Here is a 118,761-nt window from a genome sequence, read left to right as displayed (position 1 = left end):
CGGTCTAGACTTTTATCTTCGTGTTATTCATATCGATTCATGTTATTCATTTCTGTATTATCTGATTGTGAATATTTATAAATCTAAAATCAGGGGTGCATTTTTCTATAAAACAGTATTATCAAAATTTATAACCGCATCCTCAGTTTCTGATTTTTTATTTTTGACTGGGTGGAGAGATTGTATTTATAAAGATACTGAGATTTAATAAACGGTATCAAAGAAACCGACAGAAAGTAAAGAAAAAGTCATCGCACAAACAGACGGACGGAATGTGTGTTTTTTAATCTGTTGAGTCCGAAATCAATATATTTATTTCTTGAACCAATAGGAACCTACTTACTAATTCTTTGTTTGAAGGTTATTTTTGACGATGGAAGGATTGTGAAGGATACAGGATTTTTCCGGACATTTGCCATCGTTAAGTGAAACAAGAAAACAGTAAACACTACGTTTCGAGATCTGCAATCTGATCTCTTCTTCAGGTAAAGAACTAACCTAATACATAATTACAAACTAGGTTAAAATAAACAAATCTTACTAAAAGCGTTGTGGCACGCCTGAGTCAGGAATCACAACCTACATGTTGTATGTCAACTTCACTAACACTAAAGACATGCACTTAATAAAAAAACCATACAAAACACCAATCATTAAACTAAACTACGGAATACAGGTCACAATATGTCTTCACTCGTCTACTAACCATTTACGACTGACCAGAGGGGGTAGCCAATGGTAATCGTGACGGCCGGCTAAAACAAGATGGCGGAAATACAAGGGAAGGGGAACAGGAATGGGCCCTTTCGTTATTATTGGTTCATGCGAGATGAACTTCTTAAAACATATTGTGACTCCGCATTGGTTTATTGCAAATATCCGATCCGTTTGATACTTTTGGTATTCTCTTTAGTTCATTTTTTAGAATTGGCAACCAAAGCGGCCTAATCTCGACTGATGGTTGACTGATTGGTTGGTCTGCCAATTTAATGTATGTTGCCTCAATTAATTTCCTTTTGAAGAAATGTGGTTCCCGATGTATTATGTGGGCTTCATCCCAATTCATTATGATGGTCTTCGGACCAACCAATGGTGTGCAATTTTTGACTTTTCTGTGAAACCCTTTCTCGTGTTTTCTTTGTGTTCTTTTATCCTTATTGTTTAGTGGTCTTTTTGTCTCGCCTATGTATTCCCTATTGCAGCTACATTTTATACTGTAAACACACAGTTTTTTGGAATCCTGTGTGCCATTTTTTGGTTTTGTTTTTACGAGACTTTGTCTAAGAGTGTTGTGTGTTTTAAACGCGGTTCTAATGTTGTACTTTCTACCTACTCTTCTAATTTTCTCCGATAATCCCGGCACATAAGGGATTGACATAAACGCAAAATTTATCACAATTCTGTTTTTCTGACTCAGGAATGATTCTTCTGGTTCGTTTGCACTTATTAATTACTAATTGAGGGTATCCATTGCTTCTGAGATCCGATTCAATTTTCTTAAATTCTTCTTTTAGTCCATCTTTATCTGAGCACAAGCTCTTTGCTCTATCAAACAACGAGTAGGCTACTCCTTCTTTGACAGATTTTTGATGGTTGGATTGATAATTTAAATATTTTCCTGTGTGTGTTATCTTTCGAAAAACAGTTGTCTTAAGGACATCCCTATCTCTTAATACACACACATCCAAAAAGGGAAGCTTGTTTTGGACTTCCACTTCCATTGTGAGGCGGATGGAAGGAGAAATACTATTAATGTGATTCAAAAAATTATTTAATTCAATGTCTCCATGAGAAAAAATAACAAAGGTATCATCCACATACCTCCACCAAATCTTCGGTTTGAACTGAGCTGAAGCCAAAGCTTTTTCGCTCGAATTCCTCCATAAAGATATTGGCGGCGAAAATAGGAGACAGTGGAGAACCCATTGCCATCCCCTCATCTTGACGGTTAAATTTTACCCCTCTAACTCAAAATAATTGCATTGAGTGCATAGTTCAAACAGTTCCATAATTACTGGCACGGGAAGTTTAGTTCTATCCTTTAATGTTTGGTCTTCTTTGAGACGTGATTTAATAATTCCGAGAGTTTTTCTGGAACTGGTACATTTGTAAATAGACTTTCGACATCAAACTTACCAGTTTGTCAGTTTCAGTCAACTTTAGGGATTTTGACTTTTCTACGAAATCCCTGGAATTTTTGATGAAAGAGTCAGTTTTTTCCTACCAATGGTGTTAAGATGTCCAAGAGGACTTTAGACAATTCCCTGCAAGGTGAATCACGAGAACTAATGATGGGCCGGAGAGGGATGGTAGGTTTGTGGATTTTTGGGAAGGCCATACATATGGGGGATTTTGGAGTGGTGAGGAGTTAATTTAGATCTAAATTTATCTGAAAAAAATTCTTTATGTTTTCTTAAGGTGTTTGCTACTTTGCGTTCAAATGAATCAGTCGGGTCTTTATTTAAAACTGTATATTTGCCAGTATTTAAAGTTTCCGCAATCTTTTCTTTATTCGCTACTGAGTCAAGTACCACAGTAGCGTTTGCCTTTGTCGGCAGGTAAGATTTTGACCGTGTCATCTTTCCCAAGGATCGACCTGGCCTTTTTCTCCTCTATTGTTAAATTGGGTTTTGTGGGAGGAATTTTTTCTGAGTAAAAGACTGGCCTCGCAGCGGAAGCGGTCACCCTGTTCCTCAGGTAACTGTGAAACAGCCGACTCAATTCCAGCTACGAAATCCAGTGCCTTTACCGATTTTTTGTTGCCACAGAAAAGTTTAAACCCTTGGATAATACTGATATTTCCGCTTCATTCAGGATTTTCGAAGAGAGATTGATTACGAGAACACAAAGAAAACACGAGAAAGGGTTTCACAGAAAAGTCAAAAATTGCACACCATTGTTGGTCCGAAGACCATCATATGAATTGGGATGAAGCCCACATAATACATCGGGAACCACATTTCTTCAAAAGGAAATTAATTGAGGCAACATACATTAAATTGGCAGACCAACCAATCAGTCAACCATCAGTCGAGATTAGGCCGCTTTGGTTGCCAATTCTAAAAAATGAACTAAAGAGAATACCAAAAGTATCAAAACGGATCGGATATTTGCAAATAAACCAATGCGGAAGTCACAATATGGTTTTTAAGAAGTTCATCTCGCATGAACCAATAATAACGAAAGGGCCCATTCCTGTTCCCCTTCCCTTGTATTTCCGCCATCTTGTTTTAGCCGGCCGTCACGATTACCATTGGCTACCCCCCTCTGGTCAGTCGTAAATGGTTAGTAGACGAGTGAAGACATATTGTGACCTGTATTCCGTAGTTTAGTTTTAATGATTGGTGTTTTGTATGGTTTTTTTATTAAGTGCATGTCTTTAGTGTTAGTGAAGTTGACATACAACATGTAGGTTGTGATTCCTGACTCAGGCGTGCCACAACGCTTTAGTAAGATTTGTTTATTTTAACCTAGTTTGTAATTATGTATTAGGTTAGTTCTTTACCTGAAGAAGAGATCAGATTGCAGATTCTCGAAACGTAGTGTTACTGTTTTTCTTGTTTCACTTAACGATGGCAAATGTCCGGAAAAATCCTGTTTCCTTCACAATCCTTCCATCGTCAAAAATAACCTTCAAACAAAGAATTGATTCTCGGTACGGACCCGGAACCAGTAAACAAATCAAAGACCTTGAGAGCTTGCATCTTAAATTAACTAAACACATTAATCATTTAACTTTCTTGCATAAATGTAAGGTTGAAGACCTTATGCCTATAGGGTTAACCCTAAAAAACTCCTTTTCATAGTAGGAAAGCCAGTAAAATTTTGTCTTCTGCTTCTAAATCTTTACTTAAAAGAAAGAATTGCATATCATCATCGTGAAAAAATACCTCCTCCAAAATAGTATTGAGTGTAAAAAAAAAACTGAATTAAAAACACTGATCGGTACAGAATTCAACAACATTCTCGAAAGCATCCAAAATAGATGTATAAAAGTTTCTGAAAACAGATAAGAAAAAGAAAATCTCCAAACTGGAAAAAATTAGGCCTAAAAAATGTGATTTGCCTAAGGATGGCAACGTGAATACGGATGCAAATAATAAAAACGTAATCAATCTCTCTTCGAAAATCCTGAATGAAGCGGAAATATCAGTATTATCCAAGGGTTTAAACTTTTCTGTGGCACAAAAATCGGTAAAGGCACTGGATTTCATAGCTGGAATTGAGTCGGCTGTTTCACAGTTACCTGAGGAACAGGGTGACCGCTTCCGCTGCGAGGCCAGTCTTTTACTCAGAAAAATTCCTCCCACAAAACCCAATTTAACAATAGAGGAGAAAAAGGCCAGGTCGATCCTTGGGAAAGATGACACGGTCAAAATCTTACCTGCCGACAAAGGCAACGCTACTGTGGTACTTGACTCAGTAGCGTATAAAGAAAAGATTGCGGAAACTTTAAATACTGGCAAATATACAGTTTTAAATAAAGACCCGACTGATTCATTTGAACGCAAAGTAGCAAACACCTTAAGAAAACATAAAGAATTTTTTTTCAGATAAATTTAGATCTAAATTAACTCCTCACCACTCCAAAATCCCCCATATGTATGGCCTTCCCAAAATCCACAAACCTACCATCCCTCTCCGGCCCATCATTAGTTCTCGTGATTCACCTTGCAGGGAATTGTCTAAAGTCCTCTTGGACATCTTAACACCATTGGTAGGAAAAACTGACTCTTTCATCAAAAATTCCAGGGATTTCGTAGAAAAGTCAAAATCCCCTAAAGTTGACTGAAACTGACAAACTGGTATGTTTTGATGTCGAAAGTCTATTTACAAATGTACCAGTTCCAGAAACTCTCGGAATTATTAAATCACGTCTCAAAGAAGACCAAACATTAAAGGATAGAACTAAACTTCCCGTGCCAGTAATTATGGAACTGTTAGAACTATGCACTCAATGCAATTATTTTGAGTTAGAGGGTAAAATTTACCGTCAAGATGAGGGGATGGCAATGGGTTCTCCACTGTCTCCTATTTTCGCCAATATCTTTATGGAGGAATTCGAGCGAAAAGCTTTGGCTTCAGCTTCAGTTCAAACCGAAGATTTGGTGGAGGTATGTGGATGATACCTTTGTTATTTTTTCTCATGGAGACATTGAATTAAATAATTTTTTGAATCACATTAAATAGTATTTCTCCTTCCATCGACTCACAATGGAAGTGGAAGTCCAAAACAAGCTTCCCTTTTTGGATGTGTGTGTATTAAGAGATAGGGATGTCCTTAAGACAACTGTTTTTCGAAAGATAACACACACAGGAAAATATTTAAATTATCAATCCAACCATCAAAAATCTGTCAAAGAAGGAGTAGCCTACTCGTTGTTTGATAGAGCAAAGAGCTTGTGCTCAGATAAAGATGGACTAAAAGAAGATTTAAGAAAATTGAATCGGATCTCAGAAGCAATGGATACCCTCAATTAGTAATTAATAAGTGCAAACGAACCAGAAGAATCATTCCTGAGTCAGAAAAACAGAATTGTGATAAATTTGCGTTTATGTCAATCCCTTATGTGCCGGGATTATCGGAGAAAATTAGAAGAGTAGGTAGAAAGTACAACATTAGAACCGCGTTTTAAAACACACAACACTCTTAGACAAAGTCTCGTAAAAACAAAACCAAAAAATGGCACACAGGATTCCAAAAAACTGTGTTTACAGTATAAAATGTAGCTGCAATAGGGAATACATAGGCGAGACAAAAAAGACCACTAAACATAAGGATAAAAGAACACAAAGAAAACACGAGAAAGGGTTTCACAGAAAAGTCAAAAATTGCACACACCATTGTTGGTCCGAAGACCATCATATGAATTGGGATGAAGCCCACATAATACATCGGGAACCACATTTCTTCAAAAGGAAATTAATTGAGGCAACATACATTAAATTGGCAGACCAACCAATCAGTCAACCATCAGTCGAGATTAGGGCCGCTTTGGTTGCCAATTCTAAAAAATGAACTAAAGAGAATACCAAAAGTATCAAACGGATCGGATATTTGCAATAAACCAATGCGGAGTCACAATTATGGTTTTAAGAAGTTCATCTCGCATGAACCAATAATAAACGAAAGGGCCCATTCCTGTTTCCCCTTCCCTTGTATTTCCGCCATCTTGTTTTAGCCGGCCGTCACGATTACCATTGGCTACCCCTCTGGTCAGTCGTAAATGGTTAGTAGACGAGTGAAGACATATTGTGACCTGTATTCCGTAGTTTAGTTTAATGATTGGTGTTTTGTATGGTTTTTTTATTAAGTGCATGTCTTTAGTGTTAGTGAAGTTGACATACAACATGTAGGTTGTGATTCCTGACTCAGGCGTGCCACAACGCTTTAGTAAGATTTGTTTATTTTAACCTAGTTTGTAATTATGTATTAGGTTAGTTTCTTTACCTGAAGAAGAGATCAGATTGCAGATCTCGAAACGTAGTGTTACTGTTTTCTTGTTTCACTTAACGATGGCAAATGTCCGGAAAAATCCTGTTTCCTTCACTACTTACTAAGTTTCAACAGTATCAACCTATGGTGGACAGACAACAACAAGACGATTTTGTAAGGACCTGTCAGGATTGTGCCGGTTTGGATTCAAGATTGTTCTTAGCACCCTTTGAGTGAAAATCGTTAGTAGAATAAAAATATAATTTTCTCCTCACGTTTGTTATTACGATTTATCTGCGATAATAAATACAGTATCACAGTAGAACAAATTTAGTACCAAATCAAAGATGGTGTAAAAGGAGGTATTCAGATTAATTAAATTTTATCCAAGAACGATTTTCAACCACATTTACACACAGAATACGTTTATTCAGCAGTCTCATCTCGTCGCTTAGAGTACTCATGGTTACAATTCTCAAAAATTACGGATTACAAAAAGTTCTTCCACTTGAGACAGATGTATATTAAAAGTCAGGATTGTTAGTAGGCCACCAGCGGTTGTTAGTTAATGTCTCTCCTCTGGAACCCATTATTTACCTAAAAGATCCTTTCAAGACCTAAAGATCGATGGAATTGTATTAAGTAAATTATAAAGAATACTAGTATTTCGTACACATAATCCTAACTAATGAATACCAGTCGTCATGTCTCACATTGACTGTTAGTACTACATTACGCTCCCTCTCAGCGGATATTTTTAATTAGAGACCATGTTAGGCCATGAATGTCAGAGACCACACACATCCATCATCTTCCTCATGAGCTCGTGAGCAGAAACAACTGCAACTATCCCACGGAGACAAATCTCCAGCGGCTGCAGCAAAGGCTGAACGGATCTTGCGGTAAAGCGCGCGTAAATATTCGCTTCGCATGCGTGAGAGACGTGCCGCGAGGAGGTGACCCTCTGCCAGCCATCTGCAGGCGGCGCGGTGCTGTCACTAGACAACCGCATCCTAGATCTTATCCGCCAGCATCCGATGTGGCATTATAATTGTCCTAGCAAGACAGATCGTCTCCGAGGCCGGGATGATGCACTGCGTGTGTAACATAGACATGTGCAGAATACAAGTATCAGCTCATTGGACTTTTTCCCATCGGTGGTTTTCGTCTGTTTAGGGATTCCGTAGGTCTCTAGATTTATAATCTAGAATAGCTAAAAGTTGTTTTTTTTCACAATAATACTCTTCAGCTTTTTTACTACTAATGGAAAAGTGAATTAATAATAATCTAAATAGAATGCCTAATAAAATATATAACATTCATAAAAATGAATTAATGTATAGACCTACTGTAAATTAAAAATATCCACTTAAAAATAAGTGGATGATGCAATGGAATATTTTAATACCAGTAGTTAACTTAAGGTTAATAGTTTCAAATGTATAGCAAACATGAAAGATGATTATATTAGTTGAGTGAGGTTTAGTCTCAGAACAACTAAAATCAATTGGTTTTGGTGATGCCACTACAAAGGAATTCATCAAACATCACAAGCTTTCAGCCTGCTAAACAGCAATAATCTGCGTGGTCAACATCTCTTTAGTTGTAACAAAATAGACTGAAGCAACATTAAAATTATCTAAATAAGATGAAACTGTATGTGTTCCCAGGTTTTTCCGCAAAAACCTACATTTATTACTATTATTGTAACTAAATTATTCGACATAAACCTTATAAACCACCATAAACTCCAATCGCAGTCATGTTGTGATGTATTAAATTTATAAATATGAAATGTATTAAAGTAATGACATAGTATAATAGAATAATATATTATTTTTTATTACAAAAAATATACGAAATTTAATCATAAACATTAATGAGCGGCCTCTATTAGTAGAGGATAACACTATGCAGAATCCACGCCAGTACTTACTTTTACGTGAATATAACAAGTTAGAAACTTTGTTTATCAGGCAACTCTGCTCTTGCCGCTAGGCAATACCATGCACCAAGAAGGTATTGCTAATACATCTTTAATGATTAAAAGTAATTATAGCTTATTAAGGTAATAGAAAGTTCATCTTCAATATGACATCCCCAAGTGAAATCAATCTTTCCCCTGACTAAGAGGAAGTCACATTGCGCAGTATAAATAGGTGACCACGTTGACGACCGTGATCGTGACCGGGGCCGGGACCCTGACACCTAGGAGGTATCGCGCACACCCACTACCCACAGACTCGAGTGTTAGGCCAGTTGTGGGCAGACCGGGGGAATAACGGGACTTACCGCAGCTCCAGTGCTATCCAAAACAGCTTGAATTCGGTCAACTCTGATCTTGTCTCCGTTCGCGGATAAAAAAACATTCCTTGGGTTCGGCCTCGACTTCTTTAGATCGTTTCGTTGAAGGTGGAGGGGGGGAAAGAACGTCTAACAAGACTTTATCGCTTCCTCCAGTCCCATAAAGTAAGGTACGAGGTAATGTCGACCACCGCGCGACTCGGCGTGCCAGGGATCGGATTTGCAAGTATTCTCGTTTCCGTTCTGGAGTACCACAGTTCACTAGCAAATGAAATGACTCTGAATTTTATCCTCTCCCAATAGTTATTTAGGGTTTTAACACATACAGCCCCAGGTGTAAATGTTACTCTAAAATTAAGAGTATAAATATCATTGACTTAAACCTCCACGTGGAGCTGACAGTCTACTATAGCTTGACCAGTATTGCTGTCTATAACATTTTGTATTTCAGCTAGACCAGTATTGTTATTTAACACTGTACTTTAGCTATACCATTGTACTTTAACTTTAGTATTGATCTATACATCGTGTACTTAGCTTTAATTTTGAACTACGCACTATGTACTTTAACTGGACCAGATTGCTACATAACATTGTGTACTTTAGCTAGACCAGTAATGCTATATAACAATGTGTACTTTAGCTGGATAAGATTGCAGTGTTGATACAAAACCTCAGTGTTGTTGTAGCGAAAGTACTCATACTTTCGCTAGGCAAGTGTTCTTATTTAACACTACAAAATACAACACTATATCACAATACCGCAATATCGCTATATATATATATATATATATATATATATATATATATATATATATATATATATATATTATATACATATATAGTGTACTTAAACTAGACCAGTATTTATATAAAACAGTTACAGCCCCAGTCACCTACGTAACTCTACAGTAAATATGATTAATGCAAATCTTCACGGGGTCCTGGAAGTGGTAGATGAGTGAATAAGAAATTTACATAAATATTTAGTCAGCATTTTTATTATAAACAGACGATTCTGAAAAAAAAGTCTTTAAACACTTTTGTACCGTGCAATTATTTTAACAATCAAAAATTAAAAAAACTATCAGCATCATCAGTAACAACAATGGTCAATGAAATAATTACAATATTAAGAGATATAAAATCTTAGACATAGCTATATGTTTGAAGGCTAAATTACTAAGTACACTAAATAGGATCCAAAGATCGTTTTGAATTAAGATTGTTTAGTGGTACTTTACCATACAGTACGAGCGAGCCGAATTAACATTCTCAATGTATAAGCACACGACCTGGTTTTTTTCCGAAAATCCATAGAGAAAATTTCGCTAAAAATAAATTGATCGTCAACCTTGCTAGTATTGGTGGAGGTCGAACTGGGTATCAAAAAGAGGTAAAAATATGAATAATATATTTTAGCAAGACAATTTTAAAACTAAACGTCAGAAATGCAAATAAACTCAAATCGTCTGCTAACCATATACAGATCCTGACTGTGACAACTTTAGTTTCCTTATCTATTATGAGACTGAAAACTATTCAAGTGAAAAGTATCAAATATAATAAATATAATTAGAGAAAAAGCACCATTTTAAATATTTAACCTTTTTGTTTTTGATGTCCTCTTATTGCAACCTCCACCAAAACTCGAGTAGCTGGAGATTTATTTTTTTTTTCACTGTAAGAAATTTCTCTATTAATTTCAAGAATACGCAGATTGTGTGCTTATGCAAATTGGCTCTCACCTTCTGATCTACATTATAACATGTACTTCACAAAGAGTTGCTGTCGTGTTTATTGTTTATACACAGCACCATCAGGTTTTTTATTTTCCTCTGGTTTTATATAGAAAGAAACGTATTAAGACATTTGAACAACCTCTGATAGTCACTTACAACAAAAAGGTGTGGCCGTTTTTTATTAAAATGTATTCTTATTCTTCTCGTTCTTATATATTGTTGTAATGGCCCAGTTTTCTTGTTTCTCCGTCTTTTATGTCTTGCTACTAAATTTTCCTCATTTATGATGAAGGAATAAGTCTAGGCAGTAAGTGTTACCGCCAAACCTTCGGCTCGCAATTTGATCGAGGTGATGCTGCACAAATGGCGATAATCGTAAATCTGCTCACTTAAGCACCGAATCTTCGGTTATTGGACAGCTAAATCGCTTTAAATATAGCCAATTTTAGGTCATAATGAAAAACATCAACAAATTGTGATCCAATAAAAAACACTCAATTTAAAATATAAGCTTAGTTTAAGTGTACAATATAAGCCATATTTCATAATAATCGTAATAACGGGTGACTGCCGGGAACCGGACGTATCTTAAATGAATAGTACAACCTTATTTTATATAGTAAAATTATTTAATTGTGGAATATATATTGGTGAAAACATACCATTTCAAAAAACATATGTTTTATGGAACCTTTTATCCTAGTTTGGGTTTATTTCTTAAAGATGATATCATGCATGTGATGGCCGTTAACCTGGATACAGGTTTCCAACCTCTGGAGAAAATCATTACGCACTCTCATCAACATGTCTTGTCCAATCAAATTCACCTCTTCGGTGATTGCATCTTTTAGCTGCAATAATGTTCGTGGTTTGTGAACATAGACACGAGCTTTCAAATACCCCCATAAGAAATAGTCACAGGGCGACAAATCTGGTGACCTCGGCGGCCACGGCACGTCACCAAAACGTGAAATCAACTTGCCAGAGAACATCTTCTTCACAACTCGCATCGATGCAGCGGCAGTATGCGCTGTAGCCCCATCTTGTTGGAAGTAAACATTTTTCACGTTTATTCCTCGCCTCCGAAGTTGTAGCTTGAGATATGTTTCCAACATGTGAACATAGCGTGCAGAATTCACTGTCACTGTGACTCCATTTTCCTCAAAAAAATACGGACCAATTATCCCAAAGTGGCCTACAGCACACCAAACCGTTACTTTTGGAGAGTGGAGTGGTTTTTCATGAAAGTTACATGGATTTTCAGGAGCCCAATATCGTAAGTTTTGTTTGTTCACTGAACCGTTTAAGTGGAAGTGAGCTTCGTCGCTCATTAACATCATTACATCAGGATTATCAGTCAACAACACCTGCATACGTACTGCGAAATCTTCTCTTTGTCCATAGTCCCTCTCTTTCAGTTGCTGTACCACCTGTATTTTATAGGGATGAAATTTCAAATCTGATTTTAAAATTATTCTGACAGAATCGCGCTTCATGCGTAGCTCTTGTGCGTGTCTTCGTGCAGAGCGACCCGGGCTCCTCATCAAAGCAGTTCTCACTCTAGCGATGTTGTCTGGTGTTCTCACTGTTCTTGCTGGACCGGGTGGCTTTTTCTTTGATGGTGGGGGGGGGGGGGGGTGGGGGGGGGGGGGGGTGGGGGGGGGGGGGGGTGGGGGGGGGGGGGGGTGGGGGGGGGGGGGGGTGGGGGGGGGGGGGGGTGTCTCGCGGACGCGTGTCGGCACGTATTGTACACGTGAGAGATGACAACCGGTCGTCAACATCTTCACTTATCCCCCTCCCTCTTCCCCTCTCATATCTAGCGTAATGTTCTAGTTCTAGGTTCTTATCTCTTTCTTGCAGTACTTTTTATCACCTTTTTACAAAATGGATTCCTCGTAGCAATACCAATGTCCTTTGCAATTCGAACTCGGAAATATATTCCACACTGGTTAGCTGTTACTACAAAGAATTTGTATCTTATTTTACCAGGCATCTTTACTTCTTTTTTATAGTAACAGCTAACCAGTGTGGAATATTAGCTATATAGAACTATTAGGAATATTTCAAAGCCAGCTGTACTGGCAGCCAACTATGTAGCTCCATAAGGACAATGTTAAATATTGTAAGATAAAATTTCAAATAAATTTATAAATTTTATTTATTTGAATTCCACAAAGAAATAATAGACTAGTCAAACTGAAACTATTTTGCTTGATTATTCGAAGTACCTACTATATTATTGTCTAGCAAAAAACGTAAAAAAATCATATTTGTTCATATAATTAGAACATGAGGAGTACAACTCATAGCTCACAACAGTTTTCGTTATCGAAATAAGTCGCAAACAAATTTAAAAAGCTGTTTAAATATAAAAGCAAGTATTTTGTCTGTTATATATATATGGTCTCTTTACGTGTTTAAGTAAAGAGACCAATGAATATAAATTACACAGTAATCGACTTTTTTATTGGTTTAGCGTTAAAATGCAATACTTTTGAAACTAGACAGTATACAGTCATATTTAAAGTCTCAAAAGGCTTTAATTATTTTAGGGAGTTTCTCTATAATGTTTTGTAACTAATCTTAACAAACCCATCAGGAGTTAAAGTTTAGACGTTTTAAAAACTAACCCAAGATTGTAAAGAAATTCTTTGGGCGAAATATTGAGATTCTTTGTTGGAATAAAACTATTTGTGTTGAAAACCCTTTTTAACCATGCTCTATTGGTTTGGAATCGGAGCACTCTTAGGCTAGTAATTACTGGTAAAAATCATAAATCAAGTGAATTACCAATCTTTATTCATCCTAGTTTTAACATATGACATTTTAAAAGTATTTTTATGAAGACCCTTTAAATCGTGTCGTTTCTCAGTTTATGCAATAGCTCTTTATACAAGAGATTTAAAATGGATTCCTCTTTGCTAAAGGAAGAACTCTATGAATTATTTTACTTTCGCCTTACAGGTAACTGTGGTGGCAACGAGAAAACTGGAGAATAACAAATGTATAAACAAACTTAGTACAACCAGATGACATTTGATCTCGTTATGTAGTAACGTATGTGCTTAGGTTACTTCGTGGGAATTGTTGGAAAAACATTCGTTATGTTCTGTCAATTCGTTTGATACTCCGATGTAATGGTTCATTTATATTGTACCCATTGATTTTTTTTAAAGCAGCAGTATTAATCATCTGATCAGTTCATTGATCAGGTGTGCCCGGCAAGTGGACGATGAACTGTTAGAGTTCACTCAGTTCAAAACAAATACCTCCAGAGAGTGGGTTACGGGAGGGGCTGTCATGACGAGGAGGTGCCAACTACCGCAGATATTGTGGGCTCTCAAGTTCATTACAGATGCAGTCACAACCATCATGTCAGTCAGTCGACCGAACTGGGATAGGGCAACGACTCTACGTGGGCATCCTACCCGACTGGTTCCGCGACCGACAAATCCGAGGAATTCGCCAAGGAAAGAAATGAGTTACGATTAAACCGATACGCTAATGGCCCTTTATTCTCGTCAATGGGGGCTTAATATCTTAATTAGATTGCGCACGGTAATCCCGCCTAAGTTCATAATTAGCCGGAGTGAATACTCGGTTGATTGGCTCTGGAATAATCCAGTTAGAGAAGCCTTAATTAGGCGCACAAAGGTTGAGAGATTCCTAGTAAGATATGCAGAGTTGCAGTTTTACCGCCGCACTTCGACTGGTGCGGTGGCATGCAACAATGCCGTCAGATAAGAGCAAGGGCTAACACGTTTTAATGTACTTTTTTATTCGCCACGCTGTAAGATATAAACACGTACAAACATATATAAATACACTACTGCAGTTTTTAAAACTTTATTACAGTTGACTGAAGTTCAATTCTTTAAATAATGTTGAAATTTAATTTTTTCTTTCCCATAATCCTATTGTATAGTTATTAAATACTATTAGAGTGTAAATGCATATTTTAACAGATGTGTAATATTTTCAATAGAGTATGTTTTGACGCTATGTTTCCTTACAGCACAATTTTTCAAAAATACAAGTGTCAATAAAATAACGGATACTTTGTTTAAATTTTGCTATTTACGATGGAAAGGTTTGACAGGTACTAGTATTTCGGACATGTGCCATGGTTTTGGTTACAAAAGGTATAAAACAACGTTTCGTGGATTGGAATCTATCCTCTTCGTCAAGTGAGGGAGATATTAATACAAAAATAAAGAACAGAAAGAAGAAAAGAAGAGAAAGAAAAGGGTTCAAACATACCCAAAAGCTGCTTGGACTCTAGTCCAGGCGTTGTCACTGCTGAGAATGAAGTCCCGAGCACAAGTCACTAGTACGAGAAACACATGACACCGTCACGGATACTAGTGTGATACTAATTTTGGAAATGTTTGAACCCTTTTCTTTCCCTTCTTTTCTTCTTTCTGTTCTTTATTTTTGTATTAATACCTTTTTTGTTTAAAAAAAAGTAAAAAAGGTTTGGATTCGTATTAATAACATAATTAAAATAAGGTATTTCCCATAACAATACTGTCGAAAATATGGGTCTAAAAGTGTATAAGATTTAATATTGTTCTTATGTGGGCAAATTCAAGATCTTTCTTCACAATCGATTCTTAAGAAGAAACCTTCGTAGTCTTAATAGCAAGCAGTTATATTATTATATTTTAATTGGATGCCTACGAATGACTACGACTCACATGTTTTTCGAGTCCGGTGCTGAATTTCCAGATTATTTTGAAAAGTCACGTCATAACGATGATCCTCGTTTTACAAGCCCTGATTGCGAAAGGCTGTTAGGCGTCAACTCTCCAGCATTGCCTCGCCATCGTTGGCTTTGCTGATTTATATGGATATGGCAGGAAGCTTCTAATCCAACATTACACTCTTTTAACTCAACATTCTTACATTCTTTACATTATTTTGCTTTTTAACTGAACAACCTCCCTGAATAAATTTGGTATCAACTGGTTATGGAGTGAGAAACCATTTCCAGTTGTGCTACTTGACATGGCAAGTAAGCTACGCATAAACATACATAAAGTATATAAATACAATAGTTTGTTACGAACATATTTGGATTAATAATATGGGTGATATACATTTTAAAATCATCGAAACATTCTTCAGTTTTAAAAACTGTGTATTTGTATATACTATTTCAACCTGGATTTAATATTTACAAACTAATTTAATTTTGAGTTTTGTATTTATTTTAGTTCATTCTCATGTACTTTTATATTAACATTTATTTATTTGGTATATTTTAATTTTATTTATTCAAACCTGAGACTGGTTCTGTATTTAATCTGCATACGCCATTAGTTATAGGGACAGTATTAAGCTGTATTATAAGGTTAAACACAATTGATGTAATCACTTGTAATTGAAAAGGTTCAACAAGAGCGGGCATGTAGAAAAACATTTCAGAATTATATGCTCTACATACCTATTTCGGAGACGTCTGCATATTCTTCCTTACCAATAAACGTATGTATGTGATTATAATCGTATCATAAAATGGTGACATAACCCTACACTGTAGAACAAAGTAGTGTATGGTGCACGTATGTAAGGCTGCTTGATCAAACTTAGCTGGATTATTCTTCGTCCATAACAAATCAGATTGTTGTCGACTATAAATGCTCTGAAGACTTTCTAGAAGAATGGTTGTGAATGGGTGGAAAATTCTAGTAGATAATCCCAATTACGCTATTCAAAATCAATATATATATAAATATATATATATATATATATATATATATATATATATATATATATCTAATATATATACAACCGCATGTGTAACTGACTGACTGACTGACTCACTCACTCACGTATACTAATTCTAACCTACTTCCAGATGAGTTAGAGACTTGAAATTTGGTACACAGATAGCTTTCCACGTGTAACCACCAGGAAAATCCCGAAAAGTGAGAATTTTTCATTTTCAACCCCTCAAAAAAATTCCCAAAAAATCGCGCATTCTTCACCCCTGCAGGCATTTTTTGTAAGCCCGATAGCGGGCGAACCGTTGGAGCTAGCTCGGATCTGACGGAAAATTCATAGTCAGGAATGAAGTGAACTACAAAAAAGGTCTAATGACTTTTTGCTCTATCTTCCATGGTTAAGCGACAAAACGCTCGAACATTTGAAATTCCAGAGATTTTTTTCGATAAAAATAATGTTTCAAGCCCGATAGCGGCCGAACCGTTGGTTGTAGCTCAAATCTGATTGACCCATCAAATTAGCAAATTGCGCGATCTACAGAAAAGGTCCAGTAATCTTTTGCCCTATCTCGATTGGTTTGGCCGAAAAACGTGATTATGTACAATTTTGTTGTAACTTTTACGCGAAACTTTTGTTTTTGGGGTCGATAGCGGCGAAACCATTGGTCGGAGGTCAAAATAAGACTAACGTTTTATTTAGGAAATAAGATGACCTACAAAAAAGGTCCAGTGACTTTTTACTATATTTCCCTTAGTTTGACCGCAAAACGCGATTAAGTGAAAATATTGGACATTTTCGCCTAAAAATTTACATTCCGGGCTTGATAGCGGCTAAACGGTTGGTCGTAACTCAAAACAAATTTTAAACGGGATTTAGGAAATCACGTGATCTACAGAAAAGGTTCAGTGACTTCGGGAGTTGGCTGAGCGTTAGCTAAGCGTCAATAGTAGATAGGGACAGAGGAATATTTATTATGTTCACAGACACAATACCCTCTAAAAAAAGGCCCAAGTGTGTCATTAACCCCCGGTAATATTAACCCCCCCCCACCGGGGATTTCCTGGTATGACCTGATAACCTCCTGTACATTCAACCCCCTGATGTGTTAACCCCCCTGGTAACATTAAACCCCCCCAGGGAATTTCCTGCCATGACCTCATGTCCGAATTTTACCAGTCACCAAATCTCTTAACCCCCCCCCCCCCTGGGAAGATCCTGGTATGACCAGATAACCCCCTGGAGACTTATCCCCCGGTAACGTTAACCCCCCCTGGGAATTTGTTCATATGACCAGACAATATCCTGACGAAATTAAACCCCCTCTTGTCTTAACCTCCTTAACATTAATCACCCACCCAGGGAATTTCTCGCCTTGACTAGATAGTCTCCTGGTGATATTAAACCCCTGTTCGACTTAAAATACTGCCTTGAGGTCGGTTTTTATTATGTTTATACTAAACAATTCAAGATAGCTGACCCGTGCAGACTTTTCTCCCGAGCTCATTTCTGGCTAAACCATAGGTCGTAGATCAGATCTGAGGGCACAATCGAAAGACAAAATTAAATTTCCAACAAGAAAGGTCCAGTCACTTTTTGTCGTATCTCTAACGGTTTAACCGCAAAATGCCCTCAAAGTCAAAAGTTTTTTACGAATCCGGAAAAAAATCTATGAAAAAGGTCAATTTTTTAAATCCCTTGTCATTTACTTAATGTCCGGACTTAACCAGTCACCGAATTCCGCTTATCCCCGAATTTGCAAGCGTTTACTTTGGGGGCCTGGGGGCGTAGCCCCCAGCGAGCCGAAGGCGAGTATATATATTCTACCACTACTGTAGACTTTTTTATACTAATAACTATTTACCTTTCAACAAAATTTTTAACTGAAATATTTATTTTTCTTTAACATATTTAAAAAAAACTCAATTTTTTATATAAATTAATGGTAAAATATTCCATCACTTTGGCTATTAAAGTGTTTGCACTTTTGAAACTGTATCAAGGTTTTTTAATATTTTGATATTTTTACTAAAGATAATAATTAATTATAAATTGGGGAAAAATATGTAATTAGTTATCTTTTGTTATAAATTTATTCTAGAGCTGTTTACACGTGTCTTAGGTTACAAATTATATGTGCTAGTAGTATTCTTTACGAATGAATATAGCTACCTTGAACAGAAGGTTGAGATTTTGGAGGTATCTCGATTGGCTATCATTTCAACCGAACCAGTCAGAACAATTGGAGGGAGTGGTCGGTCGTGTCTGCTAACTGCTTGATTGTACCCGCTTGTCTACGAGCCGGTAGCTATGTCGGATATCCATTAGCGGTAGAGCCGCGGGAGTACCAGGGTATCAGAGAGGCCACGCAGACATCAGCCTGCAAGAGGTAGCGTAGGTCACTGACTCCGCTACAATCCTAATGCCCTGATCACACACGATATCGTTCAACGGCACTAATACGATTAGTGATGTACCACTTGTGCACGAAGGCCCCCCACAGTCTTTTAAATTGGATAACATTCGTGACGCTGTTCTGAATTGAATTATTCTTGGTTTTACATCTTCTTACGTGTTTCTATCTGACAACGTTATCAAGTCAGAAGAGCAGCTAACTGGGAAATTATAATGTAATTGGTTGTCATAAAAATAATTTATGAAAAAGAAGAATATATTAATTAATTTTCACTGAAACACGTTCAAAAGCCACAAAGCAGCGCCATATCTTTGTTATTTTAACATTTGCATTACTTTTGACACAGCGAATGTATTACTCTTTTACATACAGATTTACTCAGAAGTCTACTGTGAGGAATAAAAATGTTAAACTTCCCTCAACACATTTTTAACGAACATAATTGAACAAACATTCCTCACCGCTGTAGTGGCAAACCTGCAAGAATAACTCTGTTGACTGTCACTCAAATACCCGCTGACTACCTTCAACTTGGAATTGTGATATTTTTATTTGTAAAACCTTATTATTTGAATTAATCCCAAGACTCCGCAAGAGGTACAATTTTGTATCGCAAAGGGAAGTGATTTTTGTATACAGATTGAAGGGAATGTCATTAAGTTATTTCCTGGAAATGTGGCCTACAGTAGCGCCTGCGCGGAATTTGAAATATTGCTGGAACAGCCATTTTGTTAAGTAAAGAACGATATGTTCTCAAATTTTCATATCCCCAAATTAATACATCTATCTTTGATAGGGGGGAATTATCCCATAATACGCTGCTAACAAACTTTTGATGTCCAGAGTTGAAGAAAGTGTTTTCAAAACAAAAACGCTGCTGACGATGTAAATTCCAAAAATTAGCCGAGTAATGTTAAAAATGCTGGAAAGGGTTTTCGAGTCTATCTAAGGCTCACATAGTTACCTTGTAAATGAGAGGTTTTAGCAGCAAACTTAAGTAATGAGATCTTAAGACCAACAGCACAATAGCAATCAGAGTTGGCAACTATGGAACAGAGAGATAATTTCATTGTGAAACACACAATAAAGGCTGGTTTTTATCAAATCGATCTCAGTCACTCTACTTTGAGTTAAGTCAAAATATAAAGGTATTCGAAGGGTTTAAATACCAAGTGATAAAAATATTGTAATATGTCATATGTTCGATACTTGCACTCTTCTATAACCACCTAAATAATGTTTATGTCAGCGTCAATCAACGATAAAACTAGCATTGTTGATGTTCGATGATTTACACGATACACTATACGCTGTATGATCGACCAGCAAGACGATGTTTTGGATTCCACACACGTTGTTGATTTTCAACTAGAAAGGATGTAGTGAATTTTTCATCAATATTAAATCACTCTCTTGGTGAAATAAATCAGCCGCCTAGTGTAGTAAACTAGTTGTGAGAAATAATACAGCAGTTTAAGTCAGACGAAATTGTGTAATGCGTCTTCTCCCGACATTGATGGGTAGTTGTAGAAGATCATTACCTTATAAATTGGCGGTCGGGCGCAGACTTCACGGTACTATTACACGATGCAAATCTTGCCTAGGCGCCCCAGAGACATTAACGGGAGGTCTGTAACATGTTAACTTCCTTGTTTGGTCAAAGGGGGGTGCTAATTAAAATAGGGCAGTTGTAGACAGAAAATCCCTGTTTTTATCCAGTGGTAATTTATAAAATAAAACTATATAAAATGACCGATACAAACTTGTTCTTCGTTTACAAACTTATTTTCTCCAAAGACAATGTGCAAGTTATTACAATCCAATCGTCATCACTAACATGTTAACAATGAACTAGAATATTTAGTCCATAAATTGAACACTGTACGTTTAGTTTGGAACAATTAATTTTAGTCAATACGACATCTGTCATTTCACCAACCACCAAAGAAATGTACGATCATTTAATTTCATTTCAAAATATAAAACATACAAACTCTTGAAGTGGCTACATAATTTGCTAATGGTACAGTGTAGCGGGTACGGCGGTTATAGCGAGATAGCCAAATCGAGCATGGCTGCTGCTTGGATGGGTGACCTCTGAGTAAGCAGCCCGCCTGCCCGGCCATTGGCGGTGGCTCGGAAGTCAGGTTGTGTTAAAGAGCGCCTTAACCCTAACTGCGCACGCGAAAATGAGACATTACTTTAATTTATCCCATTTGTTTAACCACCAATAAACTATATCTATATAGAACTCATTTCAATCGACTTACAGACAAAATAAAATACTCTTTTTTGAACATTTCTGGCATGAAAGATATCGTACTGATGTAAAATGAATCTACTTGAATATTTGTTTGGCGTAAATAGTTTATATAATTAAAGCAGCTTGGTTTATGTATAAACATTGTAAACAGACGAGGGAAAAGAACTATGACGTGGGAATTTAAGTCCGTATTAACTTAAAAGTTTATTAAAAAATAAATTATAAGTATTCGTTTAGCTACATTATGTAATAATATCTCTATACACGTACTGGGAGTGCAATCGTTCTTACTAATTAAAGCCTTCACGAAGTTGTCATGCGATACGCGCAAAGCTCTATAAATTATTTCCAGTTTTGCGCGCACAGGAGCATGTCTAGTTCAAATGAATTATATATCCAGTTCTATAGTTGAATTTACCTTATTGCCCCGATAAAGAAAATATATAAATCCATACGTCAGATAAGTCGACTACTGTCAAAAAACTTCTACTTCCGGTGCTTGTTAACAACTTCCGATCAAAAAGAGTGCAATGAAAATTGCCAACGTCCGGCGGCGCTTTGCTATTCAATAGACCAACACTGGTGCCAAATCTCCCTGCAGTCTTTGAAACCGTCCCCAGTGTAACGTGTGTATAGGCCTATGCGAGCATTCCTACAGCCAGAGAAAAGCATTTCGAACTACCTCATTTACTTAAGATCCAAAACTGTCTGGTATAAATACTTTGTAATTCTTTTTATTTTCGTGTTGCGTTCTGTAATTATTTTGCAACGCGACTGTGGAAGGTCCTCTCGATACCTATGTGTTTATATACTTTAGACAACATATTTCAAGAAAATATACAGCTATGTTGACCAAACCGTCAGGATATCTTCAAAATTTTAACTATAAAGTATTAACTTATCAATTAAGTTATTAATAAAAATTTTTAAGTGATAAATAAGGGCTGTAAATTAATACTTAATAATCATTATTTTATATAGTACTCTTAACAAATTCTTTGGGCATAAATTATTAATCAAGTTAAATTGGTTAAGTCTCTCTTTTTGTGTAAGTTGAAAATTGTATTGGTTATTACTAAAATTATTTACTTTTTAAAATTTATATCTTGTCAAAATATGAAAATATAGAGTAAGTAATTTATATTGAATCACCAACTTAACTAATAATTTAATTGATACTTAACGTTTTTATTCCACTTAAATTACTTTTGTACAATCTAGCCCCACATAGCAGAAATGGTCTGTACTAAACTAATAACTAATGGTCTTGTAACGTATAATATTAAATTTTATTATCAAATTCCAACATTTGAAAATTTTACAATCACTAGAATAAAAGGTTGTAGCATATACCATAGTAGATAGAGATTGAACATATTGCTATGGTTTGGTAACTACAGCTGTTTTTAAGTATGTTCTCTAAAATACGAGGCGTGTTGTCGCAAATAAAACACAGGTATCATGGAATCAAAATAGGGAGCAATAGTCTTTGCTAATTTAAAAAAAGATATTTCATAATTAATTTATAATTAATATTGTTACATAAAAATATGTAAACTCCAAAGTACATACTCCATGAAAATCTCATTCAATTATGTTAGTTACTATTCAAGACACTGCTAATTGGACATAGTAAGCCGTACCAGCTCCCGTAAAAAAGAAAAAACATGAACGCCATTGCCCTTATAATTGGACAAGTTCAATCACCGATCACGAGGCAGGACACGTTCAAGGATGGGTACTGGGTAGCGGCGTTAGCCTAGACAAGTGCCACAATAGGAAATATCACATCCCACTGCGACTGCAGGTAACTTGGCACTAATGGACTTCTCTCGGGGATAACGCCAGCAATAATTGTCCTCGATCAGATTATTGTGATTGTGATGCACAGCTACTTTGGTCTTGTAAGCAGTAATAACCCCTCAGCGCCCGACAAGAAAAGTGCAACGTAATCTTCTTGCAGCTTCTGATCTATTTAAATCCATGTCAGTCAGGCGCACCTTATTACTTGTTCTATCCAACTTGCTAGATTCTTTGCATCTATAATATTACAAATTTATTTAAATTTTATGTATTGAATTCATCTAAAAGTTTTTAGCCTATTAATTATAAAATTATTGAGTAAAAGAATTTTGTTCAGGTTTAATGTTAGACGATCGGATACAATTATTTATTAAAACCGCTTATAATACATTTGATAGGTTACTTTTTAAAATCCGTTGAAAAATGTTGCTGTTTAGTCTAATTTTATAAGCAACACCTTGTACTGGCATCTGTAAAAATCAATCCTCTACTTCTATACACACACTTATAAGTAAAATATACTTGTTAAATGTACAAATACAGTTGTACAGAGTTTGCAGTTGACGTCACTCCAAACTATGAGATAACTATATTTAAAGAATACACTAAACTTAGCTGTACATGTTCATGCATTTTGTGTTTTACAACACTCCTGAATGGTAAGAGATTAAGTATGGATTAAGTATTCCATCAAATTCATCAAGCTACTTTTAACTTATAGCTAGCTATATAATTTACTTTTTCATATTATTGCATTAGTAGCATTTAATCTTACGGCGGATTTTTTAATTGATACGTTTCAGTTAAGTTATTGAAAACATCTGTCAAGTAAGCAAATTTGAATTATTTTATTTTAGAAGCAATTTCATGCATGCTATTGTTATAAAGGATCTCTTCTCTTCGCCAGTTGAAGTTTAATCAGTTAAACGAAGAAAAATTGTCTCCAAACCTGTATGTAAATTTGTATTGATTTCCCCGGGAATCGAAGCCGTGCCCTCTCGGTTAAAGAGCCACAGCCTTATCTCTACGCTACGATCAAGGTCAAAATTTAACTGAATCTTGCTTCAGTAGGGTTTAATGAAAATTAAACGCAACGTTTATTGGGATTAGCGACGGCCGAGCAGTTAAGAATTCAGACAGGATCTGAGTTAGAAATAGCGCAAGTTCAAATCTTCTCTGTCACCTTATAACTGTTTATTAGTACCATCGACCTGGCACTGCACAGCTCTCTCCCTTGTTCTGTTTGATAAGATTCCCGCACAGTCCAGTTGCCCATGAGGACGGGCAGATAACTCTTATAAGGGGATCGTCCTCTGCTTTAAAAAAAATTTAGATTTTTAGATGTCATGAGATCTATTTTGACCTTAAAGAGTATTTTTATATTGATTTTTGGGTAACCATTTTGTCAACGAGAAAGTCTCAGAATAAATAAATTTGAAAACAAGCTGAGCGCAGTCATATGAGATTTTAACTACTCACATATTAACAAAATATAGCGTAAATACCCCAAACATTCATCCCCTTTTGGTCACTTCTTGTATAGATTGTTATTATTTAAACAATTGTAGGAAACCCAAATTAATGAAATCATTTTAATGCATCATGTGGCAGGTTGTCTTGAGAAAGATGTCATCTGTAGATTTTGAATTTTGCAGGAAACTGCGTTCCTACATAGACAAGAATGAGTTCTAAGATGGTGCATCTCCAATCATGGAATTTGTCTGATCGTCATTGAAGCCTATCACTCAGTAGACTGACACAGGCTTTCTTTTCCCTTCCGTAGGGATATCCTTAAAAAAACAAAAATGCAATGAGCTTTTAAAAGGCATGAAAAATATGAGCACAGCATCTCATTTTGGACGGCGAACGGAAAAGGGGTGTTTTCTGGCTATCGTTCAGGCTGTCAGAAACTGAAGCGAAATTAATGCGTAGCGAGATAAAATCTGCAAGTGGACCTTCTGACCCGACTGGGCGGACGTGCCGAGGGTAACGCCCATGGAGGAAGTATGCATCATCGGAATGAAATTAATCCAGTGAATCCCCACACCAAGTTCAGACATGTTTTTGCCGGTCAGGCTATATTTAGCGGTGTTGGCGGCGGCGGCAGCAGCGTAAGTTAAGTGGAGGTGACACTAGGCCGATCCCATCTTACCTTACCTTACACCGCTCCCCTCATTAGAAGCACGTTGACCCAGGCATAGCCGTGCAGCGCCGCCACGACTGCCTTGTACCCATTATTCAACGCTGTTTATGCCACTTGTATCACATTCTCTATCCTACGTCTTTATTAGTCTTGCTCGCAACACTTATCTCGTATTGGAATCTATGTCTTTATTCGTATTTATTACTGTCGTTCATCACTTGACATGTTTCTCGATAGTTTATAATTATAACTAAGTTTATAGTTTTGACACTTCTTTAAAGCAAAGTAACAATTTTATAACACCATTTAAAAAACATTTCAAATGTAGTTTATTATGTTCTGTAATTCTTTACCGCTACATGTTTTCTAGTATTATATTCTATCAGAACGCTTCAATTTATTGAATTGAATCTTATCCCAATCATAATCACCAGCACGTCTCCAAATTGTATTTTAAGGCGGCCAATGTTGTTTTTTTAATAGGCCTACTCTCAATATTTTTTATTTTCATAAACATGGATTTTTTACTTCTCAAATTTTTTGTTGACTTATATATGACATAGTGTTTTTCATCACAATTTAAATTAAAAAAGAACTAACTTTGTATAATTACAGTTATATAAAGGTATTATTATTATTATTATTTAGTACACATTACAACTTCGCCGTCAGTGGTTTTAATTTCAATTTACATTAGTATTTTGCCTTATTTTTCATTTGCATAATGCTTGTAATGCATGAAATAAATTAAATGAAATATATTTTGTTTATTGTATGTATGTTTTCCGTGTGCTAAAATTTATTATTTTTTCAAACACTTTTTTGTTGCCATAGCTCTTACCTGTTATGTTGGGTCGTAACACTTTTTGCTTTTTATATTATAAACAAAATAAGCAAACATTTATCATAATTAACCAAAGGTTGATACATTATTCTGAATTATAATATTAACAGTGCTGGCATTACAATAGCATTACCAAAAACACTGTTACCAGTCTCAAGAACTCTTATCGTATTACAGTATTAAGAAATTTTATCAGTGGAGCTTATGACTGAAGATAGCTAGAGTGGAAGCCACGTGCTGCAGGTCGGTGAACGACCACAGTCGTACTCCAGCCCACACCTTGTATTGTGTCGACAGATGTGAATCATGTACCTCAGCCCGTGACCGTCCTTGTCTACGTGGTTGTAGTTCATTGTTGTTTAGTTTTGTTTTTTGTATCCAAAGACATTTTGATACGTTGTTTTGCTGACGAATTGGTTTTATCTTACTATTATTAAGGAGCCTTCTTAAGATCGTATCATTGTAAACCCGCCTGTGCTATAAGTTTAGTAGAAATCACATAGAAACCTGAGACTTCATATTTAAGTTCCTATTGGTCCAATGAAGAATTCTATTAATTTCAGGATCAACACTGTCCATTTGTATTCGTCTCTCTGTGCGTTGACCCCTCGATAGAAGGGTCCTAAGAAACATGAAACTTAGGTTAAATAGATTTCTCTAGGTCCAATGAAAAACCGCATTGATTTTGGGGTCAATAGTTCACAGATCTTTCCGTCCGTCTGCCAGTCTGTTTGTGCGATAACTCTTGGTAGAAAGGTCCCAGTAATCTTCTTCATCTTTCTTCTTCGTACGTAGGTTCTTCTTCGCCCAAGAAAAAACTCTATTGATTTAGGGTTAAATGGTAAATTGCCAGTCCATCTGTAATTTTGCCTGTGCGATAATTGTTTCATTGGGTTCTGTTGGGTCCTACGATATTCCAGTCTATCGGTTTACTTATATTCACTACTTTAACGGTTTTTAAATTCCTATAAGCTCCGGTGTCTAGCTTTTATAATGTTAAATTTTCTAAAATGTTGCAGGCAATGGGTTGAAAAGTGTCCATGATATTTATTTGACGATATGTTTTGAGTTATTCAAGTATAAACTAAGAGAATGCCATCATCGATTTAATTGGATACATGTTATTCATATATGGAGATATACATTTATGCTACAGACAATCTATGCTACAAGGGAAAGAACTATGTCAAGGAATATATCATTTCTTATAACGCGTTAAGATAATGAACTGAACTGTTTGCAGAATTCGACTCTTTCAGAACTGCCTCTTTCTGGTCAAACTGATACCCGCTGATTCGTTCGTATATTAAGTCATAGTGTGATTCGTGGCTTGTTGTTTTAATAATCCGTTATTCGCTAAGTTGTTAAATTGGTTGTATTTAAACAGTATACTCGTAAATATTGTTCAAATCATTTAGAAATGTCATGTACATCCGTCCAGTGATAGTCATGAGCAATTCTGATCCCCAATAACTCATCCCGTTTCAATGCACCAGGCTCACGATCCACTACACCGGCACCATCGGAAATTTGCATTCAAACGTACTAACTATACCAGAATGCATTTTAACTGATACTTAGAATACTCAAGTGAGCAAGACATAAAATCTATTTGTACCTCTAGAATTGAGGAAACTCACCTCAACATTTCTGTTCTTACGTAATGATTTACATAAGTTGATGTAATGTGTTATGTAATGATTTACCTTTCCGCCTTGATGCTATATTTTGGTTTTTATGTTCGAAAACATAGCTTATAGTTCTTTAATAGTGTGACGAGCATGATAAGTTTTGTGAAACTGCTAAAAATTAATAGTGAAAAGTAGTCTAGGAGCCGAGATATAATTTTCGTTTTATAAGCGCGCTACATTTTTGTGTTGAAATCTAAATAGGAAATGGAAGGGTATCGAAAGAGTTAAAAACTATCAAACGATAAATTTTCCTGGAAATCGTATATTTCTTATCTCTTCACACTTTAAATCTATCGTCAGGCACATAAATAATAGTTATATTACCGTGAGACACAACTATCAGAGTGAGAAAGCTGTCAAGAGTCGGTCCCTACGTGGAACGCCGATTTAACATTTAGTCTGTCGGAAGAATAATATGAATTGAGAAAAGTTATTGTTTCGTTTTTAACCTTTGTATATCCTCCAACTCTCTGTACTGGGAATATTCAGTTGCTACCGATAACATAACTCCACTTCGTTATATATTGCATGGTTGACGTAATACAAACAAATTAGCAACTGCAGCGGGCGCAAATTAAAGTTGGTTATAGATCGTTACTTGCTGCCAACATGAACATTTGGCGACACTCGCACATTCTTGTGTCGTACAGCAAACGTTGTCTAGGGCCAAGACAGACAGTCACGCTCCGCCATACACAATGTTGTCTCTATTTACAGGCTATTGTGTAATACCGTACGTTTTATGTGAGGACTGATCCATTGCAGACTTAGACGTTGGTTATTTATGCATATTGTATATTACATCTCTGTTATCTGTCCTGATATATATATGGTATAACATTAGCCTTAAAAGACATTCGATATTATAGCTTCAAAATATAAACATAACATGCTCATTATAGCCTTTACTTTTCCATTTCGAAGGAACAAAATGTTTATCCGTGGAGCAGTGCACATTTTAAGAATTTACTTGGACCATCACTTTTCGTGCAGCATGTCATTAAATCATCTCCACGCCTAACAAATGACCATTAATTTATGAGTACCTTTCCGCTCCAATTTATTAGGAGTGGTCGAATTCTGGGAAGTGGGTTTGTTTGCCTATAATAGCGGTCAATGATGTCGCGGTGCCAGTGATCGGATCTGTTTAGCAATGCAGATCGGCGCTATTATTTGGACAGGTTAGTGAGGCTGTCAGCAGCACCATGCCGAGGTTGGTGACCTGGCAGCCGTTCTCTGCCAACCTCTCTGGGGTGCCAAACCGAGGACCATGAAATGGCTACGTAATAGGCTCCCACACGTTAGGCCTACGTCACCAGGACAGGTGCCGCAGGAATGTTTATTGTACCTTCTCTGTTTCGATCAATATTAATAGAAGACGCTCGTCCATTCTGCCTTGATTCAATAATCGGCCGACATTACAACAGGCCGTGACTTGCAGATTTGACGAAATTCAATTAGAGGGTGCAGTTGTTTGGGCGGACACTGGGTTACTTGGCGCCTCTAACTCAATGTGGTCTGTCTGGTCAGATGAATCACTCTGCAGCCTCTCAGCAGAACTGTGTAATAACATTACAAATGCATTACAATATGGTTGGTAATATTAATGCAATTACGAACAAATATACCTTTTTCTTCTAAAATAATTGCTCTACTTTATTTATTTATTGTATTTCATTATGTGGCATTTTCTATATTCGAAGAGTTGTCTTGGATAAAAAGTGTTGTTTCGGAATAACTTTCTCAGAAAAATTTGAAATTTTCCTAACCAATGTATAGTTCTGCAAAATAAGATTTGGTGGAGTCTAAGCTAAACAATAATAGTAGATCCATATCAGTACGTACTAAGTATACAATTCTGTTATAAACAGTAAAATTGAGCTAATAATTTTCACAACATCTTAAATCTCAGGGGATGCAGAATTCATAATGCAATGATTCGCCTAAATGATTTTCTACCATGCTCTTTCTGGACCATAATTTCTGAACCTGATTTTTGGCAAGGCTTATTTAAAATCAAGACAATGATGTTTCAGATCCGGCAGCCCAACAATACCAAAAGCAGATACTCCAGTGGCAGCAGGCCGTGGGTCAGCGCGCTCCCGTGGCTCAGGCCACCCTCAACAGTCCCTGGGGCTCCCGAGAGTTCTCTGACTATCGCCAGGACAACCCTGAGGGTCTTCCGCCACAGCCCACCATTGTCGCGCCGTTCCCTCCTGGTCATCTGGTAGGTCTGCTCTCTCCTTAGACAGTCCTACGATAAACAACACCTACAGATGTAGTACTTGTTATGAATAAAGATCATTCAATTATATCAGTATCCCTTCTGAATAAAGTAATCATGCCCATACTGGTTTATCTATTGAGACAGTTTAGTGCTGAAGGATAATTATGTTTCCTCCAAAACATCACCAGGAACACAAAATTACATAGTATACACACCACGACTACAACTATAGTGAGGTTGTTTCGAACGCTGTGTGTCATTCAATTTAAATGCTAATGAGCGTTGATCATGTAAATTAATCAATTGATCTAATCATAATAGATTTCGTCACCAATAAAATTTGTATTATACCACATAAAACCAAACTGTTTAAAGTGTATTTTATATTTTAATAATTGAAATGACGAACAACAAAGTATTATCAACGAAGACACTAGAATAGAGTTATTTATTATTTTATGTCGACTTGAAAATATTGATGAAAGGTAACCAGGAATTGTAACATAATTTTCATTTTGAGCCGTTAACAAACAGATATTTCTGGATATTAATAATTTTACAGAAGTATTTTCAATATTTGAGTTTTTATAATCAGCAAAAGCGTAAGAATTCCATTTAAGGTTTTTGATGTAATAGTATCAATGCTTTGTAAGATTCTTTTACTTTAAAATCTAGTTATAATTGTTATTCTATTGGAGGTTATTATTCTCCTATTCCTTTCGTACATACCGGATATATGATATGTTACCAATATCAGGACACTTATGAGTTTATGAACAGACTAGTCATATTCCTATTTTATCCTTATCAAAATAATATTTAATAATACTTCGGTATAGTTTCAGTAGGTACTGAGGAATAAATAGCCTGGTTTCTATGTTGACAAAGACATTTCCGCTATTTTCTTTGGAGTTTGCCATAAATGAGTTTCTGGCTTAGGTGCAGCGTCTTAATCGGTACTTCGTACTCCCTCAAGACTAAAGTTCTTTTTTCTCTCAAGACTAAAGGACATTTTTCTAACTTTTTATGACATTTCAGTGTAAACTAATCATTGATTATGTTCCCCAGCAAACAGAGGCGGTCCCCACGTCCCCGCCACTTCTAGAAGTGGACAATCAGCTGGGAGGGGAGGCCACGGGCCCACCACCCACCGCTTCCGCAGACCCCCTGCGGGCACTCTGCAAGGCTCCCCGAGGCCAGTTTCCTGGCACTTCCTGCGGCAAGTTCGTCAACTGCTGGGACGACGTGGTGGTCGAACAGGACTGCCCTCTCGGTCTCTATTTCAATGAGGTTGGCGGTTACTGCGACTACCCCTTCAACGTGGCCTGCGTCAACCAGCCGGGGCAACGTATGTTGTGATAAATGTTTAGGAATAACGGGTACCTTAGATTGTCCAAACTTAATGTAAAACTTGATGCAAATTATGTATAAACCAATGATATGGTTAGTTACAGCCCCTTCTACTAACATTAAAGATAGACAATTTAGTTTTTGTTTTACTCTAAATCTGTGGTATATAACTGGCAAATTTTACTTGATTTCAGACAATTAGTCAAAAATATTTCAAAGAATGTTTTGAAATTATTCTTTAAGGTTAAAATAATGATAAAATCCATTATTGGTATTATATTTTTTACTTGGACAATTCAGTGCATAGTATGTATAGAGATGCTTATAAACAAATATCAGATGAAATATTTCAAGTTTCATAAATTTACTAAGGAAGGTAAGCCACTTGAAGATGATATATTCAAATATTTGTAAGTCTCAAATCTCCCTCCACCACAATTCCTGTTATTGCAAAATAACTGAAGAGCGTTTCGAAATATTTTGAATATTATGATGTAGATTCAGTAAAATATGACTAATTTCTTACATTAATTGAAACTTAATATAATAATGCTAGTACTTACATTATTATATTAATCCATAATGATCGTAAAACTTAAGGTAAGATTTTTAATATTCAAATGTATGATAGATAAGTAATGATTTTTTTATTATTAATATTATTTATTTTTAAATATTTCCAGGTTCAAAACTTCCCTTAATTTAAGGTCTTTCGCCGATAAATGATTCAAAAATTAAACATTGATTCATAAACTTGTTGGGAGTCCCCGAGATATTTAATTTGTAAAGCTATCAAAGCTATACATTACAAAAAATTAGGGTATATTTTGTTAACCCACACGAGACCTTTCAAATATATGCGAAACCACCATACTGTAATTATAATTAATGGGGTTTTAAGCCTTGCAGAATTATAATATACCTTGAATTACAATAATGGAGATTGGATAACTCACTGCTATCCAAGGCACACAGAGATATTATGTGCCTTTCACATAGCCTTTCACATGAGCCTTTCACATAGCAGAATGATACAGGATCTGATCACAAATTCCTAAGAGAACATTATGATATATAAAATAATGTACGTAGTTTGGTGTCGGTTAACAAAATATAACCCAAAACAATAATAAAATTGTTCGGGTTAATTTTACCAATCAGTGACTCCTCATTACCTCCTTCCTTTGTATTTTAAAGGTATAATAAATAAGTAGCTATTCACATAATATTAATCACTCCCAGTTGAATAATATTTAAAAATATATAAATTTCAATGATTCTAGCTTTTTTGTTATGAAAATATAAATACATCAATTGATCTTTTTTGTGGTTCTGTGAGAATAAACTCTCTTGGAGATTCTTGTAGCTAATTCCGATCAGAGTGGGTAATTAAGATGGGAAATTGCTCTAGAAATTGAATAATTAGCAAAAGTTTGCTCAACTTAATGACTCCAAAGCATGCAATTTTAATACGATCCCCTACACAGCAAGCTGCGTAGATTAAATCTTTCAGAATATAATAACTGTGTGGACGCCAGAGTAGAATGGCCTGAGTATCCTACACACAATATTAGTTCCCGCAAGTCATAAATATTGCAACTCAATTTGCGAAGGCGTTACGTAGGCGGAATTGGAGGAGTCTGTTGCCTTTAGCAGAGAAAAGATAAATAATCTTCTAGCTTTTGTTTGAAGATACCTCTCGGTGTTATTACAGCACGATGTATCTATGATGTAATAGGTTACTCTGTTGTATTTTAATTAAAACACTAATGAAAAATATAGTAATTAACTTTCATCATAAGAAATAGTGAAGGTTAAAAATAACTTTGATTGAAGATGCTCTTCCAGTTGATGAAGTTAATGCACTTCTTAAATACAGCTCTTGAAGTAATAGCCATTAACAACTTAATAGGTATTACGATAAATCATAACCGTCGAAATAAAGAGCAATTCATTGTCAGCGGTGCCTTACATTTATTATATAACAAATAAAACTGACTAAAGAGTATAATTGTAGTACATCAGGCAAAGCTAATGTGGAACGTTCATCAAAGCTTAAGTATACGCGGCTGTTAACATGACTATCAAGTTTCCGTTTTACACCTCATCGAAACATCGCTTTAATCGTTACACTCTTGAAGTATTTTGGCTTCGCAGTGAAAGCGGAGAATCATCTTCAATCAGACCGAAACAAGTGTCAATTGCGCAACTTGGTTAATATTAATTCAATAGTAAATCCTCAAAATTTTTATCACTGTATGTTTTAAAACTGTGTACATAATAATGCTACAATTTCAGATTGAGAAATTAAAACACGCTATTGGAAAGATTTTATTGAAAATTCACTCAAAATCGTTATTACAAAATAATTTAATTCTTCTATTGTAATGTTGTAATTATAACATCGTACACGTTGGCATCTGTCGTTACAGAACCCGGTGGAGTGCCAGGTCCAGTGGGTGTCGGCGGTCCTGTCCAGTCTCCAGGGACCTAGTCAGGAGGACCTAGGGTCTCCAGGGGCCCGCTGTCCTACAGAGTACGGCACCTACCGCAGCAACAAGAACTGTGGTGTATTCTACATGTGTGTGGGATACTTGCCATTTGAGTTTACCTGTCCTTCCGGACTCAACTTCCATAAGGTACGAATAATTAGACAATATCAGTTATGATTCATGAAAGGTCTTTACAATTGACGTTCTAACCCTTTTCGCTTCCGCACAGGATCTGCAAGTCTGCGACTATCCCTACAGGGTTGAATGTAACGGGGTGCCCTCCAACCAACCTCCACCGGAGGTAACCACCGTATCCGTGGGGGAGACTACTTACCCCCCGCCCCCCGGACCACCAGCAGAGCCTGGACCCCCTACCTCATACCCAGAACTGCCTGCCCCCTCACCGCTTCCTGTGGATGGCACATCTTCTCAGCCCGTGGTATCGCCTGAACCGACCCCGGCCGTGGCGCCTCCTGCTGTTGTCACCAACCCTGAAGCGTTCTACAATCAAAGAAGAGTTCCTTCCAGTAAGTTACCATGTTTTACTACTCTTTATTATATTCCGTAAAGTGAATTTTCAGACTTATTCCTTTATTTCAAAGGGAAAAATGTAAGTTACAATATTGATTTTAGAGGACCCTAGTGGGTATTGTTATATTTCTTTACTTGGATATTTGAAATCACGAATATTTTATTAATAGTCGTACCTTCACTTCTCTCTGAATTCTTCAATAATATGCATGGTGTAGCGTAAAACACAATATGAAGTTAGAGAAATCATGTAACATTATTTTATTTATTTTTTATGATTTTTCTAAATTGCTAGTTTTCATGCAATATTTCAATATATCCATTTGAACAACACATTTTTTTAACAAATAACAACATGTTTAATAAATACTTCAGTCATATAACAAATATTTAAACCCAACAAAATATTATAATGCCTAATTTCTTAGAAAACTATTTAAATTACTTTTAAAACAAATTCAGTATATCATAAACATTAAAAAAATTATATGTCAAAGTTTTTCTATTTTATTTTTGAACGGAAGGAGAAAACATCATATTTGTACATTTTATACTACGTCAAATACGTAGATGAAATAACTATGATAATACGATTAGAGGGAATTTTCTTCGTTTTATTTTGATTTTATAAGTAATTTCTCGAATTTTTATGTTTCAGTTAAAATTACATCATAAACTATAAATAACTATTCCATTGCAAAATTTGATATTAGTATATTTTAATCGACTTCAAAAATAAGGAGGTTATACAATTTCACCTGTTTTTATTTTCATATTTTTTATATATATCCGCCGATTTTTTCAAAACTTCTGAAATTTTATATGCATTGGACTAGTATCAGTCCAGGAAATCAATTTGGATGTTTCACTTATGAGACTATATGGAGAAGCCAGACAAATTGTGGAGACGTTGTTATCTTATGATTACTACCACATGGTTAAGTATTATTAAGAAAGTTCACTTTTCGTGTTTGGCTTCGGAATGACGTTCCTATGTGAGGCAATACATAAAAACCATCCTGAAGTAACGGGACAGGATTTATTGCAGAGTTTGAAAGTTTTCAAATCGCCCTAAGTAAGCGGGAAGTTTCCTAGTTCCATACTACACTAGGAGTACCTTGAAACATGACATGGAACAACGAGAAGGAATAAGATGCAGATATGTTTTTTTCTTCCAATACCGTCACCTTACATCACAGATTAAGGGGAACATACCATTGTTCATGGTAATGGTCCGTGTGACGTATCTATTAGATCCGATATAAAAAATGCATCATGCAGTGATGAACCAGGATTGAGTGCGGAGATTTGAATTTTCCCAATAATTGTAGTGCGAAGCTTCTTACTCTCCATTTTGGTTCCAGATAACAGTCCAGGAGATGTCCTTTAATGGATACGTGGGATGGAGTAACGAACAGAATGATGTAGTTTACTTCCGATGACCATAACCTACCTCACAAATGCTAGAGAACCTATCTTTGTAACGATGCGAGTCTCGTCCCTGTAAGAGGCAATGTCGAACCCGCCTTGAGAAATGAAAGAATGTTAAAATTCTGAAATTTTAAATTTTAAAATCACCATTTGATACCTCATAGTTGCCACAGGAAGCTTCTCAAGTTAGTTATAGTGTAATTAAACAGTGTAATCCTACTTTCTATAACAGGTTTTTTGTTAATATTTGTATTTAACCTGTATTAACTGACGGTGATGTTGCTCAGGCCTCGCCGACTCCGGTGTACCATGCAGAGCTAACACCGTGTATCGTCTGAACCCCGCCTGCTCCAGTGTCGCAGTCTGCAGGAACGGCTACACCCAGGTCCTCAACTGTGGACCCGGCACCGCCTACGATACTGCCTCCGACCGCTGCGTGTCCTTCCTCCGAGCTAGATGGTGAGTCCTGGGATCCAGGATAATCGTTCTTGCAGAAGTGACATGATTGTTCCTCTCTCGTTCAATATTCTCGAATAATATTGGTTTTCTTCCCGCGTAAATACAGTGCAAATTTTATTCCAATCTATCGCGTTATGTAACAATATAATGACACCTAATCCTTCTTGGCAGGTTGGTTTTTGTAACAACTACAATATTCAATTTAATTAGTGCTGATAACTAAACACTATCAGTATCATCACAATGTCTCAGCATTTTTGATTGAGATTAGTGAAACCTAGATTTATCAAGAAAAGTTCAATCTTAACTGTCTTTAAAATAATAATAATATAGCAGTTCTGATAAGAAGTCCAACTCTTTATATTATTTGTTAACAAATCTTCTTTAAATCTATATTATTGATTTATCTTTGATCTATATTTGATTGTAATTCTATTTGAGTATTTTGTTTTTTTTTCTAATCTATTATTTAAACTTCATTACCATAGTATTAGGTAATGTTATGTATTTTGTATTTATCATTAAGGAAGTGGGATCTTGTTACTTGCCGCATTACAGCGTCAGGGAGTATTTTTTGTTTCTAGTCAAGCTGATGATAACTATTACGTAAAGATCCTATGTTGAAGGTTATATAGTTTATTTTATGTTAGCAGTACATTGAAATTCCTGGTTTGATAATCACCCTATTAAGTTATAATGTCATTGAAACTATAATACTATACTATATAAGTAATTGCAATATTTATGCTACTTTGTAGTGTTAGTCTGCTGTAAACTTATACAACGGAGTACTAAAGGCAAGAACGTAGCCAGGAAAAGATTTGAGGAGGGTCCAGCAAACTATTTGACGATTTGAGAGTAAGGCCTCATTTGTTCCTTAAAAATTTCTTGGCCCGTATGTTGAGAACGATCTTTCAGCAGTACATGTCAGTAATACTAATTATTTAAATAACAATAATCGATTACTAAAAAAGTACATTAAAAAATTGAAAATTTGAGGGGGTCCAAACCCCCTTGATCCCCTCGCTGGCTACGTCCTTCACTGCAGGACCTGACAGAACGTGACAATTCTTTACCGAACTGACTGTCTTTCTGACTCTGACGAGCGCCTTCTATCCGCTGCCCACAATCGCATCTGTTCGCTGTAGTGCGTGTATTGAAAAACCAACTAGGCGCAAAACCCTACGATCCCTAATTAATAAAAAGTTTTGTCTTTTGCCTAATGACCCCAAACTCAAAAGTTAGAGCAAGAGATACATATATACCAAGTTTTAAGTCTCTAGAACTTTTCTATCAAGAGTTATACTACAGATGGACAGATACACAGATGACGGACAAACAAAGATGCATTTTTTTAAAATATTTGTCAGATCCTTATTAAGAATAATCTAATTTATAAATAGCTCCTGGGTTAAGGTAAATTCCACTCACAATCGTTCTACTTCTGTTAATTCCATTCTTTTATTTTTTGTCACAGAATTTTAACAGAAAGGATGGATGTTTAAAAAAAAACACGGTCTCAACTATGGTTATATCTGTGGAGTATTCAATTCAGAACAATAGTAACGGTCAATCCGTGTTATTAACCGTAATTGATTAAGTGTCCAGTAACTAATATCTAAAGTCCCACTATCAAGTTTGACGGTTATCGGTTAGGCCTCAGTGGTTACTTGATCAACCTTATACCACGGCCTGTTGTTTAGTCCACCATTAGACCCAAATCTCCACAAAACATTTCTGTGCCAACACAAAATTTGTAAAATACTGATAAATTAATTACCACAATTAATAACGCTTCTGTTGTGAATCCAAACACGAATATATGAATAACAACAATGTATTACATTATACATTATATTAAATCCTATGACCTAATTCTTTACTTAAAGAAATACATGTACTCGTATATGTTAGACGTTTATATTACTAGTCAGAAAGGGTTACGTTATTTTTTCTTCCCATCTTAAAATAAAACTGGAATATTCTAGAAGTTTGATAAAACGTGCTTGACAAACCTCAAATGTACCCTTCATCCAAAATATCGTCTAATTAGACTATATGTGCTTATTTACATTACTTATACAGAAGGTACCAGTAGTAGGGTTATTTAGAAGAATATGGCTTAGTAAATCTTAGACCGAACTTTAAAATTTTTTACCATTGATTTTGTGATTAAAACATGTTTCTCTCGAAAGTTTATTATGCAATAGTAAGATCCATTATATCTGTGATATTGAGAGTAAATATATGTTGGTGAACTGAAATGCAAATTACGTAGTATTTTATTTTTATTTGTACTATGTTACTTAGGAATACTTACCATACGATGTGTACTATATTTCAGTGATGTGGTTTAAATTGATTTCAATTTTTTAAATCTCTAAAAATATGCAATGTATAGCTATATAAAAGCATTTTTATATATTTCATTCGATTTGCTTTTTTTTAATTTAACGTCCTGAACCAATTTGTGGAACATTAAATCAGGCGTCATGATTAAATATTATGATATATATACATTGAAAAACTCATGTCTATATTATTGTTTCAGTTAACCCGAAAGATGCTGTGCCTGTCTGACGTACTTGCCTACTCTTCAGTCTACTACATGATCTCCAATCTACACACTTCATGGACTTTGTTTTCCTCCCCTCCTTACTTATTTATTTTTAAAATAACAGATTTTGTACTGGGTTATTAGTTAATGACTCATTGATTGTTGATGTTTGACTAGTCGCTCAGTACGAACAATGGGGAAGAGTTGGTTGATGTACTTCTTTTCTGATTTGTCTAAACCGATAACTTCAACTTAAATATAGATTTTCCACTTTTTTAATATGCTGTTTCAATTATTCTACATCTACAACCTGTTATCGTAGTGAATTTAAGATTATTTAAGTGTGTGTAGATGCGTGTGCATGTGGTAAATACTATCAAGCTAATTAGTGATAAAATTATGATGATATAAGCAACCTTTATTATTTATTCCAAACAAAATATCACCTCACGCATATAGCTTATATACTCATAAATACAGCTATAATGTATTATTCGGAAAATGAATGAAGGCTCAACATTCTATATTATATTGGTAGGGATTAGAAAAGAAAATTCGAATTCTTTTATTATGAACAATTACACCTGTGACTTTCTGAATTGAACCAGAATAACTCTTAAATTTCCACACAAACAAATGTATAATTTATAAACAAGACCACCCACTATGATTTCTTTATAAAAAGTACTTTTAAACTTTAGACAGTTCTCAGATTTCTTTGCGTTATAATCTATAATATCTACTTAATAATCCTACTGTCTTTTCTCACGGCAGAACTTTACATAGAGGAAGTGCAAAAACTTGATAAATTTGCATATATTAATTTTGTATTAATAGTAATAAATAATTTATTACTATTTGCAATATTATTGCTTAAAGGTAACTAACAGTAGTTAGCTCTTTAAGTTTAATGAACGAACAAGGTGTAAAATGTGGATTTCTCAAAATTGCTTTTGCAAATTTTAAACTTTTTACCATTTAATAACATTTAATTATCGAACTATATCATAAATCGATTTATTATATTAAATCATGCCTTGGAACCGTTAGACCTAAGTACTACCCCGAGAGATCGTGACCATCCATATCACTGTAGACAAGTGTACTATAGTACCACAAATTAAAGGAGCAGGAACGAAAGTCAAATAATATCATCAATAAGGTCAATTTGTACATCTACTCTAACCAGATCAGGATACTGTCAGAACTCTCACAAAAGGAATTTCCTTTCAGCTTGAATAACCTTGATCGATATACAGAAAGCGTTTATTCCTTATACAGGCAACGGAGACTAACACACGATGACTTAAAACAATTCTGAAGCAATGTAAATTATCGTACATCATGTAATACCATGGTTTCCATTGCAACTTTGAATCACTCGAGTTGGAATATTTGAAACTGGCCTGGCAGTAAAAATTTGTATTATCAGGTGCTTTCGTTTTGGAAGACTTTTGGTTAGATTTGTAGATCTCTTGGTAACTGTAGGCCTCATACGTATCTGACCTTTTACAAAGGGTATAGGACCATGTAAAGGAGCTTGTAAACAACGTTTTCATAGAGGATTAACTTGAAATCTATTTGACCATCAAGATACTGTTCAATGTATATAGTTCTATAGTGACCCCAATCTCTACAAAAAGAACGAATGACTCTTTATACAAAAAAAGTACAACCACAGGATTCCTCAGTTTTAGTGGTTGTGGTTGTGTGCCAGTTGTGGTTGATTTACCTATGTCACCACAGAATTGTATATTAACTAATATACTTCAATAGTCTTAATAGTTCAGCTGCAGAATATCACACATCGGTTATATATTATTACTAGTCAATATTATATTTTTCTAGATTTTTCTGTGTACTTTTAGAAAGTTTATTTTTGTATATCCATATAAGGCAAACAAATTTAAGTATTAACCTAAAGATATTCATGAAGCCTATTATTTTTCCAGAACACAAGTCCTTCAATTCAGGAATTCAAAACATATAACCAATTATTTTCATTTTTTTAGTAAATATATTTATATTATTCTGTAAATGTTGCTAAAATATTGAAAACGTATCAGGAAATGTATCTGAAATACAAGAATATCTGCACATGAAACTGCAATAAATATTTTATTTTGAAATGACATGTTTAGTTGTGATGTTTCACATTCTGACGAACACGAGTCTGTGAATCCCATCGGTGTAATAAGAGAGTGCGGAAATATCTCGCCCCACCAACAATCTGAGAAAAACAACACAATTATTGCAAAAATTCACTTTTAATAAAAGCATACATTCATTGAATTCTATTTTTATTCCTCACATTTTTGAACTCAACAACTTATTTCATAAGATGTGGTAGACGTGAAAACCCTAAGAGCGTAACAAAAGCCTCCTGATAAACATACTTATGGCTCAGAGTCCGTTTTATTTACATATTTAAAAATAACACAATATGTTAATTTAGACTTGATATTATTCACTCCTACTTGTTTACTTTAATATTCCTGGAGATTACACTGGTGGACCGCTGCCCAGTCATAAAGGATAGAAAAGTTTAATATGCTAGTTAATTCAAGTTGTTAATTCCAACACGACAGACACGATTATTAATTAATTACCTGCATATATGCTAATAATTAGATGACAAGTTAGACATATGATTGTGGGGGAAACTTTTTTTACTTGCCCAGTTATGTTCATCCAAGTTGGGCGGAGCCGTGAAATTAGGGAGATTAGGAGATTGGATAGATATCTTCTTCTTCAGGTGTTAAAAAATCTTTCTTATTTCACCCTAAGAAAACAAACGAACAGAATTGAAGAGAAATTAAAAAAAAACCAAGAAATATATCCTTGCGTAACACTTTTATAAGTAAAAGAAGCTTAATTATGAAATACAAATGGCACACGGGACAGTTTTTCTTATATATAATTTTTAGACACCTCATGGAATATTCTGTGAACCGCAGTTCTATGAAACGAGCTATATGTAAAACAAGTAAAAAATTAATTCAAGAATACAAGCGCTCCTCGCTCGATGTAGTTGTAAAATTTACATATTTTAAGATTCTTTAATGCGTGGTAAATTAGGTGCTTGCAATGATAATGAATATGACTTTCTTGGGCCTAACATAAGCAATAATGTTTATTGCTGAAACATCCAATAATTACAAACACGTATAAAACAAGGAAAATAATTAAATTTAGGACTGTGAGACATTTTTAACTCAGGAAAATTATGCTAAAAGTTTAGTCAGCAGTATTTATACATTTAATATTTATATAAAAAATGCTCTTTATAATTTTCTACAAGTACCTCAAGTCAAAACTTTCTAATTTGTGGGACACTGTGTACCAGAAGGAAAAGGAATATCATACAAATAAAAGTTCATAACATAACATACAAATAAAATATTTCTTAACCGGAGAAGGTAAGGTATCACATGTTGCTATCTTTTCGAAGTATCAAAATATGTATGTATATTATTAATTTAATTGCTTAATTTGTATAACTCAGTGGCATTAAATAGTTTTTACGAAAACTCTGAAAGTTGGCATATTAATATACTCCAAGGGTATGTCTTTTATAATCACCATACAAAGAAATTTAATAGTCACCACACAAAAATAAAGGGTAAAAATACACTCGAGAAAAGATTTTGCGTCGTTGCTCAAAAAAAGAGAAGTCGAACTGGAATATCCGTATAGCTACCCAGTGGATACATAATACTTATATAATTACCAAGTATACCTACACACTTTTGTGAGACTGGATTACGCATGTCTTTGAGGCAATTCTGAGGAATTGATTTTCTTGGAGCGTTGGAAGTGTAGTCTCGTATGAAAAACCATTGACAGGTGAGCTGTAACTCATCATTCCGGCGATGTAAAACAGTATCAAGGGCTTCCACGTTATCTCCAACTATAATAATAGAAACTTCATATTATATTCCATGAGTATAAAAATTCTACTACGGACAGTTCCTTTATAAACGGCATTTCAATTTATCTCACTAAACATTTTCAATAGAAACTATCCAATCCGATCTGCGGATCTTAATGACCCTCGGAGAATCGAACACGTGACCTCTCGATTAGAGGGTCGCTTATATAATCTTTGCCATCTATTCTATGGTAAATATTATATAATATTTTATCATAGTTTGCCTAAGAATAGCTATAAGCAATATATCAAGACGTTGTAAATGCTATATAGATCAGTAGTTTCATTTTCAATTTTAGTAGAAAGCCACTAATGTCCGTGAATATTACTTATTAGTTATTTGAAATATTTTACTACTGAGCAATTAATAATTCATAATTAATTAATAATTTGTCAGTCATAAGAAGTGTATAACAGCTGGCAACAATTTTGACTCCTGAACTTGAAATGTACATAGTACACACATTTTTTTTTTCTTAGCAATGAGACTCGTGATCAAATATATTGTTATCCTCAATATTAGATCTACTTGTAACTAAGCTAATATAGGCAATATTAGATCGATTTGAATGAGGCTTCTCATTTCCATAATAGTCGCTTTATTAAAATTTTCTAGTATATTGTTTCATAATTTAACCCATATTCAAGATTGTGTAAACTAAACTCACTTACAGTAAAATATATTTAATATATCAATATGTCCCTCGACGCAGGATTTTGTTCCTTGTATGGTCAAAAAATTTAATAATCTGAAACAACAGCTGTTATCATAATTTATCAATGAAGTGTTAATTAATTAAAATCACCTGATTTGTATAAAATATTTACTTGTTTTCATATCCTGTTTATAACCAATATGTGGTATTTATTTCATGTGTTTTCTCGCTTGAAAGAAAATTATTGGAGATACATTTAAAATCTCTTATAATGTATATATATATTTTTTTTGTAATCTACCACTGTCTACGTTTACGGTGCATACATTGGAAATATTGATTAAACACAGTAGTGACTAAAAATGTCGAGCCCGAACTCATCAACTCGATATAAAAATCCAATGGTCACAATCAACTTCAAGGTAAGGCTCAAAAACAGAAATAAGTCGTTTTTGTGTATTTCAAAACTTTAGGCGAATAAATTTCACTAATTCGTGTGATCATGACTGGTTTAAGAAAACGCATTGTCCCTATACACAAAAATCTGTATAATATTTTATTTTACACATATCTATTAACACTTTTATATATGTACATTCATACATTCTAATATTTGATTGCTCCCTAATGAATTTGTGATCATACATTCTATAATGTTTTCCTTCATGATAGGCACTATCTTGAGTGATGTTAATCTCTCGTCTTCATCAGAGCGGGGCAGCACCGAAGATGGTGCCGCATTCCGCACTTATAACCAGAGTAATGCATAGATAAGTTACGAACTCTACTTGACCCCAATTCTTTTATGACGAGATAAATTATACCTCTGCAGGATTTAAAACCTCAGCAATAAGAATTAAAGTGTGGTAGTTTCGTGTACTATAGTACTCCGGAATGTTAGTACTAACAGTACAGTTCCTGTAGTTAGACGTTTCGCATGTTTGATAAAACCTATTTTAAATTGAGATATTCATCTTTGAATCCACTTATTGTAACTATTTGTATTTTATACTTTTACCTCGCAAGTGAATGAGTTCCGAGAATATACGTTATCTCTAGACACTCACGTTATCTCTAGACACTCACACTATACATCCATAAACGTAATGAAGTCGGAGTAATTGTCATGACGTTGCTATTTTACTCTAGCACACTCTAGTAGGTACTGTCTAAACAACGCTTGTAAAAATCCAAGATCTTGAGGAGATATCTTACAAGTTTTGTGATTCTGAGCTTTTTAACGAAATCTATTCAAATAATAACTAACTTTTGCCAATAATAAATATGTTCGGAGGCCCTAAATGTTGTTCTTTTTCTTATCTGTAATACAGCATACTTTGTGAGTACATAGTAAAATTATTTCTACACTGCTGGTACTGATGCAGGCCATACCCAAAGCTTGGAGAGCCATCAGCAGATCCTTGGACTCTGAAGACCTGGAACAAGTTCAACAGCTACCAGCAGCCTGCCTACCGAAGCCACCGAACGATGCATCCTTACTCAAGCTCTTCTGTAACGATCTATGCAGAAAACGTCGCTTCGAGTCCGCTGAGGTTAGATTTTAGTGTTACTTATCAATTGTATGCAAGTATCTCGTAAAACCCCCTTGCAGTTTGTGTGGTTCCAGAAGTATTTTGTAAATCTTGCACTCGAGTTTTAGAATTGTATAAATGTTATATTTTCGAAAAGCTCAAGGTTCAAGAAGCCATGACCTATCTTTTCCAGACGTGTAATACAACTAAGATGGAATAGCTCATGAGGCACCACTGGAATAAAAAAAATAATTAAAAAAAAAGCAGATAACATATTTGGAAAACTGACTTGTGAATCTATCGATTGCGTTAAGATTTAATCCAGTATCGTATAACTGATGAAACTTTTGTAACGTGCATTATTAGTTGTCTAAATTTAAAGTTGGGATCCTGAAATTGCAACATCGGAGTCTATGTGGAAAGTTTCATACAGCCGTAGTTCCAGGTTTTAACATAGCAGTACAATCCATCATGAGTTTGCCGTAGTTAATAAGAGGAACGATGATACAGACATAATAAAGGTATGTAACGTTGTTTAAACATATATGAATGGATAGTTACAAAATCTTTAATTGAACTTCAAAAAACACAAAAAAGAAAAGTAAGAATAAGGAAAAACACTCAACATTTTATTCAAAACTTTCCAACAGAATGATTTCCAAAAAGTCATAAGTAGCACTTTCACAGAGATCCCATAACGGCTGAATTACCTTTGCCTGCCAGAATGGTTGTTTTTGGTATGAGATCATTCAATGCGCCAATTTCAAAGGAAATCCGAGTAGTGGTCAACTGTTATCAGAAAGCGACGAAGTCATTCATAGATCTTGATCTCAAACACACCCATGCAGAATCTCTCCATGCTGAAAAGGGTGAGTATGCAGCTCATGATGTCTAATTTCTATTGATCGTTTATTGGCAACATACTTAGCACATACTTCTTATTACCACACCTTCAATTTCAGATACCATGTTTGGTCAAACCACTGCGTCCTTGGAAAACTTTTTTGTTAACTCTATGCCAAAATGACCATTATGAGTTTCCCTCAACAACTCTTTCCTTAACATTTCGGGGATCAAGATTTAGTCACCTTTCAGAACCACTCTCTCTTCAAGCACTAAGTCCATTCTGTGATTCCAGAAACACGCTAAACTTGGTGGCACCCTCTTCCTATCCTGAGGTCAGCCATCTAAGATCAAATTCTGGATCTGCTCATCTTTAGCTGTATCCTCCATGATCTTTTTCATGGATACGTCGCTCAGCTATTCTGTTTTGATATGGTCATAATAAAATCCTGTTGCAAGTTCTTGAATTTTACTGGCCTCTTCCTGATCAAACTGATGCAATTGATGGTTAATTTTGTCTACGTCAAATTGTTTTAATTGAGGTCAATGGTACTCGAGATAAAGGATCGGCCAGATACATGAACTTTACCAATATGATGTATCGCTGGAGAGTCAGGATCATGTTCTGAAGTCTTTTTGGACATTTCATCAAGGGCTTATTAAACATACTGACCGATTAACTGCGATCGTTTTCCACAATTATGCCGTAACTACATCAAAAATATTGATCAAACCGATTGCATGTAAACACGATTGCAGCATCTCTTTCTTAATCTAGGCATAATGTCTTTGCGTGCTTGTTAAATTATTTAATGCATATGCGACTGAGGGACAGTTTTTCACATTAGTACACTTGTATATGCAGATGAATAGTTAGGAACTTTTAACACTATCCAAGAGGGTAAAAACTTTTTATAAAACTTTATTTCTACATAGACAAATATAAGTTCTAAAGAAGTGCATATCCAGCCAAGAAATCACTCAGTAGGCTGGCATAATGTCTCTTTTGTCTGCCGTGAGGATGTAAGGGTTATTTTTAGTATTATTGTCTGTTGCCTATCAGTCAGCAGGACATCTCTAGAATGAAATACGAGGGCTACCCAGAAAGTTAGACACGTTTTCGAATGGTGCAGCAGTGGGCGGGGCTACAGCAGCCACCTTTTACTTTTCTCTCTGTGATTAATTCAAATATATGTTGCAATAGAAAATCTCGCCACTTTTTAAGTGCATTCAGTTATAAAGTTTTGTTGGAAAAATATATGAACTAATTGGAATCTATAGTCAACTATATGAAGTTTATGAAAATGGAATAATGAGTGAAAGAAGAATATTGACGATAATCGTAGCAGTCGGCCTAGCCTAGTGACAGAAGATTTTATGTTAAAAAACAATTACAAAATTAGTAAGAATCGCCGTTTCACGATGACTGAAATCTCGGATCATCTCTCACAAGTGCACGTTAACATCATGCAATTGTTGTAGGGAAACTTGAATACCACAAATTTTGTGTCAAGTAGGTTCCAAAACTCCTTACGGAAGATCCCAAAAAACAAAGACTTGCCAAAACTTTCCTCGATGAATACGGCAAACATGGTAACGTACTTCTCGATTGTATCATTACTGGTTATGAAACATGGGCAATGCTTGTCAATTGTGAAACAAAAATGCAGTCCATGGAATAAGGACATACATATTCTTCAAAGAAAACTAAGAGAATGTTATCAAACTCTCTCAGCAAGAAGGATTATGGTAACTGTTTTGTTTGGATGCTAAGGGTGTGATTCTAGTTGATTTCCTTGAACGAGGATCAACAATCAACGCAGAGAGGTATTATCAAACATTGCAGAAGCTACGGTGGGTGATACAAAACAAAACGTAAAGGTTTGTTTTCCTACGACAATGCAAGTCCCCATACAGCCAATCGTACACGACAAGTCTTGGATGATTTTGATTGAGAAGTGTTTGATCATCTGCCTTATAGCCCAGATGTGGCACTAAGCGACTACCACCTCTTTCCAGCGATGAAGATCTGGCTCTCAACGCAGCGCTTGGGTAGTGACGCTAAACTTCACGCTGGCGTTAATCAGTGGTTAAGATCACAGGCGGCAGATTACTACAAGCTGGAATCGAAAAACTTGTGACACGTTATAATGAATGTCTCAATTCGAACGGGGATTACGTTGGAAAGTATCCTAAGAGTGCAGCTTTTAAATGTGTATAATAAAATGTTCCTATTTCAGTTGGTTAATCTTTTATTTCAAAACGTCTATTACTTTCTGGATAACCTTCGTAAGTTGTAGGCCTAGGGAAAAATCCTAATTGGTGAACCATTTAGTTGTAATAATTCATATTTTGTTCAACTTGTTTGTGATCAATGCAATTATAACTGGCCCGTGTCACATTTGACATTTGTTAAAGGTCGAACTTCTATACCATCGCTACGTGATGCAGTCGAATTTGACCCACTTGAGACATCTCCTAGGATTGATGACAGCGTCATGTCTAGTCCTGGAACCGGGCTTTATCCTGATCCAGTTCGTGAACCCGGAGGAGCAGGAGGAAGAAGGCGTAACAATCCGTTCCTTAGTAGTCATACTAGTCAGTGTGACCGTCTACATTTGTAAGCTTATCTTCTTGTATTCAATTTATATTTCAATGTTATACTAACTATCGTGATTTAACCAACCCTTCCCACCATAGCTACGTTTATTATTATGAAATGAAAGTTTAAAGATTTTATATTAAAACAATTGAAGTATTTCGGTAATAAAAAATCTACTGTATAAGAATTAATGGGACAAAGTGGTAATTATTATTTATACATGCAACAATCTGTACATTAAATACGTACCTGTTTTGGTATCGCTTTAAAAATCCCACAACATGCTGTCCACCTGGTCAGCCAGTGTTATTGTCCACACTTATGGGTAGTTTACTGTTGAGTATATTTGAAAAAGATGTATGTTGTTGATGTGGGAAAACTGTTTGATCACAAGGGCCACAACACGCTGTCCGCCTGATGTGTAGGTCAGCCAGAGTTGTCTTTTACAGTTTTCTGTATTTTATTATTGGTTATGTTTAAAGCTGTTGCACGGTTTTGATGTGGAAAACCTGTTTGATCTCGTCTTTTATGTTTAACTATTGTTAAGCTTAACATTTGTTATTTGTTATTGTTATCTTTTTGTTGTAGTTTTAACACTGCTGGAGGCCTAGACATAGCCGCCTCGCTTTTCAACTGTCCTTTGCGGTCCTTGAGTAAATCTTACACAGAATGCACTCTTGCAGGCTGTTTTGTTGGGCTAATTCGATTAGACCTGAAGGGAATGCCTATGACTCTCCTCTCCTACTTGCTGATCCTGACATTCATCCCGCAGGAATTCGTTTTGTCCTACACGCCCTCGCATCTGTGGGTTACCGTATGCTACGTCTACATAATCAATGCGTTGCTGCCCATCCGACTACAGGAGGCCCTCATCACCAGTATTATCATCACGTTTATGAACTACCCCATTCGGTATTTGAACAGTAAAAAATCCGCAGAACCTGTCTTCCAGTTAAAACAGGTACAATAGACACACAATATGTTGAATAAACTATTTTTAGCTGAGCGTTAACGAAGCCTATATAATTCGTGGGGCAAGAAACATTGTATTTCTGTCTGTATCTATATTTCTATCAGCACGATATCTCCAAACGTAACTCACCTATAACCCTAAAATTTTCACGAAGCCTAATTTATATATAGGCAAAACTGAGTTTGATGATGGCACATGTTACAACATCGGATTTGGCTGAGAATTTGCGATTTTTTTATATCGGTCACTTTGGTAACCATAGTGGCAACGAGAAAATAACGGAATATATAAATTCGTAAAAAAACTAAGTTAAAATATATGAGATTTTAAAGATGACCTTCCGTTCATAGGGTAAAATAAAAACAATATATAGAATAGTAAATGTTAAAAGATGCTGACCAAAATTGTTTAAAAAGCACTTGCGTGGTAGTACCCTCTCATTTTTTTCTGGAACTATCCAATCAAACTTAATCTAATGAACATTTGTGTGAATTTATCCTGTGGCAAACTTTATTTACGTATGGGTAAACATTAATTTTTGAATTATTTGTTTTCTACATAGATAAGAATGAGTTCTAAAATGGTGCATCAAATTAATTTGGCTGATTATCACTGAATCAGATTATTAACGCAATTTCTCTTGTCCACCTGATGGACGTAAAAATTTATTTTCTGTTTGGTTAGCTGCTGGTTATCTGTCCACTGGAAATACCTAGAATGGTGTGCGGTATAAATTTGAAACTATAGACTACCTCAGCAAAGCATGCATGGTACGTGAAACAAGGTGTGGTATACTCCTAACTTGTATAGATATAGCAATTTCATTTAAAAAATGCTTAATTTAATTCTGGTACAAAATATAATTTTTATAGGAGATCACAAATTTACTGCTCATCTCGTGCGTCATCATTATTGGCGCTATGACACATTTCACCAGTGACTTGGCGAAGAGGAAAGCTTTTACCGAGACTCGGCACTTTGTCGCTGCCAGGATTGCCATTCAACATGAAACCAGGAGACAGGTAAAAGCTTGTTTAGTATTGTAATAATGATTATTTATTTTAAAAAATTTAAGGTTCTTAAATATACATATAATTTAAGTCTTATTTCTCAAGAACAACGCTTTTCCTTATGAATTTTACGTTTTAATTTACTTTCTGTAATTATAAAAATTGTTTTCAATCACAAAGTTTATTTTTTTAAATTGCAATATTGTACATTTATTTGGGGAATACAGTTAACGCTTTCATTTATCTTTTCCAAATTCTCTTCTTTACGTACGGTTCAAAGTATATTTAGATATTCCTAACGGCACCAACCATGCATCTAATCGACTGGTCTTGTTGAAATGACCTGCAATGAAAATGCAATGTAAGATTAGTGTTTGTTGTAGCACTTCAAACAGACGTTCCACAGTTTTTAAGATTTTAGCAATACAGTTGAAGTAGGTCTTTTTATATTTCCAATGTTTTTAGAATATTGGTTCCATTTTGGTTTGTCCTGGTGATATTAAACAAGTAATGGTGTTTCACTCGGAATGAAATCTCAGACTTATTTCCAGCACTTATTGTATTTATATAATGTAATTCGATTGGATTGCTAATTTGGTAAGAATGAAGTACCATATATTCAAGGTAAAAAAGGCAGAATATATTGTAAATATACATCAGCTTATGAAACAACATCATCTGACAAATGCTTTGTTTCAGCAACTCCCGTTCTGTGTCTTCCGAGATAGTCTGCCTCGAGTGACATACCTGTGTATGTCACGTCATCATGTTAGGGCACATTTTGACACACAGAACAAAGGTGTGTCCAAAATTTAGAGACTGGACAAAGCACGAAATAAATGCTTGGACAGGCTCCCCACAACACCACTCCATAAGAAAGGTACCAAGGATCTAAAAAAATATATCTGACAGTTTGACGCACACATGGTTCATGTGATTATTACATGTCAACCCTCGATCGAGGAATATTCCAAGGAATTTTGAGAATTAGACTTCCTCCAAAATGGAATCTGCTTACAATACTGCTGGAGTCCACTGAAGACAATGCGAAATTTACCAAGTTGGATTTTGAGGAGTTTCATGAAAGGTTAAGTCTTGTTGAAGTATTGAACACGATTGTTGAGATCGACAAAAATGTATTACTCCAAAACTTCTTGTGAGTCACCTCTGAAACAGAGAGCCGTGTCATCATCATACTGTTTTACCACGCAGCAGCGATGAATGTACGTTGTTGACGTATAATAGGAAAAGGATTTGACTGAGTGTTGACCTCTGGGAAACTCTATAATTTGAATTGTTTCGGAAAAATTGGTTTTATATCTGAAACACTTGAGCTTTCTGACTTAAAAAGGATCTGATTTAGTTAGTAAATACAATGTTAATATATCAAAAGTGAGTGATCTGCATAGCTCTAGGGATATAAGGGTAATTTATCATGTTGAATTGAGATAGAAACAGCTCCTAGCACTCCAAGAGTAGAAAAATAATGAAATTTACTACAATTTGGCTATTTTGAATTCATTATATATATTACAAAAACATAAAGATACTTTATGATTTTTGAAACTGTACCGTTTTACTGGCACATGAGGGGTTAGCTTTTAAATTTAAATTTTTGTGAAGGTTCAAAAAAAAGAAAAGAAAATCTTCTGAAATAAATAAAGTTCAAACTTAAAAAGCTTGAAAATAATTACTGGATTTAAAATTAAAATAAAAACTTCTTGATGACTTTAAATTCAAACTTGTAATATATTCGTCACTCCAAAAATGTACAAAGTTCTTACAGCTTGTCTTTTATTCAATTTTAAAAATTCAAAACTTTCACACTCTAATCTGATCTGGCAATTCTTCACTTTAATTTATCTTCAAAATTCAATTTTATTTTGTTACTAACTTTCTTTACTTTACTTTAAATATTACTTCTTTTCAGTGTTAGAATTTATTTATAAATATTGCTGAAGGCATCTGTAACAACCACAAAACTCTTTTAGTATTTTTACATAAAATTTTATATACATGTGCTCACTGCACCAACAAGTTTTATATTGCACAGATCAAAAGGACAAGTTCCTAAATTCCCATTAAGTTTAATTATTACAATATTTCTTTCCCCAAAATTATTCAAAATAACTAAGAATGAATTTTGACTGGACTCCAGTTAAAAAGTTCACTTACGCGCAGTTTCGATGACGATTAGCAAAAAGATAACTCTAAGCACTTTCAAAGGCTACTCGTTACTACTACTTCCGATCAACTGAGACGGGAGGTACGGCACATCTACCTCACCCCACCTCTCAATTTCGTTATCAAACACTCCCATCTGCGATGCGCGCCTCGCTGATAGAAGCCTCTTTTGTACTGTCCAGTACTTATCTTTCTTCTGGGCATACTCCTTCCACCGGTAACCCAGTTACCCCAGAATTACAATTTAATACAATCGGTACAAAACAAAAACGTTTTTAACCAGGTGATGTATATACAAATTTTGATTTCTCACTAACACAGTCTAATTCTGCAGTTCTTTGTAAAAAAAAATAGTATAAAGTACATTGACAAAAACTTTTTGAATCCTTCATTACTTACACCATTACTATAAAATTTCTCATAGTAACAAATCAAACCATAATTAAATTTAATAATTTTAAAAATACAGAATATTTTTGATAGACATTTGATTTTTCAGTATTGAACTAAAAATGATAAATTGTTTTCGATGTTTTAACACTTTTCTACTATTAAACCGCTTCAGTTACTGTATCTGATCTCAAACTCTTCTCAAGTTACAGTATATTTGCTAGATCAGATCACTTTATAATACGCTTCGTATATCTTATCCCGGTGAGAGTAAAGTTGTAACATCACCATTATGTGTATAAAAAATTGCTGTTGCGTGAAGATGCCTAGCCAACTGATCTACCGTCACTGTTATATAAATGCTTGTCACAAACTTCAGAGCCAAAACATTAATATACGATTTTTACATCAGAAAAAGCTGGTGATGTCTGTGCTGCCAGAACACTTGGCCGAAGAGATGACTGCGGATATTGCTGCTGTCTCGGGTACTGTCAACGAGATGCAGAGTCTGATCTATATCAAGAGCTACGATCCTGTCAGGTCAGTACTCTTCATAACTCATCAGTCCAGTCAAATTTGGATGCCGTCAGGTCAGTACTCTTCATAAACTATCAGCTAAGTCAAATTGGGATGCTGTTAGGTCTGTGTGTAGTATAAGGTTCCACAATTTGTGATAGAATCAAGTCAGTACTCTTTAAAACTTATCAGCTCAATCAAAGTTACTAAAACTTTCGATCATATCAGAGTTAGTATAGTGAAGCTCTGCAATTTAATGAAATATATTTCTTCTATGAGAACGAGCTTTTTTTTAATTTCTTCAATACTTACCATTGTTAGTCTAAGTCTAAGCGTGCTTCTTTGTTATTTAAGTTATGATTTTCTAAGTATTAGTGTTCATTAGTGATGTTTCTAATGTAATGGCATTGGCGTTGAGAGTTAAATAAATAAATAAATCTCCAACCATTCAATTTCTTCACTGTACCACTGTAATACAAGTTCACTAATATGTGTAATACATATTTTTTAAATTAGTTCACACAATATTACCTTATCTTATGCTTTTCTGGCTCTCAACTAAATTTTTATTTAAAAACTTATTATTAAGCATCAGCTACTAACAGTTTAATATTTTTTTGCGTTTTTGTCCTATTGATCTTTAAATTCTAATTTTTATTTGCTAAATTCTAAACAGTCAAGTTGCTAACTGCCAGCAATGCCTAACCACTGCTATCAAATTGTGACAATTCATATTTTTCAATGATTTATGCCTAATTGTAATTATTCTTCAGCATCATATTCGCTGATATCCGCGGATTCACGGCGATGGCAGACAGAAGTCCCGCCCAGCGTGTAGTTGAGCTTCTCAACGAGTTATTCTGCAGGTAAGTAACTACTTGGATTCATTACTTTGATAGAGAACTACTGGATAAGTAGGACTTTTCAAAGCAGGAATTTTAAACCAAGACGTTACGCGTTCGTTTGTCCATGCACTTATCAGTAGTAGGCACAAAAGAAAATTGGACTGGGATGGTGCTATCAGGTGATTTCTTCACTCGGCACAATCAGCAATTTTTTTTGGTTTCCTGCTCATGAGAGGGGCATGAGGGGCAAAAGAGCTCATGTTTAGGCAAACCTGGGCTTGGTGGCTAACATGACAGGGCCTTAACGTCGCTGTGGAATTGCTAGGTATGATTCCTAGGGCTATATCGAGGTGAGAAGATGGAGACTGCATCCGAGTTAAAGAAAGAGTAGACTGGGTTCACTGTCGACCACCCGCAGGACAGCATCTGGTTTCTTCTTGAGTAGACTATCTTCTCAGCTTGTGAGTCTGGTCTCGGGATATGAGCACCTGAGAAAATGAATCTTCATAGAGTCAGTATATTTATGAATAATGTGCTCTTTGCGTTATATAATGAGCAAGAGGAAACCACTTAACACCTGCTATGACCTTTGATTGAAATAAAGCGTTCCCCCGTCTTTAGCATCCTGGACAAGGGTGATTAATGTCCCCAGGATGACCTAAATGGTAGATTTGGACGTTTCCTGTGTGGGGCTGCTAAATCTTTTAATTTATGTTAGGCTTCATAACAGATTTCCGGGGTGTGCAAAAGTCCTCTTGATTTTTCAACCCAAGAAAATACGAAGCCCCATAGATGAAGAAAGATTAATTAAAGTGTTGGCATGAACAAAGCAGAAACCTTTTACTGGTAAAACATCTGGTTTATTTAGTTACTAATGAAAAGAAATTTTCTTGATGATGGAATCTCTGCTACAAATGCAGATCTAGATGTATCTGTGACTTTCTGGTTCTCAGGAATTTCATACAGAGATGTTACTGTAGGTTCGACAGACTGGCCGCCAAGAACAGGTGTCTCAGGATCAAACTGCTGGGCGATTGTTACCATGCCGTGTCGGGGTTACCCATCCCCACTCCCAACCATGCCGACTACTGCGTCATCCTGGGCCTCGAGATCATCGACACCATGCAGTAAGCCTCTTATCACTGAACTCTAGAATAGTATGATTCTTCTTTTAGGTGAAGTGTTATAGAAAGACTGCTATGAAATATGAACCCCTAATCATAAAGTAAATCATAACGATTTAAAACAATTATACTTAACACTATTCATCTCCTTTTCAGTGAAATTTGCAGTTTAAGAGTAAAACCATGATGAACTACCCATAGATCAATATAAAAATATTCACTATCACTCCGCCAAATCCCAACATATGCACCATTTGACTCAGTGTTACTTTTATAGAAATAAATCTTCATACAAAATTGAAGTATAGTTCATTTCATTATCGATACATCATGCGGCAATGCGGCAGACTGTCAGATAGACAGACAGACAGACGTACATAGATACACACATACATAAATTGCATTTTTCAGCCAATAGATTGATAGGGTTCGCTAATTCAGCCAGCATTTTCGAAAAAGGATTCTGGTATCACTTAATCCAGTACTTCACAACTACCATTAGTTTACAATAAACACTGTTTTTCTCATTGACACTGATTCAGATAGTGTCTACTGTGGATCAGAATACAAAGTGCACTGTATCATAACAGCGTCTTAAGTTTTCAACCTACGATGAAAAGTACAAGAGGGGTAAAAAGGAGACACGATTAAACCGATAAGTACATAAAATGATAACGGTGCCAATGTGGAATACGTATTTGTGTTTTTCGATTTATGACAGCCTATGGGAAAGCAAATATCTCAGCTATAGAAATATTTTGAAGTCCTCAAAACATCGGCATTTAAATGCTTACAAAGATCTGAACATTAACAATAAAACAGTATACGGTATTGTCAATTTACGTTTTATTCTAAACTAAAAAATAATTCAGTCTATGAAAGTAATTTTATTGCATTTTTAATTAACTGTTGTTATTTGCTTTGCTGTCCCACTGCTGTTAACAGTTTTATTTTTTGAAAATAAAATATTACAATATCAACAATAAATACTAACAAATTTTGCCCGTTTCAAAATGGCGTCCGTTTAAAATCTGTATAGTATAGTTATAAAAAGTGAATAGGATACCAACTATTTATTCATTTTTATATCAATCCCAACTGTAACATTTCCTGAAACTATACCATCAAAGAAATCCAGCAACGTATATGCGAGCACGATCACTTTAAAGGAATGCTTGCACAAGCCTGGAGCAAGTAAGATTTGTTTTTAAGTAGGCATTAGCTGTTTAAGTAAGTAATACAAATTTTAAAAGATACCAGCTATTTTAAAATTTTTATAATAGTTCCAATAGTTTTTTTTTTTTTTTTTTTTTTTTTTTTCAACGAAATCCGTCAATGCATAAGCAAGCATTACCACTTTAAAGATACTCTTGCACAAGCCAGGAGCAACTAACAACTGATATCTCTCAACTTGCTTTTAACGCCATTTTTAAACGGGTAAAAGGATATTGTTAATATTTTATTTTCAAAACATTCAACCAAAAGTTAATACAGTTATCAAGTTTTATAGATTTATCTTAACTGGTTCAAAACATATAGTTTTTTTTATAAATAAAACACATACAGATAGACGGAACACTAAAGGTTTTAGGACGTACCTTCATACGAACTTTTTTGCTCATTTTTACGTATAGAACAAATTTCCAAAGTATTGGAACACTTTTACCGAATATACTGTATAACGATGGCAGATATTTACGTACCGTAACAGAATCGAAGGAAAAGTTTTATTTTTATGTCCTAAATTCGCCAAGTATATTTATTGAATATCAAAAACCGAAAATGACACTTTCTGAATTATATTTAATCTTAACTTAGTATGAGCCGAAAGTATTTATTTTATATAGATACGTACCGTAACAGAATCGAAGGAAAAGTTTTATTTTTATGTCCTAAATTCACCAAGTATATTTATTGAATATCAGAAACCGAAAATGACACTTTCTGAATTATATTTAATCTTAACTTAGTATGAGCCGAAAGTATTTATTTTATAGTTATTATATATATAGTTATTGGGATCAAAAAAAGTTATAAAATATATTATGCTCATACTAAGATAAGAAAACTTATATATCCTCATAAACTAATAAAAACTAGTCCTTTTAGACTTTACAATAATAAGTTTTTGAAACGATTGTTAAATTTTAACACATCTTCCATTATTACATTCTACTGTACAAATGTTGTGTCCCCACATGAAGCAACGTGCGGGAGAAGTTTGCCTCAGACGTGGGGATCAGGGTGGGTATACACTCGGGCCAAGTTAACTGCGGAGTGCTGGGTCTCAAGAAGTGGCAGTTCGACGTTTGGTCGAAGGACGTCACCCTGGCTAACTACATGGAAAGTGGTGGAATGGATGGGTAAGTACTAGTAGCAGATATTTGTGTCCCCACATGACGCAAGGTGCGGGAGAAGTTTGCCACATACAAGGGGATCAGGGTGGGTATACACTCGGGCCAAGTTAACTGCGGAGTGCTGGGTCTCAAGAAGTGGCAGTTCGACGTTTGGTCGAAGGACGTCACCCTGGCTAACTACATGGAAAGTGGTGGAATGGATGGGTAAGTACTAGTAGCAGATATTTGTGTCCCCACATGAAGCAAGGTGCGGGAGAAGTTTGCCACATACAAGGGGATCAGGGTGGGTATACACTCGGGCCAGGTTAACTGCGGAGTGCTGGGTCTCAAGAAGTGGCAGTTCGACGTTTGGTCGAAGGACGTCACCCTGGCTAACTACATGGAAAGTGGTGGAATGGATGGGTAAGTACTAGTAGCAGATATTTGTGTCCCCACATGAAGCAAGGTGCGGGAGAAGTTTGCCACATACAAGGGGATCAGGGTGGGTATACACTCGGGCCAGGTTAACTGCGGAGTGCTGGGTCTCAAGAAGTGGCAGTTCGACGTTTGGTCGAAGGATGTCACACTGACTAACTACATGGAAAGTGGTGGAATGGATGGGTAACTAACGATAATATTTTCTGCAGTACCATTCTTGTTTCAAAATAATATAATTGGACAAAATAAGATAGTAGACTGTAGATTTATTATCTGATATGGATACCGAATTTGACATGGAAAAAAAGAGGCAAGGCTATATATAATCAATGTTAACAATAATTAATTTTCAAGATTAATCAAAATATAAATATAATCAAATCTACAGTATACAACCATTGAATAAGCAAACAACCTGTTTTGTGTTGAAATCTATACAGACAGTTCTCTTAAGAAAAAAAACTATATTCAGCCGAGCTATTGTTTAAAAAAGATTAAAAATGCCAAATGATAACATTATACCTATATCATAATCTTACTAGTTACTAATAGTTATATGACTGTCAGAGATAGAAAGTGCGCACTTTATTCGGTTCTTATTTGGTTATCTGACGCTTATTTAATATTTATTTACGAGTTTGACGTTTCTTTTTAAGTCTTTTAATCTAAAAATACAATATTTGAGATAAATAACTTTCGTGACATATTTTAACCCTTTTGATTCCCTCCCGTTTCAATCTACACCGAAACTAGCGCGACTGAAGATCGAATTCTTTCTAAGTGAAAACTCTACTATGGTATGGAAAGAAAACCTAGCTTGCGAGCTTATACAATGCAAATTGGCTATCGCTTTCTGAATTATTAGTTTTATACTTTTAATTAATGTTATGTTTTTAGTTCTCTTTCAAATTATAATTTACAGTAATTATTAAAAGAAAAAAAATTGTTCACTGTTAGGTGCAACGTGTCAGCTAGAAAAATTTTGTTTTGTTTTGTAAAATGTTAATATATTGGCATCATATTTTTTTTACAATAATTACGTTTTTAGCTGTTATGTCAACGATTAGAGAAACACTCAACATTTGAAATTAGTAACTTAAAAAATATAGCTTACGTCGCTCCAGTCTTCTATTTATGGATATTACAATGCGAACTATGTTGGTACAGGTTAGTTCACATCTCCGAGGCCACCAAAAACTACCTGTCTGACCCGAGTTGCTATATTTGCGAACCGGCCTATGGTGGTGATCGAGAACCCGCTCTCAGGAGTATCAATACCTACTTCGTCACAGCGAATACACCCGAGGTATAATTTTTAAATAATAGATATGTGCTTGTATGAAAGCATTAGTTTTTACAGTTATGTCTCATGGCATGATTGAGCTTGTATAATTTACAGCTACAACAACTGACAAGGTAATTGGTTATAATTATCCGCCAGTCAAGGTGGTGTATATAACGGGTACATAGAAGTAAAGTGGGGAGAAGGAATCAATCAGCGCTCTATCTCTCTCTTATTCTTGGTTTCTGACTTCTGCCACTGCAGAATTCTCAATATGGCTATTTAGAATATTTCATCCAGTGTCATTAGCTTGAATTGAGTCATTAGCGGCTTCAGCCAAACAATGTATCTTTAGCAAGGGCAGACCTTCCGGAACACACTGTGTATAATATTTACAATTCTGTTTCATGAGTATAAAATATAATTTCATTTTTAGGATTAATTTGGTTTATATTTTTTTTTTCTTTATCTAATACTCAATAAGCTGGCTGCACTGCACTATAGACGGGTGATTGCTCCAAATTGGCCGAGACAATTTAATATTTTAAATATCACCCCCATCCCCTTTTAGGGCAACATCACCTTATCGGTCACACGTCATCCCTGACGCGGCCCTGGCATTTATTCCAAAATGTCAATTCGAGTTGTCTCTCGATCTAGTTCTTTTTTCGAGCATGGAACATGGGGACCAACGGTTTAAAGGTGACTTCCGAACCACTACACAGACGTGGACCCTTTGTGTTAACTATGTTTATACTCCTCTGATTTCACCTGATAATGTGGTCATAAACAATGCGATGATCTTGTGGGAGTCTTTTGGGAGGATGAGACATATCATTCTCATATGCCGCGCTGTGAGATTTCGGTGAATGACATCATTCCTATATTCAACTCCTTTCCTTTCTAAACTTACCCTTCCTAACCACAACTGTTGAATAAGTTCTAGTCTTTGTTTTTCTTGAAAGTGAAAATCCTATTTTTTTAGTCTATACAGCATGAATTGGGCTCCGAACTGCATTCTTCAGCTTCACACTGTTTTAATTTCAAATTTCAAAATTCTCTCTCTCGCTCTGTACTGAAATTATTAAGAGAGACACACGGGGTTTCCTTAGTGTGGGGGTTTCAGATGTTTAATCACCTGCCCAAATTAGTTAGAGCCACTGGAAATTAATTTAAAGAACTGAAGATTAATATTATTAAAAGATGAAGATACAGATAAATCTTAATTTGACTGTGTGTGTTGAAAATAATGTTTCGTACTTATATAGGCCTATGTATCTTGAGTACATGATGGTCTAAGGTACTTAATATCGTTGTTATAACTGAAATATATTTCTCTTCAGTTGCAAACTTTAAATTTAGCAGTTTACTACTCATTACTATTCATTGTAGTAGCATATAATTAGTAGAAGTTATTGCATAATGTCTAGATATTACGAACTATAATTCCTGTTCAATTCACCAGGAACGCGGCAGTCTTAAATATAACATGAACATAACTTACAAACTTATCTCGTAATAAAGAGCCAATTATTCGTCTTAAATCTTCTGGCAACTTTTTAGGAGGGGCTCGAAAATAAGCCGTCTATAGGACTACTAACCCGAAACGAAAATGAAGAGCTATTTAACCTCTACCATGCTTTGGGTACTGCAAAGTAAGTATTAAATCTTTCTGCTAGTACACAAGTTAGTATCACAAGATTGATCTATACCACTTCTGTTGCACTTAAGGGACGAATGGATTTACAAGGTAAACGCGACAATAAGTTACAGATTTACAGAATCAAATATGTCTTATAATATGGACTTAAATTTTTATTCGTGTTTTTATAGTACGTTATTACAACCTTATAAATATTGCAGGGCATAGAACCCAAACAGCCAAACTATATTACATGTATTATTAAATGTTAATAAAAACACTACTTTTTTCCAAATTGTTTATTTTTTGGACGAGGACTTTCGAAACCAAAGGTTTCATCTCCAGGCAACTCCACAAATAAATATTTACACATTGTTTGTTACAATTAATATTAAAATAACATATGGTGTAAAAATGTAAATACAAAAATTTTGGAAATATTTCAGCAAGTATGAAAAATTAGATTTGACTAGAGTTTAATTTTAGAATAAATTGAGAAGAAAGAAGATTGGAATTTTCAATAGGGCCCTCTCCATTGTTCATGCGTTTTTCTTTATTTCTGTTTATGTATAGTGTTTCCCAAGCATTCAAGTTCATTGGTTTTGTTATTTCTTTTATTAATTTTAGATTTTTAATCGATGTTCTGTGTCCTGATTCAATGCAACGCTTGGCTACAGCAGATTTGTCAACTCTTCCATATTTTGTGTGTGATAAATGCTCTTTAAATCGTGTTTTTATTGTTCTTTTTGTTTGTCCAATATAAATTTTGTCACAGTCATCGCATCCAATTTCATAAATTCCCGATTTACTATCATTTGAAATTTTGTCCTTAGGGTTCCCTAAAATTTGTGATAATTTGTTGCTTGTCCTGTGAGTGACAGTTTTATTTGTATGCTTTTTGAAAGTTTTGCATATTTGGTTTGAAAAAGTGATGTGTGTTGTGCAAATAAATTCATGTTTTGTGTCTTGAGGTGGTCTTAATGTTGTCTTATTTTTTCTACTTCTTCTTTTTAAAGCTTTTTTTTAGTATATTGTCAATGGGTTTTGTAGTGTAACCGTTTAACATAGCAATAGATTTGATGTAATTTAGTTCTCTCTTCTAGTTTTCTGTTGAAAGTGGTGTATTTAACAGTCTATAAATCATTGAATTAAATGTTGCTCTTTTTTGTGCCGATGGATGGTTAGATTCATTGATGATGAACCTATCTGTATGAGTTGGTTTCCTGTAGATATCAAATTCCAATTTTGTTTCATTTCTAATAAGTCTAAAAATGGTATACTATTGTTTTGTTCAATTTCATATGTAAATTTAATAGTAGGGTAAAACGAATTTAGAGCTGTGATAAAATCTTGTATGTTTTCATTTTTATTAAATATTGCAAAAATATCATCGACGTATCTTATCCATTTTCTTGGAAAATATGTCATTTTATATTTGGCTGTAGTTTCAAATTAGCTCATAAAAATATTGGCAATAAAACATGAGAGAGGATTTCCCATAGCCGTTCCATCAATTTGGGTGTAGTAAGATTCTCTATATTGGAATGTGCTCTGATTCATACATAAATTTATCATACGGGAATATTCATCAATTATTTCCTTTTGTAAATTTTGACAAGTTAACCAATCTGTAATTATTTTAATTGTATCCTTAATTGGAACATTAGGATAAAGCGATGTTACATGAAAAGAAACGAGATATTCATCTTCATGTAGAACAATGTCTTTAATTGATTCTATAAAATCGTATCTGTTCTTGATGGAAAATGAAGGAAAACTTTCTAAAGTTTGAAGATTTTTCGACAACCATTGAGAGAGAAAATATGTTGGGGAGTTTATACATGACACTATTGGTCGCATTCCATTCCCAGGTTTGTGTATTTTTGGGAGACAGTGTAATTTTGGAATGGTAGGATTAGGAACTATGAGTTTTCTATATAATTGGTTGTTAATTAAATTTTTACAGTTTTTTAAGTTTTCTGATACTGATTTAGTGTACTTTTGGATTGGATTTTTTGAAGGATATTATATTGTCCAGTGTTTAAAATTTGTTTAACTCTTTTATGATATTCTTCTTTGTTCATAATGACAATAGTATTACTTTTGTCAGCATTCAAATAAAATACATTCTTCTGTTTAAGACATTTTATTGTTCTATTGTATTTTATGTTATGTAAATGTGAGGAATGTTTTTCTTTTAGATTCTTGGAAAAGGTAGAGTATATGTCGGATCTTATGGCAGTCTTTATACTCTCATCTAAATATTGAATGTTACTTTCTATATCAACAATTACATTTTCACTGTCATTTCTACTTGTCAGGTTAAAATTTAAACCTTTGTTTAAAAGATTCATTTCATCTTCCGTAAATGTTTCTGATGACATGTTACATACTAGTTGTTGGTTTTTGATAGGAAATTTGGTTTCTTGATGAAGAAATGGCTCATTGGAATTTAGAAGTAATTTAAATTTGTTTTCTAACTTTTCCTGTTTCTTTTTGTATTTAAAATCAATACTATCAAGCATATTACAATATTTTTCTTGAAAAAGTTCATGATACATCGTTGATAAGTTTTTACTTATGTCCAAATGTAGTTCTAAAGCTTGTAATGATAAAGTATCTTCTTTAGAGTAAAGATTTTTTATTTTATATTACATGTGGTATTAAGCTATCACACGTATTAAAGGATCAAACAAGGCTGAACAAACTCGTATGAATTGGTTCTGTTAGGTCAAATTAATAAGTATATACATCATTGCATTAACCGACATTGACTTAATTTGAGCTTTAACTGTTTAACCCAACTTGTGGTTGTACCAAATGGTCTAAGTCAGTACAAAAGTAAGGGAATTTCTCATACATAAAAATAATGCCATCTCTTGCCTTAATAGCGAATTTCCATTTTATAAAATCTTACTTTAATATATTTAAATTCAAATATATTTATTTACGTATGACAACTACAACTTGTATGGCAGTGTTAATATTTTACGATTCTTTATAACACAGTTTAATGTGTTAAAAACCACAAGGGTCTTGAATTCGTTCTTGATCAAATAAATCAGCCTACACATAGGTATCCAGTTAAGGCACTAAGTTTACATAATCAATTAATAATACATTAATGCTAAAAATTTGTTTTGCTTTTGTTTTTATTGAGATGATCATGTAAACCAATAACAATATGAATGATATATGTGAAATATATTAAATTATTTTGATATTTATATTGTAGAGTGACTACATTTTATGAATGGCAGTTATAAAATTGGTCCATGAAAGTGTAATTTAGTATTTAATTAGGGTTATATTTTTATTATTTCCTGGATGGCAATACCCTATATTTTTAAAGAGAAAAACACATTAATTTTAATTGTGTGGATATAAATTGTGGATGTTCCATAAATTTATAATTGAAAACTTTATAAATTTCATCAAGAGAAAATATGATCATAAATAAATTATGAAATACACTTAGAGACTATTATGAATTTAGAGTAGCGCCCAACAAAATATAACAGCAAAATATTGTACAATATTGTATTTTGCTGTCGCTATAAAATTGAAGGCAATCATAATCTACGAGTACGTGGAAGGATAAACAATATTTAATATTTATAAATATTAATGTATACAGTATGTCTTCTAGCACGCTACGTTTTATTCAGTTATTTTTTTTAATATCTCTTTTATGCTCTCTTAATACTGGAAATCAAAATTAACTATTAATAAAATACTTGATTAGTTCATAAAACCCCTATCTGTCTTAAAATACCTAATTTCTCAGCTCAACAAGAAATAATTAGTTTTTAGTGCTTATTCGGACAATTAGTTCTTATTCTTAATCAATGCCTGTTATGTAACCACTGCCTTTCACTGTCGATTGAACATTTTTAACTAGATGTATGATTGACGTTTTGACCTGTTACTGTGAAGTGGATTGCTTGTAGTTACTTATAATGTATTCTTCGGTCTAAGAGTTAAGTAGTGTTAACTATCTGTGTTCTACCTGTACATCTGAATATTAGTTTTGTTTAGTTAGAGTTTGGCGATTTAGCCGTTAGGTTTTAGAATATTGATCTTGACTTATTTGTATTGATACTGCCAGCTGATTTAAATGGTAGATTTCTATATTGGTTTATGACTTTTAAACAGAAGTGTTTTTATTTTGATAGCATGTTGTTGTTCTGTTTCCTTGTTGATGTGTCAATTAAACCTTTAGGCATTAGAACTTATCTCTGACTATTGCTCACTATTACGTTTTTATTTTACCTCTATTTGCTGATTTTGTCATCTTTAGATTTGTATCGTTGGTCCTTGACGTAACTGTCTTAGTGGTAAGCTAAGCCTACTGATTCAACTGTTAGTTGTCGGTGTTGATATGTGCCTGTTGATCTAACAGCGTTCTGTTCTCCCCGATGACAGCGAAGGAGAAGTCGATCGAGAAGGAAGTGATGGCGACCATGAACAGCTCTATCAACTCACGTAGTATACGTCGCCTCAAAAAGATCAACTGTAAGCCGATCGTGCTTACATTTAGGAACAGACATCTGGAGCGAGAGGTTAGTCTTCTGTAAATTGAATAGCATTTAATTCCCCAGAGAAAGTTCTTGGGATTGTTTTTTTTTATCATTTACTCTAGCGCTGAACATCGCTCAGCATCTGAGAAACTGGTATGTGTAAATTGAGTTCCATTAATATTAAAAATAGATATAAAAAGTTTTAAAAGTTGGGGCTTTCACTGAATTTGTTTTTCAATTAATATTTTGGAATAGGTGTTGGTGTTTTCCTAGTAGTTTTCAATAATTATAATTTTATTTTTTGTTTTATATAGTCACAGTGTACCCTATAGTACTGGGAGTTTCGGACATATTCAGCCTTCCTTGGTACAGACCGCACCATGTAGCATGGAGCGCGACCAGCGCATGCGCACGACCCAACCTTTCCCGTCCATTCCACACGAAAACACGTGGTACAGTCCAAATGAAAAGTAGCTGTGTCACGGATGAGTAAGGCTTGTACTGTCTTTGGCAAGTGTATTTTGGAGAGGTCTGTACTCGGTCAAGCCGGATAGGGGTGAGCTATTTTAATTTGGAGAGAGGCAGTATTAAACCTCTCAACGCCACGATTCTAGCTGAGTTATTACCGTCTTAATTAGCTCTGCTACGATATAGTTCTAATTCAGGTTCTGGTACAAAAGAGATTAGCCTGTAGTAATGTTTATAAGCGATTCGATGAATTTCTTAGTAATCTAAAAAACACATCTATTCATATGTATCAAAGAAGCTTTCATTTTGATTTATCTACTCAATTTCAGTACAACAACGAGCCCGATCAGATGCTCCAGATTTACTTCTTTACCGCTACTTTGGTCTACTTCATCATCACCATCGTTCAATTTATACTCATTCCTATGTAAGTAGTGTTATTAAAACTCTTAATCTCAATTTACACGCGATTACAATTACCAGTAAATATAAAACCAGTAAATTTTCTTTGGTCTAAGTTAGGCTAAATTCTGAGCACTGCCATAAATTTCCATTAATTTGTCTAACAATTCTTGATAATTTTGTGAACATTCCTGTTTGAACTATAAATTGTGATCTCCAATATATATATATATATATATATATATATATATATATATATTATATTCATATCATGAGCAATCGCTGTGAAATTGTTAAAAATACTTTTTTAATTAAGGACCATGTTAGATATTGACGTAACAAATAGACCAGTATATTATAACAACGCGTACTGTGATATGTTTCGACATGTTATGATTATTATTGTCTGACATATTTTATTGCAAATTCTTTCAGGCATTCTTTACTGATACATTATCCTTTTCTTTCCCAGCGATCAAATGCTGATCATATGTTCCATAGTTGGATTCGTGTGGACAACGCTCGCCACAGGCTTGGTGACGCTAAGCAACTGTAAAGAGGTGTGTGAATATCTTTAAGTCTGTGCAGGATATCCTAAACTCATTGAAACACTACCAATAATTTGGTTACTTGTACTATATTAATTTATATTATGACCAGTTGTATTATTACTCCCAATGTTTTAAAACATTAGCAACCATCAAGAGGTGGGTGACTATCTGTAAGTCTGTGTTGGATATCCAAAACGCATTGAAACACTACCAATAATTTGGTTACTTAAATTATGTTAATTTATAATATGATCATAAGTATTATTACTCCCAATGTTGTAAACCATAAAACCCATTGAAACACTACCAATAATTTGGTTACTTCAAATATGTTAATTTATATTTTGACCAGTAGTATTATTACTCCCAATTTTTTAAACCATTAGCAACCATCAAGAGGTGCGTGACTATATTTAAGTCTGTGCAGGATATCCAAATTCGTTAAAACAAAATTAATAATTTGGTTAATTGAACTATTTTAATTATATTTTGATCAGTAGTATTAATACTTCCAATGTGACAATCGCATGTTGACATTTCCGCAAGACTTGATAGATGTGAAATGTTGGGTTAGTATTGATTGATTGTGCGCAGCATTATTACAGGCGCAGTTAGGACCATTAGGTCCTGTCTTACACTTCACCTTGTCAATAAATACAAATACAAAGTATATATTTATATTATACACACACAATATATATATATATATATATATATATATATATATATATATATATATATATATATATATATATATATATATATAATATAAATTTCCTTAATTGCCTAAAAATAATAACATTATTTCTAACACACTTAAAAATTACATATTTTGAAAACAGATATATACGACAATAAAATAATATGTAATTAAAAATGAACATAATCAAAATTAAAACTTTAATTAAAGAAGAAGAGAAACGATAGTCATACACTCACACATTCATTCCTCCTGCTACTATGTAAGTCGTCACTATCCGCTGCAAGAATAAGTCAAAGAAAACCAATCCCAGCTTTCCAAACTATTTATAGAAGCGGGAAGGGAGTTCCACTTACGACAAGCAATTACGACAAGTGTCTTGTTGAATACTGCTGTTCTATGGCGAGGTGTTCGCAACATAGACAAACCAGTGTGGGTGTTACTCCCCGCTCTCTAATAAACATAAAAATATTGCTACATCAATAGCAAATGTTCAGGATATCCGCTGACACTGCTTTATGTCTGCTTTAAACTTGATAACAGTTAAGTTCATGTTATGGGAGAAATGCCCATCCTGGTTTAGATGGTTTCATATAAATTCAATTTCGTTCATAAAATATCTTGGGAATCCCGTTTTAAAAATGGCAAAATGTAAAATCAAAATTCGGAATCTCTTATATTATCCAACTTTAATATTGTAAGTCGAACATGCCATGTTGATTGCAAGCATTGGTGGGGTCTGTTAAAAAAGGTATTGAAAAAGTAAAAAATCACAGTTTAGGTTGAAAAATCCTAAGCAATAAAATTAATTAACGTATTTTTAAATTACCTTAAACATCCGGTTATAAATAAAAACCAAAAATATAGAAAAAAAGAACAGCAGAGGACAAACTAGCGGTATATCGAAATACTAACTTAACTGCTTCCAGAACTGTTGCAAGAATATTTTATAGTTTAATTTGTCTTTGAGCACTGTTGATACATTAAGACCTTGGATTACATCATACTTAGAAGTGTTACAGAGCTTCCCATGCAGGATGATAGTTTGTTTGTCCGTGAACATATACAGTGACAGACGCAAGGCTCAGCTCTTGGCCATTATAACACTCATGATCATATACGTCGCTATCATTCTACCTGTGGTAAGTACTTATGTATTTCTTTGTGGATAGATGCTTATACTGGTTTAAGCCACATTTACCAGAACATAACCATTACAAGATGTAGTTTAATTTTACCGTTCTGCAGTTTTTGGATAAAAACTGGTAGGAATGTGATTTTCAGGAGCCTGTTTGGTAACAAGTATATTTATAATCAAATGGTATCTGCTACTGTCGACTTGCATTAGGTGCATTCATTTTTTTTTAATTTGTTAAATTTTTATAATGTAAATCGTGTTACAAATGTACTGTTGCAAACTTTTGATATTAAAAACCCAAAATATACGGTAAAATATTAATGTCTCCTAAAACTGTACGTATGATGGATTATACAGTGTACTTGTCTCGTTGGTTATGGAAAATGTTGTTCTGGGTCAGTTATGAGCATACAACACAAGAAAAATGAGTTATTCAGTTCAAGTTATATAGAAAATAGAAAAAACAATTGTTAAGAAAATACATACCATCGTGTAGACATTGACTCATATCTACAAAATCTGGGATCTCCCATTTTACCAATAGATATAGATGGTTCATTTAGACTTTTTTTATGACTTACAACTACTGCTTTAAAAAATAGAAAGATGATGTGGACAATAACAGTTAAATTGCATTGCACCAGAGATTGCATTTCACCAGACGTTCAGTTTGAAAAGGCAAATGATTAAACCAGAGATTACCTGAAGTTATCTAGAAGGTTGGATATAACACGGGCTATGATAACTACGAAAATCATAGCCACTACTGAAAAATCTCACTGAGATTTTAGTTGAGTGGTATGCTGTGACAAAAGTTAGTTAAATTCCTGTATAGGTTTAGCTTATTTAATTATAAATTTATAAAAGAGTGAAGTTGACCGAAAGTGTGAGTTATCTGGATGTAATAATTAGTGAGCTTTTTTGGTGGTCAGGTTCAAATTTCAAACCTTACCAAAAATAATTATTTCCACGTCACCAAGAATATTACTTTGCAGTTAACTATTCATATGAGAAATTGTTTTTTAAAGACAAACACCGAGAAAAATTTTTAATTCTGATTCTAACCATAGTAACGTGAGTTTCCTTTTTATTTTTGGCAATAAAAAGATTAAATACGCTTTATTTTGTCTTTACAGTCAATAGAGGTGAATTAAGAGAGAATCAGAGATCAGTCGCTGTGCGTTGTGCATAAAACCCCATTTTTTGTTGGATGGCCAATTCTTGTTACACAAATTTGTGCAGCGAAAGAACTTCGCACTAAGAAAAATTTAATTACACAATCTCAGATCATGTTATACAAGTACAGGATTTACAACATAATATAAGGTAATATAAAGATATACTAATAAAACATTATTGTCACAGCTTACATTGGACTGCAGTGAAAATGAATACCTGAGAGAGAGAGCGGTTCATCTTGTCGATCCCAAAATTCATAAGGCTTTCCGGGAGAAATGCCCATCCTGGTATATGTCTTATGTGGAGGTATGATAGTATTTGGCACGTTTTAATGAAATGACAAAAATATTCAACATAATACTTATTCTGATTATTAAGGATCCGCATGTACAGCATTCTTAAAATCCTGTGTATGTTTAAAACAAGTCTAGAGACTTGAAACTTGGAAATATACTATTTAATTTAGGGTCGAAAGATCAAAATTAAAGGCAAAATAAAATGTAATATGCTTACTTTATTCCCTTTGCGTAATCATACGCCATTTCATGACGTGGAATATTCATATATTTTATTTAGTTATTCTGTTAGGTTGGTTATTCTGTCCGGGCCTCTGCTACTCGCTACTCTGTGGTATTGGTTTATTGCAGGTCTGAAATGTGTATAAAATATGAAGTTAAAATTTATATAAGAAAGTGTTTTGAATATAAATTGCTTTATTTATATTGAATTTACTTTATATTTTATTATTGCATTATCCTGTCTCCTAGCAGGGTTTCCTGATTTCGTAAATTTTCTCCTAAGTATTTATTAGATATTTATAATCGAGATTTCATTGCTCCCATTCAAGACTAAAAACACTGATACATTAAAAATTAAAAGTGGCAGTTTTCAAAACATGTAAATATTGTTGATAGCTTAAAAACTTGATTTGGTAGGGACCTTAAATCTTAGGATTACACAGCCGATGTCATCATATTTATCTGTGTATAGAGATATTAGGTCCATATCGTCTCATTAAATTCTCTAATGAATAATCTCTTTAAAAATATCTCTCTCGGTAGTAAAAACCCCTTTCTGTTTGTTTTTCAGTCTTTCTCTTAGCGCGACATCTAGAGAGTGGACTGGTCTTTAGACTTATATCGAGGTCTGCCCAAAATAGCAGGAGTTCATTTGTTGGAGGAGTCCTCTAAATTTCAATAACGAACATGTGCCAATAAATAAATTATACTTATGTAAATAAATAGCTGTAACATTCAGTACTATTCCTATACATGTATAATATCCGAGTATAATAAACTAATTGTATTCTGATATTACTCGAAACAAACACTTAAAGTTTAAGTATATTTTTGTGTATACAAATAACTTAATTAAATAAATATATCTAAGACTAATACGAGGCTACCTTTTGCAGTACACTCTGCTCTATACCATGATGATAATGGCATTGACAAGTGCCTTTCAAATCATCACATTCACGTGTAAGGCCTTCGTCATGCTCTTTATGTTATTCTGCTACATATTATTGTTCTTCACAGCTCCAACTTTCAAGAAGTAAGACATTGTTTTTGTACATTAAGTATAACTTAGATTAATGCCTGATATAATTATGGTGTATGTATAGTGTGTGTCAACGGTAAGTATTTATTGGGGTTTTCGTTGTTCGCGTCCTGAACTGGAATTGGATATCGTATTGTTTTAACTTTCAAGAAGTAAGACATTGTCTTTGTACATTAAGTATAACTTAGATTAATGCCTGGTATAATTATGGTGTATGTATAGTGTGTGTCAACGGTAAGTATTTATTGGGGTTTTCGTTGTTCGCGTCCTGAACTGGAATTGGATATCGATTATACGATTATGGTTTTAACTTTCAAGAAGTAAGACATTGTCTTTGTACATTAAGTATAACTTAGATTAATGCCTGATAAATTATGGTGTATGTATAGTGTGTGACAACGGTAAGTATTTATTGGGGTTTTCGTTGTTCGCGTCCTGAACTGGAATTGGATATCGATTATACGATTATGGTTTTAACTTTCAAGAAGTAAGACATTGTCTTTGTACATTAAGTATAACTTAGATTAATGCCTGATATAATTATGGTGTATGTATAGTGTGTGTCAACGGTAAGTATTTATTGGGGTTTTCGTTGTTCGCGTCCTGAACTGGAATTGGATATCAATTATACGATTATGGTTTTAACTTTCAAAGTTATGAAACCACTTGGGAAATACACAAATGGTTTCCTTGTTTTGCCTGTTTCACTTTATGTTTAGTATTTGACACCTGAAGAAGAGACGAGATACCAGTCTGGAAACGTCGTGTAGCTGTTGTTGCGGAAATTTGCTATACTTCCATATCATCAATCGTCAATAATAAACTTTTTAAATAACTTGTATAGTAACTTTACCTTACAGCTGATTTCGTGTACCTGCAAGTAACCAAAGTATATCTATTATTTTTTAATATATTCAAAATTAGATTAAACATATTGCAAGGAAACGTTAAAAATAATTACCACCTTTTTAACTATATATTCTGTTCCGTTTTAAGACGGTTTATTTATAAAATATCCTTCCATTGTAAAAACATACTTGCATATGATACCAGCTTAAACCACTTTGAATACTCACAACATGTGTAATGTTGTGCTTTGTGTCAGGGTGTGGGACGCGAAGTCTACCGACTACTACAAGTACTACTTGATGTTAATCGTACTCATATCTTTCATGCTGCTGATCGTGATCCACAGCCAACAGTCCGAGATAATCCAGAGGCTGGACTTTATTTGGAAAAGACAAGCCAATGGTATGTTAAGATCAGTCACTGTTCTGATCTCTAAGTTACATTAAAGCATATATCATCACTTACCCTTCCTCAGCCGCAGAAGACGAGGCCATTGGTACGATAGGATCAGTCACTGCTCTGATCTCTAAGTTACATTAAAGCATATATCATCACTTACCCTTCCTCAGCCGCAGAAGACGAGGCCATTGGTACGATAGGATCAGTCACTGCTCTGATCTCTAAGTTACATTAAAGCATATATCATCACTTACCCTTCCTCAGCCGCAGAAGACGAGGCCATTGGTACGATAGGATCAGTCACTGCTCTGATCTCTAAGTTACATTAAAGCATATATCATCACTTACCCTTCCTCAGCCGCAGAAGACGAGGCCATTGGTACGATAGGATCAGTCACTGCTCTGATCTCTAAGTTACATTAAAGCATATATCATCACTTACCCTTCCTCAGCCGCAGAATACAGGCCATTGGTACGATAGGATCAGTCACTGTTCTGATCTTTAAGTTACATTAAAGCATATATCATCACTTACCCTTCCTCAGCCGCAGAAGACAGGTCATTGGTACGATAGGATCAGTTACCACTCTGATCTCCACGTTATATCACCTCATATATCATCACTTATCCTTCCTCAGCCGCAGAAGACAGGCCATTGGTACGATAGGATCAGTTTCCGCTCTGATCTCTACGTTATATCACGTATTATATCATCACTTATCCTTCCTCAGCCACAGAAGACAGGCCATTAGTACGATAGGATCAGTTACCGCTCTGATCTCTACGTTATATCACCTCATATATCATCACTTAAACTTCCTCAGCCGCAGAAGCTTCTGGTGGTTATTAGGAACGATCTAAGAAGTAGACATCCTCAGAAGTTTCTTCGTCTGTCAATCATTTTTAAATGGATGTTCTACAAATAAGAGAAAATTGATTTATTTTATGTATGATATATCCTGATCGTATTTTAAATTCTTTCATTATTTCAAGCACAGCGTATTTTTAGGCAAAACTATTTTAAATCATTTTTGGTTTAAATTGAAAATATTCTCATGTTAAAATTTAAAGCATTTGATTAGTACAATTTATAAAAACATCTTAAACATTACTATATAATCTTATGAATATTGGCTTAAAAACGTCTCCACAGTTCTCCAACAGTGTTCTTAACACAATGCCTCCTATTGTAATAGATCACAACTTTCCTATCAGATTCTGAAAAATCTGTTTTGCACTAATTTAATATCCATTTATTGTATTATACTCAATGAGTAACTCGTAAATTATTCACATATAGTATTCCTAGGGTTCTTTAGACAAACGTTGCAGATCAATATTGTAGAAAAATGCCTATGGTACTGTCACCTACGAATCTGTACTATTGTTTGCTAGATGAAAAGGAGGAGGTCCAGAAGATGCAAAAAATCAACCAAAAGCTAATTGAGAACATTCTGCCTGCCCATGTTGCCAAGATTTACCTAGAGAAAGATTACCAACATAGCGTAAGTCATCACGCTCGTTTAGTCATCTAGGCAGAAAAATGTTGGTTATGAATTTAAACCTTGTCATTAACCAACCATTTTCACAAAATTATTTCATCAAATTTTATAAGGAAAACGTATTATATAACTCACTGAAAACTTAGCCATTTACACATTATTACGCATAAGCCTTCGTATACTTTGGTTTTCTCCATGATCTTGCATTTTCGGCCATCGACTGGTTTATGTTTCCTGAGGCTTATTATTATTACGTTATTAATACGTTTTTTTTTACTAAATAATTGTTCTGATAATCCACTGCTGAAACACAATACCTTATTCCAAAAGTTGAGGAATTCCAAATAATTTTATACACAACGGAGAGATCTTTAAATAAAAGAGATTCGGCAAAAATTAAATGGGTAAAATTGTGCGTAATAAGAAGGCCAAAAAAATTAATGTGCTCAAGTTTTATTGGTTGCACCGTCCACACGCTGCGCTAAAAAAAGAATTATTTTCGTCAATACTTTCAAATTATCACAATTCTCTTATTAGTACCTATATTGAAACATATTTACTTTAAATCTGCAAGAAATTTCTTCTAGTTTTTAAATATTTGTATTTTTAAATGTCCAAGACCAGCATGGTGGGGGGGGGGGGGGGTGGGGGGGGGGGGGGGTGGGGGGGGGGGGGGGTGGGGGGGGGGGGGGGTGGGGGGGGGGGGGGGTGGGGGGGGGGGGGGGTGCAACTTTCAAATGCTCTTTTTTGTGTATAGTTGATATTTAATGTAGTTGAGCTGTTGTTTTGGATTAAATTGTGTGTGTTTTTGTTGTTGTTTAAAGTTATCCAATTATATTCATATAAAATAATATTAATGTCACAGTGTAATTGGCTTCGGCTGTATTGTAACATTATAAAATATAAATAAATAAATAAGAGGTGACAGGCAGTGTGCCATTGATCCTCAGGCGGTAAGTGGATTTCTTCGTAATACATAGCTTGCAGTCTGCAAAACTAACGAAGTATAACTACTACTGGCCAAGGCTGGTTTCATCACGTAACTACTATGTCGAGACTGAGAAAATCATAAGATCGAACAATACTTCAGACATCAAAGAACACTTTGAGGGGGTTTTTGTTATCGCGAGTATGTTTTTGGATTTGGACATTCGGAACCGCGAATTTAAGAAGTATTAGTAGTATGACTTCTTTAGATATGATATCACTACAATGCAGCAGGATCTGCATGAATTGGTTTCATTTTCGCCCATCTCTCTAACGGGGGATTCGGGTGTATTAAACGAGGGTTATGACTCTTCCTTCGTATATTCAGTGGATCATGAGAAAAAGTTGAAGAATAAGCTATATTTCTAGGTAAGCACCTACAGAACAACACTCTCTCTGAAACGAATATAAATATATGGTTAGCATAAAAAAAGATATGATTCAAAATATGATAGAACTGTTGTAATATCTATATGTATGATTGATATGGTATCAGGTACATTTCCATTTCATGTTTTCATCTTCAGCTTAGCTTCATTTCACCTTCTGTCACAAATCTGACACTATCAGAGAATTGACTTCTGGAATCTGGATTTAATCGGATATCTGTCTAAAGAGATCTAAAACACGTCAGCTATGAAGACGTAGAGGACATTGAGAACACCTTTTCATCGAGATTAAACTAGATGGTTGTTGAGAAAAAAAGAGGTAGTGTAAGTGTCTTTGATTTCGGTTCGATTTGAACGTCTTTGTCACCGACATTTTAAGGATCTCTTCCAAACAGACGTAGACGCAGTCTACGTTCGAGAGAAAGATGAAATAGAGGTAAACTCTACATTCGTATTGAATCAACCCTTCCCACCACAGCTACATTATGTGTGTTCGCCTTGATAATATAAACATAATTTTCATTGTAAAAATGCAGAAACGTTTTATGTATTTGTGTATTTTATCGTCAGTTTGGTCATAATATTTTATGCCTCTACAGGTGATATTTTATGTTTTACACGTCTTCCCCTGTAGCATTAAACCGGTGACGTACACACAGCGCCTGAAATACTGAGGATAAGCTCACTTTAAGGACACCAGACCACGGTTATAAATGATAAACCCACCAGGCGTGGGTGGGTCAGAACATCAACTGCCCGCTACTAAATAAGCAGACCAATTCGCAGACACATCGCTTGATCTAGAGCAAGAGATTTGTAGTATTCTTCCCACACACCTCATCAGCTTCCAAAATAAAGATATTGGGGTTAAACCATATAAGTTGTTTGCACGATGAAAAACCATCGCAAGATGTGAACCAAACTAAGTACTCTATGGACGATTAGGTTTTTGATTACTGTATCTTTTTAGAGTGCCAAAACATTTTGGAGAGGTCGTGTGTTTACTATTTTCAAGTATTTAGACATCGAAGTGTAGGTCCCAGTGATTAAAAAGTATTTTTTAAATTACTTTTCTAACTATTATCGTTGAAAAACACCCAGGAGACTCTTCCATCTTCCTTTGTGATAAAAGGATTCATAACAAATTGCACGACATACAAACATTTGATAAAATTCTATTGTAACCTACTATTATTAAATTTATGAAAGGGTGGCTTATGTAAATTTGTATAATATATTTTATTATACCAATAAAACGTATTAAATCGATAAAATAGAATAAGGAAGGACCTGACAGTACGTAACAATCAAGTTGTCAGACAGAAAGACTAAGAGACTATCATTTTATCTTTTGATCTCAAAATTAATAGGGTTCTTCCGAAAACCAACGGGAACCAACGTATTGATTTCCAAGTCATTAGAATTTTTCTATCAAAAGTTATCGCACAGTCGGTCAGACAGGCTTGCGGACTGCCCTTCGACTTTTTGACCCCAAAAATAATAGGGTTCTTCTTAAGATCAACTTATGTACCAAGTACGTTTCAAAAAGTCCTGTCGGGTTCTTAATACAACATATTATCTATTTCTGAAGTTGATGGTAAAAAGACATGATTGGCTCTAAAGCAGAAAATGGTTTTCTTACATTAAGAAGATCTTGGCTGCATTAGTACATCGTGCAAACCAGTTCGTGTTCAGTCAGCTAACTAGTGCTATCATGCCAAAATCAAGATTCAACGAATTAATACACCGTTGCAAAACATTGGCTTGCATACTGTTCACCGTTTTATTAGTTTTCCCAGCCGAAACCACTTGCAGAGAATTTATATTCCAGACATGTGTTAAACTGCGGGACTTGATGTAGCAGCCAAATGGACTCATGAACTTAAACTCACAATCTGAATTTGGACTCCAGGAATATTTATAATACACCCTACATCATTGTTTGATATATATTTTCCATATAATATTAGTTTCTGCGTAAAACTATACAACATTCGGATAAATCTTCAAGCACCTAATAAATTTTAAATATAATTAAAATTTATGTACTTCAATCACATAAATAAAACTTCTAATTTAAAACATTCTTCATTAAAACGCGAAACAGGTCCTATTAAATGTTATAACTGGTTTTCGATCGGGTTCATTTATACATATTTCATAAAGTATTTCAGTAAATCTTCCCTGATGTAGGAAAAGTAGGACATAATATTTTCCATCCAATAAGTAAAAATTAAAATACGGCTGATGATCATAGCAAATGTTACAACATGTTTATAAATAGGGAATTTGTGAAAATTGTTTATAAAAATTCTTAAATCAAATATACAAAAATTGTATAACATTGTTGGCCTTTGTTTTCCTTGATTTTTCAACACAATTACGATATTGGCTTTTCAGATTAATCTTATTTCTTTATTTCATGATAGACCTACACAACGTATTGATTTTTATTCTCAAGTTCAGGAAAGATTACTTCGTTTAAAGTGAATCGAAGTATAACTACTGCTAATGTAGGAATAATAATATATCAAAGATTTTTAGAAGACGATAATTATAGCTGGATACTGGAGATAGACATGATCTATTGTATTGTAGCGAGTCCCGAGGCAAGGATAGGCGTGTCGCAGATAGATCGGATAACTGTGGGTTGCCTCTCCATCTGCTGTTACGTTCACGTTGCTGGTGTTACTGTAGAAGAATACTAGACCGATGTTATATACGTTACTCGACGTGGATTGTAGTTCTGTAAATATTCAGTAGCTCAAAGTATTCTGCCACAAATATTAATTATAGTATTGAAATTTTGTAAATTATGTAGTGCCGATTATTTCGACAATATAGCATTTCTTTAAGTTAGTTTTAGTTTAGGATCTACTAGTTATAACACATTTTAAACTACATAAATCTATGTACATGTATAATTCATGGTTTTTGCGAGTCGGAGGGTATAATTTTTTCATGATATTTGCGTATATGGAAACCTTTAATTTGTATATTATATTCAATTTAGTTGTACATATATGTGTATAACGCGAAGAGTAAATCAGCTTGGGGCCGGGGCTGTACTGACTGCTATTTTAATTTTAGCTCCATAACAACAATGTTAAGCTTCAAACACTTTTCAGCCTTTAGTTCTAGTCATAGAATTATGGGGAAAATGGCTCATTTTAAAGACGCTTTTTAGCGTTTTTTATTCATTTAACAAATCTCATCTTTATTCGTATTTTACGGTTTATACAGGGTGTTAACAAAAGGATGTCACAGACTTCTGTGGCTCATCATTTTAAACACGAAAATTTCAAACATTTTCAACAGGTGCTGTTTTGTTAAAATTGTACTCTTATTTATACTACCTGTATGCAAATTTAGGTATCTATAGCTTTACTACTTCTAGAGATTTATTTTTTAATTATACAAAATTGTGGCTTGCGGCTAAACGACATATTTACTGACTTGTGTTTGTATGAAATATTGTGTTTCAAATATTAAGTACTAGCAGCCACAGAAGTTTTTATACCATTTTGTGAACTCCCTGTATATTTATAAATATACATTTTATGAGAACAATTAAAAAGCATTAGGATGTGTATTGAGTATATCTTTAAAATGAGGCATCGCCATAATTCTACATATAAAAATAAGGGCGTAAAAATGTTTGAAGTTTACTATTGTTCTTATGGAGTAAAACAAGGATCAACGGTTGGCTCTTAGCATACATGCCAGTTTGTATTAACCGGTTTTCAGGTGTGATTTCTTTAAGCAAACACATGCAGACAGACAGACAATAAACGAAGCAAGGTGTAGATATTTCCATGAACTTGTTTGCTTGTTTTTGTGTCTACCAGCAAGCTCCTGCCTAACACTTTGTATATAAAAATAGAATGATAGCGCATGTTTCTTGATAACGTATTTCGTTTTTAACTTTACAAGTTTTTTCATATCTATGAAACCATTACTACACATTCTCTATACAATTTCATGAGATTATGCATCTGTTACAAAGTTTAATGCAATCATTTTAACAACGTATTTCAGAACCTTTATATGTAATTTTACAGTTACAATGTTTTCATTTTTTATATCCACTGATAAAAAAACAGACCCTGTTAAAACATTCATGTTTATGGGATGAAGCTGCAAATTCATTAATGAAACTAATTCCTTTAATTTATATCGCATTATCTCAAACGTTTATAATACTGAAAATTAAAATTTTCAACCAAACTGTCAATACTTTTGTATAACGAACTTTGCGATGCCGGAGGGGAAAAAGTGACAATAGCGAGCTGAGATTGGCACACTAAGAAGGCATATGTAATTACTATATATATATATGTGAAATAATTTTATAATCTTTGACAAATCAATATTATTATATAAAAACCTGAAGTTGTGTTACTCAATCAGGTAAAAAACTCTTAACCGATTGTACTGAAACTTTACATGTGCATTCTTAGGGTACCCGGTTAACACATAAGCCTATTCCTATTTCTAAAATCCCTTCGGACTACGTTCCACTGGTTTTGAAAACTCCCTTATACTATGTTACCCATTATATTTATTAACCTAGCTTCACGGCCCCATATACGATTCTAGGACTTCAGGGCGTCATTATTAAACTTAAATCGAAAATGGATCTAGAGGTTGGAATATATTCCAGTTAGTATCATTCAGGATTGTGAAAGAATATAAAAACTCATTTAAGAAGAATATATACTTAAGATGCCCCTGTTTTTCAAAATTGAATTGATTGCAAAGCCGCGTATTAGTATTTCGTATACAGCCACAGCGAAATTATTGAAACATCTGTATATGATTAATTATCTTATGATTAAATATTAGTTACATTTATATAGCATCGACGTCTGCATTACTCTAACTAACATTAACTAACACGAGAGACAGAGGTATGTTTCATATTAGTATATCAGTTTTAGTTTAAAGTTGGTCGCCTTCCTTTTTTCTTATTCTAAAATAGGAAATATATTCATCTGATTGAATACAATGATTATAGGTTATTATTCAAAAATTTGATTTTTTATTGATAAATACTATCAAACTATATGAATATTTCATTGATTTCGTACACATTTTCTTACTCCTAGTCTATGTATTGATTTTAATCAAAAGTAATACAAAGACTTTTATGATTATACAAATTTGTCTTAATTGTGATAGTTTAAAATGTATCGGTACTAATTTTGTATATAAACTATTAAACTTTTATATTAATTACCGTATGAAAATATATTTTTCCTGTAAATTATTTAGCAGGCGATGATGTAGAGATGTATCTCTGCTTTTTGTACTGAACTTCTGAATTCACAGATTAATCTAAAGATGATAGTGAATCATCTAAAGATGAGAATGATGGTAGTTTAGGTTTTGAAAAATTGTCAACACATTTTTCTACCCTGAACTATTTATAATCTATGGGTCTCCAGGAAATAAAAGCGTTACATATATACATTTCGAATTCTTATGCTACATTTCGATCGTTGAGAGTCAAAATCTTTACGACCTCGTCCAACAGAGAATATCATGACCATAACTTTATCAGTTGGAGCCATAAAGTGTAATCAGATACAGCGACCAAGGTGCACTGGTGTGACATTGTTCGCATCTTATCAATATCCAGGAATGTTCTCGTTCGCGGCACTTTTTGGTGAAGTCCCGGTCTGGTAGAATCTAAAACGTAAACATTATTGATTATTGATGTCTGAAAAAAATACTATATGTTAGTATAAAGTTTGTCTTTTTAATAGGGAAAAAGAATCAACAAGTATTAGTACAAAATCACCTTTATAACTCCACCTGAAATCATAAAAGGGAAGTGGACAACCCATGATTTAAAAATTGGCACGGAAAACAAAAAGCACTTTTTGCGTACATAATTGTTATATTGTTGTGGACTTATGGGTGCGTAACTTATGGTTTACGCACCCAAAGACAGCAAGATACGTCTCTGAGGGTTTTAAAAAAAGTCTCAAATAATTATTATACATCCTAAACTCATCATCTAATTCACAAAAAATAGCACATATTTGTCATGCAGACCTCTTGGACAAGATAATATTAATTCCATCTCTTCATAAAGATGAAAAGATTCAATCTTTTGCGGTATTTTAAATGCCCACAAAATAGAATCGTCTACTACCGTTCCTGAAGAATATGATTTTAGAAAGATTAATGTCGGGTTGGCGAATGTGTCAGAGTAGCCGCTGAAGATTATATCTCAAAATACTGATATCTATTTGGAACTACCTCAGTGTTATACCCAATATGCAAATGATATCGAAAGAAATTGCCTCTAAATTTCAATTAGACCATAAATGAAATGTTGCATGTAACCCAAAAACATTATAATCTTTCATGGATAGCAGCAGCAGTGGCAATAATGTATCAGTCACATATAGGAATCGGATTTCAGGCCTTAGTAAATAAGACAAAGAAACAGGTAATTGGTTATTTCCAACAGCGCCGAGAAGTCAAAAGGCCTCGGGGAAAGGAGAGTTCTCAATAATTTACGAAGAAAGCTGATGTTAAAGGGGTGGCGTACGAATAAATGATCTAAATGTCTCGCCAGAAAACAGAGTGTGCCTACACTGAATCCTTCCAATCTGAATTTTTGTAGCACCATTCAATACAAAAATGCCTCTGTCCAATGAAATTTGGCGAACTGGAAGTACAGCTGAGAAAAGAAGATGAAGAGAGTCTTGGATACCTAACAGCTATAAATAGTACTCGTATATGACTTTAAGGTTTATACAGCCAACTTATAGGCTCTGCTATAGTATTTCGATATTATTACAGGACTTTGCCCTTGATGTGTTAGATGAATAGTCCTTACATCATATAACGTAGCTATGATAGCAAGGGTTGATCCAATGTAAATTTTGAATTCAGATCCATTTCATCTAGATTACACTTGATTTTGTTGCGTAGGTGTAGACATCAGAGATGATGTCGATGCGATTGAAGGAATTCATTTTGAGTTTCTTCATTCCCGCCTTATTCTAGACTCCACATTCCAGAAGTCAATATGTGCCGGTGTCAGATTTCAAATGCTACATTAAGCGGAAGGTAAGAAGCAGCTGAACTCAACACACTTTAATTTCTACAATACATATTATTATTATGTAAAACCTTGCACGAAAAAACATACTGTACTCTTAGATAAATTTACTATTACACTGTTACAAGCAATATTAATCTAAATACCATCATCTCACTTCTCCTATTCGTAATATTTATTTAGTAGGCGTTTGTTTAACACATGACTGACGTACTTTCTTCACATTCAGGCTGCCAATTTCTTCTGCATAATACGGCCATTAATGAATTCATTGATTAAGTGGTTGTAAAGAAACGTCTACTACGAATAAAAAGTGTAGGACCAAAAAAACAGGTTCACTGCCCTATCGCAAACATGATCTGGACAACTAAACACAGCTTATCTTTCAATGTCAAACACTTCAGAGATGCTCTTACATCTAATTTCCAACATCTTTGTGTTTTTATACTTAATATTTATAATTTAGTATTTTATGAAAACTAACAAATGTTTATTTATCAAAGTCATGAGTGGCTCTAATAAAAAAGTGCATATATTTATTTTTCACTGGCAGATGAAAGGAAACAGTTTTTTTAAGAACGATGGTTGGTATCATGTGATGGCACTTGGTAATTATTGAAACAGCTATAATACACATGCTGTTGTATATGTTGTTGTTTGTGTTGGCTGATTTTTAACTTGAAGTAATTAATTAAAAAGAGTTATTACTTGAAATCCTCTTCATTAGGAACCATAATATGAAGAAATTTTTCAATGCCCTATTTCCATATTGGGTAATTATAAACTACTAGATTATGGACACTAATACAACTTCTGTCTTCTTTGTTTGAGTATTACAAGTAATAAAACCGTTGTAAACTTCGTTGCGTATCACTCTACCGGAGAGAAACATCAGGCATGAAAAATCCAACTATTGTATCGAAACAGTTTATTTAAACTGTAATTATTGAATATGATTATTTGTGACTTATTATGTACCGGCTAATAAGGTAAGAATTAACTCTGGCAATTATTGGATTGGTAATTTATTAGTTCTTGTATCAAAACTAAATTAAAGATTTGATAAAAAAGGAAATAACAAAATTAACATTGAACATAGACGAATTAATAAAATCTATTACTTCTATTAATCTATTAAATATTTACGAGAAAGTTAATTGTTAAATATAAGTAAATCTATTCTATTAAATGTATACAGCGGAAGAATGAACAAGCAGATTGATGGCTGTTGGTACAATCATTACCAACATAGCATTGTAGGATAAGTTCACAGAAAAATAAAAGTAGATTATCACAAAATTCTAAGTCAAAGGACTAGTATATCCGAGTTGAAAGAGTGATCATTTAAAATTTAAAAACCCCTTGAAAACTTACGAACATAAACTTGTGACGCAAGTTCTCAGCGACACGAATTTTCTGTATTCTCAGCAATGTAATAAAGCTATGAATTACGGGACAGGGTTGATGGCGTTAGCAGAATTCATAGTTGCTAAGTCAGATTTGAGAACCTTTACTTCTGTCTTACTTTTAAATCATATGTAATATCTTTATGTTCATACCCTAAAAGTACAGTTCTCAGTTTCCAAAGTTGATTCCAATTAACTCTATAAATATTAACTGCAATTAAAAAAACAGTAATTAACTGTCACTGTATTCGTAGAAATATAAGCTCAACAAGACATTTGCCATTATCATATGTGAATGATAATGATAAAAACGAACACTGTGTTCCTAGGATTCAAGTTGATTTCATCTATTTTGCAGGATACAAAAAAAAATTAAGACATGATATTAAGCGCACTACGCAACATATGTCTTACGCAACACAGAAGGTGAGAGACTCCATGCAGTGACATTTTTCGGTCCGGTCTGGACTTACAGGTATGTGCTCCTTCTTGCGTACTGTTCTGTTGTAAAGGTAGGCTCTGTTGAGTTCATGGCTACACTTTAAGTATTTTGTAAGTTTCTATGTTCAACCTTTATGGCTAAAGATTTGTTGAAACCTGAAGGAGAGGAAGAATCGCTAATGTAGCGTAGCACACACATTCCCGGGCGTTGAGAAGCCTGCTACCCACATAGGGAGTTAAAGACGCTTCGGCGCTACTATCGCAGGGTGTGATTATATTGTCATAAACCAGTCTGGACACGGTAAATACTGGTCGACGTATGAGGTAATGGGCAATGGCAGCGCCTGGGGGTGTACAGAACCGGTAGCCATTACATCCGCCCACCGATGCTCGATCTGTAGCGTACAGAACAAACATGGGGCTGTATCCGAGCCGAGGGAACATGCCGTATTTTCCGGGAACGCCAGTTCCACCACTGAACAATAATAACACCACGTGGAAGAACCATTTTTCTCTGAAGATATAAAAGGCCTCTGAAGATAACTTTTAAAATCTACCTGAAAATTTTCGTGTTAATACAGTATAAATACGAGTAGTTAAAAATAAAATATGTGATATATTATTTATATGAACTATAACTTCAGGGAATGAGATTTGTTTAATAATTTGTCTCAGGGAAATTAAAAATTGTAATGAGAAGTTGTTTAAGAGGATTGCACTTTTTTCAAATAATGTATTGAAGTAAATTAAATTTTATAAATAATGAACATGCCACACTCTTCAAACATCCGTAATATATGTTTAAAATTTTACCTCCTTATCTTATCCGTCTTTCTCTGTACCTGAATACACAATATTCCCCGAATACAGGAATTTATAGCCTACAATTCCTATGAAAAATGCCTAATATTTTGATATTTTTGTCTTTAGAAAAGGTATTTACAATTAAAAAAACATCTTAATTACAATAAAAATGGTATGTGTAAATGGTATTTTTACAATAACAATTTAATTAACAATATTTAAAAAACAAAAACAAAACATTCATTCCACCATCTTCAATGCCGTAGAAGCCCGCTACTTTTTCACGAAAATGTGAAAGAATTATGCACCCATAAGTCAACGAAGCGTTTTCTGATTTAAAATGTACTATCCTCGTTATATTTCTTGTATTGTTACAAAATAAAATAAGACAGCTAACAGAACCTTACATCTCTGATTATTCCTTACATCTCTGATTATTCCTTGTATACCTTTATTATGGGTTGAAGGGCAAGTCTACTGTCTCCAACCTCCTGCTCTTTCAAGAATATGTTTTGTCTGCTTTTCGCAAGGAACTACCAAGTTGATACAGTCTACATCGATATGGCAAAGGCCTTCGACAAGGTCCGACCACACAATTCTTGTGTCTAAGTTGCTGGCTTACGGAGTGGCTGAACCTCTTTTTGTCATGGATCTCTAGTTATCTTCAAAAACGTTCTCTGGTCGTGAGGATTGGTTCCGCCACTTCCACTCAGTTCTCACCTTCTTCAGGAGTTCCACAAGTTCTTTGCTGGGACCTTGCCTCTTCAATGTCTTTGTCAATGACCTACTAGACAAATTAACTGTAAAGGCCTTACAATTTGCTGACGACCTGAAGATTTTCATCGCTGTGTCTGCACCAGAAGACTCTCAAGAAATTCAAAATAGCCTTTCCGGAATTGAGGATTGGTGTGTCAGGAATAACATGTCTGTAAATCCCAGTAAGTGCTCTTGTATAACTTATCACCGCATCAAATCTCCCAGTCATATACGTATACTCCATTTCTGGTACATCCATTCCACGGTCCCAGTGTGTAAAAGACCTAGGCGTTATATTTGCCAGCGACATGGGATTTTTCTGGACATATAGACCACATCAGTAGCAGAGCAAACAAGATGCTTGGTTTCATAGCAAGATTCTCCAGAGGCATCGACAACCCTTCTGCTCTTCGCTCTCTGTATTGTTCCCTTGTGAGACAGCTTGTGGAATATGCAAGTCCCGTGTGGTCGCCTTACACTGTTGGCAATAGGACGAGACTGGAGGCTCTACAAAGGCGTTTTCTTCGCTTGATTGGTGTCCGGCTGGGTTTTGCCTATCTTGATGTGCCTGTGGAGGAACTGTCCGGCAATCTGAACTTGTCACCTCTTGCCCTGCGACGTGACGTGGCTGATGTTGTCCTTCTCTGGAAGATAGTGAATGGTCGCATGAACTGTCCAGATCTCCTAGCTGAAATCGACCTCAGAATTCCGGCAAACACAAGATCTCGAGATCTGCTGGGTCGAAGATATCACTCAACCAACTTCGACTTCAACAGTCCCTTTCGCAAGGTTTATTCGCCTGGGAAATCGGGTTGCGTCTGGGTGTGACCTGTTCTTCGATGGTCTTCACCAGGTTCGCCGGCAGGCCTTCTCTCTTCTTTCTGCTGGGGTTGTACAGGCGAGGACCATCGCGCGGGGAGTGGAAGTTCTCACACCAATTAAGCTACTGATTATACAGCAGTGGCCAGCTGTTCAGGAGGAAGGTCACCTCACTTATCACTTATCGCAGCTCAAGAGTGATTGGAAGCGCGCCTCTACGGAGTGTCGTGTACTGCAATTTTATATAATAATTTATTTCCCAGCTACTTATTAATTACTCATTTTTAATACTAATATATGGTATTCTTGTTATTGCTAAATTACATAGTTTATTAGCTGTTAATATTAGTTCTCATTGCTTTTATATATTTATTATATTCTATTTATTCCTGTTTATTGCACTTTTATATAGTTTATTATTGTTGGTATTTATTATTATATATATTGTATTGTTGTTAGTATCTGGTTTTTGTTAATTTAATTGCTGTATTTGCAGAACACATCTTGCAGTTTCATTGTTTATGTTTCAATAGTTTATATTTTTGTTTACATCTTGTTGTTTATAAGCTTCATAATGTTATTGTATCGCATTCTCTCGATTTATACACTTATTCTTTTTTTTGTATTTTTATTGCCTTATCGCTTGTATCAGCTATTGTGTAATTTATTGTAAAATGGTTTGTCCGTTAATAAATAAATAAATAAAATAAATAAATAAATAAAATAAATAAATAAATAAAATACATTGTTTATCCGATACAATACTTCTTTTGAGTGAATATGTAACATTTTTTCAGGTTTTAACAGTTTGCTACAACAAACTTCTCCAGTAAAATAGCATATTACAAAGACTATCTACAAAGACTATATTACAAAGTCTATCTAATTACAATGACGTTCTTATTTCATTACAATTAACATCAGCTTTAAATCTCTCAGTATTAACATTGAGTACTTCCACCTTCAAGTATTGATACTAACCGCTACTTTTACGTTTTCTTTAACTATACTGACGTTTCATATGGTTTAAAACAATGGTTCGTAAAAATATAAGAAATACACTTGTTAAGCTCTTGAAATTATTTTGTACTTGAAAAATACCGGTACTTATTATTATAACTAGAAAAATGAGATATGTATTTATTACAATATATATGGTCTTATTTCAGCCCCATGCCATGGTATGTGAGTCTTTCTAGTGTAGTTAGATGATGGTATGGCAACTCTTACTTATATCAATAATATTAGTTGTATAATATTATCGTTTATATAATATTATAGCAATCCATTATAGAAACTATATGTAATTAATTTGTTACTAGCATGTTAATATTTTATAGACCAGGAATTTTAGTTTTGCACTATTACACGAATAACGGAAGTTTTAGCTTATCAGTATCACTTGTGGTGAAATGAGTCTACATTTTTCTAAGAGTTTCTAAGACTTCGTCAGGATTTGAATGTAGAAAATGTGGAGGCATTACTTGTGATTACTCTAAACTATAAACTCGAAATATTTCAGACGATTTAACAATTTAAGGTCGGAAGACATTCCTTCAAGATGACCATAAACAGACGTAACTTTTTCAACTGCTTCTTCACATACCTAACACAGCTTCGCAAATTATTTATGAATCCTTCGACCAGATAAAGTTCAACAGCGACGACGCGAACTTGCACCAGTCCGGCCATTCTTGCCGAAGAACTAGTCCTGGCGTGCGTCACATCCTGCCAGACAACACTGCCAGGACGATATTAATTGGACCCGAGTTCTCAGGATGGACAGTCCCAACCAGTAGGGTTTTCCACGAATGTTAAAAATTTGTTTTTCTTGTGGTTTGTGGCTTTCGCAGATTTTTCAACTGCCCATTTCAATTTAAATATATATTCAACTCAAGGAGCTTTATTTGGAATGGTTTACAACCCAAATAAAATTAAATAGAAGATCTTAAATTGATGTAATATATACTTCCATTATTCTATGTTTGTAGCCCTAAAAATGTGTACCGAAATCTTTATATAGATTACAGTATTGAATTAATCAAATGTATCTCAAGGAATTAGTTTCTTCAGCTAATCAGAGGATATTGAAACCCGGTTTTCAGACGACTAAATGTCCATATTATGCAAAATTGCAATGTGTGTGTGTGTGTGTGTGTGTGTGTGTGTGTGTGTGTGTGTGTGTGTGTGTGTGTGTGTGTGTGTGTGTGTGTGTGTGTGTGTAAGAGAGTGAGTGACAGAGAGAGAGCGAGAGAGAGAGCGAGAGAGAGAGAGAGCGAGAGAGAGAGAGAGAGAGAGAGAGAGTGAGAGAGAGAGAGAGAGAGAGAGAGAGAGAGAGAGAAATGATACATTTACATTCATTCAAGACTTATAATTGTGCATTTTTTTTAAGCACTTGAAGAAAGTGAGACCTTAGACCAAGTTGATGAAAATATATAACTCCATAACTATCTAATTTTATGTTTGGAAATTAACGAATGACTTCTTTAGTTTAAAAGGACCGCTATCGCGTAAAATCATTAGATGCAGGGTTAACAGCCAGATGCTCTTGTATTCAATATTTTATTATTTTTTTATTGTTGTTATAGTTTCTTAGTCAACTAATTAGACCTCAAACTAATTTAGGATCAAACAGAAATAAATTCAACTGTGAGGTTATTTACACCAAAACCTAATAGAAGAAAATGAAATTATTAAAACGCATTAGTTATTTTTACAAAATGTTTTTTGTTAAAATTAAATTTATAAATAGTAGTCAGGTCAGTGTTACTTAAATACTAGAATATTCATGTATTTGCAATGTTTGTTATAACTTAATGAACTAAATTATGCCAGTTCCAAAAACTGAATTATTAAAACTAGACTGACACTAGGGGTTGCAATAATTTTTTTTTAATTTCTTTTTAATTTTTATAATGAGTCATATCATTTTAAGATTACTTTTCTAAAGGCATAAAAAATACATCAAATGTTTTCTTTCACCTCACGAGTAATAACTACAAGGATTTAAAGTCGGCAAATATATCAGTTATTCGTAAATATTTTCGAAAACGGCCGAAAGTAACAATAAATAAATGAGAATTTCTACAGTGCATACATACTGCAACTTTTAATTATATTTTTAATGCAATATCAGTACATAAATAAAAGTTTTTAACAGCAATTTTCATAATTCAAATTCATACACAAATTTAAAAAAAATCATATTCCGTATCTATCAATTACTACAAAACTACTACTTTTCAAGTAAATATTATCGCCTTCTAAACCGTATTATAAGATAATCTGAGAAGAACCTTTAACGGTTTATTTAGGTTTGGCTGTAAGATAAGTTACTTCTAAATATTGTATGAAATACCAGTCACACCTCTTGCAATGTTGCAAATATTTTGTTTTGTTTTGAAAGGTATCTAAAAGGGCTTTAAAATTTAAAAAAACTTTTTTTAACAAGAAATCCATTTGCATCACCTAAAGAACCAGTAACAATTTTGTTTTACCTTATATTTCGTACGGAAAGGATGGATTTTCCCACATTCGCAACGGAGGACATTGAGGGCAACAAAATGGCGCCAGGACTGAGTCACTAACCCGCCGAGGATGCAGGATCCATTTTAAGAGGATTATTTAAATTAACACCATTTTGTTGCTCTCCGCGTTGGTGGATCTGACGCCCACATTGATCATCTCCCCATCCACCTGATGAACGAAGGAACATTAATTCTGCTTCAAAACGCCAAATAATGCATTGACAGCTGTCTGAGATGGTCAATATCAGAAATGTATTTGAATCTTAGTATCTTGAATAAAATAATTTTTCGAGAGATTAGCATTATAAAATTATAAGCCAGCTTAGAAAAACTACAAAGATATAAACCATCATTTAAAGATGTGATAATATAAAATTATCATTCAAAAGAGCTCTAAAAGTCTTTTTTTCTTGATTGTTATCGAATGTGAACTGCTTGCTGGTGAGCTTGTGCCCAAACCTCGACAGCGAACACTCCTAGTCCAATATCAATCAGCTGTCAGTATACTTGCCTCTGCAGGTCTGGGCTTGCTAAAACCCACTGCGGGAGTACCATCCACTCCAACAATGATCAAATGAATAAACTAACCTATACAACGAGTTTTTCTTTTACTCCAATATTCCAGATTTGCGGTTAGAGGTGGGCTGTTCCTGGATACCTGGGGGTTTCCCAGATATAAGATGAATATTGCTTTTGTTCTTTCTATCTAATGGTATGGTTAGGTGTAAGAGAGGACTTAATATTCCTAACCTCACCAATTAAATATGTTTTTTTGTTCAATAAAGACATCATTCATTTCATTTTCATTTATCTAAGAATAAACCAGTCAGAATTTATTCCTCCTTGGCCTGTAATTTATGGCATAATATCGTCGACCAGTAAGTTATCTAGTGAGCCTCTAAGTGAGGTACTTAATTAATTAATTTATACTCTACGAAAAGATTTCAAATAACCAACCAAGCTATTAGAATGCTTTATAAGAAATGCATTTTTAAAGTAAATAACGATCATTTAGACTACGTAGAATTTGCTTGATTAAGAACGGAATGTATCTATTCAGAAAGTTATTAAAAATCTATTGTTACAAAAGATTAAAAATTACCTCTAATGTTTAAGACAATGGTGCGACAGAAATAAGATGGTTTTAAAGAGTCCCAAAACAAAGTTTATTAGTTTTTATATTTAGTTTTGATTTTTATTTACCTGTCAAATATGATAAATGTGACAGCAATAACAATTGTTTAAACCAATGTCCAACATTATATAAAGTGTGTAATTTTAATTATTTATGTATACACCTGGACGAATCTTAATCGTGAAAAACGTGCTTCAGTATTACAGAATCGGGGGAAACAAAATATTTGAAAGTTTTATTATTTAAAAAACTTTTGTGACATTCGGTTATTTATAGACCTTGTACATTTTAGGGTTAGTTAACTCGAGAATTCAATATGGAATTGTGTGTGTTGGGGAACTACCTTCAAAATATTTTGTGGCAGTTTAAGAAAAGTTCGGAACACATTCGTAAGATCTATTCAAAAGAAATGTAGACTTGACCTACCATTTTATATCAAGGGATAAATATGTTTTCAATTCAGCGTCTCTTTTTTTCTCAATTTTGCATATTTTTTATATTACGAGTGGAAATAGAGGTAATATAGTTTTTATTTCAAAGGCTGTACAATGTATTTTTGTCTATGTATAGTGGATAAATGAGCTATAGAATTGAAATGTTGCATGCAACATAAACGAAGTCTTGTACTTGACATGTAGTCCTCCTATCTTGAATTTCAAAGGGTGAATACATGTAAACACGGAATAAAACGGTTCTCCAGTCCTAAATATATTTAACGGAAAGATAATATACGGGTTATCAATCCTCGACAGAAATTTTACCGGCAATATTAATTTCCAGTGTTTTGTTGGTAGGAGGTTGTCCAGGCGACGACTTTCCTCGTTTAGTTAATTAGCTGCCAGTTCACTGACTCGTGTTTGTGCTGCATTCACAGAAGTTAGATACGAGTACATGTGACGTAATTAGCCTTCGGGTTCCCGACAGGACACGGCCAGGACAAGGTGTCAACCTGACCTACCACACTAATCTCCGCCCATTCCCAGCCTTGGGCGGTAGTTTCCGCTCCAGTACATCACACATTACACACCAGAATCGGCATGTCGTCGATACCAACGTCCGCAATCAACACTGTTTCGCTATTCTCTATCGCCCTTATTTATTCCGTACATTAGAACCCACTAAACTTCATTGTTGGCTAATTATAATTTAAGGGCACTCAGTTTTTATCGGTACTTCGGCCATTCATTCTAAAAATAGTTTAGGTTACCTAACACCTTAAATATCTTAAATTTAAGACATTCAGTAGGATATTACCGCAGTTTCAGTTAATACGGTTATATCCGTTGTTGAAAATATTTCACTGAGCAACACATATCTAACTATCCTTACAGTAGCCCAGTAAAACCTTTTGAATTTTATTCCATATTTCTATTAGTTACAAAAAATATTCTCAAATTGTTTAGCATTTGATTTTTTTAATATGAAAACAGCATGCACTTTACAGGATAACTGAAATCGTTCAGATTTGTTTTAACTCTATGCTATGTTTATAATGAGACAAAAATGGCGTAGAAGTGTTAAGCACTATTCTTATTATGTGGGGAAAACTAAAGCCGTTTCATTACACCAAGGTCCGTTCTTAGAGCGATTTTTTCGGACAAATATACCAGGGCCGGACCTTCCCGTGGCCCGGGTCGGTCCCCGCCGCTGTATTTGAAGGGACCGTCACGATGGATGACGCAAACGTGATGGGGCCCGGCCCGCTAAAACTGAGTACGGCCCTGAACACCCGACCCTTAAATCCTTAACATGCCTAATTATTTTCTTTTCAAAACTTAAATCGACTTTAACATTTTTAATACTGAGAAATTATACGAAATAATTACGCTAACATTTTGACCCTAAACGGAAAACACAAAGACTACGTTTTTAGTTTTTTCGATAGAAGAATTGTGAAGGAAACAGGATTTCTTAGTAGATTTGCCCAGCGATACAAAAAAATCAGTAACACTACGATTCGAAGTCTGCAATGTGATCTTCCTTTCCATCTTCCTTAGGCGAATAACTTACCAAACACAAAACTGCAATCTAGGTCCAAAGTAAACCAAATACCAAAGCGTTGTGACACGCATACATCAGGAATCACAACCACCATGTTGTGTGCCAACTCCAATCACTTTAAAACATGCAGTAATAATAATAACAAAACACACTGAATAAGTCCGAAAAAGTCCTGCTTCCTTCCCAAAATTCTAATCTAAAAGGTAAAATTCAGTTATATTTGCAGCCAAATACGAGGAAGCAGTGTGGCAAACGAACGGCTTCTGGATTCCTTGAGACCCATAATTCACTTTGATATTGACAGAAGAATGCTGGCGTAGGATTCGGCGGTCGTAGTCCTGACCAGCGATGTTGTATTCCGGTCAGCTGTTGGACTACAGCCAGCCCAACTCCAGCTGGTACTAACTAATGGTAGCGGCGTCAGCATCCAGCGGGCGTATGATGCATGGTAGCAGCGAGTGTCCTCCGACCTCAGCATTGCTCCGGGCTGCTCTTATTATGTGACTTATTACCACGCGTACAGGACGTTCACTGGCTATATCCATTCATTCAGTAGTTCTGACTGTCAATCACATGACTGATGGTATCAGAATGTAGTAAAGTGTCGGGACTGCACTATATATGAACAAATTGTGCTATTGTTTGCTTTTGAAATGCTCCCATTTCAGCCCACGTGTCACCATGTGTCTTACCGTCGTGCTGTAATCCAAGTCCAGTACCTCAAGTAAATTCCATTGTTGTGCCTTAAACTAAAAAGTCAATAAGGCATATATGATACACTTGTAAAATATAAAATACACAACAGTTCTGTATTATATTTTTAAAAAATAATATCATTATTGAAACTACTTTCAACTAATATGTAATTCTACTGTTGGGATTATTTAATCTTGTTACATTTTTTATACTAAATCTTGTTAAAATGAGCGAAATACACCAAAAACCTCTATAATTAGGATGAAAGTTTAAAAATTCTTCTTATTGAACATTTCTGGTACAGGAGTACCTGCGTTCCTTATTTTAAAACGTAATAGCTAATATTTATACATGCTTCTGCACAAACAAAAACCAGTCATACGCCTTCCACGTTTTTCACGATTGTTAATGAACGAAATCTTAAAATGTTGCTATTAGAGTACCGATTTGACGAGTGTAGTGCTAATGCATAGTTTTAGTTTTAACGTTAAGGTTTATCGGGACCTGGAATTAACTCACACTTTCCCTAATATCGTAGCCGGTGTCTAAATTGTAAATATATATTTACTTTGGAAAGATCTAAGTTGAAATGTTAGTTTTGTGGGATCAAAGTAATTTTATTAGTAGTATTTTAAGACTTTTCAATTGGACTAGAATTGCCATCATAGGTATTTGGAGACTAATACGGTTATATTTCGGTAACATTTGGGTTAGATTTCTTTGATAATACGAGTATATATGGTTCAATGACAATTTTGATCAACATAGAAAGCCGCAGCATAGAGGATTTTAAGGTTTGGATATCATTCATGAACGATGTGATATTTTTAAAACTTTGTCGCAATTGGTTGTGAAAACGCCCAAGTAAAAACACCCAAAGCAAGGCTCATATTACCGTCTAAGGATGCTATGATAAAAAATAATAATACCTGATTTTGATATCGTAATGATTTACGAAAGGTGAGATTTAAGCAATAGTTGTAAAAAATCTCGCAATAGTACTAAAATAATTCTACAGCTTATAATGATGTCAAATTTCACAGCCTTGTGATCCTCGTAGTTAGTGAAAATGAAACTGAGAATAGTTATCCCAAACTCTATCAAATCAATAAATATAAAGCACTAAAAATTTGGCCCTTGCTTTAATTATCAGTGTTGACACAATATAGATCAGTCCATCATCTAACCCAGACTGTGTCAACACTACTGACTTGGCCCTTGCTTTAACTATCAGTGTTGACATAATTTAGGTTAGACCATCATCTAACCTAGAGTGTATTAACACTAATAACTTGGTCCTTGCTTTAACTACCAGTGCTGACATAATTTAGGTTAAACCATCATCTAACCCAGAGTGTATTAACACTAATGACTTGGTCCTTGCTTTAACTATCAATGTTGACATAATTTAGGTTAAACCATCATCTAACCCAGAGTGTATTAACACTAATGACTTGGTCCTTGCTTTAACTATCAATGTTGACATAATTTAGTTTACACCATCATCTAACCCAGATTTTTTCAACACTAATTACTTGGTCCTTGCTTTAACTACCAGTGCTGACATAATTTAGGTTAGACCAGCATTAACCCAGATTGTGTCAACACTAATAACTTGGTCCTTGCTTTAACTACCAGTGCTGACATAATTTAGGTTAGACCAGCATTAACCCAGATTGTGTCAACACTAATAACTTGGTCCTTGCTTTAACTACCAGTGCTGACATAATTTAGGTTAGACCAGCATTAACCCAGATTGTGTCAACACTAATAACTTGGTCCTTGCTTTAACTACCAATGCTGACATAATTTAGGTTAAACCATCATCTAACCCAGAGTGTATTAACACTAATGACTTGGTCCTTGCTTTAACTATCAATGTTGACATAATTTAGTTTACACCATCATCTAACCCAGATTTTTTCAACACTAATTACTTGGTCCTTGCTTTAACTACCAGTGCTGACATAATTTAGGTTAGACCATCATCTAACCCAGAGTGTATTAACACTAATGACTTGGTCCTTGCTTTAACCATCAGTGTTGACACAATTTTGGATAGAAAATCATCTAACCCGATGTTGTGAACATTAATAACTTGTAATAAAACCCATTGTAGAATTATTGTTGTTTACTAAAATGACACACTCCAAATTTAAACTCATAATAATTAGTACATTATTTTATGACATACTCACCATAGTATTACTGTCATATTCCCAAATGAAGGAAAAAAAGCTAGTCTAAGGGCAGAAATATATTATATTCAAATTATTGATAAACTGCTCATGTAAAATATTACATCGGTATGTTGTCAAGTAGTCCGAATGTACTTTGCTACAGCTAGTCTCCTGAATACGTTGTAATTTCTATCAATCATCGAGATTTTCCTTACAATTATCTGAATTTATGTTAGTTCTTTGGAAATTAACCAATTAAATTACGGTGTAAATACAAAAGTCTGTTAACACAAATTAGAGGTGTGCTTGACGTTTGATAAAGTGCTCCGATTTTTAAGTACAAGGTATGGCTGTATCTCACATGTACAGACAGGTGTAGGGGATGAGTTTGAGACGAACTCAGGAGAAGGTCGCAGTTAAATACTTATAATAGTGGGTTGGCAAGGCAAGCTAACAGAAGTTCGATCATCTGATCGTGCAGTATTAATTAGTATCTGCCAATATGTTTGTTATGGCTCTAAATCAGCGTAACTAGAGTTATGTTTGGGCTGCAGTAGACTTTTTACGTTCTCAAGGTTGATTCATAGTTAGGATTTTATTCCAACACAAGGCAAACGTATTTGAATACAATACAGATTTTAAATGATAACGATATTCCTAAACAATACGATGCAAGTACGAACGCGACTGTTAGATATTTCAAATATTTTCCAACGTAATTAACTTATTTTTGTGTGCAATACAATTGTATTAGGATATAGTTTTGATTGTGTCCTTAATTTATTCTACAATTTTTATTTGCGATTTTGTGGTTTACCTGTGTATTTGTTGTAGATATATCAATGAAAAACCAATAAATTGTATTGAGTGAATTAGTTTGTGCATTTCCAAATATATGCCTGAGTATTTCTATGGCAATTATTGAAGCAGTATTTTCTTAACATCAGTTTAATGATGAGGATTGTATGAAAAATTACTGCACTATTGATTCGTATTCAATCAATGGCTTGCAGTAAAAATACTAAATTTAACGCAAAATCGTGTGTATTGAATATTTATAATTCCTAATAATTATATTTAAATTATATCAAAGTATAGTGTAGACACATTTTTCATCTATATTTTTCCCTGCGATAGTAATTATTGTTTATGTCATACGTTAAAATGAATCGCAACACAGAATTGTAATACAATATAGCTTTTATATATAATATTATTTATTTTTGTTTTATTGTTATGTAATATATATATATATATATATATATATATATATATATATATATATATATATATATATATATAAAATACGTAGTATGTTAACTGTTTAAAAACGTGTGTTAAAAAGTTAATTTTAACTTCCATTTGTCTCATGTTTTATCGTTCTTAAGTTTGAATTTATAATAATTTCTTGAATCCTAGAATAAACTATCAGTTTATATTGTAAAATAACATTTGCTTAAGCCTGGATAGAACATACAACTGTGTATTTAAAATAGGTGTGTGTGTGTGTGTGTGTGTGTGTGTGTGTGTGTGTTGTGTGTGTGTTGTGTGTGTGTGTGTGTGTGTGTGTGTGTGTGTGTGGATATCATTTTATTTAAATATATTGCATCTTTTTTTATATAATATGGCAGTACAATTAAAACAAAAATGTGTATGTGTTGTACATTACTGGGAACCAAAACGGGCCTTCTTTAAAATCATATCTTTATCTATCTGTGACTATCCGCTCTTCCGATAAGAAGATATAATACAAAATTTTTTAAATAGTTTTTTTTGTCCAAGGAAGAATGTTGATTTTGGGATTAAAGTTCAAAATTAAAGACAAATATAAATTCTAAAGCTTTTACATTGGTCTTAGTTGACTCATTCAACAAACTCCTAAAGCCCATCCTAAAGTATAAAATATATTAGTTATTCTATTAAAATAGTTCTTAAAACATCTTTCGAAGTTAGAGTTCCTTCAAAATCTAAGAGTTAAATTTTCTTGATATGAGTTATGCAGTTATGTCCAATATATCATAAAGATTTCTGTTCAACATTATATTATTGTTCGATATTTCCTCCATAAAAATCTTTCCAGAAATATAAAAGGTGTTTTGGGATGTATTCCCCTAGACAATACTTCATGCCAGTAAATAAATTTAAATATGCGTAGTATCGACTTCTCAATGGATAGAAGCCCTACATTTACTCATACTTTCTTGCGTTGCTTACTACCGAAATATACATGGGAGAATGATGATAGTTGAAAGACTGGACCACACATGTGTTGTTGACTCAGTGTCATTAATCTACCTCACTTGGAATCCCTTGAACTTGTTGCTCAGTTCTTAGATATACGCGGCTAACTTCATTAATATCTTTTAGATTTCCCGTTCCACGTAGTGGACAAACATAGCTGACTCAGTTATAATCTAACTGGGGCAAGTAATCTAGACTTGAGTGTTTGTATCCGAAAAACAGATGTGTCAAGCTGTGGAAATCTAATATTGGGAATTTAAATGTTGTTATTTATTAAGTATGAATTAGTATATAGAGTACATAAAATGTACCTGATTAATTTGTTTGTGAACTTTGAGTCACAACAATAGCTTTCTACCCTTAAATACCTGTAGAACGGAGTGTTGAAGCCGAATGGTAAATATTCTTAGTACTTTTAATTTAACATCAATGTACGTATATGCAAATCTTAATGGCGTGAAACTGACTACATCTGAGTGTTCTGTTGTGTTTAAGACTCTCAAGGTCACTTGGGGAGTAAGAAACTGCTTAGTGAGGATTACGGCATAACATGGGTTTTTGTCGAAATAGTTCAGGAGGAAAATGTAGACGGATAGACCATCGATACACATACATACGGACTACTACAAAAATGCAGCTTAGTAACACACAACTTTAATGACACCGGTCTTCTAGAGCTAACGCAGCTCTGCTAAAAATGACTTCAGTAATAGCCAAACAATGTTAAAGTTTGACCTGTAAGAGTCACATTTGTAATACACGTCATAGTGAATTCGTAAAGGAACGTTCTCTCCGGAACTGAATTTTATCAAGTTTGGAAGACATTTGTCAAGTTTGATTTTAATATGCGTTTCAAAGAACAGGCGCAAAAAGCTCTTGATAATCATAAAACACGAGAAGAGTATAAGACAAGTATTAATGTAATCATAAAACTCATTTAAGCGGCTGCAATACAAAGTGTACATAACTAAAGTCCCAAAGTTAAAAGTTAAGAAAAGCATAAACATTTTGGGGAATATTTGTTTATTTATTCTAGTATTTTAAAATCTTTTCTCTCAGATTAAAAATCAATATTGTGTCAAAATATAATAATAAAAAAATAATTTAATAATAAATAATCAAATAATAATTTAAAACAATTTAACTTGTTTTAAGCCTGTGATAATTCGCCAAATTTGTGTTTTTTTAATTGTAGTGGTTATTAATATTTAAATGCCACAGAAGGAAGATATCCCCAGTATTATAGCGTCTCCCTGAACGTTGTGTAGATATCATACTGATATTGTTCCGAAGTAAATGTTAAATTGGCTACACTCGGTTGGCCAGTGTATACTGCACTGCACTGCGCTACACTTCATTCTTTACGATGTTGTACTGTGAGGTTATATCTAAGAAGCGTTCCAGATAATCGCTAAACCTAGATGGTTAAAACAGAATACTTTCAGACTAATGTAATTCCTATCGCGGAATCCCTTGCAGTGTGAGAGCGTAGGCGGATGTACATATTATGTCCCTTGAATGTTTTGAGGGTCAATATGGAATCTTTACAACTACGCGAATACATAAGTAAACTGTGTTTGATATACTATACACATTAATTTATGGCATTTTTTTGCTTCTTGTTAGGTGGAAGCGAAGAAAATGTTTACTTTACATCTTATTGGTGAAGTGATTTAGTTTGGTATTGAAAATCATTTCAGCCAAGCCAGTATTTTCATTGCATCGGAATTCACCTCAGATTATGTTGGGTATAGTTAGTTATTAGTTTCAGTTATACCTGTTAGTTAATTAAAATTGCTAAGAAACTGTCGCCCATACCAAGTAACTAATCCTCTTTTCACATTCGTCTTAAGAGCTACATGTTTGTATATATCTGTATAACATGAGTCTTACCCAATAATACTCCGTATTGTTTATTCAAGAATTATGGAAAATGTCTCGTTTTAAAGAAACAATAACACAATTTGAAATGCTTTTGAACTATTGTTTTATAGGATATTTTTCAAACGAGCCGTCTACCATAGTTCTGTAACTAAAAATAAGGGTGTAAAAGTGTTTGAAAAACAGCATTATCGTTTTAAGTTTTATACGTTTTGAGTATTTAAACTATAAAGTTCGCTAAGGTTTGAGATTTTTCTTTTTCTAATAACCTTAAAAATGATAGATAAAACTGAAAATCATTTGGATGCGTATTAAGTATACCTCTAAAATGAGATATCTCACATAACTAAGACTAAAAGAGGTGTTAAAAATGCGGGCTGAAATTGTTAAAATATTTAATATTGTTCTTAAGAGGCTAAAAATAGAATTGCCTTCAGCCGCTATTAAAATATTGCAGTGGAACACCAAGCTCATAAATTGGCAAAACAGTAATTAGTTAATTTTTTAGTTTTACTTAGCATAAGTCTCAGTTTTTGTGTACATACAGTAAGTATTTCAAATCCCGTATTTTTTTTTTTTTTTTTTTTTTTTTTTTTTTATCATCTTCATCTTTATTGAAATATGATTTTGGTTCTTTTCTTAAATTGCTGGGACAGATAACTCTGCTAGTTATTTCCCATCATCACCAAGTTTGGAAGCGAGGCGAGGGTGGTGATGGCGGAGGGGGAGGGGTCCGTGTTATATAGAAGGGCACGCGTGTGGCCGTGACATTGGCGTGCAGAATGTGGCAAGTGACTGTGGTAGTGGCCGTGGCAGTGGCTGTAGTCCCAGGCGTGTTCGGCTACCAGCCCTACCAGTACTCGGGTCTACAACACCGCCAGTCCTATAATCTCAATGGTAACCACATCTATTCCATATAAATATATTATTTTTAAAGTTGTAATAATACAATTTACTTGGGTTGAACTTGTCAGTTCAAATGTTTTAAGTATAAATCCATTATTTAATTTTCTCATTTGATTTTGTATCCAGAAGGTAATATTCCAACAGTATACGAAATTTACATACAAATTTGTACAGTTATATTTTTTTAGGTTACAGCGAAACATATATGACATGGTAATGGATTGTTTAATTTTAATGGTTAATGGTTAATTGTTTTGAATTTGACTGCAAATTTTATTTATACTGATTTCAGTATCGCTCATTTAAACAACTAACCTTAAATATTTTTTTTAATTCTGAAAACTTAAATTTTACTATAGTATGTAGTATATTAGTCATTTTCAAAGTGAAAAATGACATTTCTAATGTTGATAGAAAATTGTATACTTTAATTGGGATTTTTGGTAAGGTTAGTTAAAAATTCTTTTAATAATTCAATTTAGTTTTTACTCTTGTATCTAATGTATATTAACTATGAAACTGCCTTTATAACTTCGAAAAGCTCTCATTGGATCTGCTTTGAAACAAATATTAAAAGATATCAGTTAACAGTGTCTCCGCTAGTGATTTCCTGCTGAATATATTTAATACTCTAACAAATCAGCTGATAAAATTCTTTCCGATCAACTCAGATGTGTGTTTTAGTAACCGGCTGTTTTAAACTGACAACAATCATTTCTTAAGACTAACTTTGGAAGACTGTAGGGCAGAGCCCTATTAATAGTCGGATGTATTTTAAATCCACAAAAAGCACATATGGAGTGTAAGAGATTTCGATTACTACTAAATATGTATATAAAATAACAGTTTTAGATATTTAAATTCGCTGTACATGAGACAGCAAACTACTGATAAATGCAAATCTGTAAGTTCCTAACTTCTTAATTTTTAATACGATATATGTTTGAATAGGAATAGATTTTACTTGTGTACAGGAACTTGTACTATTTGATAAGCTGTGAAAATAAATTATGATTCAACTGAGAAATTCTCTAAAATAAAATAAACTTTTTATTGATATTTCAATCTTAATATAAACTAAAATAATTAATTCTTTTGCTCGGAATTTAATATTGATTCGCTATGTGAAACTGCTTTTAAGATTCGTTTTTTGTTTGATCAAGAATAAGAAATTTCATCATTGCAAAGCTTCCTAATACAGGTAACTTTAGCTGTGAGATACAGGAACAACGAAATATATCTGCATGAATTGTAACTATTTTGTTACACGTTAAATGTATTTTAGTTGTAAGTATACTTTGTTGAGTGCATGGATAGTTTCTTGTCTACCCTTAAAAATTCTTCACATTAAGTACTGGAAAAAACGTTAATAATATGTACATTTTTCAAAACGTATGTACAGTAAGGTTTGTAAACGTTAAATTAATGAACTGTAAGCAGGTATCCTTGTAATTATGAAACTAATATTCCAATTCCTATTGTAAACGAATTTTTCAGAATATTGCATATGAGACAATAAGATAAATGTGAAGGTAATGCAACCATGACAAGACAGTCTTTTGATGTGTATTAAATCTGTCTGGCGGCACTAATGTAGCGGTATACTCCGATGATGCACGGACGCGATTATCGATGTCCGAGGATCTCTTGTGACACGCGTGAACACATTGCTCGGTCAGCCGATACAGGTAACTGTGAACCACACCAAACCGCAGCTCGTATAGTGCGGTCCGTTCTGAGCACACGCTACCGTATCATCTTCCTTGTCAACACTTCAAAAATCACAGACACGTTCTGGTTACTTTTATCCATCGGAATATTCCCTTAATGAGAGTTGGCGATTATCGATAGCGCAGGATATGTTGCGACACACGCGAGGGCATCGCTCGGGCGGCCGATACCGGTAACTGTGAACCACACCAAACCGCAGCTCGCATAGTGCGGTCCGTTCTGAGCACACGCTACCGTATCGTCTTCGTTGTCAACACTTTAAAAATCACAGACATGTTCTGGTGACCTTTATCCATCGGAATATTCCTTTAATGAGAGTTGGCGATTATCGATAGTGCAGGATATGTTAAGGCACACGCGAGGGCATTGCGAGGGAGGCCGATACCGGTAACTGTGAACCACACCAAACCGCAGCTTCTATAGTGCGGTCCGTTCTGAGCACACGTTACCGTATCATCTTCCTTGTCAACACTTTAAAAATCACAGACACGTTCTGGTTACCTTTATCCATCGGAATATTCCTTTAATGAGAGTTGGCGATTATCGATAGTGCAGGATATGTTACGGCACACGCGAGGGCATCGCGAGGGAGGCCGATACCGGTAACTGTGAACCACACCAAACCGCAGCTTCTATAGTGCGGTCCGTTCTGAGCACACGTTACCGTATCATCTTCCTTGTCAACACTTTAAAAATCACAGACACGTTCTGGTTACCTTTATCCATCGGAATATTCCTTTAATGAGAGTTGGCGATTATCGATAGTGCAGGATATGTTACGGACACGCGAGGGCATCGCTCGGGCGGCCGATACCGGTAACTGTGAACCACACGAAACCGCAGCTTGTACATGTGGTCTGCACTGAGCACACGCAACCGTGTCATCTTTCCGGTTTAAACTTTAGAATGTACGATTTCTCTTCGTTCTATATTCGTTCGTCATGAATCTTAAAATACTGTATTATAATTCGGTGGTTAGTCTGACATCCAATGATTCCACACAGTTATTTTGTGTTTTCTCCTCTGGACCATTTTGGTAGACATTCACTAGCTAGAATTCCTTTGTTTACATGCTGAAACCATAATGATACCCCTTAGCAGAATTGGGGGGGGGGGGGGTGGGGGGGGGGGGGGGTGGGGGGGGGGGGGGGTGGGGGGGGGGGGGGGTGGGGGGGGGGGGGGGTGGGGGGGGGGGGGGGTGGGGACCCAAAAACAAATAGTTTCGCCGTAAAAGTTACAACAAAATTGTACATAATCACGTTTTACGGCCAAACCAATCGAGATAGGGCAAAAGATTACTGGACCTTTTCTGTAGATCGCGCAATTTGCTAATTTCATGGGTCAATCAGATTTGAGCTACGACCAACGGTTCGGGCCGCTATCGGGCTTGAAACATTATTTTTATCGAAAAAATCTCTGGAATTTCAAATGTTCGAGCGTTTTGTCGCTAAACCCATGGAAGATAGAGCAAAAAGTCATTAGACCTTTTTTGTAGTTCACTTCATTCCTGACCATGAATTTTCCGTCAGATCCGAGCTAGCTCCAACGGTTCGCCCGCTATCGGGCTTAACAAAAAATGCCTGCAGGGGTGAAGAATGCGCGATTTTTTGGGAATTTTTTTGAGGGGTTGAAAATGAAAAATTCTCACTTTTCGGGATTTTCCTGGTGGTTACACGTGGAAAGCTATCTGTGTACCAAATTTCAAGTCTCTAACTCATCTGGAAAGTAGGTTAGAATTAGTATACGTGAGTGAGTGAGTGAGTCAGTCAGTCAGTTTCACATGCGGCTGTATAGTATATTAGATAACCGTTAGATACGAGAAAAAGTGACTGGACCTTTCTTGTCGAAAATTTAATTTTCTCTTTCGATTGTGCCCTCAGATCTGATCTACGACCTATGGTTTAGCCAGAAAATGAGCTCGGGAGAAAAGTCTGCACGGGTCAGCTATCTTGAAATTGTTTAGTATAAACATAATAAAAACCGACCTCAAGGCAGTATTTTTAAGTCGAACAAAGGGGGTTTAATATCACCAGGAGACTAATCTAGTCAAGGCGAGAAATTCCCTGGGTGGGTGATTAATGTTAAGGAGGTTAAGACAAGAGGGGGTTTTAATTTCGTCAGGATATTGTCTGGTCATATGAACAAATTCCCAGGGGGGGGTTAACGTTTTAACCGGGGGATAAGTCTCCAGGGGTTTTATCTGGTCATACCAGGATCTTCCCAGGGGGGGGGGGGGTTAAGAGATTTGGTTGACTGGTAAAATTCGGACATGAGGTCATGGCAGGAAATTCCCTGGGGGGTTTAATGTTACCAGGGGGGGTTAACACATCATCAGGGGGTTGAATGTACAGGAGGTTATCAGGTCATACCAGGAAATCCCCGGGGGGGGGGGTTAATATTACCGGGGTTAATGACACACTTGGGCCTTTTTTAGAGGGTATTGTGTCTGTGAAACATAATAAATATTCCTCTGTCCCTATCTACTATTGACGCTTAGCTAACGCTCAGCCAACTCCCGAAGTCACTGAACCTTTTCTGTAGATCACGTGATTTCCTAAATCCCGTTTAAAAATTTGTTTTGAGTTACGACCAACCGTTTAGCCGCTATCAAGCCCGGAATGTAAATTTTGTAGGCGAAAATGTCAAAATATTTTCACTTAATCGCGTTTTGCGGTCAAACTAATGGAAATATAGTAAAAAGTCACTCAACCCTTTTTTGTAGGTCATCTTATCATTTCCTAAATCTAACCTTTGTTTTATTTTGACCTCCGACCAATGGTTTCGCCGCTATCGACACCAAAAACAAAAGTTTCACGTAAAAGTTACAAAAAATTGCACATAATCACGTTTTTCGGCCAAACCAATCGAGATAGGGCAAAAAGTCACTGGAGACCTTTTCTGTAGATCGCGCAATTTGCTAATTTGATGGGTCAATCAGAATTTGAGCTACGACCAACGGTTCGGCCGCTATCGGGCTTGAAAACATTATTTTTATCGAAAAAATCTCTGGAATGTTCAAATGTTCGAGCGTTTTGTTGTCGCTTAAACCATGGAAGATAGAGCAAAAAGTCATTAGACCTTTTTTGTAGTTCACTTCATTCCTGACCATGAATTTTTCCGTCAGATCCGAGCTTAGCTCCAACGGTTCGCCCGCTATCGGGCTTACAAAAAATGCCTGCAGGGGTGAAGAATGCGCGATTTTTTTGGGAATTTTTTTGAGGGGTTTAAAATGTAAAAATTTCACTTTTCGGGATTTTTCCTGGTGGTTACACGTGGAAAGGTATCTGCGTGCCAAATTTCAAGTTTCTAACTCATCTGGAAGTAGGTTAGAATTAGTATATATCTGTCAGTCAGTGAGTGAGTCAGTGGTTTCAGTTACACATGCGGTTGTATATATATTAGACTCGCCTTCGGCTCGCTGGGGGCTACGCCCCCAGGCCCCCAAAGTAAGTGTCTTAAATTCGGGGATAAGAGGGATTTGGTGATTATAAAATTCGGACATGAGGTCATGCCTGGAAATTCCCTGGGGGGTTTAACGTTACCGGGGGTTAACCCTTTAAGTGATAGTGGGTGAATTATTTCCCACCATGTTTTGCTTTGGATTATTTGTTACAGCTCAAAAAATCACTGGGATAATAATTTCCCAATTTGGAATCCTTCAATGAATAAACATATCTCTATGGAGAAGTAGGCTTCTTTCAGCTGACAAAAAAATAGTAAAGCCAGTCAGCTGTTTTATTTCAAAAGTGGGAAATTATTATCCCACTGGCACTCTGGGACAACTAACTTACAGATTCTTCTTGGATCTTTGTTTTTTTTTTTATATCAAGATAATAGATGACTGATGTAACATTGCATATTTTGAAGGTTAGTAAACATATCTATGATCAATTAGGATTATTTTAATGATATAATGTATACATTTTCTCATGTATTATGATTGGAGTGAAAACTATTGTGTTGCAAGACACTAGACTAGATTTGCAGGTTATGTTTTTGGCTGGAGTTTGTAATATTTTCTTACACACTTGTAAGGGTTAGATAACACAGTATTATACATCAATCTATTCAGCAAATTATAGTTTTCAAAAAGGCATTACCACTTTAGTCCAAGCACATTTGGCAAAGTTAATATTTAGCTGTCACTGTAAGCCTGCATACTTAGACAGGAATGTTTTACGAGGTTGAGGCCTATATAATTTTATGCCTAGCATTTTTGTTACAGTACATGGGGGGCGTTGATCGCTTTGACCAGCATATGTCAAACTACTCAATAGTTCAGAAATCAAGAAAGTGGTGGATGAAGCTTTTTTATTATTTTATTGATTCAGCTGTAGTCAATAGCTATATCATGTACTCACATGATTGTAAAACAAAAAAGAACAAACCACTATAGATCTGTACTTGTAAATGGCCTCATTGGAAGTTTTTCTTCAAGACTTCGGAAAGGATTTTCTCCAGGAAGAGGATGGGGGAGAAAAAGGAATAGTACAAAAGGACGAGCGAACTGTTCAAAATGCTGTTCGGCACTCAAACGTAGGTGCACATCTACCCCTAAAAATTGAGAAGTATTGGAGGTGCGCACATTGTTCTATAAAGGCCAAGGAGAAGAGGAGCAATATGGTCTGCCCGACTTGTAACGTTGCTCTCTGCAAGGATTGTTTACCCCATTCCACCAAAAATAGATAAAAAAGGATACAAAACGAGCCCCACAATAATTTATTGTGTTTCAAAGTGTTTTTTATCTTTAGTAATAATATGATTGTAATAATATTATAATTATATTTGCTGTTATTATTAAAATATTATGCATATGACTAAATTATTTCATTCAATTCCTCTAATATCCAAAAAGTGGGAAATATATATCCCAGTAAATCATACACCACACATGGATAAATGCAGGTTGCTTATGTTTCGCTGGGATAGTAATTTCCCACCCAAAAAAAAAAACACAAAAACAAATAAAATTGTGTTGAAATTATTTTTTAAGTCATATTTGGCAACATTAGAACCATCCTATAAAGAAATTAGCTCATTTTTCAAAGTGCCAGACTACTGCCACTTAAAGGGTTTTAAGACATCAGGGGGTTATCTGGTCATACCAGGAAATTCCCAGGGAGGGATTTAAGAGATTTGGTGATTGGTAAAATTAGGACATGAGGTCATGCCAGGAAATTCCCAGGGGGGGTTAACGTTACCGGGGGATAAGACACCGGGGGGTTATCTGGTCATACCAGGAACTTCCCAGGGGGGGGGTTAAGATATTTGGTGATTGGTAAAAATTCGGACATGAGGTCATGCCAGGAAGTCTCCAGGGAGGGGTTAATTTTACCGGGGGGGGGGGGTAACACATCATGGGGTTTATTTTATTTAGAAGGTTATCTGGTCATACCAGGAAATCCCCGGGGGGGTTAATGCCACACTTGGACTTATTTTAGAGGGTGTTGGGTCTGTGAACATAATACAAATTCACTCTGTCCCTATCTACTATTGACGCTTAGCTAACTCTCGCCAATTTGTTTTAATGGGCTTGTATTCACTCGTGAACCTAGCAAAGCAAGTGCAATCTGCATCTGGAATAAATTATTACTAATTATTAGTTACATAAAAATTTAAAAACTCCAAAAATTGCCAATTCACGACAAATATTTTGCTATTAATCGCATTTTTCGGGCTTATTATAAGACATACAACAAAAAGTTACATAACCTTTTTTGAAGACCCCATTAATTGTTAGTCATAAAAGTTTTTATATTTAAACTAGAACTAACTGTTAGGCCGCTAATGACTCTAGAAACAAAGTTCTTAAATAAAAATTACGAAATATTTACATTTATTAGCCGAACCATTGAAAATAGAGGAAAATGTCACTGGACCTTTTTTGTAGATCGCGTTAATTAGAAATAAAATCAAATTTTTATTCTGTGCTACAATTAGGAGTTTTGCGGCAATAAAACCCAGAAAACAAAATCTCACGTAAAACTTAGAAAATCAATACTTTAAAACGCGTTATGCGGCCAAACCATTGAGGGTAGGGCAAAAAGTTACATGACCTTTTTTTGTAGATCACGCTATTTAAAAAATCCCATTGAAAATTTGTTTTGAGCTACGACCAACCGTTTAGGCCGCTATCGAGCCCGAAAGGTAAATTTTTAGGCGAAAATTTCAAAATGTTTTAATGTAATCGCGTTTTGCGGCCAAACCAATTGAGATAGAGCAAAAGGTCACAAGACCTTTTTTGTAGTTCACTTCATTCCTGACTATGAATTTTTCGTCAGATTGAAGCTAGCTCCAACGGTTCGCCCGCTATCGGGCTTCAAAGGGAAGCCTGCAAGGGCAAAACAGGGGTCCGTTCGGGAATTTTTTTGAGGGGTTCAAAAGTAAAAAAATCCGGTTTTCAGACTTTTCCCGGTGGTTTGAAGAATCCACCTACGTGTGTACGAAATTTCGTGTTTCCAGCACTTCTAGAAGTGGGTTAGAATTTGTATACCCTATCAGTCAGTCAGTCAGTTACATATGCGGCTGTATATATTATGCGGAAATTTAATTTTGCGCTCGATTCCGTCGTCAGATTTTTGCGAGTTTTGGTTTAGCCAGGACTGAGCTCGGAAGAAAAGTCTGCACTGGTCAGCTGTTGTGTAAACAGATTTAGTGTAAATAAATTAAAAACTGTAAATAAAAAAATGTGTAAATAAATAAATTGATCAGGGGGTTTAATTTAATCAGGAGTTCATCAAACAGGAAATTCCCGGGAGTGGGGGTTAATGTTATCGGGGCTTATAGGAACGCGTGGTACTTTTCTGGGAAATGTGCATCTGTGCTACGAGAACATGTGTACAGTAATTCTTATCAAAATAAAACGTTGATCAGAGGGTTTAAATTACTTCGGAAATTATCATTCCACGCCAGAGTTTTGACAATGAACTAATATTTCATAAAATAAAAAAAGCACTCTGTCCCTATCTACTCTTGAAACTTCACTAACGCTCAGCCAACTCCCGATGTGGAAGGGGGTTTTAGTCACTCGTTAACGTAGTAATACAAGGTCAATATGGAACCAGCATGAATCACACTAATTATAGTTGCAAAATTTAAAACACCTAAAAGTGACGACAAAGAATTAGCCATTTAGAACATTTATCAGGCTTACGGAAAGATAAACGATAGAAAGCTGCTGGGCCTTTTTTGTATATCCTATGAATAGCTACTTACAAAAAGTTTTGCATTTAAGCTAGGGCCAACGGTTCGGCCACTATCGAGCACGAAAAGTAAGTTTGTAAGTGAAATTTTCAATATAATCACGTTTTAACGGCTAAATCATGGAATATAGAGTAAAAGGTCACTTGACCTTTTGTGTAGATTGCATTATTTTGTATTAAAATGAAATTTTTAATCTGGGCTAGAACTAAGATTTTGTCTGAAATAGAGCCCAGACAACAAAAACTCAGTAAAACTCAAAAAATCAAAACTTTAAAACGCGTTATGCGGCCAAACCGTTGAGGATAGGGCAAAATGTTACTGAACTTTTTTTGTAGATCACGTAATTTCCTAAATCGGAATGAAAATTTGTTTTTGAGCTACGGCCAACTGTTTAGCCGCTATCAAGCCCGGAATGTAAATTTGTAGGCGAAAATTTCAAAATATTTTCACTTAATCGCGTTTTGCGGTCAAACTAATGGAGATATAGTAAAAAGTCAGTTAACCTTTTTTGTAGAACATATTATTTCCTAAATCTAACCTTTGTTTTATTTTGACCTCCGACCAATTGTTTCGCCGCTATCGACCCTAAAAACAAAGTTTTCCACGTGAAAATTACAAAAAAATTGCACATAATCACGTTTTTCGGCCAAACTAATGGAGATATGGCAAAAAGTCACTAGACCTTTTCTGTAGATCGCAGAATTTGCTAATTTGATGGGTCAATCAGATTTGAGCTACGACAAACGGTTCGGCCGCTATCGGGCCCAAAACATTATTTTTGGCGAAAAAATCTCTGGAATGTCAAATATTCGAGCGTTTTGTCGCTTAACCATGGGAGATAGAGCAAAAAGTCACTTGACCTTTTTTGTAGTTCACTTCATTCCTGACTAACGATTTTTCATCAGATCCGAGCTAGCTTCAACGGTTCGCCCGCTATCGGGCTTACAAAAAAAGCCTGCAAGGGTAAAAAATGCGTGTTTTTTTGGGAATTTTTTTGAGGGGCTTAAAACTAAAAATTCCCGGTTTTCAGACTTTTCCTGTTGGTTACACGGCAAAAGGTACCTGCGTGCCAAATTTCAAGTTTCTAGCACTTCTAGAAGTAGGTTAGAATTTGTATACATCCATCAGTGAGTGAGTTACACAATGCGGCTGTATAGTATATTAGATAACCGTTAGATACGAGAAAAAGTGACTGGACCTTTCTTGTCGAAAATTTAATTTTCTCTTTCGATTGTGCCCTCAGATCTGATCTACGACCTATGGTTTAGCCAGAAATGAGCTCGGGAGAAAAGTCTGCACGGGTCAGCTATCTTGAATTGTTTAGTATAAACATAATAAAAACCGACCTCAAGGCAGTATTTTAAGTCGAACAGGGGGTTTAATATCACCAGGAGACTATCTAGTCAAGGCGAGAAATTCCCTGGGTGGGTGATTAATGTTAAGGAGGTTAAGACAAGAGGGGGTTTAATTTCGTCAGGATATTGTCTGGTCATATGAACAAATTCCCAGGGGGGGTTAACGTTACCGGGGGATAAGTCTCCAGGGGGTTATCTGGTCATACCAGGATCTTCCCAGGGGGGGGGGGTTAAGAGATTTGGTGACTGGTAAAATTCGGACATGAGGTCATGGCAGGAAATTCCCTGGGGGGGTTTAATGTTACCAGGGGGGTTAACACATCAGGGGGTTGAATGTACAGGAGGTTATCAGGTCATACCAGGAAATCCCCGGGGGGGGGGGTTAATATTACCGGGGGTTAATGACACACTTGGGCCTTTTTTAGAGGGTATTGTGTCTGTGAACATAATAAATATTCCTCTGTCCCTATCTACTATTGACGCTTAGCTAACGCTCAGCCAACTCCCGAAGTCACTGAACCTTTTCTGTAGATCACGTGATTTCCTAAATCCCGTTTAAAATTTGTTTTGAGTTACGACCAACCGTTTAGCCGCTATCAAGCCCGGAATGTAAATTTTTAGGCGAAAATGTCCAATATTTTCACTTAATCGCGTTTTGCGGTCAAACTAAGGGAAATATAGTAAAAAGTCACTGGACCTTTTTTGTAGGTCATCTTATTTCCTAAATAAAACGTTAGTCTTATTTTGACCTCCGACCAATGGTTTCGCCGCTATCGACCCCAAAAACAAAAGTTTCGCGTAAAAGTTACAACAAAATTGTACATAATCACGTTTTTCGGCCAAACCAATCGAGATAGGGCAAAAGATTACTGGACCTTTTCTGTAGATCGCGCAATTTGCTAATTTGATGGGTCAATCAGATTTGAGCTACGACCAACGGTTCGGCCGCTATCGGGCTTGAAACATTATTTTTTATCGAAAAAATCTCTGGAATTTCAAATGTTCGAGCGTTTTGTCGCTTAACCATGGAAGATAGAGCAAAAAGTCATTAGACCTTTTTTGTAGTTCACTTCATTCCTGACCATGAATTTTCCGTCAGATCCGAGCTAGCTCCAACGGTTCGCCCGCTATCGGGCTTACAAAAAATGCCTGCAGGGGTGAAGAATGCGCGATTTTTTGGGAATTTTTTTGAGGGGTTGAAAATGAAAAATTCTCACTTTTCGGGATTTTCCTGGTGGTTACACGTGGAAAGCTATCTGTGTACCAAATTTCAAGTCTCTAACTCATCTGGAAGTAGGTTAGAATTAGTATACGTGAGTCAGTCAGTCAGTCAGTCAGTTACACATGCGGTTGTATATATATTAGACTCGCCTTCGGCTCGCTGGGGGCTACGCCCCCAGGCCCCCAAAGTAAGTGTCTTAAATTCGGGGATAAGAGGGATTTGGTGATTATAAAATTCGGACATGAGGTCATGCCTGGAAATTCCCTGGGGGGTTTAACGTTACCGGGGGTTAACCCTTTAAGTGATAGTGGGTGAATTATTTCCCACCATGTTTTGCTTTGGATTATTTGTTACAGCTCAAAAAATCACTGGGATAATAATTTCCCAATTTGGAATCCTTCAATGAATAAACATATCTCTATGGAGAAGTAGGCTTCTTTCAGCTGACAAAAAAAATAGTAAAGCCAGTCAGCTGTTTATTCAAAAGTGGGAAATTATTATCCCACTGGCACTCTGGGACAACTAACTTACAGATTCTTCTTGGATCTTTGTTTTTTATATCAAGATAATAGATGACTGATGTAACATTGCATATTTTGAAGGTTAGTAAACATATCTATGATCAATTAGGATTATTTTAATGATATAATGTATACATTTTCTCATGTATTATGATTGGAGTGAAAACTATTGTGTTGCAAGACACTAGACTAGATTTGCAGGTTATGTTTTTGGCTGGAGTTTGTAATATTTTCTTACACACTTGTAAGGGTTAGATAACACAGTATTATACATCAATCTATTCAGCAAATTATAGTTTTCAAAAAGGCATTACCACTTTAGTCCAAGCACATTTGGCAAAGTTAATATTTAGCTGTCACTGTAAGCCTGCATACTTAGACAGGAATGTTTTACGAGGTTGAGGCCTATATAATTTTATGCCTAGCATTTTTGTTACAGTACATGGGGGGCGTTGATCGCTTTGACCAGCATATGTCAAACTACTCAATAGTTCAGAAATCAAGAAAGTGGTGGATGAAGCTTTTTTATTATTTTATTGATTCAGCTGTAGTCAATAGCTATATCATGTACTCACATGATTGTAAAACAAAAAAGAACAAACCACTATAGATCTGTACTTGTAAATGGCCTCATTGGAAGTTTTTCTTCAAGACTTCGGAAAGGATTTTCTCCAGGAAGAGGATGGGGGAGAAAAAGGAATAGTACAAAAGGACGAGCGACTGTTCAAAATGCTGTTCGGCACTCAAACGTAGGTGCACATCTACCCCTAAAAATTGAGAAGTATTGGAGGTGCGCACATTGTTCTATAAAGGCCAAGGAGAAGAGGAGCAATATGGTCTGCCCGACTTGTAACGTTGCTCTCTGCAAGGATTGTTTACCCCATTCCACCAAAAATAGATAAAAAAGGATACAAAACGAGCCCCACAATAATTTATTGTGTTTCAAAGTGTTTTTTATCTTTAGTAATAATATGATTGTAATAATATTATAATTATATTTGCTGTTATTATTAAAATATTATGCATATGACTAAATTATTTCATTCAATTCCTCTAATATCCAAAAAGTGGGAAATATATATCCCAGTAAATCATACACCACACATGGATAAATGCAGGTTGCTTATGTTTCGCTGGGATAGTAATTTCCCACCCAAAAAAAAAAACACAAAAACAAATAAAATTGTGTTGAAATTATTTTTTAAGTCATATTTGGCAACATTAGAACCATCCTATAAAGAAATTAGCTCATTTTTCAAAGTGCCAGACTACTGCCACTTAAAGGGTTTTAAGACATCAGGGGGTTATCTGGTCATACCAGGAAATTCCCAGGGAGGGATTTAAGAGATTTGGTGATTGGTAAAATTAGGACATGAGGTCATGCCAGGAAATTCCCAGGGGGGGTTAACGTTACCGGGGGATAAGACACCGGGGGGTTATCTGGTCATACCAGGAACTTCCCAGGGGGGGGGTTAAGATATTTGGTGATTGGTAAAATTCGGACATGAGGTCATGCCAGGAAGTCTCCAGGGAGGGGTTAATTTTACCGGGGGGGGGGGGGTAACACATCATGGGGTTTATTTTATTTAGAAGGTTATCTGGTCATACCAGGAAATCCCCGGGGGGGTTAATGCCACACTTGGACTTATTTTAGAGGGTGTTGGGTCTGTGAACATAATACAAATTCACTCTGTCCCTATCTACTATTGACGCTTAGCTAACTCTCGCCAATTTGTTTAATGGGCTTGTATTCACTCGTGAACCTAGCAAAGCAAGTGCAATCTGCATCTGGAATAAATTATTACTAATTATTAGTTACATAAAAATTTAAAAACTCCAAAAATTGCCAATTCACGACAAATATTTTGCTATTAATCGCATTTTTCGGGCTTATTATAAGACATACAACAAAAAGTTACATAACCTTTTTTGAAGACCCCATTAATTGTTAGTCATAAAAGTTTTTATATTTAAACTAGAACTAACTGTTAGGCCGCTAATGACTCTAGAAACAAAGTTCTTAAATAAAAATTACGAAATATTTACATTTATTAGCCGAACCATTGAAAATAGAGGAAAATGTCACTGGACCTTTTTTGTAGATCGCGTTAATTAGAAATAAAATCAAATTTTTATTCTGTGCTACAATTAGGAGTTTTGCGGCAATAAAACCCAGAAAACAAAATCTCACGTAAAACTTAGAAAATCAATACTTTAAAACGCGTTATGCGGCCAAACCATTGAGGGTAGGGCAAAAAGTTACATGACCTTTTTTGTAGATCACGCTATTTAAAAAATCCCATTGAAAATTTGTTTTGAGCTACGACCAACCGTTTAGCCGCTATCGAGCCCGAAAGGTAAATTTTTAGGCGAAAATTTCAAAATGTTTTAATGTAATCGCGTTTTGCGGCCAAACCAATTGAGATAGAGCAAAAGGTCACAAGACCTTTTTTGTAGTTTCACTTCATTCCTGACTATGAATTTTTCGTCAGATTGAAGCTAGCTCCAACGGTTCGCCCGCTATCGGGCTTCAAAGGGAAGCCTGCAAGGGCAAAACAGGGGTCCGTTCGGGAATTTTTTTTGAGGGGTTCAAAAGTAAAAAAATCCGGTTTTCAGACTTTTCCCGGTGGTTTGAAGAATCCACCTACGTGTGTACGAAATTTCGTGTTTCCAGCACTTCTAGAAGTGGGTTAGAATTTGTATACCCTATCAGTCAGTCAGTCAGTTACATATGCGGCTGTATATATTATGCGGAAATTTAATTTTGCGCTCGATTCCGTCGTCAGATTTTTGCGAGTTTTGGTTTAGCCAGGACTGAGCTCGGAAGAAAAGTCTGCACTGGTCAGCTGTTGTGTAAACAGATTTAGTGTAAATAAATTAAAAACTGTAAATAAAAAAATGTGTAAATAAATAAATTGATCAGGGGGTTTAATTTAATCAGGAGTTCATCAAACAGGAAATTCCCGGGAGTGGGGGTTAATGTTATCGGGGCTTATAGGAACGCGTGGTACTTTTCTGGGAAATGTGCATCTGTGCTACGAGAACATGTGTACAGTAATTCTTATCAAAATAAAACGTTGATCAGAGGGTTTAAATTACTTCGGAAATTATCATTCCACGCCAGAGTTTTGACAATGAACTAATATTTCATAAAATAAAAAAAGCACTCTGTCCCTATCTACTCTTGAAACTTCACTAACGCTCAGCCAACTCCCGATGTGGAAGGGGGTTTTAGTCACTCGTTAACGTAGTAATACAAGGTCAATATGGAACCAGCATGAATCACACTAATTATAGTTGCAAAATTTAAAACACCTAAAAGTGACGACAAAGAATTAGCCATTTAGAACATTTATCAGGCTTACGGAAAGATAAACGATAGAAAGCTGCTGGGCCTTTTTTGTATATCCTATGAATAGCTACTTACAAAAAGTTTTGCATTTAAGCTAGGGCCAACGGTTCGGCCACTATCGAGCACGAAAAGTAAGTTTGTAAGTGAAATTTTCAATATAATCACGTTTTACGGCTAAATCATGGAATATAGAGTAAAAGGTCACTTGACCTTTTGTGTAGATTGCATTATTTTGTATTAAAATGAAATTTTTAATCTGGGCTAGAACTAAGATTTTGTCTGAAATAGAGCCCAGACAACAAAAACTCAGTAAAACTCAAAAAATCAAAACTTTAAAACGCGTTATGCGGCCAAACCGTTGAGGATAGGGCAAAATGTTACTGAACTTTTTTTGTAGATCACGTAATTTCCTAAATCGGAATGAAAATTTGTTTTGAGCTACGGCCAACTGTTTAGCCGCTATCAAGCCCGGAATGTAAATTTGTAGGCGAAAATTTCAAAATATTTTCACTTAATCGCGTTTTGCGGTCAAACTAATGGAGATATAGTAAAAAGTCAGTTAACCTTTTTTGTAGAACATATTATTTCCTAAATCTAACCTTTGTTTTATTTTGACCTCCGACCAATTGTTTCGCCGCTATCGACCCTAAAAAACAAAGTTTTCACGTGAAAATTACAAAAAAATTGCACATAATCACGTTTTTCGGCCAAACTAATGGAGATATGGCAAAAAGTCACTAGACCTTTTCTGTAGATCGCAGAATTTGCTAATTTGATGGGTCAATCAGATTTGAGCTACGACAAACGGTTCGGCCGCTATCGGGCCCAAAACATTATTTTTGGCGAAAAAATCTCTGGAATGTCAAATATTCGAGCGTTTTGTCGCTTAACCATGGGAGATAGAGCAAAAAGTCACTTGACCTTTTTTGTAGTTCACTTCATTCCTGACTAACGATTTTTCATCAGATCCGAGCTAGCTTCAACGGTTCGCCCGCTATCGGGCTTACAAAAAAAGCCTGCAAGGGTAAAAAATGCGTGTTTTTTTGGGAATTTTTTTGAGGGGCTTAAAACTAAAAATTCCCGGTTTTCAGACTTTTCCTGTTGGTTACACGGCAAAAGGTACCTGCGTGCCAAATTTCAAGTTTCTAGCACTTCTAGAAGTAGGTTAGAATTTGTATACATCCATCAGTGAGTGAGTTACACAATGCGGCTGTATAGTATATTAGATAACCGTTAGATACGAGAAAAAGTGACTGGACCTTTCTTGTCGAAAATTTAATTTTCTCTTTCGATTGTGCCCTCAGATCTGATCTACGACCTATGGTTTAGCCAGAAATGAGCTCGGGAGAAAAGTCTGCACGGGTCAGCTATCTTGAATTGTTTAGTATAAACATAATAAAAACCGACCTCAAGGCAGTATTTTAAGTCGAACAGGGGGTTTAATATCACCAGGAGACTATCTAGTCAAGGCGAGAAATTCCCTGGGTGGGTGATTAATGTTAAGGAGGTTAAGACAAGAGGGGGTTTAATTTCGTCAGGATATTGTCTGGTCATATGAACAAATTCCCAGGGGGGGTTAACGTTACCGGGGGATAAGTCTCCAGGGGGTTATCTGGTCATACCAGGATCTTCCCAGGGGGGGGGTTAAGAGATTTGGTGACTGGTAAAATTCGGACATGAGGTCATGGCAGGAAATTCCCTGGGGGGGTTTAATGTTACCAGGGGGGTTAACACATCAGGGGGTTGAATGTACAGGAGGTTATCAGGTCATACCAGGAAATCCCCGGGGGGGGGGGGTTAATATTACCGGGGGTTAATGACACACTTGGGCCTTTTTTAGAGGGTATTGTGTCTGTGAACATAATAAATATTCCTCTGTCCCTATCTACTATTGACGCTTAGCTAACGCTCAGCCAACTCCCGAAGTCACTGAACCTTTTCTGTAGATCACGTGATTTCCTAAATCCCGTTTAAAAATTTGTTTTGAGTTACGACCAACCGTTTAGCCGCTATCAAGCCCGGAATGTAAATTTTTAGGCGAAAATGTCCAATATTTTCACTTAATCGCGTTTTGCGGTCAAACTAAGGGAAATATAGTAAAAAGTCACTGGACCTTTTTTGTAGGTCATCTTATTTCCTAAATAA

At 35.0% G+C, this 118,761-nt stretch overlaps 2 protein-coding genes across 6 annotated transcripts; both read left to right on the top strand.

Moving 5' to 3' along the window:
• The first annotated feature begins 29,388 nt into the window (after window positions 1–29,388).
• Window positions 29,389–38,692, top strand: LOC124360205. Its single transcript, XM_046813611.1, has 6 exons — window positions 29,389–29,593; window positions 30,662–30,941; window positions 33,376–33,582; window positions 33,665–33,962; window positions 35,685–35,856; window positions 38,408–38,692. The coding sequence occupies exons 2-6, from the start codon at window positions 30,879–30,881 to the stop codon at window positions 38,409–38,411; spliced, it is 744 nt and encodes a 247-aa protein (XP_046669567.1). The 5' UTR covers window positions 29,389–29,593; window positions 30,662–30,878; the 3' UTR covers window positions 38,412–38,692.
• Window positions 38,693–38,783: 91 nt separating this feature from the next.
• On the top strand, window positions 38,784–74,033 carry LOC124360204 (adenylate cyclase type 5-like). Of its 5 annotated transcripts, none has more exons than XR_006922222.1 (19): window positions 38,784–43,422; window positions 44,386–44,553; window positions 47,794–47,995; window positions 48,661–48,938; window positions 49,823–49,972; window positions 52,947–53,074; window positions 53,824–53,916; window positions 54,876–55,022; window positions 57,224–57,382; window positions 58,961–59,099; window positions 60,639–60,730; window positions 65,120–65,279; window positions 66,035–66,132; window positions 66,580–66,667; window positions 68,381–68,500; window positions 69,862–69,981; window positions 71,214–71,229; window positions 72,341–72,486; window positions 73,879–73,989. XR_006922222.1 is itself a non-coding variant. In XM_046813608.1 (19 exons), the coding sequence occupies exons 1-19, from the start codon at window positions 43,363–43,365 to the stop codon at window positions 74,016–74,018; spliced, it is 2,628 nt and encodes an 875-aa protein (XP_046669564.1). In that variant the 5' UTR covers window positions 38,784–43,362; the 3' UTR covers window positions 74,019–74,033. The 5 variants fall into 5 exon arrangements, 3 of the variants coding, with proteins under 3 accessions (XP_046669564.1, XP_046669566.1, XP_046669565.1); XM_046813608.1 differs by having other exon boundaries at window positions 71,090–71,229; window positions 73,879–74,033; XM_046813610.1 differs by lacking the exon at window positions 72,341–72,486 and having other exon boundaries at window positions 71,090–71,229; window positions 73,879–73,987.
• The last annotated feature ends 44,728 nt before the right edge of the window (window positions 74,034–118,761 follow it).

Source organism: Homalodisca vitripennis, chromosome 4 (assembly GCF_021130785.1).
Source record: "Homalodisca vitripennis isolate AUS2020 chromosome 4, UT_GWSS_2.1, whole genome shotgun sequence".
NCBI lineage: Eukaryota > Metazoa > Arthropoda > Insecta > Hemiptera > Cicadellidae > Homalodisca > Homalodisca vitripennis.
Note: the sequence above shows the minus strand (reverse complement) of the source record. Positions and strands in the feature narration are given on the sequence as shown.

Coding starts and splice junctions, on each gene's coding strand:
- LOC124360205 (XM_046813611.1), top strand. CDS start 30,879: ATGAGGTTGGCGGTTACTGCGACTACCCCTTCAACGTGGCCTGCGTCA. Junction 30,942..33,375: donor CGTCAACCAGCCGGGGCAAC/GTATGTTGTGAT, acceptor CTGTCGTTACAG/AACCCGGTGGAGTGCCAGGT. Junction 33,963..35,684: donor TCAAAGAAGAGTTCCTTCCA/GTAAGTTACCAT, acceptor GATGTTGCTCAG/GCCTCGCCGACTCCGGTGTA.
- LOC124360204 (XM_046813608.1), top strand. CDS start 43,363: ATGTCGAGCCCGAACTCATCAACTCGATATAAAAATCCAATGGTCACA. Junction 47,996..48,660: donor CAGTGTGACCGTCTACATTT/GTAAGCTTATCT, acceptor GCACTCTTGCAG/GCTGTTTTGTTGGGCTAATT. Junction 71,230..72,340: donor ACAGCTCCAACTTTCAAGAA/GTAAGACATTGT, acceptor GCTTTGTGTCAG/GGTGTGGGACGCGAAGTCTA.